The sequence below is a fragment of the Peromyscus maniculatus genome, chromosome 12 (assembly GCF_049852395.1).
Source record: "Peromyscus maniculatus bairdii isolate BWxNUB_F1_BW_parent chromosome 12, HU_Pman_BW_mat_3.1, whole genome shotgun sequence".
NCBI lineage: Eukaryota > Metazoa > Chordata > Mammalia > Rodentia > Cricetidae > Peromyscus > Peromyscus maniculatus.
Window position 1 is genome coordinate 9,012,619 of NC_134863.1, and position 135,442 is coordinate 9,148,060.

At 51.0% G+C, this 135,442-nt stretch overlaps 8 protein-coding genes and 1 non-coding gene across 35 annotated transcripts; 2 read left to right on the forward strand and 7 right to left on the reverse strand.

Moving 5' to 3' along the window:
- Positions 1-22,769: 22,769 nt before the first annotated feature.
- On the reverse strand, positions 22,770-31,899 carry Chrd (chordin). Of its 3 annotated transcripts, none has more exons than XM_016006280.3 (23): positions 31,394-31,899; positions 31,055-31,158; positions 30,531-30,660; positions 30,232-30,360; positions 30,054-30,153; positions 29,866-29,953; positions 29,390-29,531; positions 29,137-29,277; positions 28,970-29,052; positions 28,746-28,893; positions 28,536-28,642; positions 28,295-28,414; positions 27,641-27,797; positions 27,107-27,327; positions 26,374-26,487; positions 25,861-26,124; positions 25,679-25,772; positions 25,518-25,571; positions 25,171-25,274; positions 24,636-24,738; positions 23,809-23,963; positions 23,563-23,662; positions 22,770-23,219 (listed from the first exon to the last, which is right to left on the reverse strand). In XM_016006280.3, exons 1-23 carry the CDS (start codon positions 31,539-31,541, stop codon positions 23,167-23,169), a joined length of 2,859 nt encoding a protein of 952 aa, XP_015861766.1. In that variant the 5' UTR covers positions 31,542-31,899; the 3' UTR covers positions 22,770-23,166. The 3 variants fall into 3 exon arrangements, with proteins under 3 accessions (XP_015861766.1, XP_006987842.1, XP_076404666.1); XM_006987780.4 differs by having other exon boundaries at positions 23,027-23,222; positions 31,394-31,707; XM_076548551.1 differs by lacking the exon at positions 22,770-23,219 and adding an exon at positions 23,232-23,392 and having other exon boundaries at positions 31,394-31,615.
- A 1,449-nt stretch (positions 31,900-33,348) lies between these two features.
- Thpo (thrombopoietin) lies at positions 33,349-39,186 on the forward strand. Of its 5 annotated transcripts, none has more exons than XM_016006286.3 (6): positions 33,349-33,717; positions 35,013-35,161; positions 35,385-35,512; positions 35,764-35,850; positions 37,886-38,053; positions 38,281-39,186. In XM_016006286.3, exons 1-6 carry the CDS (start codon positions 33,488-33,490, stop codon positions 38,947-38,949), a joined length of 1,431 nt encoding a protein of 476 aa, XP_015861772.1. In that variant the 5' UTR covers positions 33,349-33,487; the 3' UTR covers positions 38,950-39,186. The 5 variants fall into 5 exon arrangements, with proteins under 5 accessions (XP_015861772.1, XP_042114995.1, XP_042114998.1 ...); XM_042259064.2 differs by lacking the exon at positions 33,349-33,717 and having other exon boundaries at positions 34,614-35,161; positions 38,281-38,361; positions 38,478-38,925; XM_042259061.2 differs by lacking the exon at positions 33,349-33,717 and having other exon boundaries at positions 34,527-35,161.
- Positions 39,187-42,885: 3,699 nt separating this feature from the next.
- On the reverse strand, positions 42,886-48,247 carry Polr2h (RNA polymerase II, I and III subunit H). Of its 3 annotated transcripts, none has more exons than XM_006987740.4 (5): positions 47,057-47,287; positions 45,981-46,064; positions 45,805-45,898; positions 44,674-44,757; positions 42,886-43,254 (listed from the first exon to the last, which is right to left on the reverse strand). In XM_006987740.4, exons 1-5 carry the CDS (start codon positions 47,265-47,267, stop codon positions 43,137-43,139), a joined length of 591 nt encoding a protein of 196 aa, XP_006987802.2. In that variant the 5' UTR covers positions 47,268-47,287; the 3' UTR covers positions 42,886-43,136. The 3 variants fall into 3 exon arrangements, with proteins under 3 accessions (XP_006987802.2, XP_076404670.1, XP_076404671.1); XM_076548555.1 differs by lacking the exon at positions 47,057-47,287 and adding an exon at positions 46,224-46,404; XM_076548556.1 differs by lacking the exon at positions 47,057-47,287 and adding an exon at positions 48,148-48,247 and having other exon boundaries at positions 43,002-43,254.
- Positions 48,248-48,939: 692 nt separating this feature from the next.
- Clcn2 (chloride voltage-gated channel 2) lies at positions 48,940-62,258 on the forward strand. Of its 2 annotated transcripts, XM_006987741.4 has the most exons (24): positions 48,940-49,168; positions 51,359-51,515; positions 51,674-51,805; positions 52,114-52,242; positions 52,331-52,464; positions 52,569-52,646; positions 52,724-52,802; positions 52,943-53,068; positions 53,157-53,241; positions 53,346-53,447; positions 54,475-54,559; positions 54,727-54,882; positions 55,213-55,282; positions 55,528-55,638; positions 55,913-56,126; positions 56,441-56,574; positions 56,797-56,969; positions 57,055-57,169; positions 57,289-57,362; positions 57,536-57,595; positions 57,714-57,752; positions 57,898-58,002; positions 61,514-61,600; positions 61,706-62,258. In XM_006987741.4, exons 1-24 carry the CDS (start codon positions 49,085-49,087, stop codon positions 61,898-61,900), a joined length of 2,724 nt encoding a protein of 907 aa, XP_006987803.1. In that variant the 5' UTR covers positions 48,940-49,084; the 3' UTR covers positions 61,901-62,258. The 2 variants fall into 2 exon arrangements, with proteins under 2 accessions (XP_006987803.1, XP_015861771.1); XM_016006285.3 differs by lacking the exon at positions 57,536-57,595.
- Positions 62,173-72,057, reverse strand: Fam131a (family with sequence similarity 131 member A). 6 transcript variants are annotated; one of them, XM_006987742.4, is made up of 7 exons: positions 71,842-72,057; positions 70,648-70,709; positions 69,553-69,695; positions 66,388-66,481; positions 65,581-65,763; positions 65,245-65,361; positions 62,173-63,851 (listed from the first exon to the last, which is right to left on the reverse strand). In XM_006987742.4, the coding sequence occupies exons 4-7, from the start codon at positions 66,455-66,457 to the stop codon at positions 63,382-63,384; spliced, it is 840 nt and encodes a 279-aa protein (XP_006987804.1). In that variant the 5' UTR covers positions 66,458-66,481; positions 69,553-69,695; positions 70,648-70,709; positions 71,842-72,057; the 3' UTR covers positions 62,173-63,381. The 6 variants fall into 6 exon arrangements, with proteins under 6 accessions (XP_006987804.1, XP_076404668.1, XP_006987806.1 ...); XM_076548553.1 differs by lacking the exon at positions 69,553-69,695 and having other exon boundaries at positions 71,842-71,983; XM_006987744.4 differs by lacking the exon at positions 71,842-72,057 and having other exon boundaries at positions 70,294-70,709.
- A 415-nt stretch (positions 72,058-72,472) lies between these two features.
- Positions 72,473-91,770, reverse strand: Eif4g1 (eukaryotic translation initiation factor 4 gamma 1). 10 transcript variants are annotated; one of them, XM_006987746.4, is made up of 34 exons: positions 91,547-91,696; positions 90,760-90,816; positions 90,456-90,549; positions 90,102-90,188; positions 89,615-89,635; positions 88,891-89,067; positions 88,567-88,666; positions 86,338-86,450; positions 85,441-85,533; positions 85,174-85,240; positions 84,080-84,892; positions 83,482-83,570; positions 83,199-83,385; positions 82,960-83,093; positions 82,712-82,870; positions 82,392-82,577; positions 82,003-82,200; positions 81,439-81,585; positions 80,789-81,025; positions 80,536-80,640; positions 80,290-80,449; positions 79,965-80,065; positions 79,377-79,479; positions 79,024-79,126; positions 78,610-78,836; positions 78,357-78,475; positions 78,079-78,251; positions 77,681-77,806; positions 77,454-77,535; positions 76,124-76,222; positions 75,888-76,022; positions 75,679-75,760; positions 75,431-75,571; positions 72,473-73,110 (listed from the first exon to the last, which is right to left on the reverse strand). In XM_006987746.4, the coding sequence occupies exons 3-34, from the start codon at positions 90,513-90,515 to the stop codon at positions 72,926-72,928; spliced, it is 4,809 nt and encodes a 1,602-aa protein (XP_006987808.1). In that variant the 5' UTR covers positions 90,516-90,549; positions 90,760-90,816; positions 91,547-91,696; the 3' UTR covers positions 72,473-72,925. The 10 variants fall into 10 exon arrangements, with proteins under 10 accessions (XP_006987808.1, XP_015861761.1, XP_006987810.1 ...); XM_016006275.3 differs by having other exon boundaries at positions 82,392-82,580; XM_006987748.4 differs by lacking the exon at positions 89,615-89,635 and having other exon boundaries at positions 91,547-91,770.
- On the reverse strand, positions 80,151-80,225 carry LOC121821819 (small nucleolar RNA SNORD66). Its single transcript, XR_006062707.1, has one exon. It is a non-coding gene; the product is annotated as a small nucleolar RNA SNORD66 (small nucleolar RNA).
- Positions 91,771-99,431: 7,661 nt separating the features above from the next.
- Positions 99,432-109,900, reverse strand: Psmd2 (proteasome 26S subunit ubiquitin receptor, non-ATPase 2). The gene is made up of 21 exons (XM_006987751.3): positions 109,525-109,900; positions 109,069-109,125; positions 108,607-108,771; positions 107,889-108,010; positions 107,518-107,742; positions 107,092-107,250; positions 106,796-106,940; positions 106,564-106,624; positions 106,016-106,162; positions 105,763-105,869; positions 104,965-105,092; positions 104,632-104,719; positions 102,994-103,156; positions 102,776-102,877; positions 102,454-102,599; positions 102,136-102,219; positions 100,873-101,041; positions 100,698-100,792; positions 100,451-100,577; positions 99,935-100,053; positions 99,432-99,773 (listed from the first exon to the last, which is right to left on the reverse strand). The coding sequence occupies exons 1-21, from the start codon at positions 109,657-109,659 to the stop codon at positions 99,591-99,593; spliced, it is 2,727 nt and encodes a 908-aa protein (XP_006987813.1). The 5' UTR covers positions 109,660-109,900; the 3' UTR covers positions 99,432-99,590.
- Positions 109,901-117,063: 7,163 nt separating this feature from the next.
- Positions 117,064-133,612, reverse strand: Ece2 (endothelin converting enzyme 2). 4 transcript variants are annotated; one of them, XM_006987754.3, is made up of 19 exons: positions 133,091-133,309; positions 132,715-132,792; positions 132,253-132,388; positions 131,880-132,095; positions 130,910-131,034; positions 130,653-130,799; positions 130,422-130,487; positions 126,019-126,207; positions 125,040-125,182; positions 124,594-124,708; positions 122,494-122,604; positions 120,682-120,780; positions 120,505-120,582; positions 119,640-119,743; positions 119,354-119,464; positions 119,173-119,240; positions 118,813-119,003; positions 118,629-118,724; positions 117,064-117,932 (listed from the first exon to the last, which is right to left on the reverse strand). In XM_006987754.3, exons 1-19 carry the CDS (start codon positions 133,127-133,129, stop codon positions 117,756-117,758), a joined length of 2,289 nt encoding a protein of 762 aa, XP_006987816.1. In that variant the 5' UTR covers positions 133,130-133,309; the 3' UTR covers positions 117,064-117,755. The 4 variants fall into 4 exon arrangements, with proteins under 4 accessions (XP_006987816.1, XP_042115004.1, XP_076404679.1 ...); XM_042259070.2 differs by lacking the exon at positions 133,091-133,309 and adding an exon at positions 133,503-133,612 and having other exon boundaries at positions 117,065-117,932; XM_076548564.1 differs by having other exon boundaries at positions 117,065-117,333; positions 133,091-133,297.
- Positions 133,613-135,442: the final 1,830 nt, after the last annotated feature.

The window sequence follows — 135,442 nt, forward strand, 5'->3', positions numbered from 1 at the left end:
ACTGTTCTACTAAGGGAACACAGCAATAAAATGACTCCTAATGACATTCTTCTACAGTCATAGATCAATGCCCCGCTCAGCCATCGTCAGAGAAGCTTCCTCCTGCAGCAGATGGGAACAAATATAGAGACCCGCAGCAGAGAGTGAGAGACCTCAGAACATTCAGCCTTAAATGGTATGTCCCCATCAAATCCCTCCTCTCGGGGTTCAGGGAACCCTTTGAAAGAGGAGGTAGGAAGAGTGTAAGAGCCAGAGGGGATGGAGGACAGCAAGGAATCAAGGTCATTTTAGATATAACAGGGCGAGTGTACATCTGAACTCACAGGCAGCTTGCACAGAGCCTGCATAGGTCTGCAGCAGATGGGGTCCTAGAGCTGAAAGGAAAAATAGACACACACCCCATCTAAATAGATTAATTAGACTCTATTTCTAATTAATAGTCACTTGCAAATGAAAAATTATTTTTCTCCAAGGGGGTCTCACTGGGTAAACAAACCAATGAAACAAAGATTTGGTTCTTTGAAAAGATAAAGCTCAACAAACTCTGAGTCATACTTGCCAAAACAGAAAGAGAGAGAATGAGGGGTGGGGGGAGACCCACGTCACTAAAATTAAAGATGAAAAGGAATCCATCCCAATAGACACCAGTGACATTCAGAAAATTGTTAGGTCTGGGGCTGGCAAGACTGCTCTGCAGGTAAAGACACTTGCTTACCACTGACCACCTGAGCTCAGACCCTTGAACCTGCAGTGTGAGTTGAGAACAGCTCCTAGGAGTTGTCTTGGTCCTCCACACACCTACCATGGCATGCATGCCCCCCTCCCCGCCTCTCATGGAATAAATACATGTGATGGCTAGTCTTGGTTGTCAACTTGACTACATCTGGAATTAACTAAAACCCAAAAGGCTGGGTACATCTGTGAGGGATTTTTTTTCTCAGTTAAACTATTTGAAGTAGAAAGGCCCATTTTAATCCAGATCTTTTGAGATGGAAAGATCCACCTTTAATCTGGGCCACACCTGTATAAAGGTGACAGCCTCTGTAAAGGACACGGAGAAGGGAGCTTCTGCTCTTTACTGCTGGCCTTTACTCTGGCAAACCTGTTCCCTCACCGGCATTAGAGCCCACTTCGTCAGGATTCCAGTATCTACCGAAGACCAGCTGAGACATCCAGCTCGCAGGGGAACAACAACTGGATTCTTGGACTTCCTGTTGGTAGACAGTCATTGTTGGACTAGCAAGAGGACCCTGATTAATTAATTAAGTATAAAAAATTAAAAGAAAACCATTAGCTCTTCCACTAAATTGAAAAATCTAAAAGAAATGGATGAATGCCTAGATACATAAGACCTACCCAAATTAAGCCAAGATGATAAAAAAAAAAAATTAAACAGATCTGTGAGAGGTGCTGAGGGATTGGAGAGATGTCTCAGTGGTTAAAAGTGCATACTGGTCTTGGAGAGGAACCTGAGTTCAGTTCCCAGACTCACATTCTACAGCTCACATCATTCCAGCTCTATGGGATCCAATACCCTCTTCTGGCTTGAGTGGGCACCTGCACTCACATGCATATACTCACACACATACACATGTAATTAAAAATAAAATCTTTGGACCAATGGTATTAGAGTTTCCATTGCTATGAAGAGACACCATGACCACAGCAACTCTTATAAGGAAAACATTTTAGCTTACAGTTCAGAGGTTTAGTCCATTGTCATCATGATAGGAAGCACAGTGGCACACAGGCAGTCATGGTGCTGGAGAAGTAGTTGAGAGTTAGTTCTACATCTGGATGACAGGCAGTAGGAGGAGCCAGTGAGCCACACCTAAGCAGCTGCCTCCCACCCTCCCAGAGCCGGACAGATGTCCTTCACCTTCGCTTCCCCAGCTCAGGGGTTCCTCAGTGGTGCAAATGTTCTGGCATCCCAGGGTCCCACTCTGCAAGTCCTGCAGCCAGATTGGTAGCAAAAGGTGGCGCCACCACTAAGTCCCTTGTGCGCTGTCAGCCTGAGTGAGGACAGCTGGTTCAGTCAACTGGCCAAATCTTTTAAAAATATGTCAAGTGTGGTGTGAGCCTTTAATTCCAGCACTAAAGGCAAAAGCAGGCAGATCTCTTTGAGTTCCTGGTCTACATAGTGAATTTCTGGTCAGCTAGGGTTATTATGATGAGACTCTGCCTCAGATATATATATATATATATATATATATATATATATATATATATATATATATATATATAGAGAGAGAGAGAGAGAGAGAGAGAGAGAGAGAGAGACAGAGACAGAGAGAGAGAGACTAGAGACATGGAGCAACATTTGAATGCTTACTGTTATTCAGCTCCCAGTACCTCAGTACCTGCTAGGCAGCTCACAGCCACCTCCAGGGGATCTTGCAGGGATCTCTGCGACCTTAACAGGTTGAGACAAGCCACAGAAGGCAAGAATACAGTTCAGCTCAGCATGACTCAGTAGCCAGTGTTGGTTCAAACTTCAGGAGTCTGACCCCAAGTGGTTTATTTTAGGCATATTTAATCATAGCACAGTTTGGTGAAAATTATTCTGGTGATAACTGACTCAATCCTGCATGCACAACAAAGCATACATAAATCTCCTTGAGGAACAGAGTAAGCCAAGTACAGATCAGACGTGACTACATCAAAACTCTTTGTAAAGTCCATAAAGAAAAAAATCTACAGGTTGACTGGGGAAAGCAAATTTGTGATAAAGCTCTGGGGGAGGAGCTGGTGCTGGAAACGTCTCTAGCCACACAGTGCAAAGGTCACCATGTGGTGATATGTTGTGTACCCTAATAAACTTGCCTGAGGATCAGAAGACAGAGCCAGCCACTAGATTAGGCATAGAGGTCAGGCAGTGGTGGCACACACGCCTTAATCCTATCACTAGGGAGGCAGAGATCCTGTCTAGATCTCTGTGAGTTCAGGGCCACACTGGAAACAGAGCCAGGTAGTGGTGGCACACACCTTTAATCCCAATACTGGGAAGCACACATGTCTTTAACCCCAAAAAGTAATGTCTGGGCAGAGAAAAGTATATAAGGTGTGAGGAAACAGGAACTCACTCTCTTAGGCTGAGGATTTCATAGAGGTAAGAGCTAGTGGCTGGCTGTTCTGCTTCTCTGATCTTTCAGCTTTCACCCTCATATCTGTCTGGCTCTGGGTTTTTATTATAAGACCATCAAAGATTCGAACAACATCACCAGGCTAGTAAACACATCGGCCCCCCAGCCTTCTGGGAGGAAAACAGGTCTTGCATTCCTTCCCTTGAAGGAACAACCCTGTGTGCTTAACATTCCGGTTCCCCTAGTGGATGTCTGTACATCCATACCTCCTGTGTCTCCCCTTCTTGTTTTTTAAAGAGAAGACTGACTGTAATAGAGATCAAGGATGAACGGTTAGGCAAGCATAACAAAAATGTGAGAAGAGCTAGCCGGGGACCAAGGAAAGAGGAACGCCATCTTAACTACAACGGCCCTTCAAAGATCACTTGAGAGATTTCATCTCTTTACGCAGATCATCAATTTGAGCATCGATAGTATTATAGAAATCTGACACATTAAAGCAAAACATGCCAGGAAATTGTTGACAACCAAGACTACGCTGGAGCAACAAATAATCTATAGTAGCTCTATTTTTTTAAAAAAAACTGTGGTTCTTGCCAAGCATGGTGGTGCATGCCTTTAATCCCAGCACTCAGGAGGCAGGCAGATGGATCTCTGAGTTCAAGGCCAACCTGTCTACAGGGCGAGTTCCAGGACAGCCAGGGCTACACAGAGAAACTGTCTCAAAACAAAACAAACAAATAAAAACAAAAACACCTATAGTTCTCAATTCACCCATCTCTTGATTAATTTTTCTGCCAATATTTTTACTGTAATGTTAGTAGTTTTACTAATCGCACAGGCCATTTTTGAAATCTCTTTTTGTATTCTGGGACTAGAATAAAAACCATCCTGAGCATGGGAAAACAGTAACACCCTGTCTCCTAGTCCAGGCGTGACTTTATCTATCCCTCCTGACAAAAAGCATGTGGGATCTGGGTTGACAAGCAGAGAGTCAGCATGTAATATAGTCAGTAAACATAACAGCATTTGGGGGGTCCGTAGTATTGTGTCCTTGTTGTCTCCCCAAGGTCTCAGCTTGACAAGTTGAGTCTTGATGTCGTCCCTTGATGGGTTTGTTGTGTGTCTTCACATGCTTCATCCGGTGTCTCTGGGATGCTGTCCTGGTTGGATGCGTCAGAGTGGGAGTCATCTGGGACTTCATTTCCTGAAAAGACACAAGCACAACCTCACTGTGATGCTGAAAGAACATCTGGTCCTTTCTGTTGATGAGTTTCTAGATCTTTCCATTTAACATTTACTTTAGGCTGTGTCTCCTTTAGGGCAAAATGCTTTAGGCAGTAGAAGCATCATCCTTTAGTGAAAAACATTTAAAGTAAGCATGGCTAAAGGGAGCTTACTCTGTGTGGGCTTTCATAGGTGTATACACCCCCTCTTTTATTTTTAAATTTTGTCATTTAAGTATTTGATGATGTCACTCCACAATAGCTTGTGGAACCTTGTGGGCTACAAGGGATTCCAGTAACATGATTAGTATTTCATAAACTGCAAAATTCCTTAAAGCATTTGCTAGTATATGCATGACCATTGTCAGTTTTTAGCTGTAATGAGAGTCCTAGAAAGAAGGCATATAGTAAGTGATTAATGGCCATCCCAGGTTGTTCCAGCCCAGTGAGCAGACACAACAGTCATACTAGGAAAAGTATCAGCTGTTACATGAATATGTCCAAATTCTGAGATATGAGTAATAGCTGCCAGACGGCATTAGATTTTAGCCATGGAGGATTTATTCCACCAGCAGAGGGCAGTGGGGTGCAAGAAGGAGCAGGTCAGGCTCAAATGTGCAGGAAGTGAAGAGACTCGGACCTGTAAGATCTTGCATTTTGATGAAGTCTGTGAGATTTTTGAGCAGCCAGGTAAGAATATATCGGGGCGAGGAGGAGGCCAGTGCACCACCTTGAGCATTAGCAGATGTTAACAAACTTGAAAAGGTAGAATGGGCACAGATATGAGTTATGAAAAAATGTTGCTATTGTCTTACAGACGTCTGAAGGGAAAGAATAATTGTAAAATAACATTAGTAGTGGGGTTGGATTTAAGTCTCATAGTTTCTAAAAGAGAAATAGTTTGAACACAATGTGTAGAGTCAATTAAAATGGTCATTGCTGAGAAATATCGAATAAATAATGCTGATTGATTACAGTGAGTTCAGATTTTTGAGCTGTATAACACTGGGTGGATACAGTCTCTTTTTTTGTGTGTGGAGTAAGTGGAACTTGTATACAAAACATAAGCTCCTTGTCCTTTTGAAGAGCCATCTGTAAAAGCATTAAAAGCAATCTCTGTAGGATTTTTAGATGTAATTTTATGCTATGAAGCATATCCAAAAAACATCTTAAAAGGGGATCTTTAGGATAACAATTATTTGTAGATCCCAAGTAACATGCTAATGCTACCTGCCAGTTATTATCAATGTGGAACAAATAATCAACCTGCATTTTATTAAATGGCACAATGATTTCTGTAGGCTCTTTACCAGTAAGTTGTTAAGATATGTCCTTCCCATCAAGTCTATTAGTTGTCTATTTCTTGTAAATAAGTTACAGATCGCAGCAGAAAATTCTGACATGTGTAAATTGCTATAATACCATCACCTTGTTGATATATAATTCCAGTAGATGATGAGGAAGAAGAAAGACTAAGTAACTGATAAGGAAGTACGGGATTAATTCTATGAGCTACCACTTTAGCAGCAGCAGCATTTAATAAACTAATAGCTCTCTCTGCTTTGGGTGTTATGTTTCTTACAGAGTTTAACCAAGAGTCTCCGGAAAAAAATTAAAGAGCCGAGTTAAATTTTAGTAGTAATAGGCAGATAAAGACGTACCTAACAGCCAGGTGGCAGTGATATACACCTTTAATCCCAGCACTTGGGAGGCACAGCCAGGCAGATCTCTGTGAGTTCAAGGCCAGCCTGGTCTACAGAGCGAGATCCAGGACAGGCACCAAAACTACACAGAGAAACCCTGTCTTGAAAAACAAAAAACAAACAAACAAACAAACAAACAAAAAAAGATGTACCCAACGGACACACCCATTTTTTTTCTTTTTTTGTAAGTAATTGAGGGTGCATTGTTTGGAGAGTTTTAAGCTGGGAGGATGATAGTGGGTTTGTTGTTGAGTAATAATATATCCTAAATAATTAGGAGAGAAGAATGTCAGCCATATAACTGAATGTCCAACACCTTGGGAAATTTACTCAGGACTGGCTCAAGTGCTTTATTACATTATATTGACATATAGTGGTGCTATTTTTCATCCCTTGTGGTAAAACTTTTCACCGATTTTAGCTCATTGGCTGTTTGTTGTTTAAAGTAGGAAAAGAGAATGAAAGTTGTTGTTTATCATCAGAGTGTAAAGGAATAGAGAAAAAGCTGTCTTTTAAGTCGTGTAAAAATGTAGGAATCCTAGCAGGACGGCCCTGGCTGGAGGGCCCCCAATGTTTACATGGTAGCTTTTATGCCGCTGAGATCAAGTAACAGCTGAAATTTACTGTTTGCCTTTTTGTGAATTAAAATAGGGGAATTCCAACAACTAGTTAAAGGTTCTGTATGTTCTAGCTGCAATTCTGTACTAGAAGTTGGGCCTGTTTTAATTTTTCTTCATGAAGGGACCACTGATCAATCCATATTGGGTCCACCTGAAGTGAGAGGGAAAAGGGGGGGGAGGGGGGTATCTCTGGGACAGGGGAGCCCTTGCACAGACACATGGGCATCCCACTCACACCGCAGCCTGCATGGTCCAGCTCGCCCAGTCGGCTGGACCCCTGGGGAGGGGGTGGAGTGGGCAGAAAGCTCTGAGTTCCCATCAGGCCAGCTACCTAGCTCATCAGAGCAGTGAAGGACTCTGGTTGCCCTACCAAGGTGTGTGTGTGTCTGTGTCTGTGTCTCTGTGTGTCTGATGTGTCTCTGCATCTGTCTGTCTGTGTGTCTGTGTCTGTGTATGTCTCTGTCTGTGTGTCTGTGTCTGTGTCTGTGTGTCTGTGTATGTCTCTGTCTGTCTGTGTGTCTGTGTATGTATGTGTTATGATCCTACTGAGAGGGTGCAATCAATACATTACTGCAGTCCAGACTGCAGAATAACCGACAGGGAGTGTACCCCTTTTCACAGGCTCTTTTTATATTAGTTCCTACGTGTTTTCCAATTATCAATGTCAATGGTTCCTTGTTCAGGAAACCAAGAATTAAATTTTACAGTCACTTGTACAAAGTTGCAGAGCTGTTGCTCTGAATTTTTTGCTCTCCTAGATATTTTTAAAATTCTTTTTGGTTTTGGTTTTGGTTTTGGTTTGTTTGTTTGGTTTTGGTTTTGGTGTTGAGGTTTTTTTGAGACAGGGTTTCTCTGTCCTAGAACTTGATTTGTAGACTAGGCTAGCCTTGAACTTACTGCCTGCCTCTGCCTCCCAAGTGCTGGGATTAAAGGCATGCACCACCGCCCTGGATCTTAACAGACATCCCAGTAATTGTATATAGTGCTTTGCCTCAGGGCTAGAGAGATGGCTCAGCAGTTAAGAGCCCTGACTGAACAGAACCCGGGGGTCAATTCCCAGCACCCACATAGCAGCTCACACCTGTCTGTAACCCCAGTTCCAAAGGATCTGGCACCCTCACACAGATGCACATGCAGGCAAAACACCAGTGCACATAAAATAAACTTTTAAAAAATGTTTTGCCGCAGAGGACTAAGAAGAACCCAGGTTATTTCATTCTCACTTATATAGCATCTCCTTGAGTGAAAGGACCCATACTCATGGTCTAAACAGAGAGAGAGAGAGAGAGAGAGAGGGAGAGAGAGAGAGAGGGAGAGAGAGAGAGGGAGCGAGAGAAAGGGAAAGAGAGGGGGGAGGGAGGGAGGGAGAGAGGGAGAGGGAGAGGGAGAGAGGGAGGGAGGGAGGGAGGGAGGGAGGGGAGGAGGGGGAAGGAAGGGAGGGAGGGAGGGAGGGAGAGAGAGAGAGGGAGAGAGAGGGGGAGGGAGGGAGGGAGGGAGAGAGAGGGGGAGGGAAGGAGGGAGAGGGAGAGGGAGAGGCTTTAATAGTCTATCTCTGCCTGCTCCGTCAGAATGGCTATCATCAAAATACAAAACCTCAGTAAACACCGGCGAGGACGTGGGAAAAGAGGAGCATTGTTGGCAGACGCGCACCCGTGTGGCACTTTCTTAAAAAGCTAAAAATAGAACTTCCATGCCTCCTCATTATATCGTTCCTGGGCATTTAACCAAAGGTCTCCATACCCCTACAGAGACACTTGCGCATCCGTGTTCACAGCTAGGAAATAGAATCAGCCTAGATAAGGAAAGTGCGGTACATGCACACAGTGGACTTTTATTTAAGCATCAAGAAAGTGAAATTTACAAAAGAATGGGTAGAAGCAGAGAAGTTACACTTAGTGAGCTCATCCAGGCCCAGCAAGACAAACATTCCACGTCCTCTCTCATATGTGGATCCTAGCTTCAAATGTTTAGATTTGTGTGTTTAATTTGGAGTGTCTGCAGCGGTCAGGAAGCTAGGAAGGGCGGATGAAGGGAAAGGGGGAAGAGGTCTTAAGTAGAGAGGGAAAAGTAGAATGCACAGGACATAAAAGCAGAGGTGAGGGACACTGGGAGCTAAAGGTTTGGGGCAGGAATGGGGAAGGGTGACCAAAACCCAGGGGGTATAGAGAAGCCTTGTGGAAACTCACTGCTTCGCAATCTAATTAAAAGTCTAACTTTTAAAACAGGAGTTTGGCCAGGCGGTGGTGGAGCACGCCTTTAATCCCAGCACTCAGGAGGCAGAGGCAGGCGAATCTCTGTGAGTTTGAGGCCAGCCTGGTCTACAGAGTGAGATCCGGGACAGCCAGAGCTATATAGTGAGACCTTGTCTTTAAATAAATAAACAAATGGAAATAATAAATAAAATAAGGGGAGTTCGGCTGGAGGTACTCTGCATCAGTGGGCAATGTTCCACCTAGAAGACACAGGTTATTAAATGAAAACCTCGTGCCAGGCAGTGAATACCTTCCTGTAAGTGACTGGTTAGAAAGGCCCCAGCTTCCCCCAGACAACACAGTTTATTGCCATTTCTCTTGGTTGCCCTCCATAACTAGATGGGAAACCCTATTGTTAAAGACACAATACACTTTGGTTGCAGAACATATGGAAACCTAGCTGTAACTGTCATGGAAGCCTCCTCCATCCTGGCTACTTTTCTTTTCTCTTTTTTTCTTTTCTGTTCCTTCTTTCTTTCTTTATTTTTATTTATTCATCTATTTATTTTTGGTTTTTGAGACAGAGTTTCTCTGTGTAACAGTCCTGGCTGTCCTGGATCTCGCTCTGTAGACCAGGCTGGCCCTGAACTCACAGAGATCCTCTTGCCTCTGCCTCCCGAGTGCTGGGATTAAAGGCATGTACCACCACTGCCCAGCTTCTGGCTACTTTCATAGTGCTGGAAGGTGCTATGCTGGTGGCTGGGGACGTAGACCACAGTCAGACTCCACATACTACAAAGTTGATCTTCGGACAAGTTGTGCCTACTCCTGCACAGTGGCATGATCTGACTTGAGGTCTGCTCCACAGGAGGAAACTCTTGCCTGACAAATACGCACAGTCAAAATCCCAGAGCTGCAGAGGGAAGAACCTACTGCTGTTGCGTTGCTACATGGACATGTTTTCAAACTGCCTTCTAGATCTCTATGTTCATGCCAACTGATCAATGACACTCTCAACCTGGGACAGGACTAAAACAGTCAGTGAAGAGACTCTCCAGATGGGACATCGTTATCAACTCCCCTTCCGAGGTTCAGAGGACATGGCAGAAGAGGAGGCGGAAAGAATGGGAAGGCTCAAAAGGCTGGAGAGAAGTGCTATGAACCATCTTCGGCTGTGCTCATGAACTCACAGAAGCTGTGGTTACCTGCATAACCTGCATAAGACCAAGCCGGTCAACATTCTTTTTTTGATTGTTTGTTTGTTTTTATCAAGACAGGGTTTCTCTGTTGTAGTTTTGGAGCCTGTCCTGGAACTCCCTCTGGTGACCAGGCTGGCCTCAAACTCACAGAGATCCTCCTGCCTCTGCCTCCCGAGTGCTGGGATTAAAGGCGTGTACTACCACTGCCCAACTGCCAGTCAACATTCTAACAGGGATGGGAGAAGGGTACGTGAGGCCGCACCCCTATGGGAGGAGCTCCTGGAAACTGATGACTGCTGGGAGAGAGGAGTCATTCTCCATCAGGAGTGAGGGTGTGGCCGCTTGTGGGTTGCCTGTGTTCTGGGGATGGTCCCACACTGGTGCATGTTCAGGCAGCATTAATTGGACTTAGTGAGTTATTCAGAAGAAAATGAGCCGGATGGTGGCACACACCTTTAATCCCAGCACTCAGGAGGCAGAGGCAGGTAGATCTCTGAGTTCGAGGCCAGCTGGTCTACGGAGTGAGATCCAGGATGGAGCTACACAGAGAAACCCTGTCTCATCCCCCCCAGCCCCGCAAAAAAAGGAAAGGGTAAGTATTGAAAAGGGATGTCCATGGTGTCCATGAGAGAGGGAGGGAAAATTTGTGGTAGATATGATTAGATACATTACATACACACACACATATATTATATATACACGTATATATGAAATTGCCAAAGAATAGTTGTAAAATAGTCTAAAAAAAATCAACAGTCAAACAAATAGGCAGAATTGTAGAGCCTCTTTTCCAAAATAGAGCAATATTTTGATTTTGTGATCATCACAACTAAAACCACCACTTCACATAAATATGTAATAAAAACAGCAGAAATATGTTAGAGGCCACTTTCAGAAGTTGTTGGAAAGTCTGTTCTAATCCCAAGCCAAACTCATTTAATGATTTCTTTTTTATGAAACTCAAGTCATCATTTCATGCAGCAATCTGTAAAAACCAAACATTCTAATCCAATCCAATCCAAAGATAAACTAATTTGTTACATTCTAAAGAATGATGGTAGGAAAATATTTTTAAAAATCTTTGTTTTTCTTAATTAACCAGCACTCGGGAGGCAGAGGCAGGTGGATCTCTGAGTTCAAGGCCAGCCTGGGCTACAGAGTGAGTTTCAGGACAGCCAGGGCTACACAGAGAAACCCTGTCTCTAAACAACAATAACAACTAAAACCAAAAGAAAAAAAATGTATATAGACAGTTTAAAAAAAAACCACAAAACCTTGAATTCATAGCACGAGGTCTGGAACTCAGGCAGTGTTCGCCACCATTGCCTGTAGGACAGCTTGCTCGGAGCCGAGTGTGCACGGGATGTGTTCGGAGCAGGGCTGCGGGGAAGCGGTGATGTTGCACGCGGAGCCGGAAGCACCTCAGAGTCGCCGCGTCTTCGACTTTAACTTACTGTTTGGTCACCACACATTCAGTAACTTTTGACTGTTGTCGGGTATTTTCAAGCCTTCATTCAGTTATGCAACCCTTAGCGGGACCGTGATCCACAGATGGAAAAGCTGTGTTGTCCATTCTCCGTACAGCGCAGAATCTCTCAGCCCTGTGATGACGTAACTCAGGCTTGCAGAAAACTACACGAACTAAGCTCCTGTGGATCCTTCCTCAGCGCAGTATGGATCCCGGGCACTGTGTGGGTCCTCGAACAGGCTGAAATGATGTCTGGAATCTGTGGCTGAGTCAGATCTGCCTCAGCTGGCCACTTACCAAAACTGCATTTGCACATCTAACCTGATGTCTTCTATAAAGTGAAAATGATAGTACCCACCCAAGATGCAACGGACAAAATTAAGAAAGCATGCCGGTCCGTGGTGAGTTCCAGGACAGCCAGGGGCACACAGAGAAACTGCTGTCTCGGAAAAAAAAAAAAAAGAAAAAAAAGAAAAAAAAAAAAAGAACAAATGCATGTCAGGGGATAAAGAAGCTTTATCGTCCACATACCTGGGTTCTTTCTCAGAGGTTTGCATTTATGTTTAGAAGTGTATTTAGTGAGCCGGGCATAGTGGCTCATATCTTTAAACCTAACACTCAGGAGGCAGGAGTAGGCAGATCTCTGTGAGTTCAAGGCCAGCCTGGTCTACAAAGAGAGTTCCAGGACAGCCAGGGCTGTTATACAGAAAAACCCTGTCTCAAAAAACCAGGGGGGTGGGGGGAGTATATTTAGTATCTCCTGATATGACCCAATGGGAAAGGCAGAGCACCCCATGGGACATCCCTTTAAAAAAAACTTGAACCACTGGGCTGGAGAGATGGCTCAGCGGATAAAAGCACTGGCTGCTCATCCAGAGGACCCAGGTTCAATTCCCAGCATCCACATGGCAGCTCACAACTGTCTGTAGCTCCTGTTCCAGGGGATCTGACACCCTCACATAGACATATATGCAGGCAAAACACTAATGCACATAAAATGAAAATAAATAAATAAATAAAAAATTAGCACATTCATTAAAAAACAAACCAAAAAAACAAAACTTGAACCAAAATCTACACAATATCCTTTCTTTCAACTTCAACATAAAATATGGAGGTTGGAGAGATATATCAAAAGGCATTATGAGTCTGCAACAAAAATTTAGACTGTAGAGCATATTCCAAAGACAGTCCAGGCTCTCAACAACACAAATGGCATGAAATAAAGAGGGAAGGGACTATAAAAGAATAAAATTATCTAAGAAATATAATAAGTTGCTGAGAGTTGGCTCAGTGGTTAAGAGCACCTGCTGTTCTAGCAGAGGACCCAGGTTTGGTTCCCATGATGCCCATCAGCTGACTCACAGCCATCTGAAACTCCATATCGGGGGCTCTGTCTCCCTCTTCTGGCCTCCTCGAGCACTGCACTCACACAGAGCACATACACTCAGGCCTGCACACATATACATTAAAAAAATTTTAAATAACAAAATAAATCTTCTTCAAAAAGAAATGAAATACAAAAGACGCACTTTAACAGACAAGCTGTTTATCAGTTTCAATGCTCAATACTTGCAGAAGTGTATCCAAAGAACTGAAAGCAGAAAACTCAAACACACTTAGATATAGATGTTTATAGTGATTTTACTTATATATATATAAAAAAAAAAACCCAAATGCCAATCAAGAGAAATAATCCCTAGAGAAAATATGGGATATACATATAACAGGATATTATTGGACCTTTAAAAAAGTAATGAAGCCAGATATGGTGACTCATGTCCATAATCTTAGCATTTGGGAGGCTGAAGCAAGAGCATTGTTCAAAACCCAGGAAGCACCTCCTTAAGCGGCTGCAAGTTCACCGGGCAGTGATGGTGCACACCTTTAATCCCAGCTCATGGGAGGCAGAGGCAGGCGCATCTCCACTGAGTTCGAGGCCAGCCTGGGCTACAAAGCGAGTTCCAGGACAACCATAGCAGTTATATAGAGAAACCTTGTCTTGAGAAACTAGAGAGAGAGAGAGAGAGAGAGAACTGCTGCCAGTTCAAGATTTGCATATTTCTGGGACATTTTCACAGTGATTAAATGAGAAGATGTATGAATGTCCAGAAAAAAAAAAATATGCTTGCAAAGTAGGATGATAGTCTTGCCTCTCAGGAGGCTCCCTCCATCCCCAAATGCCTCCCTTCTCTCAAAACATCAGTCTACTTGCAGCCAAGTCCCCTTGGCAACCAAAATTAACACATATGTTTATAAACCATTAAGGTAATCACAACTATAGAGGAAAAAAACATGCGACTTCCAGCGGCTATAACCTGACCTCGGCTTCTACTCCCCAGCAGAGGAATCTCACACTCCCTCTGACCTCAGCCACCTCTCAGGAACCCTGGGTGCCTGCTGCTCCCCGAGGGCTCTTCACTGCCCTGATGTGTGCCCTTCTCTCTGGGTATCCAAACTCTGTTCCCTTTTATCCTAGGTGAAGTCACTCACTTTCTGTCAGCCAAGAGCAAGTCTGTCTCACAAAGATGGTGCCTGGCTCCTGGGTGTGGCTTAATTTATATATATTTTATATACATTACATATATAATATATATATATATTCATCCCATCCGTTCTGTTCCTTTAGTGAATCCTAAAGCAGGCCTTATATTCTCAACAAAGAATTTTTTTGGTTTGGTTTGGTTTTGTTGTTTATTTGAATTTTTAACCAAATTTCCTACTTTAGTTGAGTACTTTTATAATTCAGAAACATGGTCAGTCAGTCAGAAGTGGTGGCACACATCTGTAATCCCAACACTCAGGAGGCTGATGCAGGAGGATCACAAAGCTGAGACCCGATAGATTGTGTGCAACAAGACCCTGCCTGTCTACAGAACAAAATAAAAACATGGTTCACTAAAAATGCCGTCTGAAGTTTTGAAGTAAACTATAGTGCATTAATGTTCAGAGGAAAAAAAAACTGTTAGGAAGAAAATTAAAGGTAAGTGAGAATTAAATCACTCTGCACCAGAGTTTTAATTTTATTAAATAATTAACTTAAAATCTTCTTCATCCTATGCAGTCTGCATTACTAAAACCTCTTTTCTAATGATGGATCATCCAATTTGTGATCAGACAGAAGTACTCAATTTCTTCTCCCCTCCCCCGCCACACACACACACACACACACACACACACACACACACACACACACACACACACCGGCAGGAGAGGGCAGTCAAGCAGCTGCTTCTGAAACTCCTCTCTCATGTCACTCCAGGCAGCACCTTGGTTGGAACCTTTGAGAAAGAAGGGCTCCTTCGCAATGATGTCAGCCTCGCTCTTTAAAAAAAAAAAAAGAAAGAAAGAAATTTTTAAAAAAAAGTCAAAAACTCATGAAAAACACAGTTGATGTGAATCAGATGTCTAAATGGCTGTGTGCCCGCAAAGCCAGGCAAGTGCACAGATGTGGACACACATTCCTCCCTGGGAGCTACGGAAGGTAACTAGCCCATCCTGGAAGACGTCCTTGCCCAGAAGCCTGGTGGTGAGGTCCCCATTCCTACCTCACTGCCCTTAGCCACCCTTCCCTTTCTCGGCTCCCCATCTTCAAACAGTAATGTAACCTGGCAGTGATCTTGTGCATTTGTTGACTAACAGATTATACTTTAGTGAGTGGCCTAATATCACAACCAGTCGATGGCAGTTTTAAAACTCCCGTCTTCCAGGTTCAGAAGGAAAAGTGTCTCTAATGAGTTCCAGGAATCAGCCAGCAGGTGCAGGAATGTTTTTACCAAAGATAGGAAGGGTGGTTCTTAAAGTAAGTCTGATTTAGATTTCCTGGAACCTGGGGGTGGGGGGCAACTCGAAAGCGGGGGTGTCAGGCCTCGCTCAGGTAGGCTCCCTGCTTCCCTGGGAGGGCAAACTATTCCAGCTGCTACAGACACCGGGAAAGAAATAAGGCATCTTTTGTCCTTCAACATCTGGCGTGTATCCTTTCAGGATGCATTGGCCAGGTGCCTTCTGCCCATCATTCCTCTGTTCTTTTTCTTTCGTGGTAACCTCTTTCCTCATTTTCCAGGTGCTCAGTTATCCGTGGCACTTGTTGAAAATTTCAAACTGCAGCCTGCCTTGTCTGCCAGCCTGGAGACTTCTTCGTCCTCTTCATGCTTCGTGTGGCATTTTGGCCTCTAGTGTGTGCTTGCGTTTATAATCTTTTCATCACAGAGATCTCACATGAGGTTTTCCTTTCTTTCTTTCTTTCTTTCTTTCTGGTTGTTGGTTTTGTTTTGTTTTGTTTTGTTTTGTTTTTCCAGGAAGGGCTTGTTTGTTCTGAGACAGATTCTCACTATGTAGTCTTGGCTGGATTGGAACTTGCTATGTAGACCAGGTTGGCCTCAAGTTCACAGCTATCCACCTGACTCTGCCTCTGTAGTGCTGGAATTAAAGGCACTGACCACCATGCTCTCTGGCTTTAAATTCTTCATCCTCCTGCCTCAGCTCCCTGGATGCTGGAATTAAAGCATGTGCCACCACACCTTTCTACTGGCATACCCAGCAGCTTCTTCCTCCTCCTCCTCTTCTTCTTCCTCCTCTTCTCCTCCTCCTTCTTCTTTTTCTTCTTTTTGGTTTTGCTTTGTTTTGTCTCTTTGTTTTGTTTGATTTCTGCTTTTTTTATTATTTGGTTTTGTTTTGGAGAGAGATACTGCAAGGGTGGATTCAAGGGGACAGAGAGATAAGTGGGATCGGAATGCATGATGTGAAATCCACAAAGAATCAATAAAAGTTTAAAAAAAAGGAAGGAGGGAAGAAAGGAAGGAAGAAAACCAGGCTAAGACAGAGTTAGAACTAAGTAGAGACACTTCCTCGAAATAGAAAGGGAGGGAGGGAGGAAGCTAAGACAGGATAGTAATGATGAGTTCCAGGCCAGCCTGGAGACATGGCAAAATTCTACCCAGATATTCCACATGGCAGGATAGAGGTTGTTGTTGCTTTTTGTTCCTTCAATGTAACTCACTGTCAACTCTCTCGCACCTAAGCTGGTGCATGGTCACAGATGTTCAGCAAACATTAGTTGTAGCTGGAGAGGCGGCTCAGCCATTGAGCTCTTCCTACTCTTGCAGAGGACCTGAGCTTAGTTTCCAGCACCCAGGCTGGGAGGTCACAGCTGCCTGTAACTCCATCCCCAGGGGATCAGTGGTAATATAAGTGAGAATGTGTCAGGGACAAGGACAGAATCTCTAGTTAGTGGAAAAATACAGGACCCCCCCCCATAAGACAGGGAACTAGATCATCTTACAGTCAGGTTGCCTAGCAACAGGACATTGAGTCAGAGCCCTTGACCCTCTCACCCTGTAAACATCCTATACAAACATCCAGTTAGCTTGCCCCACCTTATGGAGATGACAGCTTCTTGCTCCCTGCCGGAACTATATAAACCCTTCTGAAGAAAAATAAAGTTACACCTTGATCAGAATCTAGACTTGGTGTATTTCTTTGTGTCTCCTGTCCCTACATTCCCTCCTTAGGGTGGCCAAGTACCCGTTGTAGCCCTGCAGGCAGGGCAAGAATGGCCCCCGTAAACTCCTATTTTTGAATACCTGGTCCCCAGTTGGTGGAACTGTTTAGGAAGGATCAGGAAGTGTGGCCCTTGTTGGAGGAGGTGTGTCCCTGGGGACAGACTTTACGGTTTCAATGATGTGAGCTCTCAGCTGTTCCTGCTACCCATCTTCACTCCAGCAACGTGGACTCTAACCCTCTGGAATTGTAACCCAATTAAACACTTTCTTTTATAAGTCGCCTTGGTCATGCTGTTTTATCACAGCAAAGGGCAAGTCACTAATTCAGGATCTGGCATTTTCTTCTGGCCCCCATGAGCACCTGCACACATATGTACATATTATACACATGGAGACACATACATATACATGTACATAAATAAGATGTTTTAAAACAACGATAAATGAATATATGAGTTGTGTGGGTAAGCCTCCCACACAATGAGAATCTGGTGGTGGGGCAGCTCTTGCTGACAACGTAGAGTGAGGGTCTGTCTGCATCTCTGCTGCTCCCAGTATGCAGATCCCAACTCTCAGGAGCTGATCAGCAGTGCAGAATCCCAGGTCTTTTTAACAACCTTACAGACGGCAGAGATGTACAGCGAAGTCTGTGAAGCATCATAATGCAGACAGGGTGGGCTGCACCTTACTGTTCTCAGGTAAATACTGTCCTCTGCACTGGACTCAGCTACTGTGTCTCCCTAGAGTGGACCCAGATGCCCAGGATAGGGACATGGGAAGGAACTGTGCCCTGAGTATCATTTTTGCACATTTTGCGTGTAATTCCTAGGTCTTTAGAAGTGATAATTGATACCTTTGAGATGTAGTAAATCCTTCCCACTCTTCTCCCCGACTTCCTTTCTCTGCAGCTTCCTGGCCCTTGTCCCAGCTCACCCTTCTGTTTAAGGAGTGTAATGTCTCTTCTATGGCCAGAGTAGAAGGCAGAAAAGATGAGAGAAGGCTTGTTTGTTTGTTTGTTTGTTTGTTTGAGGCAGCCTCACTATGTAACTTGCTAGGTAGACCAGGCTGGCCTTGAACTCACAAAGGTTTTCTTACCTTTGCCTATAGGGTGCTAGGACTGACTAAAGATGTATTCTGCCATGCCTGGCAGAAGATTTCAATTTTAAAAAGTAAGTTAAGTTCTTGACTTCTTTGTTTGTTTGTTTGTTTTGTTTTGTTTTTTGAGACAGGGTTTCTCTGTAGCTCTGGAGCCTGTCCTGGAACTCACTCTGTTGACCAGGCTGGTTTCTAACTCACAGAGATCCACTTGTCTCTGCTCCCAAGTGCTGGGATTAAAGGCTTGCGCCACCACCGCCCAGTAGTTCTTGACTTCTTATATTCACATGGGACAGAGTGCCATGGATTCCCTCATCTTCTTTCAAGGCTGGAACTTCTTGGGGACCCAGGTCCCCATGTTCAAAGGTCGGCGCCATCAGCAACAGCCAGCTGCAAATGCCATTTCCAGAGAATTCTTGCTGTGTGTGTGGAAAATCACAGCCACAGCCACCTGCTCCTGATTCATGCGCTTTTCCTCAGCCATGCTAGACTCACGAGGCCTACCAGCTGCTGGGCTGGAAGAGCATGTTCTTGGCAGGGTTTCCCCCCGGTCCCCACACAGGAGCCCTGCTTCCCCGCCTTGAGGGCTCTGTGCCAGGATTTTCTCCCCTTGCCTTGGCACCTGATGCCTTCATGGGTGTTCTGCTTCTCCCTCTGCACGCGTGAGTGAGGAAGTCTCTGTCACCAAGCAGAGCAGGGACCTCAACAAGGCATGGGGCCTTCCAAGGAGGAAGAGAAACCCGAGTCTCACAGTGAGTGAGGCTGCGGCTTGGCCAGTGAGCCTGGCTGGCCAAGGCGAGTAGACAGAAGAAACTGAACGTCCCACCGCAGCCCGCTCCGGCCCCTCCCCTCGAGAACAGCAGCGGCCACTGTCCCTTGGACCACTTCAGCTGTCCACAGGACGGGGCAACTATCAATACTTGTGAGCTGAGGAGCTGAAACGCCACTGGTGGACTCCAGTCCATTTACTAAAAATTGAAAACTGAAAGCCAATTCGGCCGACTCTGAGACTACTGAGGACTACTCCAGCTGTTGGGTTTCTGCCTTACCAGGTGTTACAAGGCAAAGAAGGGTCGTATTTCTCAAAATGAGACTTGACGGCTACGTCACAAGTGAGGACGAAGAAGGACAAGGACTGGGGAGTGAGGTCAGGCAACTAAATGTTTTAACTAACTGAAACTTTAAATGAACATTGATTTTCAAACAAGTTTAAACTTTAGTATTAGTAGTATACTGTATGCCTGTGCTTGAGTGTGTGGTGTGTGTGTGTGTGTGTGTGTGTGTGTGTGTGGTGTGTGTGTGTGTGTGTGTGTGTGTGTGTGTGTGTGTATGTGTATGTGTGTGTGTGGGGGGGTGTATGTGTGTGTGTGTGTGTGTGTGTGTGTGTGTGTGTCACAATGAGAAGTCAGAGGACAACTCTGTGGAGTCAGTTCCCTTCCACTGTGTAGGTCCTGGTGATGAAAGTCAGATTTATGTAACAAGTGACTTTACCCATGAGCCATCTTGTTGGCCCCAAAACCCATTGCTTTTTTTTTTTTTTTTTTTTTTTCTGAATAACTGTTATTGTGGTTTGGAGTACTAGGTGAATTTTTTTTTCTTTCTTTTTTTTTAAGATTTATTTATTTATTATGCCTGCATGCCAGAAGAGGGCACCAGATTGAATTATAGATGGTTGTGTCACCATGTGGGTACTGGGAATTGAACTCTGGACCTCTGGAAGAGCAGCCAGTGCTCTTAACCTCTGAGCCATCTCTCCAGGCTGTGGATTTTTTTCTTACATATTTGTGTTTATAATTATTTTATATATTTTTAATTGTTATAATTATTCACAATGATTTTATTAAGGGGAGAGTGTAAACTCACAAATTGTACAGTGAAGTTTCTCATCCAGGTGTCAGCACATCCCGAATGGAATGGATGAGCTCCGCCGCCCTGGGAGAAGCACCTCGTGATCATGGTGATAGGGATGTATACACAGTGAGTTATTTTTATGATGAACAAAAACAACCCTGGTGCCTGCTTTGTAGGTGAAAACATCCGAGGCAAGCACTTGTGTGGGGCACTCCATTCTCAGAGCACTCTGATCAGGCTGTAGTTCCTAAACCCTCCCCCTTTACCGCATGTGACTGTTCCCAGCAGCCCTACAGTCTGTGTACCCCACGTGCGTCCCTTTATATGTGGTCTCTGGTGACCTAAAAGCTGTCAGGCTGGATGTGTCTTCAAGCACTCAGAGAACTACATCCACTCCGCAGTTATGAGACTTCCCCTTCCTGTCTCTGTCCTTACGTCACAAGTGTTGCTTCTGTGTTCTTGTTCTTTATTCTGACAAGGTCACATTAGCCCAGACTGCCCTGAACCCACTACATACCAAGAACAGCCTCAAGTGCCTGCTCCACCTGCTTCCACCCCAAAATGCTGGGGTTACAGACCTGTACCCCATGACTGGGCTGCCTTCATTCTTTCCACTTCCCATTGTTTTTATAAGACTAAGGAACAAGACACCATCGAACAGTTACTCTGAAACATTATTGAAACAAACCCGTCTTTGGAGTGCAGACTTTGCTGGTGGCTCTGTGTCTGTCTTCAAAGTAAGAGGTTGACCTGGACTCCCCACTCCAGGGGGGCCCTGGACTCCCATATGCCCCCTATGTTGATTGACACTTTCAGACATCCCATAATTACGATTTGAGAATGATCCTTCTAAGTCACTGCCATAAATGATTCACAGGCATTGCTCTAGTGACTTGGCCACAGCCCCACCAGAACAAAGCCACAGAATTGGTGGCTGTTTGTGGCCTGATATGCCCAAATCTGGATTCTGCACATTAAAAGCACATTAAGAATGTCACTAGAAGTTCAAAGGGACCATGGCAGAGTAAAACTACACGTGAGTCTTCTCTTTGAAAACAAGTGGTATCCAAACCACCTCATCTGTCCTAACAGCCCGTGTGCCCCAGGAGTGTGGCAGGTTTGCCTCCGAGCTTTGAGGCCACGTGTTGTACGAGTGAGTGTTTAGAGAGATGTTAAGACGCTGCCCAAAAAAATCACATCTCCATGGTTTTTGTTTCGTGTTTCTTGTTCTTTTGTTTTTTGGTTGTTTTGTTGTTGTTGTTTTTAGTTTGGTTTCCTCAGAAAAAGAAAGGCCCCTGACATCATGCTGCTTAAAGGGGAGTCCCTGGGGTGTCTCTTGAGGTCTCTGGATGCCAGGACTTTGAAGAGACCCACACACAGGGCTGGACTTCTTAGGTCACTACCCTACTTCCCTAGGGCTTGAGAGAAGAACCTAGAACTGTCGTTGGGCTTTGGCTGAAATGCAGTCTAGGACCGGAAAGTTACTCCAGCGGCTTCTGTATGGAGAGAACAGCCCTGCCTGCATCCATTCTGTTCACACATTTGCTCGGCTGGTATCCTGAGGCCCTTCTGGATCTCTAAAGCTAAAGATGGTGGGATGAGCCCTGTCTGCTGCAGCCTCCAAGCTGCCCTACAGGTCATTCTCACCTAACTCCCAGCTCCCTCGCTGGTAAGGACGGTATGGTGGGCACAACCGCATCTCCCATCATGCCGCACTTTGTGCTCAGCCTATGTTGAACCCCATTCTGGGTCCTTCTGCCTTCTCATCTCTGTCTGGCCCTCACAATCCTCCTACTGCAAGAGCCAAGGCTCTGGCCCAGGCCAAGCATCCCATCATTATCCACCCTTCATCCTCAACCTAGCCCCTCCAGACATCCTGCCAATGCAGCAGAAGCCCTCCCTTCTCTTGCATGTTCTCCTGTCTCATTCCAGCCAACCTCCAGAAGTCCCACTGCAACTGGGGCGCTCTTTCTAACAAATGCTTCCCAGGTACCAGGCTGCACAATGGATGTGCTATGGTTTGCATCCTATGAGGGAGATACCTGGCTTACACAAAGGACGCAGGATGCATCAAAGCGAATTATCTCAGTGAAATAACCACAGAACTAGACCTTGATGCTTTGAAGGGCTAAGACGGTGATTATTAGCTACACTTTCGGTGGGCCTGACACTAGCAGCTCTGACCTCTCCCTCCCTCCACCCTACCAGATGAATCCTGAATTTTTTATACATGCATGTATATGATTTCTAGCATTTTGCCCTTGTTTCTCTAGGGGCCTGAAGGAGCATCCAGTGCCTGGTGGCAGGGATATGGGGAAACAGGAAAAGGTAAAGGAAGGGGTCTCGTGTTGTTCTGCTCACACAGTGGTTTATCTCAAGATGCGCTCAGTTTTAACTAGATCAGGGCTGATTCCAGTTCGCTCTGATCTGGGCTTGCCCCTGAACTGGTCAGCAAACAACTGTTTTCGGGAAGGAAATTGTGTACCTCACTTTAGACAAAGGATAGAGGCTGGGGGCAGGGAGGGGGCACTTTTGTTTCTTCCTGGAGCAGCTTCAGACATGGCATCAGCTAAAATGCTAGCCACGGGGAACTCAGCTTGAGGTTACCTTGACTTTGGGTACTCCACCCCCTTTGACGGGCAGTCCCAACCCTCTTTATGGAACCTAGACATGCTATACATCTGCTAGCCATCCTGTTCCCTAAGCCCCTTCCAGTTCCCAGGGTCAGAAAGAATCTGGGCCCGGGACTCCCCTCTCACCTCCTACTTTCAGTTCTTTCTCCGCTGGGGCCCACTCAGGGCCCTGGCCACAAAGAGCCTACCTCAAACCCAAAGACTGAAAAAAAATGTTTTAATAAATACAAAAATCTCTAATAATGACTCTGCTCAGCTCAGGGGGCAGCAGGAATGGTGTGAGGGAACCCTTGGTGCTGAGTGAGGATAAATTAAAAATCCCAATAAGCCAGTGGCATTATGTACAGAAGAAGAGTTAGGCTTCTGGAGCAGAGGCCAAGAGTAACAGGGCAGGAGCTAGCGTGGCTACGGCCTTGGTCCGGCCCAGCAGTCTTTGCCCTTGGAGACTTGTGGTTCCCAGAGGTAGTAGGGAGGAGAAGAAGCAGAGCAGAGGTGCTCAAGGCACTGGGCTTCCCACAGGAGAGTCAAGGTCCTCAGCACCCCCTTCTCCCAGCTCAGGCCCATCCTCTTGGTCATGTGGCCTTCCGGACGCTCCCTAGGAGCTCTCAGCTTCCTTCTCCAGCTCTGGAAGGGTTCTAGTCTCAGAGGCTGCTGAAGACAGAAGGGGGTGAATGGTGAAGGAGACGGGGAGCAGGGTGTCCGGGAGGAAGGCATAGGGGACCAGGCACAAGATTTCTGATCCAGTCCCGGAAAGGCCCAAATTGTCCAAACAAGTCAGCACATACCACCTGCATAACTGTGGTCCAGTTGCTTGCCCCAAGCTTCAGAAACCCCATTTGTAAAGAAACGGCAATAAGTGACTAGCCTGGAGGGGCGGGCTGGGACGGCGGCACTTGTAAAGCAGACCATAGTTCCCACCTCCACAGGGGCACCCATCCCTCCCGGGTACCTATGGGCAGCCCACAGCAGCTGCCCCAGCCTCCTCACTTACACCTTTGGGCTGTGCAGTGGGAACAGCATCGACTCTCCTTCCCTGAGCCGCAGGACAGTGGCAAGGAACAATCATCTCGCTCACAGTGAGGTACCCCGGCCTGGTGCAGGATGCAGAGACATTGAGGTTCCTCACAGCCTCTTCAGCCTCTTCAGGAAAAGCCATCTCTAGGAATCTCCCTGAGAAGGCTTCCCTGCTCCAGGTCAAGCACATACTGCCCACCTCATGCAAGTCCCCCAAACTTACCCCACATCTGCAGGTAATACAGCTCATCTCCCCAAAGGGGGGCACTGATGGATGCCAGCTCTGGTTCTCTGGGAACCACTGCCCAGCAAAGCGACACCCCCGAGGCCCATCAGCCTGCATGGGGTCTCCCAGCTTGGCATGGGCCCCTGACCCTACTGTTGGGAAAGAAAAGACAAAGTCAGTCCAGAAGGGTCAACTAACTTCACCTCTCTTTGAATCCCTACCAATGAATAGTGTCTGGTACTTGATAGGTGATAATTTTGGATGGATGGGAGATTGATGAGTGAATGGATGGATGAATTACAGATGGAGTGGATAGATATTGGATGGATGGGTGGATGGATGGATGAAAGATGGATGAGTGAATGGATGGATGAATTACAGATGGAGTAGATAGATGATAATGGATGGATGGATGGTGGGTAGCTGGGTAGATGGATGGCTGGGTAGGTAGGTGGATGGATGGATGGATGGATGGATGGATGGATGGATGGATGGATGGATAGATGAATAGACAGATAGATGGTAGGTGGCTAGGTAGATGGGTGACTGGTTAGGTGGATGGATGGATGGATGGATGGATGGATGGATGGATGGATGGATGGACAGATGGGTAGGTAGATGGATGCATGAATGGCTGGGTTGATGGGACTAGACCCCATCACCTCACTCTGCATACATGCACATCCTCTCCACTGTTCTTAGCTCCAGGCATAAGCAGCACTTGGTAAGTAAGAAGCTCCTTTCCCGTCCCCATCACACACCCCAAACACAGGTCAGGGTCTACCCCAACCCCAAGGTGAGGCCTCAGTGAGCAAGCCTCTCACCTGGACACTGTTTGCAGCAGTCAGTGGGGTTGGCACGGACAGGCTGGGCACAGGCCAAGCGAGGACACTGCACCTTCTCACAGTGCACCTCTCCAGTGGCCCCCTGCAGGTATCCATTGAGAAAGGGTGTCAGGGAGAGGGGGTCATAGCCCTCCTCTCTCCTTTCCCACCTCAGGTGACATACATGTGCAGCCTTTTACTCAGAGACCTGAGTTTGCCTTAGATCCGAATTCAAATCCTCATTGTATCTCCTAAGGTAGTTAGTGTGCCTTATTTGTCCACACGAGAGGCTTTTGGAAATTCAGAAAGCACCAAGGGTCACATGAAGTCAGTCAGCTGGCACATCCACAATGTGTACCTGTCCGTCTTTCACCCTCTCCTACAGGAAATCTGCTCTCAAACCCCAAGGGACCGCTTGTCACAATACCATCCTGAGGCCTCCTCATCAAAGACAGGTTTTGCTCTCTAGGCAGCCCCTCCCTCTATCTGCAGACCCGACTGGGTTGCGATACCAGAGAAGAGTATGTAGCCATACCTTGCAGGTACAGACAGCACACTTGATTAAGCCAAAGGGGGGCACAACCGGGTGCCACCGGGTACCCGCTGCCCTCCAGCTCCGGTCACCATCAAAATAGCAGCCTGGTGGGGAAGAGTACCCAGCTGCCATCAGTCCTGGTCTTGCCAGCTGGGCCCACAACCAAGCCTCAGGGCAGTCCCACACCGGGCTACGCCAAGAGCCAGTCAACACTAATGAGGACTGTCTGGTTTGCTTAGAACCTGTGTGCCTCAGCTTCCCCCAGGCACACACTCTGTTGCCCTCTTGCCCCAACCCGACGGCTTCTCTGGATCTTCCCACCCCTGAACCCCACCCTCCCATCTCACCCTCTCCTGGTTCCAGGTTCGGTAGCCCGGGGAGATCTCTGCTGCGTTGCTTCTCTGTGGAGACAAAGGGGTGAGGCAGAGGGGTCCCTGCTTCCCACCCGAGAGCACTCCTCTCCCGTGGATGCCCCTCCACTACCTGTCCTCCCCTGCAGAACATTCACCTGGGCACACGGGACAGCACTGGTCCAGCGCCTGCACTGGGTGGGGGCAGCTTGGTGGTGGGCATACTATGGGGTCACAGATCACTGTTCGTCTCTGTAGAGAGGGGCCAAGGCTTGGAAGGTGTGCTGGGTCCCCTTGCTCCAGACCCTGTGGCCAGCTGTGCCCTACCCGGACATCCTACCTGGCAGGTGCAGAGTGAGCAGAGTGGGTCATAGTTGGGTGACCAGCGAGCCCCATGGGGGCGCTGCTGCCCCTCGAAGAAGCACGTGTTAGGGTCTCGGGGCCTCCCGGAGCCGCCATGTTTGGCTGGCACTGGGGTTTCAGGCCCAGGCCCAGCAGGCAACATCGGCAATGTCGCTGCCTCTCCATTCGGAGCCACTGACATCCGCACTCCTTCTGAGGCCAGGCGCAGACCCCCCACCTCACACTGACTGGCAATGTGCACCTGTGAAGAGAGGGAAACTGAGGCTGGCCTGGGGCGCCCCCTCACATCTCTAACAGCCGCTGCTGGCGGTTGACGGGAGCGCCCAGGCAGAGACTATCCACCTCAGTGCTCATCCCAGCCGCAAAGCGAGGGCAGTAGGCTGCCAACCTCCTTATGCACCCGTGTGGCTTCATGCTTATCACTAGCCAGAATTTAATACCACCACCTTAGGGGTCGGAGAGCAGAAGCAGCTGCACCAGCCCCGCCTACCTGCCCACGGAGTTCCCCTCTGGGGCTGCTCTTGGTGGTGATCAACAGGGAGGCGGTGCCCTGTGCCAGGTGCCGCAGCAACGTGGGCTCCAGGTCTTTGACCACACCTTGGGCCTGCAGACAGACCAAGTGAAGGACAGAAACACAGCACTTTAGGGTTCCCTAACAGTTGATTCTATGCGTATGAGTGCTTTCGGGCCTGCTGCCCACAGAGGCCAGAAGAGGGTGTTGGATTCCCTGGAGCTGGAGTGACAGAGGGTTGTGAGCTACCATATGAGCGATGGGGACTGAAACTGGGTCCTCCAGGAGATCAGCCACACCGCAGAGCCACCCCTCCAGCCCCACAAAGCACTCTAGGACAAAGCCTACTGTCACCAGTTTACAGGCGAAGAAACAGACCCAAGAGATTAAGGTCTCCAAGATGGAGGCCAGGTCTCTCTGACCCCAAGTCTACAGCAGCCCACACCACTTCAGAGGCATGGTCCATCCCACCTACTTCTTTTAGAGACTCGGGACCTCTATCCTGGGGATCATTTAGGACAAAGGACACAGAAAAGAAAATGCATACATAATAAAGCTGAGTCTGATTTATACCTAGGCCTGATTGACACTTAAGGCCACGCCCACTCTATACCAGGCCGCCTGCTCGCTCCACCCCAACCACCGACCCACACAGCCCTTCACGCTAAAGAGCAGAAAATGCCCAAGCTTCTCCCTGTCTCTATTCCCTTACCTCTGAGCCATAGAATCCCTTCAGCAGCCGCTGGGGTCCTGGCATCCCAGGAGGCCCGAGGAGGTGGGCAGTGACGGTGCCTTGCTCTGAGCCACCAAGTCCAGCCAGCAGCACCTCATAGTGTAAGTGGCAGTGCGTATCCAGGGAGAGCCAGGCGTGACCTGCCGCCTGACTCCGCACAGGGGGCAGCACCAGCGCCCCTGCCAGGGGCACGGGCAACCCTGAATCCAAACAGATGAGAGATGACAGCTGAGGAGAGGGGGCTCCTACCCTGAGCACACCCCATCGCTCCGGGGATTGGAAGAAGGCACTATCCATCAGCCCGGGGCCTGGGGGACAGCACAGAATCCCCGTACGATGCTAACGGGGAGGATTGGCCCGTGGCAGCACCCTATGCATCCCCACCTCTCTAGATGCCAGCCAGAGCTTGGGCAGAGGAGGGCACATGAGGCTCTGGCCCCCTGGTGCCTTCCCTTAGACGCTCGGACGACAGGTCAGGGGATACAGACGGGGCAGGCGGACTGAGACACTCACTGTCGTAGCGGGCACTGTGCCCACTGTAGGGCAGGGCAGTCACATGCCCCCGGAGCTCTCCATCTGGGAAGTCCTTGGTGCCAATATTCAGGAACAGCTCATTCTGCAGCAGCATATGCGCCCCTCGGGCACCCAGGCCAGAGCAGATACCCACAGCCTAGGGGTCAGAGAACGATGAGCCCTCTCAGCTTTCAGGTCCCAAGGCCTTTCCAAGTCCATGCCTCCACTACACACATATGTCCTTCCTCGTGCCAATAATGCTGGACAAGAACTCTGCAGGGCAAGGCCCTCTTCTGCCACTTCCTAGCCACATCACGACCCTTGAAGAGTTACTCATCTGTCGAAGGGTACCGTGAAGGTCACAAAATACATAAATAAAGCAACCAGGGCAATGCCTGACACTAAACACTCCAAGGGAGCGAAACATCTATTTCACTGTTCTCCCTGGCCGCGGTCTCCTGTTTAACTGTGAGCTTGCTGAGGAGGAGGGCAGGGTCCCAGCCTAAGGTTTTCTAAAATGTGTCACATGAATCAAAGGCTCCTTGAGAGAGCCCACGGGTGTGTGAACGATACTGCATACCCCTACTCAACCAACCTGGCTTCCCGCAGCCCATGTATTGGCAGCCCTGGCACAACTCAGCCTGGGGCCCTCACCATGTGTCCTCCCAGCTGGAGTCCAGCCACGTGGCACAGGACAGTGCGCTGGTTCTTCCGCTGAGGCTTGGTCTCCAGTGTCATGGCCACCACCTCGCTACCTGTACCTACCACTTGCACCTGGTGGGCAGGGTTGGGGGAGGGCAATTGGATTTGCCAGCCAAGACCTGGGGCCTTTCCCGCTGCGGGTCAAGGCTCCCCCCTGCTGCCCTCCCTACCTCCTGCGGCTTCTGACTCTTACCTGATAGATCAGGGAGCCGTTTCCTAGCAGGATCAAGCTGGCCGAGCCAGCAGCCCCCGTCTGGACTGGGATCAGGGCATCAGCCCCACAGAGGACGCTTTGAAGGACTGCAGGGGGCAAGACAGGGGGCAGCAGGCTTGCCCACACCCAGAACCCCCGGGGGACTCTCTCCCACATCTACCCACAGCGCCGAGCCCCACCCTGCCTCACCATCGCAGCTCTGCCTGGCAGTAATGTATCCACTGATGCGCAGCTCTGGCCCACCCGCCCTCTCCAGGGCCATCTGCAGCTCCCCGAGCGCCAGCCAGTCCATCTCCTGGTCGGTAAGGCTGGGCAGCACCTCAGCAAACCCTGGCTCCTGGAAACAGAGTGGAAGGGGTGGGCCACAGCAGGAGGCCAGAGCGAGTAGCAGCAGGAGGCAGGCCTTCCCTTACCTGGGCCGAGGTGTTGGCTTGGAGCTCTCGAAGTGGCTGTCCCTGGTGGAGAATCTGAAGCTTCAGGGGAACCTGAGCTAGTCCTGCAAGGGCTGCACATGTGAGCGTCTCCGAAAGATGAGCAGCACCCTCCCTATACGCTCGTGGACGTCTTCTCCGCGGCTTACCTCCATTCCTGGGTCCCAGCAGACCCCGGAAGAGCAGCAAAAAATGTAAGGAGTCTTCTGTGTCACTGAGGGTGAGCAGGGCTATGCCCCCCACACCCCGATGCGCTGGGCCTTCCAGAGTCAGGATGGCACTGAAGGTCTCTGGGGAATGGAGGACCACAACAGGCATCAGAAAACCCTCTCTTGAGTTCCACCCACCCCTCGGGATAGAGAAGGTTCAGCCCTATATCTGAGAACTGCTTACTCCCCCTACCTGCAGCCAGAGCACCTTGCCAAATGAGAGGCCCCCAGACTTCTCCTGAAGGGTGAGTGGGTGTCACGAGGGCTACATGCAACTGTTCTGCCCTTAGGAGCCTCAGAGACAGCCGAGGCACTGCCCGCCACACCCCACAAACCTAGAGCAAAGAGACAAGAAAGTCTACAGTCAGTACACAGGACAAGCCAGCCGAGAGGCCCAGTCCTGACGAGGGAGGAGACCCCAGACCCTCCTAAGAAGGACCCAGGATCCTTGAGTTTAAGTCCTGGCTTACCACTTACTAGCCAAATGACCTTGAACAAATCACATTCTGCTATTCTGAGCCTCAGTCCCCTCCTCTGTAAAATGGGCATCATAATGTCAGGGTCTTTCTCCCACTGGGCTGTTGTGAGAACCAAAGGAGGCGGCGATGCAAAGCCTGCCCTCAGCAAGTGCCCATTTGGGGTAAGCACTCATCAAGGGCATCATCTCACCAGGCCATCCTGGGTGGGGGAAGCAGGGTGTTCAAACAGGATGCTGCCTGTGGGATCTGTGAACCGAACCCTGCTGGGGCGGTCCAGCCTGTGAAGAAAGGTCCAGTGAGCCTGGATCCGCAATCTCCAGGCTCCCCTTTCCTGCCCCCATTAACCACTCCTAGCCCTGGCTCTTTCCGCGGTCTCACCGCTGGTAGGAGACCGAGAAGCGGAGACTTGAGCGCTGCAGAGAGACTCGAGCGCGAGCTACCGCCTGCGACCGGGGTCCTGTCAGCAGCGCCACGAAGTCTAGGAGAAGAGAAGATGGCCTGTCGACCCTTGCCACCAGCCCCAAACTTCGTCAGGCGCGCCCCCACCCCCACCTACCCGTGTGGCCATCAGCACGTGTCCGCTCCCCAGCGCCGGGTTCCCCTCGATCACTGTAACTGCGGTGCTCTGGGTCCCTTGGATACTCGAAGACTAGGCCAGCCGGCTGTCGATCTAGATTGCTGCGCTCTGGGTCGGGGATGGGGGTGGGGGTGGGGGTTTAAGGAATAAGACCTCTAGCTCCAGCAGGGTACCAGGAGGGCCAGTCATCCTCAGCGATTCAAGCTGCACAGAACCTAGTGTGGAGCCTCCCACCCACCCACCCACCCACCCTCAACACGGGGCACATCGGGCCTCACCCTGCGGGCAGGTCTGGCAGCAGTGTCCTGGCAGCTGGCGCGGCTGCCTGCAGGCCAGGGTGGGGCACTGGGGTTTGATGTTCTTACAGCTGACCCTGCCAGGGCCCCTCCCACGGCGAGCCCACTGAGGCTGATGGCAGAGAACACAGGGAAATTAAGTGAGTGTAACGTGCAACCATCAGACGCCAGGATAAGATCCTCTGCTGGAATCAGTCAACTCTGCTATTTACAAGTTACATGGCCCTGGACAAGTTTCTTAACTTCTCAGAGCCTTGGCGTCCCTGTCTGCAAAGTAAGGCTAATAATGCCATTTATCTAGCACGGTTGCAGTGGGAGGGGGGAAGTTGGCTAAAAGCCAGCCACATAGTGGGCGATCAATAACTGTCAACACCGCAGACTTGAAAGGGGTTTCCCCGGATTTGAGGACCAGCCTTCCCCTGAGCATCTCCGAGTCTACCACGGCTTAGGACGCCAGCGTTCCGCTACCCTCTAGGGTAGGGCGGGCAGCTGCGGTATCCACTCACCGCTTCACAGGCGCACAGCACGCAGCGCATCACCCCAAAAGGCTCCCCCAGGTCCGGGTGCCACGTCTCGTCCAAGGCATAGACCTTCCCGCCGAAGGAGCAGCCTGTGGGGACGGGCTTGGCTGGCGGCCGCTGTCCGGTTGCTCGTGCCGTAATGCCTGCTCCGGGCTCTGCCCGCCAGGCCCTGGGTCCCTTGGCACCGTGCGCCCTGCCGCCTCTGCCTACCCCTCCCGCCCTCCCGCTGCGCCGAGCCACCTGCGCCCGGGGCCCTCTCCCGGTGCGTGCAGACTTGCCCCGAGCTAGACTCCCCGCCCGCGCCTCCCGCTGGCGCCCACCTACCTGCCGCTCCCCGAACAGGCAGCGGCTCCTTCTCGGGACGGATGGGCAGCGCGGGGGGCTCGGGACCAGTGCCACCCGCCGGCCGTGAGCCGAGGAGCAGCAGCCCGAGGAGCAGCCGCGGGGCCGGCGGGGCCGGGAGGCTCGGCATGACGCGGAGCGGACAGCTGGGGAGGCGGGCGGGAGGAGGGAGCAGGAGAGGGAGTAGGGCCGGACCGGAGGCGGGCCGGCGGGAGGGGGCCGGGGCCAGGAGGGGGGCAGTGGCGAGGGGCTCGGCTCTCAGTCGCCGAGTCCGCTCCCGGCCGGGCGGGGCGGGAGGACGCGGGCGGCTGGGCGCTGACCTGGGCCGTAAGCCGCTCTAGTGCCCCAGGCGCCGGCTCCGGCCCGTTTTATGCCCGCGCCAGGAGTCCCGGCCCGGGGCCTCCTCTTCAGCAAACGGGGCGCGGCGGCGGCTCCGCAAGGAGCCCGGCTGAGCCCGGGGGGTCCGGCCCAGCAGCGGCGGCCGGATCGCGAGTGGGGGAGGGGGACAGGCTGGGACCCGGCAGGGGAGGAGGGAGGGACTGGAGGAGGGGGGAGCGGAGTGGGCAGGGGGAAGGGAGGAACCAGGGGGCGCAAAGAGGGGGAGGAGAGGCGGGCTTTGACACCCCCCACACACACTCCTTGCGGCCACCCCTGTGGTGTCCATCCCAAAACCGGAGCCTCGGGCTAGTGAAAGGGCAGAGGCTGGGCCTCTGGCCTGTACCAGTCATGGGCAGGATGGGCCGCTGGAGGATGATGACTTGTCTTTGAAAGGGACAGCGATCTTCCCCTGCCTAAGACCCACAGCCCCCTCCTTCTCTCACTGTCTGTTCCTCCCTTCTAGGGTCTCTTCTCTCTCTTTCTGGAGTTCCCGGGGACAGGGACCGAGCCCAAATCAAGAAGTGCTCCCCCCACCCAGTGGAGTAACAACTCCCTCACACCTTGTAACCTGGTCACAAGCCCATCCGACCATCACCTGGCTTTCACCCTTTTCCTTCATCCAAGCTCGTCCTCTGCAGCTCATTCTCAGCCTCCTTTGTCCTGCTTCTCTAGTCCTGCCTCCCCATCTCCTCCACCCCCACCATTCTTCCCCACTATCCCAGCACCAGGATCCTAATCTTAGGAGGCATCTCTTCTTATTGAACTAGAGAATTCTGGGATCTGGGCCATACTCCTTAGTGGACAGCCCATCCTCAGAGTAGGCGAAGGAGAAAGCCTGAGGAAGAACAAGGGAGCCAGCACAAGGTCAGGCCAGGAGATCCCTGAGGACAGAGACTGTGGGGAGACAGGGTCTGAGGAGGATGCACGGGAGCTAGAGCCTGGGCCAAGGGAAGAAAGAGAGGCGCCAGCACAGAGTTGTTTGTGGGGATGCTCAGCAGCTGTCTTCCCTAAGACAGGGACAGATGGGCCTGGTTATTCCTCTTGTCACATGTAGAGTGGTAGGAATGGGAGAGAGCCATTGGGCAATCAAGGGCAGGCTTGCACACAGGGCTAAGTGTGTTTAGATGTCCAGGTGCCTGTGCCCCCAGTAGAAAGAAAGGCATCTGAGTCCAGTCCATCTGTCTGCTTTTCTTTCCTTTTTAGACAGGTTCTCATTATGTAGCCATGGCGAGCCTAGAACTCACTAGGTAGACCAGGCTATCCTCAAACTCATGGAGATCCACCTGCTTCTGCCTCCCAAGTGTTGGGATTAACGGCGTGCTTTGGGGCCAGTCTTAACCAAACGCATACCCCTTCACTCCCCAGCTCCCTCCCACTGCCCATACCCTCTTTCCTATAACATGGTCATTCCCTAATATAGACAACACCTAAACTGCCTGTTGGAAAGGGAAATGCCAGGAAAGCTCTTGGATTTCGACAGCAGGTATAGTGTTCAGGGAAAAGAAATTTGGAGAGCCAGGAGCTGAAACTCCATCAATCTAAAACAAGACCTCTCTTTCCCATGGACAAATGGATTCTCCTGGACTAACCCTCTCCTGCCCCCTCAGCCAGATCCCAGGTTCTCATGAGACAGCTCCCCCTATGTAAACCCTCTCTGGAGCGTGTGTGGGTGGAAGAGCTGGGCTCCATTCATGGACCATGGTCCAGGCAGGGGCTCCAGTTCCAGTAGGTAGGAAAAGAACTCGTCATTTCCGGGGCCTTCACCAGGGCTTGGTGGCTCTGGGCTTTCTGATTGGGTGGAAGTGGCCTGGGCAGGCTTGTGACCCCACGGCAGAGGAGGGGCTGTGCCCCAAGAGTGTCTTCCTACCTACCTGCTCCCCAGAGTGTGGCCTGCTGTGCACCTTGGTCCTGGGGCCCTTCTCCAGCCGGTGAGTGACAAGCACATTTGGGGTTAAGTGAGGGTATGGTTTGAAGAACAAAAAGGAACCCGGCTCTTGACTGGGGGAGGGGCAGGCACACTGGAACCTACAGGCACTGACCTTTGTCAAGAAGAGTGGAGCCTTCCCAGAATGGGAGGAGCGGGACAGAGCCGGGAAAGGGGGTTGGGTACTGGTTTATGAGGGACTATTCACAGACTTGGTAGAACTCAGAACAGTCCTGGCTGCCTCCGGGCCACGAGAAAATAAGAAAAGAAGTGGGTGTGGGGCTAGAGAACTTTGCACTAAGGGACATAATCCTAATCCCCATTCTCATATGGTCATTCTTGTTAGCTTAAGGTTCTGAATCCTGGGACTGGGAAAGCTGGGTCAGGTGAGCCAAGGCGCAAGAAGAGGGTAATGGGAGGAGGCTTGTGGATGTTGACAGACCTACAGGAGATCCCAATATTGAATCAGGTGCAGGCCTCTGCTCAACTTGTGAAAAGAGGAGGATCTTAAGGCCTCTTTGCTCAACTTGTGAAAAGCGGGGGTCCTAAGAAGACACTGGAAGGACCTGGAGGGGGCGGGGAGGCAGGTGCGGCTGAGACAGATGCATTGGCAAGTATCTAAGGCGAGATAAGCCATGTGAGGTAGGCTGCATTCTGCTCTCGGTGCCTCATCCTGGGCCACTGCCTCAGGAAGGAAGTCCTAGTACGGTGAGCCCTTTGATTTGAATAAGGGGGCACTTCCGAACTTGGCAGTCCAAAGAAGAGTCCCAGGTTTTATCTGTGTGGGGGGCAAATAGGGGAAGAATGAGAAGCCAGTGTCTCTTTTAATTCCTGCTTTTGGCGGTCCATTCTATCTTTACCAATCTCCTGCCTCAGACCCACTTCCAACACGTGTGCCACCTGCCCCTTCCTCCTCTTAGCAGAGAAGCCATTTTCTACTCTTCTCCGGGTTTGCACACGTCCCTTCTCTATCCCCATCCCACATCCTCACCCACTAACAACCAAGGTTGCTCAGAATTTGAGTCCAAGTAAGGAATGTGTGTACATGTCATGTCTTGCTGCTCTCAGCAGGACAACAATTGGTAGACGGAGCACCGAGACCCTGTCAGAGTCACTGAAGAGCCCTGACAAAGAGACACTATCTGCTTCAGTCACAAGAAAACATGGGAGCAGCTGGGGCGCTAACAGCTCTGGCCCCGGCCAGCCAGCAGCTCGGGGCCCTGGAGCACGTGTCTCCCCATGCCACGCAGTCTTTTCTTTGAAACCTGAGGGAAGATTCATTATTTCTGTCATTTTCAGGATAGATTCCTTAGCCCACCTGTGCCCCAACCACTCTGCAGAAGTGCAAGAGTTCAAGCCGCCTCCATGGCCCCAGGAAAGATTCAGGGGAGAGGCCCCATCCAGGGAGCCCCTCCAGCCAGACACCCTGGCCAGAATGGAGCTGACTGGTAAGAAAACCCTCGGAACAAGTTCAAGAAGGGCTTGGCAGGGTAGGAGGCGGGAACAATGCCGTACGAGCAGAGGGCTGGGAAACCCCATCTCCCAAGAAAGGGTGTTTGCCTGGACAGCAGCAGACACCTGTATTTCAAGTCTGGCTCCCAAATGGGAATCCGAGTCACCACCACCTAAGAATGATTTTCTCTTTGCCGACCCCTCAACTTCACTTCGAAGATCTGCTCCTGGTGGCCATGCTTCTCCTTACTGCGAGACTAACTCTGTCCAGCCCAGCTCCTCCTGCCTGCGACCCAAGACTCCTCAACAAACTGCTCCGTGACTCCCATCTCCTTCACAGCCGGCTGGTGAGCATCCCAAACACTATGCCTCCTACCCTCTTAACTGATAAGGTACCCACTCGTTCACTTCCTCTCACTCCAGCGTTGCTGTTTGGTCCACCGTGTCTCGGTCCCTCCCTGGCAAGGGCTGTGATCTGCACTGGAGTCTCGTAGACGCTCTAGTATGGGCATGGGACTAAGGGAGGCCACCTCAGCCACGGGCCACCATCCTGCTCCCGATTTCAGCTTTTTTCCCTCCTCTCCATCTTTCTTACCAGAGTCAGTGCCCTGACATCAACCCTTTGTCTACGCCTGTCCTGCTGCCTGCTGTGGACTTCAGCCTGGGAGAATGGAAAGGCCAGACGGTAAGAGGCAGCCATGGACTGCTTACCTCACACATGCAAGGTGTAGGCTGAGGCAGGATGCTGGCCTTCAGTCTAAGGATGTACTGAGTCCAGGCTGGGTTGGGCTAGAGTGAGACCCCCTTCTCAAAAAGAGAAAAGGGAGGGGGGAATCTCTTACTTTTCTTTCCCTAAATCCTGTCGTCATCAGATCCCTACTGTTCCTCAGCCTTGGAAACCCCCCCCCCTTTTTAATATGTACAGGTGTTTTGCCCGGATGCTAGCAATAGAACCTGGGTCCTCTGGAAAAGCAGCAAGTGCTCTTAACTACTGAGCCATCTCTCCAGCCTCCTAAAATTCTTGAGTTCCCTAAAAATCTCACCTTCAACTTGGCCACCTTAACCCAATTTACATTCATCTATGATGAGATCTTGGGGAAATGGTGACAAATTTCTGACCAGTATATCAAATAGGCTGGGCATGGTGACTCATGCCTTTAATCTCAGCACTCAGGAGGCAGTGACAAACAGATTTCTGTGAGTTCAAGGTCAGCCAGGGATGAGATTCTATCTCAAAATATGTGTGTGTGTGTGTGTGTGTGTGTGTGTGTGTGCGCGCGCGCGCGCTAAATAGATGTGAAACTGAATGCCATAAGAAGCTGGTTAGAACCTCTTATGACTATACATTTGACCTATTCTTTTTCTTCTTCAATCTTTTTTTTAATGCATTTATTTATAAATAGGGGTGGGGGCATGCCATGGTGTACATATGGAGGTCAGAGGAGAATTTGTAAGGGTCATTCTTTCCTTCTACCATGTTAGTCCCAGAGATTGAAGTCAGGTCATCAAGCTTGACCACAAGCACCTTTGCCCTCTGAGCCATCTCAGTGGCTCCTCAACCTTAGTCGGCATGAAGGCAGTCGGATCTGCCGCCCACAGATGACACAAAGCAGAAAGTACCACTAAAATAAAGGCAAGATCAGGATTCAAACCCCTGCTGGGCACGGTGACACAAACTAGGGATCCCAGCAGCTCACAGGGGAGAGATGAGCTGCAGGCTAGACCAGGCTCTACAGTGAGATTTTGTCTCAAGAAATAAAAGCAAAGCTGGGCAGTGGTAGCGCATGCCTTTAATCCCAACACTCAGGAGGCAGAGCCAGGAGGATCTCTGTGAGTTCGAGTCCAGCCTGGTCTACAGAGTGAGATCCAGGACAGTTAGAGCTACACAGAGAAACCCTGTCCCAGAAAAAAAAAAAAAAGAAAGAAAGAAAGAAGGAAGGAAGGAAGGAGAGAGAGAGAGAGAGAGAGAGAGAGAGAGAGAGAGAGAGAGAAGGAAAGAACGAAAGAAAGAAAGAAAGAAAGAAAGAAAGAAAGAAAGAAAGAAAGAAAGAAAGAAAGAAAGAAAGAAAGAAATAGAGAGAGAAAAGCAAAACCAAGCCAGGTGGCACATGCCCGTACACCCCAGAACACCCTTCCTTTTCAAGTCTCCTGGGGTCCTGGGTCTGGAGATGGATGAGTACTACCAAGGATGAGTACTACGGATCACAGCTCTAGCTCTGTGTTTGGAACAGGGTCTCACTTCCTATTCCAGGCTGGCCCTGAACTTGCGATCCTTCTGTGTCAGCCCCCCAGGCGCTGGGATTATAGGCATGTGCCACATACCCAGCTCTGCCATTTGTTAAGTCCCCTCCCATCATCTTGGCGGTTATTATGACAGTCCCGTTGCTACGTTTAGCTTAGAAGTGCTGTAGTACAACAATTTTGTAGCAGAAAGAATAGGCTTGCAGCCCTGCAGCCTCGAGTTAAAAGCTGCACTAAGGTGGGGTGGCTTCCTGACCAAAAGTCTAGCAAGACCAGGCTGGGTTGATGGACAGTGGAGTTACTAAAGCAGAGGCCAGTGACCAGTTGTGAGGAGACTGCAAAGGAATTCCTGTGATGGGTGGGATCCTCATCCTGTCCAATTCTCAGCTCCTATGATTCATTCCGCTGGCTACTCCTATGGGCTCCCCACCCATTATTAGCACGTTTTTGAAGCAGTCCACTTCTCTCCAATTTCCCAGGAACAGACCAAGGCACAGGACATTCTAGGGGCAGTGACCCTTCTACTGGAGGGAGTGATGGCAGCTCGGGGACAGCTGGAACCCTCCTGCCTCTCATCCCTGCTGGGACAGCTTTCTGGGCAGGTTCGCCTCCTCCTGGGAGCCCTGCAAGGCCTCCTGGGAACCCAGGTAAGTCCGCAGTCTAGAGATCTCTAGAAACTACCCTTACTCAGTCCCTCTAAAGACCTGGGGAGACAAGGGATTCTGGGTACCTTCAGTGTGGAAAGGCTGACCAAGAAGGAGGGCTGCCTCCCAGCCGGGACACCTGGCTGCTGGCAATGAACTTTTTCTCCTTAGTCAAGAGGGGCTGGTATGTGGGCCTGCTCTCTGGGCTCAGGCCCATCCTCTGCCCTCAGCTTCCCCCACAGGGCAGGACCACAGCTCACAGGGATCCCAACGCCATCTTCGTGAACTTGCAACAGCTGCTGCGAGGAAAGGTGCGCTTCCTGCTGCTGGCCGAAGGCCCCGCCCTCTGTGTCCGACGGGCTCCGCCCACCACAGCTGTCCCAAGCGGCACCTCCCAACTCCTCACCCCAAACGAGCTCCCAAACAGGACTTCTGGATTGTTGGAGGCGAACTTCAGTGTCTTGGCCGGAACTCCTGGCCCTGGGCTTCTGAGCAGGCTTCAAGGACTCAGAACCAAGATTGTCCCTGGCCAGCTGAATCAAACCTCCAGGTTCCCACACCAAATCCCTGGATACCTCAACAGGACACACGGACCTGTGAATGGAACTCGGGCTGCGGCCTCACTTCAGACCGTGGAAGCCCCAGACATTCTGCCAGGAGCTTTGAACAAAGGCTCTGTGCCACTCAGCCTCCAAAGTGGATATCCTCCTCCTCCTCCTCCTCCTCTCCATGCTGATGGACACACACTCTTCTCTCCTTCACCTACCTTGCCCACCCACAGGTCCCCACCTCAGTTCCACGCCCCCTTTCCTGATCCCTCCACCCCTGTGCCTAACTCTGCCAGTCCTCATCCAATCCCAGTGCACCCTCATTCCCAGAATTTGTCTCAGGAGGCATGAGGGACATGGGCACCGCCAGCATCTGCAACTTCTCTCAGGCACAAGCCTCCTTCCCCAGGAGAGGCTTCGAGAGGGCACTGCATCCATACATGTCCCGCTTTCCCTGGGAAAGGGGTACGCAGGACAGGCTGTCATAAAACTTCAGGAGCTATTTTTTTTTTTAAACCTATCAGCAATATTCATCAGAGCAGCTAGTTATCTTTGGTCTATTTTCTGTATAAATTTGAAAATCATTAATTCTCTACATGTGTTTTCTACAAAGGGCTAGACTGGCCTAGCCTCTGAACGGAGGAAGAGATTATCATTGTATCAGAAAACAAGAAGGTTGTTTCCTTTGCTTCAAGTTTAAGCCCCCCAGTGCCCTCATTCCCCTCACTGTGAGGCTAAGTGAGACTGGTCAAGGGATGCTGGTCCTGATAAAGGAACAGCAAGTTACCTCTCAGAAAGGCCGCCCCTGTTTAGAGACAAAACTGAGCCTGGAGGAGAATAAATGAGAGCATGCAGAAGCCAACTAAAGTCAGGGAGCGATGTTCTTCACTGGAACAGCAGATCTCCTGGACCCCGCCTCCCAAGAAAGCTAACAGGAAGCCTGGGGAACGACACACCCCAGGTAAGGCCGAGCAGGCGGTTCAGTAAAGACTAGACCTGGATGTGGCAGCTGAGCAAACAGCTAAGTGCATCAGCAGCTCAGCAGGAGCTTCGCCAGGCCTGGGCTCCTGCTTCCCTCCTGTGGAGGTCAGGCGGAAGTGCAGGAAGTGGCAGGAGTCAGGCTCCACAGCTCACACAGCAGGACCAGCACAGGGCAGGGCAGGCATCTAAAAAGCAGCCTTGTGTGACCACCATGAACTCTGCTGGGAACCCCCAATATGAAGGCCGTCTTCTGGGGTTCTGCAAGTAAGTGCTTTGTTGGTGATAGAAGTTTACGGTGCAGAAAGCCGAAAACTGTATTGCCAGGGCCAACCTGCCAGCTACTCCAGAGTCCGTGAGAAGGCTTGAGAGCATCTTCCTTACTTTTGTCCCACAGAAAAGGAGAAAGGCGACCACATAGGCAGAGAAGCCAGGATCTCAAAGTTCCAAACATTGCCACAAAAAAAGCAAGGGAAGGTGTGCTTCACAGAGGCAACAGGTGCCCCTGAGTCTCCCCCAGAACTCTGTATGGTAGGTATTATCCATTTGTTTTACACATGGTGACACCAAGGCCAGATGGGCTTCCTAATGCTCACACAGCCTTCAGGCATAAAAAAGACACCCTGGGGGTTGGGGCTTTAAATCAGTGGTAGAGCCCTTGCTTAGCAAGCGCAAGGCCCTGGGGCCCTGGGTTCAGTCCTCAGCTCTGGGGTAAAAAAAAAGACACCCAGCCTGAGTGGCAGCCCATTCATCTACCCAGTGTGGTGCCGTCTGATGGGTCCTTCAGTGAGTCTGTGTAACAGAGAGACATCCGCGTCCTTGGAGAGTAAGCACGCTCTTAAGAAGCTCTTGAGTAGAAGAGCAGAGCTTGTGGTGGGGGTGACATTCAGCCATCTCCAGGTGTCCCTGTGGGCAGAACCTGGAGAAGAATCAAGAAACACACAAAGCTTAAAAAAAAAGTTACAGCCGGGCAGTGGTGGAGCACGCCTTTAATCCCAGCTCTTGGGAGGCAGAGGCAGAGGCAGGCGGATCTCTGTGAGTTCGAGGCCAGCCTGGTCTACCAAGTGAGTTCCAGGAAAGGCGCAAAGCTACACAGAGAAACCCTGTCTCGAAAAAACCAAAAAAAAAAAAAAAAAAGTTACAAAAATCTCAGTGTCAGTTTCTACACAAGAGGGAGTCGTTCATCCACACTAATTCTAGGATAACGTACGTATAATTTGTAATTTGTTGTAACGCTAAAGGAGGTTTACCTTTAACATTTAAAAATAAACGTAGGGCGAGTGAGATGATGGCTCAGGAGGTGGAAGTGCTTAGTGTGCAAGCTGGTCTGAGTCTGATGCCTGGAGCCCACGGGAACGGAAGGAACCAATTCCCAAAAGCTGTTTTCCAACTCCATTATGCACGCCATCACATGCTGACGCCCACACTTGCACACACACACACACACACACACACACACACACACACACACACACGAAAATAATAAAGTTAAAAGGGAAAAAAAGTTGGACACTGTGGCCTGTAAACTCAACACTTGGAAGGTAGAGATCCTAGGAGGATCAGGAGTTCAAGGCCACCTTCAGCTATATAAGGACCTTCAGTCCAGCCTAAATTACGACTCTCTCTTTTCCTTTTTCTGGGGAGCGGGGTGGAGTTTGAGACAGGGTTTCTCTGTGTAGCTTTTGGAGCCTATCCTGGAACTCATTTTGTAGACCAGGCTGGCCTAGAACTCAGAGATTCACCTGCCTCTGCTTCCCCGAGTGCTGCAATTAAAGGCGTGCGCCACCACTGCCCAGCCAAGATTGTCTCAAAAATTAATTTTCATGGCAGGGACATAGCTCAATGGTAGGGCTCTTGCCTAGCACACACAAAGTCCTGGGTTTAATCAGCACAATAAAAACAAAACAAAACAAAACACCATCATCATCAAGCCAAACACTTTACAGCACAGAATAGTTGGCACCCAGAACAAGATAAGGCAGAGGCCAAAAAAAGTGGGTTCTCGGCGTCAGAAGACAAGTCAGGCTGCTGACCTGCAACACAGCTAACGTTCCAGGCATCCGATACGGGCTAATCTGGGAAACTGGTTTCTACAATGTAAACCGATCTGAAATCTGCCCTCTTAAGACTAACCCTGAAACTAGGTGTGGCGGTGCATGCCTGTAAGCACAGCACTTTGTGGGTTGAGGCAGGAGGATCACAAGTTCAAGGGCATCCTTGACTATTCAAGTTTCAGACCAGCTGGGGTTTCAGACTCCTCCTTTTAAAAAATACTTTTTTAGACCTTGCCTGAAGATCCAGCTCAGCGATGTGACGCTTACTTGCCCAGTAAGCTTTGGGTTGATCCCTGCACCAACAAAACCAAGGCAAAGTCTAAACCAGATCATTCTGTGCAGCTGACTCCACCCTTCCTTGCCCGACAACACACACACACACACACACACACACACACACACACACACACACACACACACACAGCGTGTGCTGGTAAGAGGCTGAGCAGCTGAAGGTGATCACCAAGCCTGACCACGCGATTCTAATCTCTGGGACCCACGCGGTCATGAAAGGGGACTCCTCAAAGTTATGCTCTCCCTCACACGCACCCAGATACACGTCTGAAAATTCTTTAAAAAGCACTTTTCTACTCGTGCCCTTTTCTTTGCTGGGGCGGCCTACTGTCTACTCGGACATTCTATCACGACTTCTGGTGAGGGTCTCCTACTATAACCACCTTTCCTCAACCCCTCAAAAACCTGACTCCACGGGATGACTAACCGATTCTATTAAGATTCATCCCAACCCCCAATGTATCACACACACCCTACTGTGGAAGGTTTAAAAAAAAAAAAAAAACAACTTTGCTATTCCCTGCTGAGGCCACTCATTTTCAACCCATTTCCCTAAACACTATTTCTGACACCTCTTGTAAAGACTAAAAAAAGATGGGGAAGGAAACACCCCAGGCATCCCAGCAGGGCGACCAGCTCCTGTGACAGACCCAAGACACCAAGAGACCAGCTGGGGCCAGCAAATAAAAGGCTCAGTGGGTAAAGGAGCTCGCCCTGACATCAATCCCCAGGACCCAGATGGTGGAAGTGTACACACGCGCACACACACACACAGAGACACAGATTCCCTTGTAACACACAGAAGGCCTTGGTTTTGAGACTCAGCATTGCATACACCAGGTGTGATGAAATCCCAGGAACTCAGAAGGCAGCAGCAGGAGGATTGAGTCCAAGGCCAGCCTGGGCTACACAGCAAAAGCAGAACCCTGCATGCCTCCACCCCCAATTCAGGAGAAGAGTCTGAAAAAGTAAACTTTAATTTAAAAATAAAAAAAATCACACACAACTTCAGATTCATGCTAAGCTCTCCCACTTGGTCTTTTACAGACAAGTCAGTTTTCCATTGAATTTGGACAAACTGAAGATGTACCCACAGTGGAGTGGACACACAGCCCAGTCCCCTTCACAGGCGAACACCACGAGCTTCTACTCAGGTTTGAACAAGGTTCAGGCCTTGAGTGACTGAGCAGCAAGGCTGATTTCCCACGAGGTTCAGAACGCCAGTTTCTTCATCAGCAGATAGACTCTGGAGTCCACCTCAAATCCGTGCAGGTTGTTGGCGTCACCCTGAAGCCGCATGAGCAGACCCCCATAGGACACATATGCAGAGCTGAAACAGAAGGCCCGGTCCTGAGTCTGAGCTCTGAGGCCAATGCTTCCCAGCAGCTCTCCATCATTTTTTTAAAGGCACTCCCCTGGTATTCTGTCTTTAGGAACCAAAGATTAGGACAAAACTGGATGCAGACATGCACAAAGCAGTGTTGCTTACTCTGGTGGAGGAGCAAATGCTGCTGTGCCCCAAACAGGAGACTAGTCACACAAATGAAGGCCTCACCATTCACTGCGATGTTACACAGCGACAGGACTGCTGAGGTAGGGGCTGGCGAGATGGCTCAGCCTTTAAGATCACTGACAGTTCCGGAAGAACGCAGAAGACCAGGATTCACCGCCCCTCACCCCCACCCCAGCACCCACATGGCATCTCACAACCACCCATAACTCCATTTCCAAGGTGTCCAATGCCCCTTTTTTACCTTGGTGGTCTCATGCCTGCACATGGTACACATACAAACACCCAGGTGCATGCGTGCACACGTGCACACACACACAAATAAACAAATACTTTTTTGAAAATGCTAAGGAATCAGGAGGGTAGCACATGCCTTTAATCCCAGCAGCAAGAGGCAGTCAAGTAGATCCCCTGAGTTCAACACCAGCCTGGGTCTACATACTGAGTTTCAGGACAGCCCAGGCTACATAGAGAGAGGCTATCTCAAAAAAAAAAAAAAGAGGGAGAGTTTTCAACTAACAAGGGGAAACAAGTCAAACAAAAAAAAGAAAAGTTGTAAAGGAACTCAAAGGGAAAGGAAACAAAGAAAGAAAGCTGGACCACTCAAACTCTTGCTTGTTTTTGTTTTCTCAAAACAAGACCTCACTATGCAGCCCTGGCTGTCCTGGAACTCACAGAGATCCACCTGCCTCTGCCTCCCAAGTCCTGGGACTAAAGGGGTGCGACACCGCACCAGCTCTTCAAACTGTAACGTAAAAAACGTCCTCCTGGGGGACCTCTGTTCTTTTTCACATTACTCCTCTGCTTCAAGTTTCTAACAACCATATTGTTTTAACAGAAGTTTAAAGAAAAGAAAAACAAAACAAAAACAAACAAACAAACAAAACTAGGCAGGGAAACCAAAGAACCAAGGGTTGGATTCCAGAGTAACAACACATACACAAGTGAACACAAAACCAAAAACGGCCTAGTCATGAAACGCTGCCTATGGTCTGCCAGGAAGATGTTCTCTGCTGTCCCTCACAAAGCAAGGCTACCAAAGTCTCCTGTGGACTACAGGGCCTTGAAAGCCTGGTAACAGGTGATGTAGGTAACCAATAGACTGGAAACAGTTCCCAAGACAAATTCTTCCGCCTGGGTTTGGAGTACAGAAAAAATAGTGGACCAAAGGCAGAAGTAGAAGCATGGCCCAGTTTCAGAACAGGGAGGGGGAAAGATTTCCCCAACAATGTTACTTACAGGCGCGTGGCTGCTTCCGTTGAGGTCTCGTCCCCCTCGATTCTGTACACTTTCCCATACATTACGTACTCAAACTGGTCAGCCCTACAAACAATAGGCAAAGTTATTCTTCACAGTGACCAATAGCATAAGAGACCTTTAAAAACAGAAACCGAAGCCAGGCAGTGGTGGCGCACACCTTTAAGCCCAGCACTCAGGAGGTAGAGGCAGGCGGATCTCTGTGAGTTTGGGGCCAGCCTGGTCTACAGAGCAAGTTCCAAGACAGCCAGGGCTACACAAAGAAACCCTGTCTCAAAAAACCAAAAAGATAAAATTTTTTAAAAATGATAATAATTAAAATGGAAAATGATAACAAGAAGCGAGGCCTTATTTGGTTCTCACATCAATTCAGTGAGCAAGACCATCTGTATTTTATTGATGAGGAAATGGAGGCTGAAAGTAGCGGAGCTGGGAAGTGAAAATTCAGTACGGCTGTCCTAACTGGCTCTGTAGCCCAGGCTGGCCTCAAACTCACAGAGCTCCTCCTGCCTCTGCCTCCCGAGTGCTGGGATTAAGTGTGTGCACCACCATGCCGGCTACTCCATGGTCCTTCTGTCACACCACGCTCCCTCCCAAAATCTAGGTTACTATGGAATCATTTTCTCAGCCTTAAAAAGGCTACAACTGCAGGGTGGGGTGGCATATACCTTTAATTCCAACACTGAGGAGGCAGAGGAGGTAGATGTCCTCTGTGAGCTCCAGGCCAGCGTGGTCTACATAGTCCAAGCCAACCAGGACTACAAAGTGAGACCCTGTCTCCACTAAATAAAAACTGCAGCTCACAAGCTGACACGCACTGCTCTCTGTAAGTAATAAAGCTGACTGCTCGAAATCCTTTTTCCAATTTTTCAGAGACAGGGTCTCTTGGAGTCTAACACTCAGATTGGCGTTAGACTTATATGAAGCCAAAGAGGTTCTTGAATCCCTGATCCTCCTGCCTCATCTCCCGTGTCCTGGAATTATAGACACAAAGCCCCGCCCCCAGTTCCTGTTGTCTGAATTCTAAGGGCAACCATGTCTTGTCCTAGAACTAAACAGAGGCCTTTCTGAATACTACTTATCTCTTCGGTCTCTCCTTTCCTGCTCCCTCACCTGGAAGGCCTGTCATCTGTGGGATTGTATTCGCCATCATCCAAGGTACCATCTTCATACAAAGTGCTAGCTATGACCAACCGGAACTTGTCACCTGAAAAGAGCGTCAATGTCAGAGTGAAGAAGCAGGAGCCAAAGACCTAAAGCCTCTTTTATTGCCTGTGCTCCACACTTACCTAAGTCTACGGGGTAAATCTGAATGTTTACGTCTAGGATGAGGTCCATCTTGAAGGATTCACTCTCACAGTGCAGCCGAGATACTGGGAAAGAGTGACAGACACGATTGCAGAGGCCACCTTGGGGGTGGAATGCAAGGGAACAAACCCCCCAACAGGTCCCCACCCCGAAGCCTCGCTCTGCACCCCCAAAGCACAACTGCAATCCGAACCAAAGTCATGAGAAGGAAGAAAGTTAAAAACCTCAGCAGGTGACAGGATCCCAAGAAAGCGGCAAAACTTCCCCGGCAGCAACCTGTCTCTAGGCTCTAAGCATGCCTGGATGACTTAGACTAAACTTCACTCTGAACAACATAGTGACTTGTCCAGAGATCCCCTCTTCCTGGTAGGGAATCTGCAGGGTGTGTTGAGAACTGACACCTGTCTTGAATGAATGAATGAATAAATAAATAAATAAAATGCTGGGCCGCAGTGGCTCACGCCCCTAATCCCAGCCCTTGGGAGGCAGAGGCAGTCGGATCTCTGGGAGTCCGAGGCCAGCCTGTTCTACAAAGCGAGTTCCAGGACAGCCAGAGCTACACAGAGAGACTCTGGGGGGTGGGGGGAGGACTGTCGCCAGGCAAAGCGACACCAAGAAGAAACAACTTCCGGATCACTGGGAAGATACACCAAGCGATCAGCTGAATTTTAAAAAAAGAAGACTTGGAAAAGAGCTAACAATTCCACAAAAGCACGGGTTAGGAAGGCAGGCAGCAGGCAACTCGCTGCACGTTGTATCAAAACACACGGTAAGGCACCCTATCTCCCTCCTGCCAGAACAGCTAAGTGTGAGAGGCGCACGGTACAGCTCGCAGTACTGAGCAGGGAGTTGGGACGGGGCCCAGGGGTGGCCCAGCACCAACGCTGAGGGCCACCCAGGCGCAAGGCACCGCAGACACGGTGGGAAAAGCTGTCTCAAGTTTCTCATCATGGAGAAACAAAACCTGCTTCCTGAGCGAGGTTCCGAGAGGGTGGGGCGGGCCCCTCGGGTGGGCATGTCGGCCTCCGCCCTCAACCCCCACCCCTGCACACCTTACCTCGGTCAAACTTCTTGCCTTCTGGGTCAATGTCTTTCACGTCAAAAATATCCTCGAACAGGATGCCGGCCATCGCGAGGGGCACGAGAGCTGCAGAGGCGCCCGGAGCGCGCGGCAGCCGCTGGGAATCCGCGCTCCCCCTCACGTGGAGGAGGGAAAAGACGGGGCGGAGCACCGACCCCAAAAGCGGCCGCCACGGCACAGGGCGCATGCGCACAGGCTGCCCTCCCGCCGCCACTTCCGCCGACTCCCCCCCCCCTCGGGGCTCCTTAACTTCCGCCGGGAAAAAGCCACCTCGGAGCAGTCCCCGGCCTTGGGGGCGGGTCTCAAAGGCCAGTGACTCCGCCCATTGGGCGGGGACAGACTAAAGCCCCACCCCCGGCGGGTACCGCGCTGCGCCCGGCTCTCCGGCGCCCTCTCCAGACCCCGGATCCCGGCGCTTGGGCAAGCTTGGGGGCCTAACCCAGCCGGGAACCTTGATCCTTGGCCCCGGCCAGCCCTTCCCTGCGGCCGGCCGGCCGGGGGCACAGTCCGTGCTGCAGGCGGGTGGAGGAGAACCCCGCCCGCAGAGCGCCCGCCCAGCCCCTCGGACCTCGGATGGCCACCAAGGTCCCCCCAACGCTGCTGGTCCGAGCTGGCTCGGACCAGCTAGACGTCACCCGAGCCGGGTCCGTCCGGTTTGGGGATTTGCCATGATGTCATCACTCTCAGGGAAAGGAAAGCCCGCGTTGTGCCCTCCCCCTGGGGCTTCACCTCCTCGGCACTCCCGTCTTCCCTTGGCCCTGCTTGGCACTAACCTCACACTGATCCCCTAGAACACTGCCAGTTGAACTTGGTACTGCCTGTCACCCCTCTATACTACCCTCTTCTGGACACTGATCCAGCGCGCCTTCACCCAGCGTTGGCCTTCCGCTGGGAGGCGACAGCTCCTAGTGCCCTCTTTCCAGGTGCTACCTCCTTTCACTGGCGCCCCGGTACTGGGCATCGTCCCCTCCCCCCTGAGCACCCTGTTTCCTGAATGAGTCTTCATCCTGGCACTACTGTTCTTCCTACACAGACTTCTGGACACCGTCCTCTCCAGTGGCACCAACCTGACACTGCCCATCTTTTTTGTGCCCGCGCCACACTGTTCTTATCCCTCCAAGGACCCTGAAAGACAATGTGGAGCCCCAGTAAGCCGCTTCCTCGAGGCGTCAGCAGCTACTCAAGTTCCCCCTTTAAGCGATGCCTGGGAGGAGCGACCTCTGCTCCCCCACACCCGCCTCCCAGGAGCGGCCTCCCCCGCACCAATAGCTCCCTTCCCTCGGGCCTCACCCCTTCCCGTCCCCTCCCACCTCCACCTCCGCCCCCTCTCTCCAGGCCTAGCAATTCCAGGTGCACCTTCCCGGGGGAACCCAGAGGGAAAGAAGGAGAAAGGGGGGCGAGAAGGAAGAAGGCTCCCGGGGATCTTCGCAGATCCATCTGAGCCGCCTGCAAGCGCGAAGCAGAGGCTGCCCCAGTCGGGTCTGGCCCGGAGAGCCCGGATTAGCCTTTCCAGCAGCCCCCTGCCCCAGCCCTGGAGTCACTACATCCTCAGCCCCTCCCGCACAACGCCGCTGCCGCCCAAGAGCCCGGCCCCTCCACGTGCCAGCGGACCCGCCCCCGTCCGGCCCCCGCACCCTCTCGGGGCTGGGTCAGCCTCCCGCCTCCCGGGCGGAGGGGCGCGAGATCGCGTTGCAGGCGCCCCCTGCCGCCGCTCCGGAGGCCAGGAGGCGGCTCCTATGCAGACCCCAGCCGGACCCGGACGCCCCTGCAGCTGGGCCAGGGCGGAGCAGCCAGCAGGGCACCGCCCTCGGCCCGCCCGCCGAGGAGGGGACGCTAGCGGGAGGCTGTGCCTGCGGCGCGCGCCCGGGGACCCGTCGCACTCTGCACTCGGCCGCCGGGGCTGAGGGGACGGGACGGGCGAGGGCGCGGGCTCGGCGGGCCGGGAGCTGAGTCAAGGCCAGAGCCCGAGAAGCCGAGGGAGGCAAGAGGACCGTGCGCCCCGAGATGGCGGCCTCGGCGGCCGCGGCCGCGGCGGCGGCGGCGGGGGAAGGGATGGAGCCTCGGGCGCTGCAGTATGAGCAGACCCTGGTAAGTGAAACCTAAGGGGTGCGCTATGGCCCCACTGCTGCAGGTTGCCCTAGGAAGTGTGAGGACAGGCGGCCTACCCTAGCCCGGCCTCAGCCTTCCTCAGCTGTGGAAACTGAGGTTCGGGATCCCGACAGGCTGTAGGTTCAGGTTCGGGGTGTTGGAAAGCCGCTTGCTGGCTTCTGGCTGAGGCTGGTGGCCTGCAGAGGACAATGACACCAGGTGCTTGGCCCAGGTGTCCTGCCCCTTACTCCCTTCTGCATACACGTTTTTGTTTTTTCGAGCCCAAGGTTACAGCACCCCAGTACCCTTTCTGAGTACCATCCATACCTCTGAACTTTGTCCACACGCCTATCCCCATTCAACACCTCCCCCCCGGGTCCCCTACTATGGCATGGCACTAAGCTGGGCATAAAGACTGTTGTGGGCAAGTGATCAAATCCAAACCTACCCCCCTGCCTTTAAAGGCTCAAAGTCCAGCATTGACAAGAACCCCTCAGTTGAACTTTTGGGAAAGAGGTGCCTTGGGTGGCTGGTCACCTGAAGCTTCAGGGCTGGTGCAGGAAGTAGGAATGGGTGTGAGAATTGGAACCTTTGTTCGGGCTGGGTCTAGGCAGGCACCCCACCACCAGCACCCACGCCCATGGAGTGTCCCTTGACCTCATAAGAAGCAGGGGTCCTGAGCCCTGAGATGATTCACGGCCACCACCGTGGGGAAGCCATCCACCCTGGTGTCACCAGGGTGGGGGGGCCCAAGGCCTGCAGGAAGAAACTGGCCCTTATGGCTCCTTTTTATCAGCCTGGGCTGGAATTTGCCCGGGAGGGTGGCAGGGAGGAACCTCTTTTAGAGAGGACTGTAACTGAGTCAGGGAGGTGCCCAGTTACCCGAGACGGTCTGAAACGGCATGCCCGGGAGAGGCAGTAGCTTGGGTAAGCGTGACGCTGGCCCGTGGAGGCAAGCTCTTTTGTTGGTGATGGCTCTTAGCCTTGCCATCCACAGGTCAAGGAGAGGGACATTTGGCCATGGAAGCCAGGCACTTAGCCTCTGAAATGGTATCTCTTTTGCACCGGCCGCCGCCGCCGCCGCTCCATCTCCCTGCGTCTGTGAAATGAGTTCTCAGGGTCAAGCTTCCCCGGCTCTGGCCTCTCCCCCTTCTCCTCCCACCCTTTTGTCTTGCCCTCACCTCCTCCCACCTGCTGTGTTTTCTAGACTCCAGGCTCTTCCTCCTCCCGGCCCTCGCTCTTCTTTCCTATGTATTTCCTCTCCCCTCTGCTTCTCCTGCCCTCTCTGTCTCTCTCACTCTGTGTCTTTATCATCCCTCCCCCCCACCCCCCCAACCACAACCACAAACCCCAACCCCAACAGGAGCCCTTTGTGTCCTGGAGCTCCGCGGGTGGCAGCCAGAATCTGCTCCTCCCCACCCCCCAACACACGCCCAGCTTGGCAGGTCCAGCCATAACTCTGTCCCTTCCCATCAGCCTCGTGTCCACAGTCACAGCCTTGCCATCCACAGCCTCTGCTGTCCCCCAGGGTCTGTCACTTGTCCCAAGTGCAGTTCCAGAGGAGGACTGAAACCACCCAACACTTGCCTTACGCACCCAAAGAGGCTTTCCGCTTTCAGCCGGGCTGACGGGCTCATGGGGGTTTGGGAGCGGAGAATGAGGACAAGGGATTAGGGTGGGTGGGAAGGGTGCCGATGAGTTGGTCACAGGCCAGAGGCCCAGCGGGAACGTGATAAGGATTGGGGCTGGGATCCTAGGCCCAGCTCGGCTGCCCTCGGCTCCACCAGCCTCTTATTGTTGCGCACACGCCCTTGACCATCCCTTGTTCTCTGACCTTCCCGCCTCCCACTTTCAGCCTGCGCCTTAGGTTTTTCCATCTTTCCCCTGCTCCGGACCCTTCCTCTCCTCCTCCCCAGAGCCCGCACCCCTGGCTCGCTAGAAGAGGACTGATTATTCTGCCACCCCCAGAGTTGTGTCCCTGTACCTCGTCTGTCCCCATCGCTCTGGCCAAGACAGCCCCCGCAGTCTACAATGTACATTGTTCCCACACTCCGAGCTGAGTGAAAACTGGATTCAAGATGGGGGGTACACAGTGTGGGAGCTGCGTGAAGGGGAGTCAAAACCCAGGAACCCTCCCCAGGTCCCCACCTAGCCACACATGCTAACGCCACATTTTGTCTCTTGCTCCAGATGTATGGCCGGTACACTCAGGAACTCGGGGCCTTTGCCAAAGAGGAAGCTGCTCGGATTCGCCTGGGAGGGCCTGAGCCCTGGAAGGGGTCCCCTTCTGCCCGGGCTCCCCCAGAGCTCCTGGAATATGGACAGAGCCGATGTGCCAGATGCCGCAGTGAGATCTGGATAGGGGCAGGGACCTACCTGGCGGTTCTGTCCTGGGGGAGGCAGAGACCGTTAGAGCTGCCCGTGGGGGGTGGGGAGAGACCGGGGAGTAGCAGAGCAGCACTCTGGTACCAGCTTCTCTATGGATCTTCCCTTCCCTGCTTCCAGTTTGTTCTGTACGCTGCCACAAGTTCCTAGTGTCCCGGGTCGGTGAAGACTGGATCTTCCTGGTCCTGTTGGGGCTCCTCATGGCATTGGTCAGTTGGGCCATGGACTATGCCATCGCTGTGTGTCTACAGGGTGAGGGCCAAGGCTGGGAACAGCCAACCTGTTTCCTCCGTGCCACAGTTGTTTAAGTAACTTGGCTACTGGCCACTTTGGCCAGGCTGACTGCCCATCTCCAGGCAATAGTCCCTGCCACGGGCATAGACCACGCCTTCCTGCCTGCCCTCCAGCCGTCTTATCTGGGATGGGCTTTGTCCCAGTGGATGCCTTCTAGGGCCTTCCCGTCTCTCTGTGCCCTTGTCCCGTCAGTGTGTCCCAGTGTCGGGCAAGGTGTGGGTGGATATGTGCCCTGGAAGTCCAGCAAGCATGTCCTGTGCCCACAGCTCAGCAGTGGATGTCCCGGGGCTTAAACACCAACATCTTGCTCCAGTACCTGGCTTGGGTTACCTACCCCGTCGTCCTCATCACTTTCTCTGCTGGATTCACCCAGATCCTGGCCCCGCAGGCTGTCGGTAGGGCAGGATGGCTTGGGAGGAGGGGGCGGTCAAACTTCCTGAATGAGGCCTGTCAGGCAGCGTTCCTGGATGTGTACCTCCGCAGGATCTGGCATCCCTGAGATGAAAACCATCCTCCGGGGAGTGGTGCTAAAAGAATACCTCACCCTCAAGACCTTTGTAGCTAAGGTCATTGGGCTAACGTGCGCCCTGGGCAGTGGGATGCCCCTTGGCAAAGAGGTAATTGCAGGTGGGGGAATGAAGGCGTCCCTCCCATTGAAAGAGAAGGTCAGGCCCAGGTCCAGAAGGCCCCGTCCCTCCTCACAACCCACCCCTACCCCCAGGGACCCTTTGTGCACATTGCCAGCATGTGTGCCGCTCTTCTCAGCAAGTTCCTCTCCCTCTTTGGGGGTATCTATGAGGTAAGAGGAGAGCCCTGAGATCCAGGGGGAAGGGGCTGCTGAGCCCAAACTGACACTGTGTCCCCAACCCTTGCCAGAACGAATCCCGGAACACGGAGATGCTGGCAGCCGCGTGCGCAGTAGGAGTGGGCTGCTGCTTCGCAGCACCTATCGGAGGTAGGCGTGGCTCCAGCCAGCGTAGCGTACCCCCCCCCCCGCCCCCCCCCCCCCCCCCCCCCCCGCACTGGGCCTCTCCTGCTCCACCCCTCTTCTCCTGGGAGTAAGCCCACCGGCCGATGTCCTCTGCCCCCTTGCAGGGGTCCTATTCAGCATTGAGGTCACCTCCACCTTCTTCGCTGTTAGGAACTACTGGCGAGGCTTCTTCGCGGCCACCTTCAGTGCCTTCATCTTTCGGGTCTTGGCAGTCTGGAACCGTGATGAAGGTGGGGGATGTTGGTGGCAGCGAGGGCATCTGGGGTAATTCCAGTGCGACACAGGTTTACCTGCCACCCCTCTGCTTCCTCCCCTCAGAAACCATTACTGCTCTCTTCAAAACTCGGTTCCGACTCGACTTCCCCTTTGACCTGCAGGAGCTGCCAGCCTTTGCCGTCATTGGGTAAGGAGCTTACGGGAGGGGGTGGGGTGGGAGGGGGTGGGACGGGAGGGGGGGTCTCCATGAGAAGACCCCCCCCTCCACCTTGGTGCTTCTTTCTTCCCCAGTATTGCCAGTGGCTTCGGGGGAGCCCTCTTTGTCTACCTGAACCGGAAGATCGTCCAGGTGATGCGGAAGCAAAAGACCATCAACCGCTTCCTCATGAGGAAGTACGTTGGCCGCAGACTCTTCTCCAGGCCGTTCTGGGTTGTCTAAGGGCCACATGGGGAGAGAGGGAGCCGTCAGGGTTTGAAGTAGAGGCCCAGTCAAAATCAGGCACTTCAGGTGCAGGGCCACATGCATACAATCCCAGCACTCCAGAGGCCGAGGCAGGGTTGTAGCAAGTTCTAAGCCAGCCATGGCTCCCATGTGAGTGACGCTGGGTCTCTCAGATGAAAAGCTAAAAGGCAGCTACGCTTGGGAAATCAGCTGGTGTTTCCAGGCTGATGATGCTGTGACTTGTACACGTGGGAACCAGCTGGGATCTGTTCCTTTTGAACCTGTCAGTGACAGGGGCCCTTGGGATAAATGACCAAGGTTTGCTTAGGGTTTTCAGGCCTGGTCCAGATAGCAGACAGTGTTTGTACCTCAGTTTACCCCGTGACCAGTGTGGATGGCTATTTATTTTTTTTAATCTCAGAACACAGCCTGAGAACTGAGAATGGGAAGACACGTGGGACGGAAGTGCTGCTTTCTATAGAACTTCTTCCACTCTGCCTTTTTTGTTTTGTTTTGTTTTGTTTTGTTTTGAGACAAAGTCTCACTCTGTAGCCCAGGCTGGCCTTGAACTCAGAGTGTGCCTGGCTCACACTGCCCCCACTTAAGTCACCACTGAGAGCAGAGGCTTCTTTAAGTCTTCATACTACTTGCCCCTCAGCTGGGGCTTTTGAGAGCCGAGGCAGTCACAGCTCAGACTTGTCCAAGAAAGGGCTGGAGATGTTTTTGCTATTGCTGTGCACTATGGGGTCAGGGAAGGACCCCAGTACTCCCAGCTCTTACAATAATCGCAGTCCACCATCACCCTTGGAGCTGTGGCATCAAACGCAGTAAGGACCTCTCCGGCTCGCAGGCTCTGTGCCCTGATCCATAAGCCCTGCTCTGACGTTAGTCCCGAGGTGTGGAAGGGCGCCTGGCCTGTGATCAGTCCACGGGAAGCGGGCCCCAAAATGTCTGATGCTGTCAAACCTCTGTCTCTAGACGGCTGCTCTTCCCGGCACTAGTGACTCTGCTCATCTCCACTCTGACCTTCCCCCCTGGCTTTGGACAGTTCATGGCCGGACAGGTAGCCCCTAGCCCAGAAATGTGACCCCCCACACACACACATACCCAGGTGCATTCCCTTCCAAAGCCAACAGTCCCAGCGTGACCGGGATGCCCTGCACCCATGGACTCCTGGGGGCCTCTTCCTGGGGTCCTGTGCCCCAGCCTACAGCCTTCTCTCCACCCCAGCTCTCACAGAAAGAAACGCTAGTCACTCTGTTTGACAACCGGACATGGGTCCGCCAGGGCCTGGTAGAGGATCTCGAACTCCCGAGCACATCACAGGCCTGGAGCCCACCACGTGCCAATGTCTTCCTCACCCTGGTCATCTTCATTCTCATGAAGGTGAGAGACCCCTGCCAGGGCTAGAACCACTGATGTTTACCCAGGCCGCTGGGTGCAGGCGCGATCCCAAGCACTTACCACCGGGTATTCAGAGCATTATGAGAAAGGCACCCTTAGCCCTGTCTTAAAGATGGGGAGTCAGAGCATGAAGTAACTGCCAAAGCAGCTGGTCAGGCGAGAGGATTTGAACCCGGGCCCTCTGGTTCCAGAGTCCTCTCTTTGCCCTTTGCCTCTGGGGATTCTGGGCTAGCTGGGAAGGTTGTGCCTGGTAGGTGGATTGGCAAGGTGGGCTTCCCTGAGGCCTGTGGCTTGAACCCACCCTGCCCACAGTTCTGGATGTCTGCACTGGCCACCACCATCCCAGTGCCCTGTGGGGCCTTCATGCCTGTCTTCGTCATCGGTGAGTCTGCAGCTGCCTGCCTCCCAGCCTGCACCCTTCATGCCCTCTGCCTGCCCCCGTGTGGATCCCTCCTCTGCCGGCAGTGTGTGTTGACCCAGCTCTAGCCCAGACCCCCACCCCCACCCCACTCCCATGGGATCGCCCCCTGTACTAAATCACCCACCGGCCCCTCCCCCACCCTCCGACCCTCTCTCTTCCTAGTGTTCCCCCACTACCTCTTTCTCTTCCTAAAACCCCCCCTGAAGGAGCAGCATTTGGGCGGCTGGTGGGTGAAAGCATGGCGGCCTGGTTCCCCGATGGGATTCACACAGATAGCAGTACCTACCGGATTGTACCTGGAGGCTATGCCGTGGTTGGTGAGCACCCAGTTCTGTTTGCTTTGTGGTGCTGGGGATCCAACCCAGGGGATTGCACGTGCTGTGCGTGTAGTTACAGTCCAGCCGTGCCGCAGGTCTGCGTCTGCGTTGGGAGACGCTGGGGCTCTGGCGCCCCCTGCTGGCAGGGCCGTGGGCCCAAGCACTCTGTAGGGCCACCCTGAGGGACTCTTAAGCAAGCAACCCTTGCCCTGGGGAAGGGAACGTCTCCTGGGGACTGAGCACCCTGAGGAGACTGAGCATGGCTGTCCCCCAGGGGCAGCCGCACTTGCCGGAGCAGTGACGCACACGGTGTCCACGGCTGTGATTGTCTTCGAGCTCACGGGCCAGATCGCCCACATTCTGCCCGTCATGATCGCTGTCATCCTGGCCAACGCTGTGGCCCAGAGTCTGCAGCCCTCCCTCTATGATAGCATCATCCGCATCAAGAAGCTGCCCTACCTGCCTGAGCTGGGCTGGGGCCGCCACCAGTATGGAAGGGCCCAGTGAAAAGAGGGTGGGAGTGAGGGGTAGGCCTCCCAGGACCCTTCAGCCCCACCTCCAGCAAGGTCCCAAACCAGGGAGGCTGAGCTCCTCCTAGCTGTTTCGCTCTCGGTCAGAGATGCCCTCACCCTGGGGGATCTGTAGCTGGCCCGTACTGACCCCAAAGGAGGGTGGAGGACACGCTGGGCCCTCCACTCCTGCCCCCTGTGGTTCTCCAGCCTTCCTCATGACACTGGGATGGTGGTACTCTGGGCCAGTCTTCCATGCCGAGTGCACACTGAATGCCCGACTCTATCCCCAGGCAGTACCGGGTGCGAGTAGAGGACATCATGGTACGGGATGTGCCCTATGTGGCCCTCAACTGCACCTTCCGAGACCTGCGGTTGGCACTGCACAGGACCAAGGGCCGAATGTTGGCTCTAGTGGAGTCCCCTGGTGAGGCCGCGAGGGGTTCCTGGTGTTATGAGCATCTCCCGGGGACTCGGCTCAGGAAGAGATAGGGAGCCCAGAACCAGTCTCCTTGTTCTATATCGGTCAAGACTTGACGGGCAGGGTTCTCCTTTAGGTGTGCCGTGCGTGTCCAGGGCCCCAGCTTGGGTGTGGGAAGAAGTAGGAGCTCCCTCCCCACCCCTGAGTCTCCTCCCTTGTTCTGTCCAGAGTCCATGATCCTGCTGGGCTCCATCGAACGCTCTCAGGTCGTAGCATTACTGGGGGCCCAGCTGAGCCCAGCGCGCCGGCGGCAACACATGCAAAAGCTGAGGAAAGCCCAGACGTCGCCACCGTCCGATCAGGAGAGCCCCCCTAGTTCTGAGACGTCCATCCGCTTCCAGGTGAAGAAAAGCGCTCCGCAACCACACAGACTTCTGCAGTGTCGTCTCGGAGGTCCTGAACCACCGCCCTTTCCTGTCTGTGCAGGTGAACGCAGAGGACTCGGCCTTCTCTGGATCCCATGGGCAGACCCATAAGCCCTTGAAGCCTGCCTTAAAGAGAGGGCCCAGCAACAGCACAAGCCTCCAGGAAAGTACCGCAGGTGAGCCATTTCTACCCCACCTCAGACAAAGCCTGGGCCGCCGCACGTGGATAAGGCTACCCCCTTGCCTTCTGCACCTTACCCCTATCCAACTTGGCCCTTCTGGCTTTGGAACACAGGCAACATGGAGTCAGCAGGCATTGCCCTCAGAAGCCTCTTCTGTGGCAGTCCGCCGCTGGAGGCTACTTCAGAAGTGAGTAGGCCGGATACCCCCTCCTGCCTGCCCAGCTCCCTTTCTGACTCTCCACGCCACGTGCCTCCCGCCCTCCTGTCAGCTCTGCCCCTGCAGTGCGCCCTTCTTCCTGGGTTCTGTCTCGCCCTTCACACCCCCCTCCCCGTAACCTCTCTGCTTTGGCTCTGACCAAGTTGGAAAAGTCAGAATCCTGTGACAAGCGCAAGCTGAAGCGGGTCCGAATCTCCCTGGCGGTACGTGTGCCCCTCGCCCTGCAGCTCAGGAGCACCAGGCCGGGAGGGCCGGGGTCTAGGTGGGACAAACCTCCCAGGGCCAGGGCTACATCCACCTCCCTTCCCGCCTTCCTCCTAGAGTGACTCGGACCTGGAAGGCGAGATGAGTCCTGAGGAGGTAAGAAGATGCCAGACGAGGCTATTTGCTTCCTGGGTGTGTTGTCGTCTTGGCTAAAGGATCACAGGGAGGGAAAGGGGCAAGCGGCCTTCGGAGAGAGGAGCTCCAGGCTCCCTCTCCCTGATCGCCAGTCTCTTCCTCTCAGATCTTAGAGTGGGAAGAGCAGCAGCTAGACGAGCCTGTCAACTTCAGTGACTGCAAAATCGACCCTGCGCCCTTCCAGCTAGTGGAGCGGACCTCTCTGCACAAGGTAGGGCAGGATAGGTCTGGACCCGGACCAGTGTGCTAGTATGTGAGGAAGGCACGAGAGAGAGAGAGGCAGTATACTTGATGCTGTTCTTAAAACAGGACTCCTTAGCCCTGTCCTCCTCCTTGGTGGAGCCAGGCATCGATTTTCCTCTGCTCAGACTCACCCCAGGGAATGCTGGACCAAAGCAGCAACAAAGACACAGCTTGAACTGGGTGGGAGCCAGGAGGCCAGGCCAGGGTCAGAGCTAGGCAGGAGGTTGCCAGAACCCAACAAGGCTGACACACACCCACGCTGGAAAAAAAAAAGGGGGGGGGGGTGAGAAACAGGCCAGATAAGAAAATCCAATAAACAGGCTCACAAACAGTCGAGAAGGGTGAGGCGACTGCAGGGAAGAGATAAACAAAGATGAGAGACACCGGTAGGGGGCTTGGAATGTCGGACCCCAGAGAGTCTGGCTTCAGGCATGGCCAAGGAAAGCTGGTGGAGGAGATCAGAAAGGCTGCTCCGCAGAGCACCCGGAGCAAGAGGAACGAGAACAGATTGATGGAGGTGAACGGCGGCGGCGTACACACGAAGGCGGGGCTTAGAGCGGGGTAGCTGGCACCACTGGGCACTGACAGCTGCCCCGTAAAGGCAGGGAATACAGGCTTCCCAGCCAAAGCCAAGCGGTATTTTAATCACAGCCTCCATGGGCAGGTGCAGGCCAAAGTGACAGGTAAAGGTCAGTGGTCCCCAGACTTGGGCTTGGGTGGCTAGCTTAGCTACAGACTGTTGCTAAAAAGTCAGCACAGCACGTACAAGCAGAGCCCATGATGGGAAGGGTAGGAGACAAAAGAAAAACAACACAGCAAAAATAAAGGAACTTAGACCCTTTTAGATAAAGACCTGAGATCAAGATGGGGGACTGCAGTACTATGGTGAAGGAAGGGGAGATGGCCAGACGGTACTACAAGCTGCACTCTAAAGCCTTTCTTCCCCAGGCATCAGCCATCTTTTTCCTTTTTTGAGACAGGATCTCACATAGCCCAAGTAGGCCTCGAACTCATGACCCTTGGTCTCTCTGGAGATTTCAGGCACATGCCATCATACCCAGCTGTGACGCCCTTGATTCTGTCATCCATGATTTTGATGATAAGAACACTGGCGTGCTTTGAGTGCTTGCTGTGTGCTGGGTACCATGCTAAGATCTTCATGAATGTAACTGAATTCTCACCACCACGCTAGCCAACGGGTCACACACCCAAAGACAGTCTAACCCAAAGTCCTGTCTTAACTGAGTCATTCGGTGAGAAAAATCATCTGCCTGCATGGGTTTCGCAGAGTCAGGCCAGGGCACAGATCTGGCCTGCTCTCAGAATTCTTTCAGAAGGCCACGCTGTCCTTTTCCCTGTCGGTTCAATTCACTGTTCCCAGGCCTAAGAAATTCGGGCCCTCCAAAGGGCTCCCTGGTGTCCAATTAAATTAAAATGAAAAAGAACAAAGTAGGTGTTTGTTACAAACTTAAACTGTCACAGGAAGGAAAGAAGCCGCTGAGGAACCGCTAACAAAAGTACAAAGAGCTGGAATGATAACATAAAAGATTAGAATTCTAGAGATTCGAGTCTAAATTAGAATCCACGTATTAAGAGAGCGGTAAAGCAGTAACCCACTTAGGTGCCAGAGGGGTACTTTCGGAGGGTGAGAACCCATGAGACGCTTTAGGAACCTCTCGGTGGCAGCTAGCTCCAGTGGACAGAGAGGAAGCCGGAGTGCCAGGATGACGGCAAGACCAGCGAAGCCAAGTCCTCTCCCTGCTGCTCACAAGCTTGGCTGTAGAAGTTAAGCAAGTTGCTTCGCCTGTCTGGGTTTCCTTATCTATAAAGTAGAGGTGGCATAAACTGAGTATGGTGGTGTATGCTGGCACTCAGGAGGTGGAGGGTCAGATAGTCATCTGGGAACTACTACACAGCAAGTTCAGTCATCCTGAGATATGTGAGACCTTACTTCAAAAAAGAAAAGTTGGCCAGGCAGTGGTGGCGCACGCCATTAACCCTAGCACTCGGGAGGCAGAGGCAGGCCGATCTCTGTGAGTTCGAGGCCAGCCTGGTCTATGGGGTGAGTTGCTGGACAGCCAGAGCTGTTACACAGAGAAACCCTGTCTTGAAAAACAAAAAAATCAAGACCTGTAAAGCCTGGAAACAAGGCACAGAAGAAGGGCAGGCTGGCGTGGGCCATTCTAGGGGGTCCTGGGTGCCGCTCAAGTTTTAGAAAGCCATAGAATGGCAGATCCCAGCTGGAGAGCGGGGAGGCAGGAAGCAGGGAAGCACATTCTGCTGCTGTCTCGGCCCTGGTGAGGACCGTGAGGCTGAACTGGGGAGGATGGCACAGATGCCCCAGAAGTAGAGCAGTCAGCCTGGCGGCTGCCAGGCACACATCGTCCACAGACCTACAAAAGCACATTGGCTGCTAGGTCGCTGTGGCTGCGGATGAAGGTATAAGGGAACTGTTTAACAGGGCCCTTGGAGAAGGTGAGATGGATCATATGACCACAGGCTAAGAGATTACAGTAACATACCGTATAGGAACAGACCGTCTCCCAAGGATCCTGTTAAGGCTAAATTAAGGCTAATCTGTAGCATGCAGGGTTTAAGTTATATAACGAGATTGCTAACTGCATGAAAACTGTAGGCTTTGAAGAAACATGACTTCTTAAAAAAATGAGTTGCTTTTTTTTTTCTTTTTTTGGTTTTTCAAGACAGCATTTCTCTGTGCAGCCCTGGCTGTCCTGGAACTGGCTCTATAGACCAGGCTGGCCTTGAACTAGGAGATCTGCCTCCTGAGTGCTGGGATTAAAGGCGTGCACCACCAGAAAACTGAATTTCTAAGATGGGTGTGGTAGCACACACCTATAATCCAATACTTAGGAGGCCGGGGCAGGAGCAGACTATGAGTTCAAGGCCAGCCTGGGCTAAGTAGTGAGACCTTCCAAAAGAAACAAAACTGAACTTGTCCTGGAGCTACAGCTCAGTGAGTAGACTTCCCCAGCATGGATGACACTCTGGCCTTGATCCTTCATAAGCATGTTCATACTCCAGACGGAGAAAGTGGGGGACATTCTCCAAGCCCCTTCCCGTAAGTTAGGATGAGAAAACATTTAGGACAAGACACGAGGTACTCAGGGAGCTGTTGGTGCTGCCCATCGTGATCCACCTGTTATGTCAAGAGGCTCACGAGCCCACCCAGAACAGCAGATAACAAATTCCGGGAAATGCTGATCGCTGTTTTCAAGACAGCAAATGGAAAGTGCTGATAATGTGAAGGTGGTCACATCTGATCTCGCTGGGGAAGCTACAATACAAGCAGCCTCGAGGCTTTGGGACTCAGGAACATTCTGGTGGCATCTCCCTCCATCAGTGCCTCCCACGATTCTATTCCACACACACACCCCCATTTTGTCCTGGACCCCTTTGCCTGTGATTCCGAGCTGCCCCTTTCAGTGTCCAGTCCAGTGTTTCCTCTCCCTGCTCTGCAGACCCACACCATATTCTCACTGCTGGGAGTGGACCATGCTTACGTCACCAGCATCGGGAGACTCATCGGGATTGTGACCCTAAAGGAGGTGAGGTGGCCGAGCCGAAGCCACTTCCACGTGGCTCCCCCAGGGGAGGTGCCAGAGGGCTCTGAGTGGGGAGCAGATAGATGCCTGACGCTCTTACCTCTCCAGCTCCGGAAGGCTATCGAGGGCTCTGTCACAGCACAGGGTGTGAAAGTCAGGCCACCCCTCGCCAGTTTCCGGGACAGCGCCACCAGCAGCAGCGACACCGAGACCACTGAAGTGCATGCGCTCTGGGGGCCGAGATCCCGCCACGGCCTCCCACGCGAGGGCAGCCCCTCCGATAGTGACGACAAGTGCCAGTGAACCCCTGGCTGGATGGCCTATCTCCCTTCTGCAAGCAGCGGCAACCGGACACTGGAACCCACGTCCACTCCAGCTGTGGGCTGCCTGGGCTGCCAGCTCCTCCATCCTCCAGCCGGCCTACCTGGAATGTAACTCAACACCGACCTGCCGGAGGATCAGCAGCGCCCTCCCTGGCAGGATGAGGCAGGGCCACGTGGCCCTTGCCCACTCTTTTGAGAAAAGGGCAGAACTAAAATGGGTTTATACTGGAACCTCCAATGACAAGATGTATATAGAAATTTACAAAGATTTTTATATTAATTTAATAAAACAATAAATAGAATAAAGTAAACACCTAATTGGCCACTCATGTATAGAACACTTGTGCTCCTGCCTCATGTTTTCGCCTTGGATCCTCTTACCTGCCCAAGCCTATGAGACTCAGTCCACAGCCACCTGTGGACCCCAGTGTCCCACTATAGGACAAGCCAGAGGCCCCCACTGCCCGATCAGCAACACCCTGCCTGTGACGGCCCCCTGACACTGTGGCTACCGCCTGCCATTCAGCCAAGAAAAGCACTGCCTGCTTGCCCAAGGACAGCTACTCCCTCATGGCTGTCCATTCATTGGCACAAGTCTTCCGGCTGCCCAGGTGGCCCCCTTGTGGTCCTCTCTGAAAGAACGTGGCACTCGGCTCTAACAACCAGAGCCCTTCCTTTTCCCAGTTCCGCCCTACTGAGAACTCTGTACGCGCCCGCCCGCGCCCACACCCTACACCGACCCTGCCGTGCTGGGAAAGGGCCAGGGTGGAGGGGAGGGAGGGGCAGGGAAGGGGGAGGAAGACACACCCTTCCATCCTTCCAGTGCCTCCCAGAGAAGATCGGCTCAAAGAACAGACCAGAAGCCCCCTGTCTTTAGGAAAAAAAAGGTTTAGAGACAGTGGAGAGGGGGGCACAGCAGCGCCCAGCCGGGCAAGGGGACCCTTCGGGGACGGGCGGCTCAATCGGTCGACTCCAGGAGGGCGGGCGGGCGGGCGGGCGGGCGCCAGCCCCACGGGAGCAGGTGGTTCAGTCAAGCACGTGGACTCGGTGAAGAGAGAAGCAGAGGAGAAGGGGCACAAGGGAGGGTGGAGGAGGTGGCCAGGCTTCCTCCATCCCCACCCCACCCCCAGCCCAGCCACACGACCCCCCTCAGGTTCACGTCCCAGGAGGAAATGTGGCATTTTGGATTCAAGAAACATGAACGTCACTGTCTGCCACAGCTGTAGCCATGCCCCAGGGGGTCCCGGGCAAGCCCCGGCAAACCCCAAGAGTGGAAGCAGTACATGCGCCCCCAAACCTGGCCCCTGCCTCCTCTCCAGACACTTTCATGCAAAACACACAATGGAGAAGTGAGCGCTCCCGGAAGCCCTCGGAGCTCCAGAGCCCACGTTTTTTTTGGCCGCAGAGGCTCTGCCCCAGGCAGCCGCCAGGGGAAGCATGCCGCCACCGGGCATGTCTGAGTCACTGGTCCTCAGCCTCCACCTCATCCTCGTCTAAGGATGTGACCCCAGAAGAGGCCACATCAGAGACCTGCTGCTGCCTTTCCCAGCTGCCCACAGGCAGTGGGCAGAGCAGCTGGCAGTCCTTGCAAGAGTCGGGCTCCTCCTCGGCAGGGGAAAGGCAGGATTCCGTGAGTGGTGAATTGTAAAGTGAGTCCTGGGCCTCCAGCGGACCCAGGCTGCGGAAGGCACTTTCCCGGCTCGGGGGCAGTCTGGCAAGGAGCAGCTCTTCACCCAACAGCTGGGAGGTCATCCTGGCCGGGGAGCCCAGCAACCCGTCCTCCAGGCTGCAGAGACTAGAGCACAGGGTATCCGGGGACACGGTCTGGGAACAGTCGCTCTCGGGCTCCACAGAGCCCTGGCGCACTGGCCGGGAGAACCGACGACCTGTGAAGAGGTCCTGGAGGTGGGGCCCCAGAGACCCAGTCATGTCTGTGAAGGGAAGGAAAAAAGAAAGAAAGAAAAAGAAAAAACAGCTTTGCCAACCTCATTTCAGTCGGTCAATATGGAAGCCACCCGGCCACAGACTTCCCACCCCCTGCCTGCCACCCTCATCATAGCTGTGGGGGCAGGGTTCAACATGAATGTCAGTAGGAGCTGGATAACAAGCCTTAATTTTTGATGCCTTCGGTCCTTTCATGGTGGATTAGAAATTCTAATAATATTTACTTTATAGTGTTAGAACAAGAGTTTGGAACAGAGGAGACGAGCAATAAATGCAGGCCCACTGTATGATCACACAGGTTGCTCAAAGCACTGAAGGCTGAATTGCCTGCGCTCTGCTCCCTAAGTAGGGCATCCTAAGCATGGGACTGTGCCCCCCAGAAAAAGCTATGCATTTTTTAAAAATTTGCTCAAAGATTCCACACACACTTTCACTTTCAAGGTTAGCCTGGGCTACATACTAAATAAGTAGCCTGAGCTATAGTGAGAGGCCCTTTCTCAAAAACAAAACAAACAAAATTTTTAAAAAGACCAAAAAAAAAAAAAAAAAAAAAAAAAGAATCAGAAAATACTTGTGGTTGAGAGTTCCACCTTGGCCTTAAGCATTCAAATCAGTCCCCTCTGGACCACAGCCGCAGCTTCTTGCCTGCTTTAAATGCAGGTTTTGGCCTTGAAACCCTTGTTGATTATCTGGAGGAGCAGGAACTCATAGGGGATCTTCAAAGGCGAAGGGCTGGGGTTGGGGGTTGGGGGTAGGGGTCCTGTGAAGCCAGACACCAGAAGCCGCAGGGAAAGCTAGCCACAGAGTCCGAGAAACAAACGGGAAGATGAAAGGAGAGCTGAGCGCAGCTGCAGGGCCCCCAGGGCTGCAAGCACTGGCCCAAAGCAAGACCCGCAGGCCAGCACACACAGATGCTGAGCTGAAGCCAGAACCCTGCCACTCCGGCCCAGCATGCCTTCCTGTTTGCTTGGGATCACTGCCCTGGGAGGTGCTGGGTACTGTGCTCATCTGTCCTGCCAGGGCCAACCAAAGCCACCTCAGAGAGGCAAAGGCAAAGGTACCACAGATCCTTCTGGAAACATGACTGTACTAGGGTCGGGAAGAGGCCCCAGGTTCTCTGGGCTTCTTTATTCTGAGAACTAACTGTAGGGCCCACTACCCACAGGGAGAGAAGAAAGCAGGTTCAGCCTGTAGAAAAGAGCTGTTCCATGTCCAAACTGCTGGCTCCCCAGTGATCTTTGGCCTTGGAGTGTCAAGGTCAGCCTAGGCAATCTATTTCCTCCTATCTGGAAGGCTTATGGTGCCTCTGGGAGGCTTAGAGTGAGTCACCACACCTACCAGGCATGCCCACCCCAAGTGGCAGCACAAAGTGTTCCTCACCTGAGTCAGTTCCCCCAGTGAAGTCTTCGTCATAGGAGTCGTCAGTGGAGTCGTCCCCGTCCACTGAAGACCATGCTCGGAGCTTAGCTTCTGCAATAGCAAACTGCTCGGCCACTCCTATCAGAGAGACACAGCGGTCACTGGCACAGGGGCTGAACTAAGCCAAGGTGTCCCTGAGGTCTCTGGGCAGAGAGAGGTGTGTGGGAAAACTCCAGCCCCCATGCCAGAGCCAGTGAGCTAGCTCAGAGACCGCAGCCCTGTGGCAAATCTGTGGGGCTAATTCCCTTGCTGGGGGGTGGGGGGGCGGTGGGGGCGGCGGGGGCAGCGGCTACCCACCTGCTGCAAAGCGAGCTTCTTGTTCCCCCTCGCTGAGGTCTGAATAGGAGGAGAAGGCTGATTCCAAAGCTGCAGGTGAGTCGCTGGGCTTGCTCCAGCCCTTCCATTCGATGAGGTGAGCCACGCGGCCCTGGGCCATGGCGGTGGGCTTAGTCACGTGGTCCTTCACCACCTGGGAAATACCTGGACATGGCGGGAAAGAGAAGTCGGGTTAAGGGGAAGGACTGAGAATAGCTTGCAGGGAAGTAGGTGAAGAGTGTTAGAATGTCTCTCCATGTCTTTTGGGCAGGAAGAAGGGCTAGGATTGGTTGGGGTTTGTTTTTTTTAATAATTCATTTTTATTTTGTGTGCATTGGTGTTTTGCCTGCATGTATGTCTGTGTGAGGGTACTGGACCCTAGAGTTACAGACAGTTGTGAGCTGCCATATGAGTGCTGGGAATTGAACCCAGATCCTCTAGAAGAACAGTCAGAGCTCTTAACTGCTGAGCCGTCTCTCTCTCCTTTTTTTTTTCTTTTTTTCTTTCTTTTTTTTTTTTTTTTTTTCTCATTCTTTGAGACAGGGTTTCTTTGTGTAGCCCTAGCTGTCCTGGAACTCACTCTGTAGGTCAGGCTGGCCTCAAGATCCACCTGCCTCTGCCTCCTGAGTGCCGGGATTAAAGGCCTGCGCTACCACTGCCTGCTGGGCTAGGATTGATTTGCAAAAAGAAATCCCAGAAAATTCCCACAGGAATCAGTCACACAGGAATTAGTCCCACAAGACATGAGGAAAGACAAAGCGGGCAGAAGGACGGAAGTGGGGTGCGTACCATGCAGGGAGGATCTGGCCAGCGCAGCGATCTCCTGGATGGTGAGGGCTCTCCGGGACTTGGGCAGCATCGCGACTGTGTCTCCAACATTCACCTTGAGGAACACCATCAGAAGGTCGGTCAGTGCCCCTCGGACAGAAATGACCTTCTTCCCAACATGCTCCTCCCCATTCCTAGGTATCAGCGGGAGCTGGGAGCAGGAAGAACGCCAGGACGACACACAGGCCCTAGTGGCTACTGGCATGCAGAAAAGGCTAAGAAGCTGGAGTCTATGAACTGTCCTCCTAGGGAGCATCGGAGACTCAGGCCCAAGGGAACAGAACTACAGCTGGGCCCCCAGTTCCCCAGCTCCCAGCAGGGAGAATTATAAAGTGAAGAATTATGGAATAGAACCTCTGAAGACAGAGAAAGGCCAGGCAGTGGTGCTGCACGCCTTTAATCCTAGCACTCAGGAGGCAGAGGCAGGCGGATCTCTGAGTTCAAGGCCAGCCTGGCCTACAGAGTGAGATCCAGGACAGGCAGGGCTACACAGAGAAACCTCGTCTAGAAGAAAACAAAACAAGACAGGAAGGGAGACAGCTAAGGCAGAGACTCAAGGTTCCCTCCTCTCCGCTGTCGTTAGACACATGCCCCAGCTCTTTCTAGGCTGGCTATCAGAAGCACACATTCAGCATAACCAAAGCCAGACCATTCTCTCCCTCACATGTGGCTTTGCTTTCCAACTTCCTTTTTATCAACCACCATTCTCCGTTTCACTGGGGTCCCTACCTCAGAGTTACCATCCCCTCCCCCCTAAGCTTTGCCTGTACGTATCTGATCTAAAAACCTAGCGAGGGGCCAGGATGTAGCTCATTCAGGAAGCATTGTGTTTGGTCTCTAGCATCTGTGGTACATAATGCCAGCACCTGGGAGTTGAAGGCGGGAGGATCAGGAGAATAAGGTCATCCTTGGCTACCTAGTAAGTCGAGGCCAGCCTGAGCTACACAAGACCCTATCTCAAAACAAACAACTACCGCCACCAACAACAGAGAATCCTTATTGATTATAACTCCAAGCCTTCCCCGACCCATTCCTGTCCTGTTCCCACTGCCACTTCCCTTAAAACCTCGGTGCCCCTCCCCAGGTTGGCACAGGTCATTGATCCCTAATCATCCATGCTACTTGTTTAGCCTAGAAGTCTGTGGACATAATCTTTTCTGTTCTTTCCTGCTTCAGTACATCCCATAAGTTGGCTTTCTCAGCTTCCCAATTTTGACTGAAATATCACCCCTCAGAGGAGCCTTCCTGACACTCTGTCCTCTCACTGGACTCTCCAGTTAATCACTATTTATATCATTGCACCATTAATGGTCTTTATCTCTTTAAGGAATTCTGTCTGTTACGGTTACTGCTGCAACCCAGTGTCAACAGTGCCTGGTAACAAGTAAATGGATGGGCTGAATGAACAAGATATAGATGATATAGATATAGATCTTCCCAAGAATACAATGAATCAAAATGTCATTTCAAATCTTGTACAATGATGCATATGCATGAAATGTCATAATGAAAACCATTATTTTGTATGCTCACTAGAATTTAATCTTAAAAATTGGGGTTTTTTTTGGTGTGTGTGTGAGTGTGTGTGTGTGTGTGTATGTGTGTGTGTGCGTATGTGTGCGTGTGCGTGTGTGTGTATGTGTGTGTGTGCGTATGTGTGCGTGTGCGTGTGCGTGTGTGTGTGTGTGTGTGTGTGTGTGTGTGTGTACGTGTGTGTGTGTGTGTGTGTGTGTGTGTGTGTGTGTGTCTGTGTGTGTCTGTGTGCGTGTGCGTGTGTGTTTTAGGGGAGATGGAGCAAAGGCTCCGTGGTTAAGAGATTTGCTGTTCTTACAAAGGACCCAAGTTTGATTCCCAGCTCCCACATCAGGTGGCTCACAACCTCCTGCTAATCCAGCTCCAGGAGATCCAACACCTCTGGGCTCCATGGGCAAACCCACAAACAGATGCATACACCTAATTAAATTTAAAAAAAAAAATTTTTTTTTTTTTTTGAGCTGAGGACCAAACCCAGGGCCTAGCGCTTGCTAGGCAAGCGCTCTACCACTGAGCTAAATCCCCAACTAAATATAAAATTTTTAAAGTTTTTTTTTTTTTTAAGAAATAATATTGTCTTTTCTAGGCTCTCCCTCTGTTATTCGGGCACTTAAGGACTCCATAAGGAGACCGGTGCCTCTCCCTGGACTGCCCAGTGCCATCCGGCTCCCCCACCTTCCCTGTCCACGAGCAGCCTGCCTGCCTCCAGGGAAAGGAACCAGCTTTTTAGGCCAAGAGGGCCATCCTTGCCTTACGAAATGCTCCCTGTCGTTTAAGGCCACAAGTGTCACTTCCTGTGCCCCTCCACCCCTCAGGCACGCGCGCCGCTCTGCTCCATACTGCCTTGTGTCACTCCCGAGGGAGCAGGAGAAGGTAGGGTCAGAGTTTTAATCCATCTGGGCTCCTAACTCCATCCTGTACCTGACTTAATGCTCCTTGACAAGCCCCAGCAAATAAATGTTTTCCTTGGCTGAACATAATTGATGCACACACCCCCTTCCCAGCATTACCTAATTCTCCTCCATCATGGTTGGTTCCACCTGGCACAAGAGGCCTCCACCTGCTGCCCCTTGACCTCAGGCCCATCAATCCGTCCCTCTCCTTCAGTACCTGGCTGACAGGGCCTCCAGATTGGCGCCGATAAATAGCCTCTGGCCAGGCCTGTGGGAAGGAGAACCTGCCGGGTGTTTCCTGGCTCGCTCTCCCTCCCTCCCCTCGCTTGCCCTAGCCGCTGCCATCCATGAAGGGGCGACGCTGCTCCGCGCAGCTGCGGCCCTGGCCCAGAGAAAAGGTGTATATCTCCGTGGCAACCCATCACCATGCAACAGGGTCTCCCGGGATACGGCCTGGGATGCGCTGACGTCAGCACCGAAGGCGCTAGCGAGCCAGCCCGCTGGCACCAAGCCGAGCAGAGCAGACCGGCGCGGGGGCGGCCTGCCGGATAGCGCCTCCGCTTGCAGGAAAAAGAGAGTCCGAAGCAGGATGGTGAGGCAGAAACAGGGAGGGGGTCACACGAACCCTAAATGTGAACATTCCCCCCCCCCCCACACACACACACCACACACACAAACATGCACAGAAAAGGCCCAGCACCTCTGGCAAGTCCTGGCTGTCTACAGAAGAAGGACGCGGGGACCGGCTCCAGCCTCGGAGAGTCCGAGCAGATCCCAAGGAAGACAGAGAAAGACCACGAGGGAGTTCGATCCACTCCACAGCCCAGGCAGGGTCCGAAGCCACTGAGGAGCGGGAGGAAAAGGTGTTCGTCTGGATCCCCACTTCTACCAAGCAAGATCCCCATTTTCTTTTTTTTTTTTCCATTTTCATCATGTTGCCATGTCATTTTTTATCACCCTTCCCCCATCCCTCAGGCAATCTCAGACCACCACGTACTCTCCCGTACCCTGAAACCCCCATCCCCACATTTCTGCCCTTTTGTGGCAGTTCAATGAACTCCTTCCTCTACAAATATTTTGCCATCAAAACGTAAGGTGAAGCCCAAACGTGGATAAATTCTGACTCTTCCCCAGTTTCTCAACCCTTGGAAAGTGCATGCAATTCTCCCACTAACACTGTCGCCATCTCCCACTTCCCCTCTCCTCTCCTACTCCCTCCCTCTCTCCAATCTCAACTGGTCTGGGACTCTATTCTTTCCCAACAAACCCATGTTGTTGTTGTTTTTTTAAGTTTTCGCCCTTGTAAGTCATTCCCTAATAGCCCCAGCCTGAGTCTGGATCCGATAGCTACACCACAGTGATTTTCCTCTCGGTATCTGGTGTGCCTTCCTCCTCAGCTTCCCATCACCTCCCAGATCACATCCATGGTCTCTGGTCTCACCTCTGCGACTTGTCTGACAAGTCCATCTTCCTCCGGGCCCTTCACGCTGCCACAGAAACATTTTGCCCAGCACAGAGATCATAGGCATGCTGGCAATGTCGATGCAGAGAACCCAAAGCTCGAACTGCTTCAGGCTCAGCTCCCAGTTCTATTCTTGTTTTGGCTCCGGATGCTGAGCCAGTCCCCTCCCCACTTGGAACTTGTGCCTAGTCACAGAAGGAGAACACTCCTCCTGTCTCCTGGCTTTGAAGAAGTGGGAGTACCAAGGGCCTAGCCAAGTTCTCTGGGGCTTGGGGAGCCGCAGCCCGTCCTTAGCTTACACAGTACCAACTGGCCATGTGCAGAACAACTAACCTTTCAGCTGGAGCAGCCGGCTCTGTCCCTGAGCCTCAGCCAGGTGGTGGTCCCCAGAAACGCTACCAACCAGAAAGAAGACAGGTTACTGGCCATCCCTGACCCCCGCTGGTACCTCGGGACTCTCAGGGCTAGCGCTAGGTCCAGCCGAAGTCTTTCCTCACTACAGAAAGGGATGGCTTTCTGAACTCCAAGCAGACCAGGGAAGTCACGGCACCCTGCTGCTTCTCAAATGCATAACCCACGAGAGAGGTTAATCCCGTGGACTACAAGTCCCAGAATTCATCAAGGGAAGTACAAATCTCAGCCAGAATTTAGTTGTAGAGCACCTCAAATATCAACCACACTGATGTGTTGTGTGACTGACCACCTGCTTGGAAAGCCTAGGACCCATTCCAAATCCATTCCTTGACATAGAAGCAAGGTAAGCTGGCAGACCTCAGATGGGATGGCCAAAGCTAAGGCAGTGCATCCCACGTGTCTACAGGGAGACTAAGGCCTGAGCAGGGGTCAGTGGCTTTAGGAAGACCTGGTGGCCTGCCTGGACTTTTCCCCCCAGAGTAAGGGTGATTTGGGGTGGGGTGGGGTGGGGTGTTATTGGAATCAAGTGTCTGTGAGCATGAGAGATTTATCAGTTTGCTCACAGATGCTCCACATGGGGCTTCAGTCCCTTTAATCAACCAGCTGGTTCTGAAGCCCGGAGCAAGTATTAGGCAAAAACTCCGAGGTAGGGTAGTTGGCCAGTTTTTCCAGGCTGACTCCTGAGGATGACAGCACCCAGCTGGGAGAGGCAGGATCGCAGCGAAGGGTCCCTCCTAAGACAGTGAGGTGAGAAGTAGGTGGAGGCAGAAAGGAGTATGTAGATACAGAAGGCTAGTTGCCAGGAGCCAGGACGGTGGAGGCCGCAGGTTGCCAAGCGGATCCCAGGCTGTGGCCCTGCAGCCACCCTCAGCAGCAGGAACACAGAAGGCGAGCATACCACGGAAAAACCCAGCGGAAGGCAGGCCACGGAAACAAGCCAGTCCATTAGATTAGCCCCCTCCCGGTTCGCTCATCTGGCCCGACCCGCCTCCCCGGCGCAGGCTCCTCCCTCTCCTTATACCAGCCCCCTCCTCACCGCCCCTACCACCCACGGCCCCACCGGGCAGCTGTGGAGCCCGACTCCCTATCCATGCTCCGGCCTCCGCCTCTTACCCTGACCGGCTGAGCGCCGAGAGCCAATACAGCCCATGGCAGGGAACCCAGGCACGCTAGCCCGCGCTTGGGACCCGGGCCATCGCCTTGCAGAGGGTCGGGCCGCGGTCACCACCGGGGAGGGGACAGCCTGAGAGGAGGGGAGGGGGTGGGAGCAGCGCGTCTGCGGCCGCTCCCGGGAGAGGGGAACAGGGCCGGTGACGTAAGCGCGGGGCCGTGCCCACCCAGCGCAGGCGGGGCAAGCCTACGTCACAGCCACTCAGTAACAGCCTAGGTCTTCAAACAGCCTGCATCTCCAGTCCACTGCGGAGCCACGCTGAAGACAGAAGCCGGTCGGCCGTGCGGGCATTCTACACAGGACAGCCCTTTAATAGCTTCTATAGCTTTAAGGGTCTTAAACCCCAGGGCCGGGATCAATCGGAGCAAAAGTCCTAAGTACCCTACTGCACTAATATTCCCACATGTCAAAACGGAGAGCCCAACCCTCCAGAAACCCAACTCCCTGGGTTCCCAAAAGATACACTGACTGGCCGTGTAAGAGGCATGTATCAACACTGATACAGTGCCAGTCTAGGAAGGAAGATGTCCACCTACCCGTACTCCAGCGGAGATCAGTAAAGAGGCGGTGAACTTAATTGAATTCATGTTTAATAATTACAGGCACCGTGCCCCCCCTTCCCCCTGCCCAGGCATCAGCAGGGGTGGTGCAGGGGCTGGGGCATATGCCCCCAGCAGCGAGGACGGCAGTCCCAAGAGTGATTTCAGAAAATAAAAAAGGACCCTAGAGGCAGGCGGTAGTGCCCCTCCCCCCTGCAAAGACACACCAAATTTCAAGACTTTATATATATCTCTGTGCCCCGGGGGAGGAGAGGGACACTTGGCAGCATCCTGGAGGGGGGCCCCAGGCAGCCCCAAGTCATCCTGCCTCATCAGCCACTTTATTAGCTCAGACACATCGCACTACAGGCACCCACTGCCACTGCCGCCGCCGCCGCTGCCGCCGCCCCCCTGCAGTCCAGGCGGCTGGCTGGCTGGGCCATCCACGTGTCCATGGCTCCAAGTCCCCGGCCGGCCCCACCCGCCATCAGTTGTGGTCAGACTCCTCCTCCTCAGCCTCGCGGAGCCAGTTGAAGAAGGCGGTGACAGACTTGAGGGCCACGCCCTTGCCCTGCTGCTCGGCGGGGTCCTTGCTGGCCTCCCAGCTGTAGAAGGCGTCCTCCTTCACCACGTCCTCATCGTACAGAGCATCAAAGAACATCCGCAGCAGGTCTGCAGGCCACAAGGACACCAATTAGGTGACTAGTCTCTGCCAGAGATCCCTCCCAAACAGACTCTGAAACTAAGCCTGACCTACCATCCTGGCATTCAGTGACTCGGACAGAATGCTAATCTCATGACACAGGAGACTACCAGCCTAAGAATGAGTCACGTGGCTATTAGCATCCTTAGAAACAGGCATGTAACCCCAAATATTTGGGAGGCTGAGGCAGACAGATAAGGATCAAAAGTTCGGGGCCAGTCCTGGTAGCTTAGCAAAACTGTCTGAAAAGGGGAGAGAAAATGAGGCCAAGCGTGGTGGCACACACCTCTAATCCCAGCGCTCAGGAGGCAGAGGCAGGCGGATTGTTCCAGGCCAGCCTGGTCTACACAGCGGGCCTATGAAGGGGCAAGAATCAATTCTCCACTTTTTGGCTAACATCAAATGTAGAGTCACAGGAAAGAAAGGAAAATTGTTAGGCACTGGGGTCCACAGCTGTAAGCCCATTACTTGGAATATAGAGGAGGCAAGAGGTCCAATGTCAAGGCAAGCCTAAACTACATAACTAGTTTGAGGTCAGCCCAGACTATTTAAGATTGGATCTCAGAAAACAAAATGAAGAGCTGGAAACCAGACATCTGAGTTCAACCCCGAGTCCAGCAGTGGAGCCAGGACAGATCCTGACAAACACCCCTGAACCCTCTCTGGCTTCTAGAGCGCGACACTCTCAGGCAGAACTCCTCGGGTCCCGTCTGTCCCATTCCGCCCAGCTACAGCAGGTGAGTTAGCCTAGGGACCTAGGCCTAGCTGTAAGGTGAGACCAGTAACGGCTCACCAATGAGCTCAGGCCACAACACGCCTCGGGCACCCCACTGTGTGTGGGCACAACCAACCCTGGACTTAGCCCACATTTCTCCTCTGAAGCCCACTCACATTCTGAGGACCCTATATAACTGCTCAACTACTTTGCCCTACACATTTAAGTCCACATTTATCCAAGTTAAACATAGAAGCTATCTTTCAATTACCCTACAGTTAAACAAGATTCTTATACCGTTCTCTTCCTGTCTTAGCCAACCATCTCAATTTTTCCATTTCAGAATCTGACCCCACTCTACAAATATTGTATTTTACTAAGAAGATCTCAATGTTTTAATCCAAAGTCTTTGTTAGGTAGGCTCCTACCAAACTCTGTAGCATCCAGCATTTCCCACCACTTCCCTATCCTACATTTTCTTTGGTTCACTGGGCCCTGCTCTATCTGCATGCCTCCACTTCCCCAATGATCTTATTCCTCAGGGCAATCCCATTATCCTTTTGTAACAACATGTTGGAGAAGGTGAGAGTCCCAGCAGGATCTTTCCAGGCAAGAAGCCTGTCTCCCCCACTGTAAAATGGAAGTAAACAGCTAATTAACAACATTTTAAAGGTATTTATGCTTCAAGTGCTGTTTTGGATTTTGTTTTTGTTTTGATGTCTGTAGCCCTGGCTGTCTTGAACTCAAGAGATCCACCGTCCTGTCTCCAGAGTGTCACCAAGACCAGCTAGGGGTTAGAGTGGAGAGTCTCTGAAACGGCCCCATCAGCATAGGTGGGCCTCTGGTGTGAGGATCACAGGGTATGGGCACCATGCTCAACTCAAAGTCTTTGCTTACAACCCCACAAAAGCCTCATTCCACCCAAAGCAAAGCCCTGCCACTACTTACACGGCCTAAGAACCTGCGGCCGGCCTGTCCACGTCTCTAGCTCCCTCTCATGACTACTGTAATCTGCCTTCAGCAGCTCTTTTCATGTCTTCATTCCAACTCAGGGCCTGCCTGCTTGCTCTGCCGGTCAACCATTCCTACCCATCACCTCCCAGACCAACACTCACACTGTCACTGACTCCAGGCCAGCACAGAACTGTGCTCTATTTCCTCGCTACAGTTACCTAAACCCAACCATACCCAGGTGCTGAATTTGTAAACCTCAGTCTTCCAGTGTGGAAAAAGGAGATAAACCCACAATGGCTATGAGATAAGGCAAGGTAGGCCAAGCATGGCAGCCTCGGGCCAGACACAGCATGTCTGAAAGACACTGTTGTTCATCAGCTCTGTGTTGCTGTCACCTACTGGCCGAGCACAAAGCCGGCAGGACATCAACCCTCAAGGCTTAGATGAACTCACTCCACTGTAGGCAAGAAAACATGCACTGGGTAGGTAAGGCATCGATCAAACCTCAGGGCATTTTGTTCTTCGCCCCCCTTTCTTGGGTTGAGTACCTTCCATGACCACCCTCTTCTATCTGGCAGTCCCTCTGCCCACCCCCACCCCCCCTTCAGCCTGGCTCTTACTGGCAGGCTGGTCTAAGGTCACTACAAGGGCCTGGAGGGCGTAGAGTGCTTGTAGCTCCTTCTGCTCGTCACTCAAGTATTTCTGCAGCAGTCTCGCTCGCACTTTCAACACTGCAACATCCACTCGGAGAGGATTCTCAACTATGGGAGACAACGACAAGGGCAGATGGAGCGAATGCAGGCTGCACCTGGCTTAGCCTGGGGCCCAGACCACCCCCTCTCCTCCACTTGTCTCCCTGGCTCCTTACAGACAATTGCAGAATGACAGACAGTTGTCATGAGGGCTCGAACTAATGTATTGGATGCTATCTGCTGCTCACTCAGGTTGGCCTGTACAGAAAAACAAAGGCCCTTAAGTTATAATAAGTTATGTCCCCACTCTCGTAACCTCCCAGACCATCCCATCTTAACCCACCTCCCTGCCCATCTCCCCCACTACCCAGGGTAACTAACACACCTCTATCCAGTCCAACACCCGCTGGTTGCTGCTGCCCTCCGAGAGCAGCTTCTCCAAGTGCCTTCGCAGCTCATCAAAGGCAAGCGCCCTCTGGCCGGGAGCTTCAGACTCTTCTCCCAAGGTATATTCCACCTTCTGTAAGCAAATGATCCACACAGCCAAGGTCAAGACCACAGTGTCAAAAAGCCGAGATCAGCTAGCACCAAATACAGAATAACTAAACTCCAGTCCCAAACCTGTTCAGTCACAAATGAGCCAACGTCTTGGCCTTCTGCTAGAAATTCCCTCCAGCTCAGCCCAGCCTCTCGCCACAGCATCCCCACCTTCTTGGGACCCTGGAAAACAAAAGACCAATTCAGCACCTCACTATCTACCTCTCTACCCATGGCCTCTAGCTTTCAGGACTCAGTCAACAGTCTGCAACAGTCCTCTAAGTAGACCACATAGATCCCACCCTTCCCTGTCTAAATCCAACCAACATCCCAAGCAAGGGAACTCACCCACCACCACAGTGGTGTGACATTAGGAGAGGGAAAAGCCTCTAGGAAAAAAAATCAATTAGCATTTGTAGGACTCTTAAGAAATCACTAGATCTCACCCTAATATATTCCTAGCATATATATTTCACCTACATTTCTTTTCCAAAGCAGCTTTGTTGAGGTGTTTTTTTGTTTTTTGTTTTGTTTTTTCTTTCTTTATACTTATTATTGTTTGGCAGACCTGGAGAGATGGCTCAACAGTTAACACTTGTTTGGGTCCCAGCACCCACATGGTGGTTTCACAACTACCCATAAGGCCAGTTCCCAGGGATGACACACTCTTCTCACTCAACTCTGCAGGTACATGGCATACACATGAGCACGCACATACATACATACATACATACATACATACATACATACATACATACATTTAAAAAACATACAAAACAAAAAGAAATAAATCTAAGATTTTTAAAATGCATTTTCCCCTCCCTCTTAACCACTGAGTTTTTCATTACCCCAAGTAAACGAGAATGTCAGCTTTAAACAAAAACAACTGCCAGGTGGAGGTGGCCCACCACAACCACCATGGACACACAGAGAAACCTTGTCTCCAAAACATCAACAAACCAAAGAAGAATAGATACGTGAATTGGTTTCCTAAGTTCAGAAAAATCTTAGCAGCAACAACACCCCCAATACCCTCATAAAAAGTCCCCTCGAGTCCCTTTCAATCTTCTCTCTCCAAGTTCTAGAAACCTAAACTCTTCAAACTACACACCCCAACCTGGTACCACCACGGGCACCACTCCCAACTTGCTTTTCCCAAGGCTTTACATTCTAGTCACTTCCATTAACTTTGATATATTTCACTTATGCTGCTGAAGCTGCCATCTCTTGCTTTTTCTGTACCAAGTTGGAGTTCATACTGTTTAACCGCTGTAACCCCAGGGGCACAGTACTTTGTGAATGTTCAAAGAAACACTGATCAAAATGAATAATAAATGAATTAACCACAGGTCTAGGGTCTTTGCCAATCTTCCTTCAGTCCCTGAATACATCCCCTCTGAAAGGCCAAACTCACCATGCTCTTGCATAAGAGACCCAGGATCTCCAGCAATAAAGAAGTAGCTTTGCCCATGGGTCTCAGAGGCTTCGTAATTTCCCTGTAAGAGAAATCAGTCTCCATGGCCTCCATAGCCCTCAGTATTATTCCACCCCTCTCCAAACACAGGTATCCAACTTGTCTCACTCCATCACTCACTCAACTTACCTCTCTCGCACCCACAGAGGGAAACAGGGAGGACTTACCTAAAGAGCTCTCCCATAGGCACCCCATCTTCCTGGAGAATGGGTGTTATCAATTCTGCCAGGTAGAGCCATACATGAGGGATGTCAATTTCCATGTCCTCAGCCAATTCTAGTGTTTCATATAGCCTGAAAAGGAAAGGAGAAGTCAGGGCATTTGGGGAGATGGACGATTACCCTGCCTTCTAGGGAAATATAGCACAACTAAGAATCAAATATGGAAGCCCTACAGAAACATTTTCAGACATGAGACAATCTCAAGCTAAAGCTACCTTCACCCCTCACAAAAGCTAACTGGAATGGTTGGCCTACACACTTAACGCAGAGTTCCAGGAATTCCACAGGGGAGCAGGCAGTGGTGTGGGTATGTGGACACGAAGGCCCACGGAAATCCATCCTACCCTTGGTAGTACTGGGCCGTCGAGAGGTGCCCTGCGCAGAGCAGCTGGTGCAGCAGCCGGCCCATATGCTCACGGGCAATGGTGCTCCGCTCCAGCGTGGACTCGATGCCATGCCGCACGAAGATGAAGAGCAGGGAGGGTGAGGCCAGCTCCTGGACACACTGAACTGCCTCCTGAGGAGGGCAAAGCGTACAAGGGAGAAAGCCGTCATCGCCTGACCAGTCGGCACAGCCCCTCCCCTCCCCTCCCAGCAATCACTGTCCCTTCCCAGTGCCAACCTTCATGTCATTGAGATGGAGATATTCCTCAATGATGGCCTTAGATTTCTTCTCCACCTCATCCTCAGAGAGTGCAGCCTTTGGAGGGCTCACTGGAGGTAGGGTGGCTTCCCGCTTCACTAGGGGGGAAGAACTTTTCAGTTACTCCTCTTAACAGAGTGTAGAGGCCCAAAGGAAATTGGGGAGCACTCAGTCCCACACTGGCCAGCAGCCTTCTCCCCCATTCCTCGGCCGGCCTTCCCTTCCTACTCACCAGGATCCCGACCGCGATCTTCCGTGAGGCTAGCTGCCTTGCGCAGTCCTTCGGGCTGGGAAGGCCGCTCTCTACTCCGCTCCTCCACTTCCTTGCTAAAACTTCGCTTGGTGGCTGGTGTTCTGGCACGATCAAGTCGGTCCCCACGGTCACCTCCCCGCTCACTCCGCTCTAGTCGGTCTCCCCGGTCCCCAGCCTTCTCACCTCGTTCCCGGCTTAAGCTACTCCTGGAAGAGATACATTGTTTCTCATCTGTACTGGCTCAAGCACTTTCAACATGCAGGGCAGCTACTAGGTCTCATTCTTGGTATCAAGGACATGCCCAAGCAATACAGGTATGAGAAATCTCTCTGCTTTGACACCAAAGCTAATCCCAGTATTCTATGGGAACAACCCCAGCCCTAAAGCTCTCACCTCTGTACCACACGCCTGTTATCTGTGCTCTCTGCAGGCAATGCTTGTTGAAGAGCAGAAAAGCGATTCAAGGTACTAGTAGCTGGACGAGTGGCATCTGAAGCTAAGGAGACAAAAACTGCATGAACCCACCTCCACCTTCCATGCCTCACCCCCTCCTCCTACTCTATGCACCCCCTTCATCGTTTAGGACTCTTGGTCATAATGCTGACCGGAAGTAATTCCCCCCCGACATGTGCATGCCTCCTGGATCCATTCCTAATTCCTTACTGAGTTTCCTGTCGGCAGAGGAAAGACTACGCTCGAGGGAGCTGAGAGGAGCAACCAGCCAGTTCCTACAGCGGCCTCCATACCTGTGTCTGAGGGCTTGGCTCCTGAGCCCCCGCTGCTGCCCTTGCCCCAACTCAGTCGGCCTCCCGGTGCAAAGAGCTGGTTGTTAGAATCGATGGACCCAGGCTGCAGAAGGAAAGACAGACAGTCTGCTCACGCGTCTGACCTAGCTACGCCTTTAGCCGACGGCACCACCACACATAGCCACACTGGTAAGGAGCGGCCCAAGTGAGGGGAGGCCAGCTTCTCCTCTAGTCAGACAGGAACCGTTCAGCTTCACAACCCCGCCCACTCCTCACTCTGCCACTCCAGTGTCAAACAGTCCAATACACGAGGAATGACTTGTTACAGCCTGGTAGTTACTCAGACAGCGGAATTCAAACTCTACAGCTTTTTTTTTTCCCTCAATCACTTCAAGTGTCAAAACTGTTCTTGCCTGGATTCTGGTGTTCCTGTCAGTTTGCTAGGACCAATGTGGGCAAACACCATTGCTGGTGCTGCTTCATTCAACTAGCCTAACCAGTCCAGCTATCACCACCTAACTGTGGGGACTAACGCATGGCGCATCTCTCTCCACCCTCCACCTCACCTACTCCAGAATACAAGCCTACCTTTGTGATCTTGGTGAGCCGTGAGGTGTCAATGGGGCGGCTGCCTTTGCTAATGGGGACTGTATTCCAGCCACCATCATCCACAAGTGGAAGGCCACGGCCTGAGACAAAGGGAAAAAGGACAGGGGAAGGGGAATGCTGGAATAACAAGTCTTTAACAACCCTTCCTGCGCCACCCTCACCCTCTTCCTCAGATCCTCAATCCCATCATGTGGTCTCAGTGGCCCAGACACGTGGCACTAACGGAAGTCATCAGTGGAAAGCACGACACCCTTGTACCCTCCAGGAGCCTCCCTGTCTCCTCCTTAGCCCTAGCCTCACTCACTGATGGGCGGGCCTGGAGGGCCACCCCGACGCTTGTCGCTGCCCTTGGCCATGAGCTGCTGCACTTTGATATGTTCTCGGTGCTCTTCCATCTCAGCCTCCTTGTGGATCTGATCAATAGTCTTGGGGCCCTGATCCCCTCGGCGTGGCACCCAATTGCTCTGGGAACAAAAGGGACACAGCGGTTATCTTGGGGTGACGGTGTCGGGACCTGGAGCAGCAGCTGAGGTGGAGGGAGAAGACACACCTGCCGCAGATCCAGTACATCCTGCAGCATAAAACGGATTCGAGATGAGGTCTTCTTTTCTTTAATGATTTTTTCCATTTGGTTGAAATACTGATCCATTCGAGGCTAGGAAGCAAAAAAAGGATCAAGTCAATAACCTCTCATACCTCACCTCTGACACTGGCCAAGCAGGCCAGACCCCTCAGCCTGTATGTTCTCAGCAAACAGGAGGGCCCATATGCTTTACCCACTCCCCATATCCCAGGACCTCTACCTTGGCTTTGGCAAAGTCCAGGTCTTTGCCAATAGTGGTGAGGAGGCGGCAGAGGCATTCCAGGGACTCTTCATCATGGTTCTTAAGTAGTTTGACCACACAGTCATGCATTATTGCTTCTGTTAACATCTTCAGCTTGAATAACTCTCCGATGAACTTAATATTCCCTAAAGAGCGCCGCCGAGCTATGTCCCGGGCCTCTTCTAGCTCTTCTTTCAGGCGTCCCCGTTCTTCTGCCTGTCAGTCATAGGACAAAGGTTATGTCAAAAAGATAAACCGGGGGCTGGAGAGATGGGCTGGTCGTTAAGAACACTTGCTGCTCTTGTAGAAGAGCTGGATTCAGTTCCTAACAGGTGGTAGCTCATAACCATCTATAACTCCAGTTCCAGGGAATCCAGTGCCTGCTTCTGGCCTCCTCTGGCACCAGACATGCACACTGTACACATATATACATGCTGGCAAAACATACAGAAACAAAGCTAAGAGCAAAACAAGTGACTTGGCTAAAACCCCCTTTTCTCTCTTTATCTAGAGAGGCAGCCTTGTGTTCTAAGGGAAAAGAGCCCTTCCCCAGACCTCTAAAGTCAAGGTCTAACTGGTGGGGGAGGAGGGTGTGAGTACAGAGTGAAACTGGCAATGCGTTTTCTCACCGTAGCAGCTTCATCCATCTCTTTTTGCTTTTTTTCAAAAACTTCATCATCATCTTTGTCTTTCTCAAATTCCTTCTGGCATCGATTTAACAACAGTTTTCGAAAATTCACAGTCACTGTTGGCTTTTCTGTAGTGGGCACTTTCAGCTGTTTGCCAAAGAGAATAAATACCACACTAAGATCAGCCCAGGCCTTCCAAGTCTCCTTGACCCTGAACACCTATACTGTACCACACACTTAGCTGCCTTAAGACAAGGGGGCACCAAGGACAGCTGGACTCCAGGATCCCCAGGAAGATGTAAGAAGCAACACAGTAAGATTTAGAAAACTGGGCTACAACAAGACAGCTCAGTGAGTGAAGAAGCCTGCCATGCAAGCCTGGCAGTCTTACTCCTCAGAATCCAAGTAAGGTGGAAGAGAACTGACTCCACAAAGTTATCCCGCCTGCAAACGTGCACTGTAGCAAATAGACACCCATATACACACTGGCACTTAAAATAAAATGTTCAATAAATAAAAGCATGGAAAAAAATCTCCAAGAAAGACTAAACAGTGGAAACTAACCGCCATGAGGCAGCGGCACATGTTGGCATAAGCCACAGAGAAGTTGGGCTCTGAAATGGCTTTCTCAAAGATGAGGTCAATAACTCCTTTGAGGCGTTCCTCGGTGTCAATGGCCAGCTGTGTCACTTGCTTCATCAGCTGCTGGAACATCTGGGGTGTCAGCTTATTCAGGATGGAGCGCACCCTGCGGAACAGGTCCTGTGGGGAAGAGAGGACAGAGTAGACAGGATCTAGTTTAGTCCTCAAGATAAACACAGGATGCTGAAACAGGACGAAATGGTAAGGACTGAGCCCAGACACTGGTACTAAGTATGGTGGACTCAGGAGAGTGGCTCAGAAGGCAGATCTTGAAGAGCAGGATGGAGACCACAGGCAGGATGTCCCAGTACCTGGGTTTTGCTTCCATCAGCATCCTCTTCCCCTCGATCCTTATCAGCGGCTGTCCGTTTGCTACTGGGTTTCCAGGCCTTCTCGGCTTTGTTCAGTTTTATGTCTTCAGTCATTATCACCGAAGAAATGATCTTCCGTGTTTCCTTTCGTGGGCCCTGTTGAGATCGCCTGGGTCCCAGGCCAGCCTGCTGGACAAGGGAGGAGGAGGACAAATGAAGGCAGAATAGCAAGTACAGTGTGGGACCCCATTACCACAGTCTCAAGACAGACTTAAGACCCCACCCTGTTACCCATCTGCCCCGCAGCCAGCCCCACTCACCGGCCCTCGGGTCAGCTCCCCACCTGGCCCACCCCTTGGGGGCCCACGGTTGTTTAGGGCTGGTCTGCCAAGGTTCGCAAAGGACGGGGTGAAATCTGGGCCGCAGTTTATGCCAGGTAGTCTGGAGGGATCCAGCGCCCGAAGTGGTGTTTTATTGGCCTGCAGAGAAGGTGCATGTCTTAGAAATGGGTTAGGGTTCCTGACGTCTCCTTGTGGACTTCAGGCACTTCCTTTCTCAAAACACCAACCTTGTCCAGGACCACATCAGTGATATGGGGCAATCCTTCTGGTTTCTGCATACTGGCAAAGATAAACTGAAAGCCCAGAAGGAATTCCCTGTCATAACGCTTCTTCTCTTCAAGGTTCAGAGGCTTCCACTGATCTGCATGACAGGATGCATCAGTCACACTGTAGTCCTGCTACAGGGCTACATTTCTCACAGAAATAGACAAGTATTGCTGACCACTCAATCCTTCCTTAAACACACCTGACTTGTACTCATATTTCTGTTCCCCAGGCTGGATATTCTCAGCATTGTGAATTTTGTCTTCCTTCGAGTCCCAAGTTTCATCTGCTTCCTCAGGCTGTGGGGGCACAGTGCTGCCCTCAGACTCGGGGCTTGGGGTGCTGCTTGTGGGAGGCTGGTTCTCTACCTCTGGTACTGCTGGGTCCACCTTCAATCATAGATGAACACCCAGGTTCAGTTGCATGGATGGTCACTGTCCCCAAACTGTGCCATCTCCCCTCAACTAATTCTCTTGCTCCCTTACCTCCTTGAAGGCATCTAGAAGGTCACCCACAGCCTCCTTCTTATTTAGCTCTTTAATTTTCCGCCTCCTCTTTGGCACAGATACTGCCACTAAAAGAAAAGAAGGAGGGAGAGGGGGACCAAGGTGTGAACGATTTAATAAGTATCCAACTATCCCTAACACATGGAGAAAAATAAAATAAAACCAGCCACAGCATTCCCTCTACCCATGACTCCCACTTTAGGCTCTAAAATCCTCCCTATAAGCCAGGCATCGTGGCACATTTCTATAATCTCAGAATTGGGAGACAGAACATAAGGATCAGTCTGGGCTACATAAGACCTTGTCTCAAAAAACTTACTTCTTAGGGTCTATCACAGGCCCCCAAATGGGAGCCCATTTGTGGGAGGCTATGCACAAAAAAGTGGTGCACGCCCTTAATTCTAGCACTCGAGCTTGAGGCCAGCCTGTTCTGCATAGCAAGTTCCTGGACAGCCAAGCTATATAGGTACCCCGTCTCAAAACAACACAGAAGAGCCGCCAAAGGTGCCAAGTGGGAGGTCAAGGGAGAGCACACGCCCAGATGGGCAACATTCAACATCATCTAGCCACACCTCACCTTGGGTGGCTGCTGCCACCTCTGAATTCTGAGAGGACAACTGGGCTGGAGCAGGAGCACTGTCGAGCGGGGGGTCCTCTGCTCCCTTCTCACTGCCGGCTTCCCCACCTTCCCCGCCTTCTTCTTCCTCCTCCATTTCTTCCTCCTGAGCAGAGGTGTCTGAAGGAGCCACAGGTGGAGTGGCGGAGAGAATGGTGGCTGGTGCCACGGGTGAAGCCTCCTTGGCCTGTTCCTCTGGCTCACTGACCGGGCTTAAGTCCACAGCTGGTGGCGAGGGGGCTCCATTGAGCAGTTCCTCAGGCTGGGCAGTTGGAGCAATGGGCACAGGTGATTCTGAAGCACAAGCTGAAAGAGGGGGCGAAGCTGGCTCTGTGCCTGACTCCACCTCTGGTTCCAGATCCTCAGATGGGACCATGCCATTGGGCTCATGAGTTTCTGCCCTGTGAGGCGCCAGGGATGTGGAAACCTGGAGAGGACTGGAAGAGAACTCAGACTCTGGAATGGGTTTGCTGAGTGTCACTTCTACTTCCAGGATGGGTTCAGCAAGAGTGGGTTCTGGAGAGAGGCAATATGGCTCCCCAGCTTCACAAGAGATGGGGGTCGATTCTTCTACAGACATTTGCATCATCCCCGTTGTCATAGTGTCCCCAGGAATAGAGAGGACTCCAAGGTTAGACTCAGACCCCGGCTCCAAAATCGGGGGTGGTGAAGGGGTTGGAGAAGGCGATGAAGGCTGAGATTCTGTGCCAGGGCTGTGCTCTGGGCCAGGCAGTCCTGGCCGCCCCCCAATGGCTGCTCCCTGTGACCGGTCATCTGTACAACAAGAATGGGAAGTCATGACAGCAAGTCCTTCACAGCCACAGTGTTCTTCCTCCTAGCCAAGGTTACTTCCAATTGAATAGTCTCACCCCACATCCTAATCTCCTCCCACTAAGGCTGTTTTCCCTTCTCTTCCAAGACAGTCTAATTTCAAACCCACTATATAAAACCCAACTCACTCTTCTCTGGTACTCAGTTCACATCGCTCCACCTCCTTCAAGTTTAAACACTCATACATCATCTCCCCATAAAAGTTGTGCGACTGCTTTCCTTACCTGGCCGGATAATGACAGCAACCTGAGGCGACTCCCCATTAGGCTGAGGCTCCAGACCGCCTCCCGTCTGCAGGACACAAAGCGTTATAAGTTTGCACTGAAGAGTTCCACACCCTTCTTTACTAGAGTCATTTCTACTTTAGCTCTGCCTAGAATCCAGGAAAGCAGGGAAATAGACCCCTTAGGTGAAGGCAAAGACCAAGTAGTTTGGGATTCCAGGGCAGAACAGCTGTCCAGGCCAAGCTATCACTCCACGGGTGACAGTACCTGGGGAGGAGTGGGTGTGGAGGCAGTACGGGCCCCAGACATGATCTCTTCTGTGATATCCTTCCCTCCTTGGTTTGGGTCTCGAATTCGGATCTGGGGAAAAAATGCTACAGGATGAGTGGGAAGCAGGAGGAGCCCACCTCTCCACCCTGCCCCACTCCTAAGACTCTGGGCCAACCTCCCACCCCGACTGGGAAGCAGGTGGGTGGGTGCCAGAAACCCCATGAGTTCTACTGTCAACCCATCCGGCTGCTCTGGTAGTCACTGTCCTAGCCCCCACCCCTAAGACTCTTGACCTCACAGAGCAGCCCTGTACATCACAATGCCCCTCCCCTCTACCCACCGGCAATCCCTAAGGCAATGGCCATACACCCCGGGGCTAAAGCCCCCATCTAGCATCCAGCTAGCTCACTTGTGGCTAGTCGGCCTGATCTCTAGGGGTAGGGCCCAGATGCAGTGGGTGGAGCCAGGGTGACTCAGCGGCTTCCCCAGCCCTGGCACCCTATTCTGGGCACCATGCCCAGGGCTTGAGGACTGAGCAGAGGCGTAGGCCTCCAGAGCTTCCAGGACTAGGGGGTGAGGAGCACAAAACAAACCATTTCCAAAGCTAACCACCAGCAACCCCAAACCAATCACAGGTCTTATGAACCTACTACCGGAGTCCAAGTCTCTTAGGAATTTCCCTGCTGCTCACTTTAGTCTTGCCGTGAGTTCCTTCTACACTGCAATCACCTTACAAGGAATCTTTGTACTCCACAGACCGGGATTTCTGCTTAAACTCAGACGAAGGTCTATGAAGTTTTGCACCCACAGGCACAATATCACAACACCCCAGCGACACCAGACCACAAGTAGTTTCCCTTCCCAGATATCCCAGAGCCCCTTGCTGCTACTCACGGTTTTCCGCTCTCTCTTAGGAGCAATCTGGGGTGGCTGGTTCATCAGAACTGGGGCAGGAGCCACGCTAGCAGGAAACTGCTGTACACCTTGGGCTGGATAATAGGCACCAGCTTGAGGGAAGGAGGACAGAAAGGAAGATTCGTGACAGCATCAGGACCCAAACATATACTAATGTCTGCCTGACCACCTCCCACTGCAGAACCTCTCATCACACACAGCCGGCCCCTTGCCCTGCCCTGCCCGCCTCCCTAGGGAATTAGGTGTCTGTCAAAGCAGGGGAACCAGTTTGAACTGCATTTACAAGAATTCCTCACATAGACACACACACCTTGTAGGCAGGAACTCCTTCCTCTCTATGCTACAAGGTACCTGTTTTATCCCACAAGGCACTCTTGTGTATGTACCCAACCTAAGCAACACACATGTACACTCTCAACTTGAGACATAATCAGCTCTTTGGCAGGGAATGAAAAAGGGTTTTCACACCATTCCACTCAAGCTAACTCCATTCCCAATCCAGCCCTTTGCAAGGGGTAAAGTAACAAAAAGTAACACTGGACCCAAGAAAAATAAGATTTCCCTAAGCAATTGTTTCCAAAGTGGGGTGCACTTATAACTCATTCCTAAATCCCACTGGTTCCTTTTGAAAACACCAATGGCAGTATCTGTTTGAACCACACATATATACACATATATACAATCATAAATGTATTAAATGTACATACTTCCATCTTCCCAATGGAAAAATATTTTTAGACCCTGCTGTAAGCTAGCATGGTGGTGCACACTTGTAATTCCAGCAATCAGAGGCAGGGGGATCACTGCAACTTTGAGGCTAGCCTGAATTACAGAGCAAGTTCCAGGCCAAGCCAGAACTACATAATTCAAGATCCTGTCTCAAAAACAAAATCAACTGCTATATAGATCATAATAATGCTCTCATTGAACATAATGAAAGAGTTATGAAAACCACTCAAACCCATGTCATTGCTTCCCAACTATGAAAGAAACAGCAAGAAGTCTAACTAACTTGGCTTTCAAATCAGAGCCTGTATTTCTTTCAGTTTATGCTGATATGCCTGTGTGGGGGTATGCATATGCCTGCAGGTACCCAAAGGGGACAGAGACTTGGATCCTCCAAGCACTGAAAGTTATAGACAGTCATGAGCTATCTGACATGGGTGTTGGTAGGAACTTGGGCCTTATGCAAGAGCAATTTCCTCTTAGCCACTGAGCTCTCTATGGACAGCCCTTTCTTTTTCAAATGATTGGTTTATTCATTCATTTAGTGGATGCATGCCCGAGTGTCATGGCTTGTGAGTGGAGGTGAGAGGACAGCTTACAGGAGTCACTTCTCTCCTCAGCCCACCCAGGTCCCAGTGACCAAACTCATCAGTGACCAATGTCATCAGGCTTGGGGGCAATTGCCTTTAGCCACAGAGCCATCTTGAAGGCCCTGGTCCTGTGTTTCTTTTATGTTTTTTAAGATAGGGTCTTAACACGTACCCTGGCTGTCCTGGAACTATGTAGATCAGGCTGATTTCAAACTTACAGAGATCCTCCTGCCTTGGCCTTCTGAGTGCTGGTTGGGATAAAAGGCAGGTGCCACCACACCTATCTTGATCCTGTGTTTTTTCTTTCTTTCTTTCCTTCCTTCCTTTCTTTTTCTTTCTTTTTTTTTTCAAGACAAGGTTTCTCTGTGTAGCTTTGCACCTTTCCTGGAACTTGCTTTGGAGACCAGGCTGGCCTCGAACTCACAAAGATCCGCCTGCCTCTGCCTCCCGAGTGCTGGGATTAAAGGCGTGTGCCACACCACCTGGCCGATCCTGTGTTTCTTTTTTTTTTTTTGGGGGGGGGGGAGGGGGTTTCGAGACAGGGTTTCTCTGTGTAGCTTTGCGCCTTTCCTGGAACTCACTTGGTAGCCCAGGCTGGCCTTGAACTCACAAAGATCCGCCTGCCTCTGCCTCCCGAGTGCTGGGATTAAAGGCGTGTGCCACACCACCTGGCCGATCCTGTGTTTCTTTAAATGGAGAAGATTCCAACCCTCTTGGCAAAGAGTCAAAGCTTCCTTCCCTTACCAACAGTTAAATATTAGGCACTAATCCCTATCATCTATTAATCCTATCATTTTAAGAATAAAAAGCACGCCCAGGAAGGTCTTAGAAAGCAGACCACTTAAATGTTCCCTAGGAGGCACTCTCACCACTGACCCCTTCCCCTACTTACCGTAGGTCCCAAACTCGGTAGGGCTTGCACCCGGATAGAAGCCTGGGGCTCCTGGCTGCACAGGGTACTGCTGTGTTGGGACAACATATGTGGAACGCCCCTGATGGGGGTTGGGGAGAGAGGAGGGAAAAGAAGGAGATGAGGAAAGCTACGAACACCACATGTGATTATGAAGTAGGGTAAGCCAAGCCTGGGCAATGACTCTAGGTCCCACCTCTACAAGAGCATCTAGAAGAGGATCTAGATGTACAAGCATCCCGAAGGCCAGGTAGGAGAGGTGGAGGATGAGCACAAGGTAGTCTGGCTCCCAGCCCCCAGCCTCACCTGTCCAGGGATGTAGTAGGCTCCTTGGGAGGCTGAATAGGAGATCTGGGAAGGGATCATCATTACTTGGGATCCAGCAGGGTAGACATGGGCAGCTGGGCCAGGACGGGCAGGGGCTGCACTCTGCACTCGGGAAGCTGCACTGCTCGGGGGCTGGGCCCGGCTAGGGTAGAAGTGCTATCAGGAAGGAGGAAGCAGTTGGAGTCAAGAAGGGGGGGAGTGAACAGCAAAATCAGCACTCCACAATGTCTATACAATCTCAGAGTACTGTAACCGGAGCATGGAGACCAATCCTTCCAACCCACATGATCAACTGATGGCTAGCGGCCTCTTGTACTAACATTTGCCTCCAAACTTAGATGAATACTTTGTATCCTGTACCCTCACTGCCATGCACACTCGGTCACCTCTAGACTAACCCTCCAGAGTCTTCCTAACATCAAGATGCACCATGCCTAAGTAAAGCCCTTGAGAGCAACATACTCCCCAGCATGCACTATTCCACCTCAAGTACCGAGGTTAAGGGCTACATGCAACAAATTTCCATTTCTGGGGGTCTTGCCTTCAACAGTTAACCTCTAACATGCAGTTTTTGGACTCACACTGAAGACCTAAACAGCAAACAAGGCCCCACCCTGAATACCCCATCTGTATCTAGCTATGGACTAGGGTAGGGGATGGGGTGACACCAAGAGGTGGCTCAGGATTAGGAAAGGGGTATTACCTGCAGAGACCTGAATCCTCCCTGAGAGCACATGGGGACAGGAAAGACGACAATTATCCCCAAGGTGATGGAGGGGGTTTAGGGGGAGTGAAGTAGGTAGGAAAAAGAATCCTTCCACTTGGGAAGAACTTGGAGAACAGAAAAAAATGAAAGCACAGCTGGAATGTTTATCTCATCACAGTTCAAAGAGAAAGCGGAGAGGAAGGGGTAATGACAGCCCCCTAGTGTAAGAGCTGGCAGCAGGGCCCACAGCACTACCCCAATTCTCAAAGGTGCGGAGACCCAGTAATGCCACTCTCAGACTACAAATCTCACCAAGGCAAGCCACCATAAGTAACTAACACAGCATGAAAGAACACAGAGCAACTGTCAGGAAACTGGGGGCAAGTACACAGCCTCCATAGTTTCCATATCCCAAACCAGCAGCACATTTTCCCAGTTCCCACCCTGCGACCTACTCTATCCACAGCCACAGCCCCTCCCTCACCTGGCGGGGCTGAGAAGGCGTGTTCATTTGTGTCGCTTGTGGCGTGCTAAACACCACCGGTGCAGTCTGCCCCGGGGGAAACGCTGGCTGAAGGGGAGAGACCAGAGTTCAGCAAGAGGGGAAGCCTGGGTGGGGCTGCAACCCAAGCCGGTGAAATAAGGGGAGCAGACCTGCAGCAACAGCCTCGGTAGTCCACATGCTCCCTCCCTGTGACAGCCCCAGGGACAGCCAGGGGCCCTATCTCAATTTGGCAGCAGGCAGCTGCACTTTGCCCTGACACAGAGGGGGGGTGGGAAAACCGAGCGCTGCATGACCTCCACCCCACCGGAGTCCTGCTCATTTCGCCTGGATTACCTGTGGGAGTCCAGGGGACCTGGCAGGTGGGGGGCCTGTGGGCTGAGGAGCTTTGTTCATTTCATTTGGTGCCACATCAGGGTCCCCCCAGCACCTGTTGGAAAGAGCAGAGCTCGGAACGGGGCAAGGACCCAAGCTTATGGCAAATGGGCTGGGGGAAAGGTTGTATCACGAGCTAGGACTAACACGATCAAGGGAGGTGCCAAGGGAATGCAGAAAACAGACGATCCAGACTGTGGACCCCACCAACACACCGAAACACCCCGACCCCACCCTTGTCTGCTCAAACAGCCCCCACACTCACCCCCTCGGTTAAGAATAAGTCCACAGTGCGGCCTACAGGTTCTGGGCATCCGAAGGCCTGGGGTTGGGAGGTGAGGGGTATCAACCTGGCTCCACGGGGCCCAAGACCAACCAGACCGGAAATTCCAGGTCTCGCTGGCACCAGGCTCCCGGATCACAAATGAAGCCGGCTGCTTCGGCCGTGGTGTCCCCACCCCCCACCCGGGGACACCGGGTTCGGAGCCTGCCGCGGGGCACTCGCACGGGGCCGGAGAGGCCTGAGGCCGCCCGGGAACACAAGCCAGGAAGGGCGCGAGTCCGGCCACACCAGCAGGGCGGGCGGCGACGGCCGCAGAGCCGGCTCGGGGCAGGCGAGGGTCGGCCGCCGGGCGGGGCTGGGGGCTCCTCCCTGCCCGCCGCCGCCGCCTCCCTGCCCTGCGCAACGCGGCCAGTGCCAAAGAACAACGTGTCACTTCCCGGCGGCCGCCCGGGGCCCGCAGGGGGAGGGGGCGGCGGGTCTGCGCCGTGGAGCCTGCGCCGGGCCGCGGCCCTGGCCCAGCGGAGGTGGCTGTCGCGCCGCCGCCCCGGCGCCCTCCCTGCCCGGGCCGGCCGGGCCCTGCTCCCCACCCCCACCCGGGCCCGGCCCGGCACACGTGGGCCGGGGATCGGCCTGGCGACTAGGGCCTGGGCGCGGGCGCGGGGCCGGGGCGCCGGGGCGGCGGCGCAGGGTGGCGGGCCCCGGCCCGGATGGCGGCGGATGCGGGGGGAGGGGTGGGGGGCCGGGTCGGGCCCGGACATGGCGGCTTTACCTTCAGTCTCCTTCAGTCCGCGCGGCCGAGCCCCACGCAGCCGCACAGACGTAGTCCACAACCATTTCCGGCTCCCCGCACAGATCCCGCTCGGCGGCCACCGCTTCTCCGCAGGCGCAGCCGGCGCCCCACGTGACCGGCGCAGAGGGCGGAGCCGCGCTGGCGCTGGGGGGGAAGCACATGGGATTTGCTCCGCCCCGTCACGTGACGCCCACTGCCCGCCCTCGTGTCCCCTCCCGAACTTTGGAACTCCCAGGCCGACCCCCTCTGAGGCTCTGGCGGTTCTTTAGTTCATTCATACTTTGCGCAAGCATTTATTGAGCGCGTGAGTGCTATGCGAATTGACGGCCGGGAGCTGAGAGTGCTGAATTCAAACGCAGTCCTGCCCTAGTAAATGGTACACTGCAAATTATGGAGCCTCTGAAAATACTTTAGATTTTAATCTTTGGTAGGCCTTTTAACAAAGGAAACTGCATGTTGCACCAAAATAACTGACGCATTCTAACTTAAAACGCAATTTTACATGCGCTGTTTAAAAAAAAAAAATTCACTGGCTCCTAGAGAAGGGCAAAAGTCAATCATGAAAACTTGGGAATAATGGAAGAAGCAATCTCAGCATAGTGTACAGACAGGTATATATCTATGACCTCCAGAAATTTATAGCTAAGGCAGGGAGACTGGCACGGTGGTTCACTGTTTAGAGCACTGGCTGCTCTTCAAGAGGACCTGAGTTTAATTCCCATCACCCATATGGCAGCTCACAACTGTCTGTAACCCTAATTCTACATGATCATGTTGTCTTTTTGGCCTCTTAGGCACCAGGTGTGCATGTGGTACACAGACATACATGCAAGCGAAACATTCATACTAATAACTGTTTAAAAATAAAATTTTAAAAATAGGAAGATTTGCCTGGTGGTGGCACAAGCCTTTGATCTCAGCACTCAGGGAGGCAGAGGCAGGTGGATCTCTGTGAGTTCAAAGCCAGCCTGGTCTACAGAGTGAGTTCCGGGACAGCCAGGGATACAGAGAAACCCTGTCTCAAAAACACAAACAAAAAGCAAAAAGGGAAGGTTTAAAACCAGCCTAGCTCAAGTTTGAGCTTTTAACCATATTTTTTTTTTCAAGATTGTTTTTTGCTGGGTGTGGTGGCACACGCCTTTAATCTCAGCACTTGGGAGGAAGAGGCAGGTGGATCTGTGAATTCAAGGCCAATCTGGTCTACAGTACAAGTTTCAGGATAGCCAGGGCTACACAGAGAAACCTTGTCTCTGGGGGGGGGGGGGACAAAACAAAAAAAATCCTGCAATCTAAGCTATGGTGGTACACACTTTTTTTTGTTGTTGTTTTGTTTTGTTTTTTGAGACAGGGTTTCTCTGTCGTTTTGGTGCCTGTCCTGGATCTCGCTCTGTAGACCAGGCTGGCCTTACAGAGATCTGTCTGGCTCTGCCTCCTGAGTGCTGGGATTAAAGGCTTGCGCCACCACCACCCTACTCAACAACAGCTTTTAAGAAATAAAAGCAAAATGTACACTTAATGGAAAGAAACAGGGTGAAAATGTGGAGTGTTTTGTGACTTTTCACTTGTGTTCAGTGACTGCTGTCACATAGGGCTCCTTTTTCTGCTGGCTTTCTCTTTCTTTTCTTTTTGTTTGTTTATTCAAGATAGGGTTTCTCTGTGTAGCTTTGGTGCCTTTCCTGGAACTCACTCTTAGCCCACAGAGATCCACCTGGCTCTGCCTCCCGAGTGCTGAGATTAAAGGCGTGTACCACCACGTTTGGCTCTGTTCCCTAGTGTGGCCTGGAACACACAGAGACCCTGCCTGATAAGTGATTGGATTAAAGGTGTGTGCTGCCTGACTTTTTTGTTTACTTAAAATGGTCAGCCTTGGGGCTGGAGAGCTGGCTCAGAGGTTAAGAGCACTGACTGCTCTTCCAGAGGTCCTGAGTTCAATTCCCAGCAACCACATGGTGGCTCACAGCCATCTGTAATGAGATTTGGTGCCCTCTTCTGACCTGCAGTCATACATGTCGTATACTAAAATAAATAAATCTTTAAAAAAAATGGCTAGCCTTTCCCCCCTGATCTCTGGGCAAGCTTTATTAAACCACAAATAAAATATCACTACACAATTACTGTATGAGGAGATTAGGAGGGGAAACGTTGGTTGGGATGTAAAAACAACAAATAAAACTATTACTGTTTACCTGATGACTATCAAGAAAGCACTCTTGAACTCCTTTGAACAAGGTACTATCTAAAAAACATTCATATCCTAACACCCCCCCAGGCATATGCCCAGAATGAACGTCATTGGTCCTTATCAATGGAGATGACAACTTCACCCCAAATACTTAGTTGTTCATTGTGGTGGCTTGAAATGGGAATGGCCCCCCATAGGCTCATATATTTGAATACTTCGTCCTAGTTCCAGGGAATGCAAACTCTTCTGACTTAAGCAGGTACCAGGCACACACAGAGTGCACATATAGACATGCAGGCAAAACACTCACATGCACCAGGTGGTGGTGGTGGTGGCGGCGGCGGCGGCGGCGGCGGCGGCGGCGGCGGCGGCGGCGGCGTACGCCTTTAATCCCAGCACTAGGGAGGCAGAGGCAGGCGGATCTCTGTGAGTTCGAAGCCAGCCTGGGCTACAGAGCGAAATCCAGGACAGGCACCAAAAACTACACAGAGAAACCCTGTCTTGAAAACAAAACAAAACAAAAAATCTCATACACACAAAAATAAAATAAACCTTTAACAAAAATCAAGGCCTACTGATCTTATCTGAAAACATAGCCAGGCTGGTAACATGGCTGTGTATACTTACCCATGCAAACCTGAGGCCTGAGTTCAAGCCCTGGAACCGACTTAGCAGAACTAAAATTTCTAGAGCCCACCAAACTCCCTTCTCCCCTCCCCCTCCCCCTTCTACTGCTCCAGCTCTCGCTGCATGTCCTATTCCTTATCAACTGGCTCTGACACCCAGAGCTTCATCCAGACACATCCTCTCACCTACTCTCATTCAAAGTCCTCAGGAAGAGCTCTTAGCAAAACTCAGCTTTTAAACCTGGCCTGAACCTGTCTTTCTTTCCTTCTTTCTGTTATTGTTTTTGCTTTTTGAGACAGGGTTTCTCTCATATAGCTCTGGCTGTTCTGGAACTCACTCTGTAGGCCAGGGTGGCCTTGAACTCAGAGATCTGCCTGCCTCTGTCTCCCAAGTGCTAGAACGTGTGCCATCACCGACCTGAGCCTGAATTTCTAGCTTCATTTCCTCCACATTTCCCTGGACTCTATATACTTAGCCAAGCGAAATTAAGCATGGTCTCTGGAAACAATGAACCGTCCTCCTGCTTGCCTCTGCTACTCCAAGCCACATCTTACTGTCTTTGCCTCCGTATGCCCATGTTTCTCTTGACCTCAGACTCTCCTGCCTGATCCTTACACACTTTCTTTTCTTGGGGGGTGGAGGGGTGGAGGAGGCATTATTGGGCACTGGAACTAGGGCCTTGTGCATTCAAAGGCAAACACTCCATTAAGCTATATCCCCAGTTCTTTTGAGTTTTAAAACTCATTATTGTAGCCCAGGCCAGCAGTGAACCTTCTATCAGACTCCCAAGTAGCTGGGGTTACAGGTCTATAGCACCTGGCTCTGGCCTTGGGCCATCTCAATGGTACCAAGTACCTCTGTTCACATTCCAGTACAATACTGAACAGAACACAAACACACCACAATTGCTTTCATGTGACTTTTCATTACGTAATTCAGTGAGGCTGTTGGACAAGATTTCACTCTGTAGACCAGACTGGCCTTGAAACCTTGGAAATCCTTATGCCTCAGCTTTGAGTCCTGTGATTACAGATGTGAGCCAGCACACCTGGTTTACATTTGTTTTATACTTTAATTACATTGTGTGTATGTGTGTGTGTGTGTGTGTGTAGGAGTGGGGAGGTTGCATGTGCCAGTCAGCAGCAAACTGCTAATAGTTGGTTCTTTCCACCATGTAGGTCCAGACACATCAAGTTCAGGTCATCAGGTTTGGTGCAAGTGTCTTTACCCACTGACCACCTGCTGGCCCTGGTTCTGTTTTTTTTTTTTTTAAGATTTATTTATTATGTATACATCATATATTACTGCATCCAGAAGAGGGCACCAGATCTCATTACAGCTGGTTGTGAGCCACCATGTGGTTGCTGGGAATTGAACTCCCAGACCTCTGGAAGAGCAGTCAGTGCTCTTAACCTCTGAGCCATCTCTCCAGTCCCCTGGTTTTGTTTTTTTGAGACAGGGTCTTGCTGTGGGATGGTCTGTATGTCAAATCTGTTGCTCTGATTGGTCAATAAATAAAACACTGATTGGCCAGTGGCCAGGCAGGAAGTAGGTGGGACAAGGAGAGAGAATACTGGGAAGCGGAAGGCTGAGAGAGAGACACCGCCAGCCGCCGCCATGACCAGCAGCATGTGAAGACGCCGGTAAGCCACCAGCCACGTGGCAAGGTATAGATTTATGGAAATGGATTAATTTAAGCTATAAGAACAGTTAGCAAGAAGCCTGCCAAGGCCATACAGTTATATAAGTCTCTGTGTTTATTTGGTTGGGTCTGAGCGGCTGTGGGACTGGCGGGTAACAAAGATTTGTCCTGACTGTGGGCATAGCAGGAAAACTCCAGCTACAAATGGCGCCCAACGTGTTGGCAAGAGTTTCCACCTAAAACCTGAGAAAAGATTCTAAAACGGAACTAAAAACAGCTTCCTAATTGTCTCTCTCAAATGAGCGGCAGCCTGCCGGTTTGAGTTACTGGCGGGTTCCTGGCGTGTGTGCTTGACCTGCAGTATGGCGGGAATGAGGCCTCTGCAAGTGGCACATTAAGCTGCATGGTGGATTTAGCCTTTGCTAGTACAAAACAAAAAGAGGTTTCTGGGCTACACGCTGCTTGGATAAAAGCATAGACCCACAATGGCTCCCAAAGCTGGCGGAAAACGTACCACCGCCATGTTGGGAAGCTGAAGTGGGCGGAGCCAGCAGCCACAGCGCCATTTCAGGCTTAAAAGGCTGCAGTTTAAAGCAATAAGCTCAAGGAAATATAAAACATAAGCCACATAAAGATGGCTACCACACAGAGAATCTGGATTATGTTCTCTTTGATATTCGTAACTGAAGAAAAATATTTGATTGTAAAAGCTGTTGAGTTATGCCAAAATGTATATTTTAAAGGTACCTTGACTTCAAAATTTGGCTATAAGGATATGTTGCTTTGGAAAAGAGGCTCTGCTTTTGTTTCTACAGAAAGCCAGAGGCTATGGATTTGTTCCAGATTAAGATACATCAGGTTTGACCAGCCAAGACCACCTGAAAGGTCTCCGATGACACCATGGCCCAGATGATCCAACATCCAGTATCGTTTCAAGGCAACTGGCTCAGACAATACGGTCTCACGGACTACTCCATGATCCTAAAATTTTCTTTTTGTCCCCATAAGATACAGCGCCCCCCTCCAGCAGGAAGTAGTAAGAGAAGCTACGCCCAAATTCCCAAATATACCAAGCTGGCTTTGGAGATGTATAAAAGTTAAAACCTTCCTTTTTAAAAAAAGGGGGAAGTGCTGTGGGATGGTCTGTATGTCAAATCTGTTGCTCTGATTGGTCAATAAATAAAACACTGATTGGCCAGTGGCCAGGCAGGAAGTAGGTGGGACAAGGAGAGAGAATACTGGGAAGCGGAAGGCTGAGAGAGAGACACCGCCAGCTGCCGCCATGACCAGCAGCATGTGAAGACGCCGGTAAGCCACCAGCCACGTGGCAAGGTATAGATTTATGGAAATGGAATAATTTAAGCTATAAGAACAGTTAGCAAGAAGCCTGCCACGGCCATACAGTTTGTATGCAATATAAGTCTCTGTGTTTATTTGGTTGGGTCTGAGCGGCTGTGGGACTGGCGGGTAACAAAGATTTGTCCTGACTGTGGGCATAGCAGGAAAACTCCAGCTACAGGGTCTCCTGTAGCTCAGGCTGGTCTCAAGCCAAGGATGACTGTTTCTATGCACCACCTCACCCAATGTATGCAATGCTGGAGAGTAAACCTAGTAAACCTATGCATGAAAGGCAAGCACTCTACCACCAGCTAGGTAACACCACTAGCCCACATTAAACTTTTTTTTTGGAAGACAAGGTCTCAATATGCAAACCAGGCTGGTCTGGAACTCACAGAGATCGCCCAGTCTCTGTCTAAGTGCCCTAACTTACCTTATTGTCACTACATCTAGAAACCAGGTAAGGCAATTAACTGTATCACTATTAGGCAATAACCGGCTCCTTCAGTCAGCAGTCACATTGAAAGGGCACAATGGCAGGCTTGCTAACATCCAAGGTTAAACCTTTCACACAGCTGTCAATGAGAGCAAGATGATTATGGAGACCTAAAGTTACCATTGCTTCTCCAGCTAAGATCTTGAGTTATTGGGGCACTGGCACAGCAGTGAAAAGCACTGGCTGCTCTGCCAGAGGACCCAGGTTTGATTCCGAGTACCCACATGGCAGCTTATAACCATCTGTAACTAGTCCCGGGAGATCTGATGCCCTCTGTAGCCACTTCACACATATCTGAGCACAATACCCTTAAACATAAAATAAAAAAATCAAGCCAAGTGTGGTGGTGCACACCTTTAATCTCAGCACTCAAGAGACAGGTAGATGACCTCTGAGAGTCTGAGGCCAGTCTGGTCTATATAAAGAGTTCCAGGACAGGGTTATAGAGAGACTCTGACTCAAAAAACCCAAAAAGGAAAAATAAAAATGGTGGGGTTTGTTTTGAAACCAAGGGGGCCCAAAGTCTCAAATCCCAGAGACATATTACCATAGTAACTAAGGCATAAGATATATTTCAGATCCCAGTCCTTGTCTCTACCTCTCATGTGACAGTGAACAAGTTATCAACCCCTTGGGAAAATATAGGTCTATACTCACCTCTGAAATTGCTGCAGTCTCTAAAACACAAACAGTTATTCTCCTAACATTTACAGTACCTATTTAGTACCAGCTACTATTCGGAGATTAATTCAAGGTAAGTGCTGCCAGGATACCTTTCCATCCGAGCTGCAATGCTTACAAACATTACCTATGATTATTTGGTAGGACCATATGCTACTCCCACTGCCAGACACGTATGTCCACAGAGACTAGGCCCCAGAGTAGAGGATTATACTTGTACCAGCCACACCCAGAATGAGTGCTGCCCATCAATAGTGACTATTTCCCAGGAAGAGGCTGCTCCTCTTTCCTATGATTCCATGTGGCCAAAGTCAAGCTCTCTAATTTCTCCAATAGCCCAGAGATGCTATCATGACCAGATCACTCAAGCAGGAGCCTCCTAAGAGGAACACAGGGTAGATCACAGGAGACACACAAATCAAGATAGAAACGAGTGGGACTGTGCATTCTTGGGCATCTTTAGCCCAAAGTCAGAAAAGATGGACTTGAAGGGAGGAGTGTATAAATCCAAAGTCCTTTGAAGGCTGGCTGTAAGAGTTTACACACAAAAACTATACAGAAGAATCTTCTACAAGATTCTTTAAAGCTGGGTGTAGTGATGTACCGTCTGTAATCTTAGCATCCTCAGAGGGAAGGCAGAAGTATCGAGATTTCAAGGCCAGACTCAAGATACTAAAAGACAGCACCTAGATGCAGAGGCAGGCTGCTCCCTTGAGTTTGAAGCAAATGTTGTCTACATAGAAGACAAAATAAAATTCCATCAAATCTATCAACTTCTAAGGGACTAATGAGCTTAGTTTCTTTTAGGCTCAGTGTTACTCTGAACAAGGCTTTCTCACGTCCTCTCCACTCTCCAGTCTAACCCCAGGCCATGACACCCAGTAAATAGACAGCGACCTTGGGGATAAAGGTCTTTATTCAACAAAGTTATCTCACTTACAGTAACAAAACAACAAGAGGTAACAATTCCCCCAAAGATCTGGAACAGTATCCACCCATGGCAGGCAGTATGGCCTGCAAAAAAAATCATCTGCAGCCCAGGGTCTCTAGTGGCCACTTAAAGGTCATAGTTGGGGTTCTTCCGGAGGATAACAAAACCTTCCAGAATGGGGGTAACGGGAAGAAACTCCTCAGTGGCCAACTCTGCCCGTTCCCCATGGGCCAGCAACACTGGAGTTGTGTGTGTCTGGAACCCTGTGATGGTTTTAGGCTTCCCAGCCTGGCCCACCACATCCACTGCCTGTGGGATGAGAAAATTGAAGTAAAGGGTTTCCAGTAAAGGGAGAGAAGCAATATCCCCAACCCCCTCACCGTCCACAGCAATATGTCAGAAAGGATTATATATACGCTGTCCAACTTCTACGGTACACCGAGCCCCCCCTTTTCTACCCAATACCTCACCTGCCCCACACGGACAGAAACTGGCAATGGTCGCAGCTCCTCATCAAATGTGACCAGCATTCGGGGCTGCATGGCAGCCACCAGTCCATACAGCACATAGTGGGATTTGCCTAGAATGACTGAGGGAAAGAAGTACAAAGAACAAAGAGCTGTAGACACTGCGGCAAGCCAGGCCTGAACTTTAGGAATCTACCCCAGCCCTAACCCACTAACTTACTAAGACCAAACCTTGTTCCTGTACACCCCACCACTAACCCAAGATGCTTCTACCCTTCTTTGCTCCATCCCTAACCATGAAAATCATTTTCCTAGTTACTAAGGAGTAGATTCATCTTGAAATCTTTTGGGCCAGATCAAAAGTGTGAGAAGTTAAGGTCTCATGAGGCCTCCCACAAGCCCAATGAACCTGTAAAAACAGAGCTAACTTGGGATCTTGCTCCTGACTACCAAGGGGGCCCTGTAAGGGACAGGCGCAAGGCACATGTGCACCACGCCTAGTTTCCAACAGGAACTCACTGTTTCGGACATCCAAGAAGGAAACAAGCACAGTGAGCAGACCAGCCACAGCTACTTGACTCATGAGCTGCCGATCACTGTGGTAGGGGCAGAGGGTCAATGTGCCCTTCCCTAAATGTGTCAGGCCCTGCAAAACACACAGAGGCGTTCAGTCATAGCTGAGAAGACATGGTCCTTCCCAGGCCCTCCTGCATCACCACAGGTACGGCTGCTGCCACACTAGAAAAAGAAGACTCCTATTCTTTACCTGTGCCAAGCGCACCATGAAGAGGTTATTGGGGTCCTTGGCATGATACTGGGCTAACTGGCGTAACATAGCAGCCAGACGAGCATTATTGGTACCTAGAAATAAGAAACATTATAAAAACTTACAAAAAGAACCTTGAATCTTCTAGTCTGTTCAAGATTTTTCCAGTACTCACCACTGCCTACCATGCCCATGGCAAAAATGGAGTTATAGGAAACTTCCGGATCAGCATCATGAGAGAATTTGCTTAGAGTATCCAGGATGTTGAGTCGTGGATTTGAAACAGAGATTAGTGCCAGTGCTAAGGGTACAGCCCTCCGGAGGGTGGGTTCCCCATACCTCAGCTGTGATAAAAAGAAACAAAATTACAGCATGGGAGAAGAGGGAAAAACAAGTTCAGGGCTGAGACAGTTCCATGGGTTAAACTGCCTGCATGAAGACCTGAGTTTAAACGCCTAGAAACAAAAACAAAAACAAACTAGCAGTGCCGACATCTGCAGTCCCAATGCTCCTATGAGAAAACAGAGCAGCGCAGACAGAATCTCTGGAAGCTCTTGGACCAGCTAGCCTGGTGTACTCAGAGGAGAAGTGTGAAGAGAACTGTGGTGGTTTGAATAGAAATGGCCCCCACAGGCTCACATATTTGAGTGCTTGGTCATTATGGAGTGGTGCTACTCAACAGATTAAGAGGTGTGGCCTTGGAGGAGGAAATGTATCACGGGGGTGGGCTTTGGAGTTTCAAAAGCCCAAGGCAGGCTTAGTGTCTCTCTGCCTGCTACCTAAGGATCCAGATGTAGAACTCCCAGTTAATCTCTAAGTGGTTCTCAACCTGTGGGCTGCAAGCCCTTTGGGGGTGAGTGACCCTTTCACAGCGTCACCTAAGACCATAGCAAAACAGATATTTACACATTACAATTCATAACAGAAGGCAAAATTTGTTATGAAGTTGCGACGAAAATAATTTTTTAGAGTTGGGATCACCATAACAGGAGGAACTGCATTAAAGGGTTGCAGCATGAAGAATACTGAGAATCACTGCGCCAGCACCATGTCTGCCTGCATGCCACCATTCTTCCCACCATGCTGATGATGCACTAAACCTATCAACTGGAAGCAAGACCCCTCTCTGTAAGGGTTGCCATGGCCGTGGTGTCTCTTCACAGCAACAGAACACTAAGACAGATACCCTGTCTCAGACAAGCTCTAGGCATGTGTATGTGTGGCAAATCAAGTTCAATTACAGGAATAGGATGATGGGTCAAAGGGGACTCGCTTCTCCACCAAGGAACTCTAAACCACCAAAAGTAGAATTAGCCAGAACTAAGGTACAGCGTGGCGGTACATCACACCCATGTATGCTTAAAGCCCTGGGTTTAACGCCCAGTAAAACACATGCACACACACACATGCACATTCTAGTCTACCCTGTGCTACTCACCAAGTGACCAAAGGTCCGCAGTGCCATCTCTGCACCGATCTCTTCCCCCATTGCAATAAGTGCAATCCCCAGGACAGCTACGCCCTGCAATTCCAGAGGCACAAGAACCAGTCAATTCCAGGAACAAAACCAAGTCATCCCGCTTGACCTGTGGAGGGGCTATCCTGCAGGGACACCTTCCTCTTCATGGACAAAACTCAGTTCTGCCCTTCTGTCCCGTGGCGGTACCGGGGGAGAAGCAGAGGCCAAAGCAAAGGTGCCTCTGCTCCCCCTCCCCTTCCACACCTATCTTTTCTCGGAGCGCCTGCCGGCCCCCACCTGATGTGCTCCCATGTCCGCAGGAGCTTCCTTCTTGTCCTTGTCCTTCTTTTCCTTCTTGTCCTTGTCCTCCTCCTTGTCCTTGGAGTCAAAGTGCTCACTGCAGATGTGGAGGAGCTGCTGCACCTTCAGTACATTCCCAGAGCCTTCAGGGGGGCAGTGAAGGAAGAGATAAAAATGAGAGGACAGCAAGCAAAAGCGTACTCTGTAAATACAAGAAGCCTTAAGTGATCTAAGGAGCAGAAAAACAGACAAAGGGGAAACAGCCCGAGAAGAAAAGGACAAGAGAGAAGCGGAGCGGCTGGGAGACTGAGGCACAGACCTGCATAGGCACACACATCCACCAGAGTGTTGGCAAAACTGCGGAACGGTTCCGACACCACCTCCAGTGCAGCCAGGATCGCCTCGATGGCTTCACCCTTCCCTACAGGAGTCAAAGGGCCCAAGGACACTGGCTTGTATCCAGCTCAGCCTGATGCACAGACCCTCCAAATATGTTTAATTACTGTCAGCTCTTTGATAAAATAAACGTTCTCTCACCCAAGTGATTGAGGCCCAGGCCAAGAGGAAGCCAGCGAGCATAGGTGTCCTTGAGCTCAGTCTCAGATTTCTCCATGATGGTCTGAAGGATGGTGGAAGTGACATCTCCATTGCAGGACCCCACTGCGATCATTCCACAAGCTAGAGCCGTCACACCTGCTACCTAGAAGTAAGAAAATCAGCATTATACACAGTAAGTTTCCTTTCCTTTTCTTTGTTTGAGGCAGGGTCTCACTATGTAGACTAGGATAGCCTGGAAACACAGAGATCTCCCTGTCTTTGCCAGTGTATGCTGGATTCAAGGTGTGTACCACCATGCCCAACCACAGTAAGATATTAAAATGCTTGCTTATGTGTCTTTATTTAAAACCTACTTCTTCTGGTCCACTGTGAGTTATTCTCCCTAACCACACTGGGTAATTGATGTCTGTAAGATCAGTGAATACTTACATGTCAGACATTGTGCCAACCCATTTGCATACTCTTGTTTTATTGCATTTACTTATTTAGCATCTGCGTACACACAGTACATGTGTGAGGTCAGAGGACGATTTGCAAGTCAGTTCTCTCCTTCCACCATGCGGTCATCAGGCTTGACTGCAACCCTAACACCTTAGCTTTGCATATCCCTACATACTTAGTCCTTATAGCTTCTGCTTGGAAGATCCAAAGATTTGGATCATTTTATTCTAAAATCTCTGCTTTTGGCAATCATACAACATTTATCACTAAAATGACTGTGTAAGCAAGAAAATTTAAGGTTAGCTAATGACTAGACGTGAGAATCACTGCTACGACTTACATCTAGAATGCCCCCCAAACCACGTGCAAGACGACCTGGACTGCTTACAAATATAAGGTGGTGGTACTCGTGGAGAGCTTGGGAAGTGGTGGAAACTAAGGGGTGTGGCTCATTAGGAAGTCTTTGAATCATTAGGGGATTCCCTTGAAGGGGACAGTGGGGAAAGAGGGGAGAATGGGGGGAAGGATCCTGGCTCTTTCCTCTCTTTGCTTCCTTGGCTGCTACTAAAGTGAACAGCTTGGTTCCACCATGTGTTTGTCACCATGATGTGTGGCTTTGTTATAGTGACAGAAGCTGGCCAGCGCAGTCATCAACGCTTAACTTCATCAAGTTTCTCTTCCTCATAGACTAAGTGGTTTGCCTGGGGTTTCAGAGGCTGGAGCTCAATACAACACCACACCACACAACACAACACACCACACCACACCACACAACACCACACAACACCACATACCACACCACACCACACACCACACCACACAACACAACACACCACACCACACAACACCACACAACACAACACACCACACCACACCACAACACACCACACCACACCACACCACACCAAGCTTCATCAGGGCTTGCATTCCAGTCTGCTTTTCTCCCCTTTTGGGGGTGGGGAATGAGGTAAGAGTAACAGGGTGCTTGACACACAATTGTATTCTGTAGCCCAGGCTGGCCTGGAACTCACAGAAAATCTCCTGCCTCAATCCCCCAGTACTGAGATAACAGACGTGAGCCACCACATACAGCTTGAAACTGCAGTTCTAGGAGGTTTCACTGGGGTGTCCCCAACCCCAACACACCTCCCCACCTTTTCCACCAGGAAGACTCACCTCCATGCTGGACTTGGAATCTCCCATCACAGGTAGCAGCAGTGTTAGAACATCTTCCCGATTGGAGCCAGCATAGGCCAAGCCTAACCTACAAAGTCAGCAGATAAAGTCCCCGACATATATATACTCAGGGACACAGCAAAAACAACAAAAATAGAACCGGTCACCAACACATTCACCGAGAGCTGGACACTCAACGGCACATGGCAGTCTTTGGCAATGTCTGCTCTAGATTTAAGCTGAGCACTAACAGAAAGAGAAGCAAGCTGGCTCAGAAACCTAAGAACTTAAAAATAAGTAAATAAACAAGGGAAGAGCAGCAAGAAACCTTACCCAAAGATGGAGCCAAGCCTCATGGTATTGCTGTTATGGAGAACGTAGTCTGAAAGCAGTGCCAGGGCAGGGTCACACTCATTCCGGACCCCAGAGTTCACGATACCACAGGCAAGGAGAGCTCCTGACTGCAAACAGCAAAACAGACTTTACTTCAGATGTCTCCCTCTTAACTACAAAGTGTGCAGCGTGGCCTCTGTGACACCTGCATTACCTGGAGTGAAAAACTGCCTAGGTGGTGGTTTCAATTGAGCACGGTCCCCATAGGCTCAACATTTGAATGCATGGTCCCTAGTGGGTCGAATTGTTCTGGGCAGGACTAGGAGGTGTGGCCTTCATGGAGGAGGTGTGCCACTGGGGGTGGGCTTTGAGTTTTCAAAACCCCAAGACAGGCCCAGCATCTCTCTTTGCCTCCAACTTGCAGATAAGACCTAAGTTCTTAACTGCTGCTGCAGCACCATTCCCGCCTGCCTGCTGCCATGCTCCCCACAATGATGGTCATGGACTGACCCTCTGAAACTATAAGCAAGCCCCCAACTACTTTTTTTTGTTTGTTTGTTTGGTTTTTAGAGACAGGGTTTCTCTGTGTAGCCTTGGCTGTCCTGGAACCCACTCTGTAGAACACACTGGCCTCGAACTCACAAAGATCTGCCTGCTTCTGGTCTACAGAGCAAGTTCCCGAGTACTGGGATTAAAGGCATGCACCACCACCACCCAGCTAAAATACTGTCTTTATAAAGGAAGCACTAGACCATGAGAAGAAAAAGTCCCCAGTGAATAAGCTTTGACCAGACTAACCTTGATATAGTCCTCAGAGGAGTACAGGTACTTGTCAATCTGGGTGAGGCCACCGTCCACATCCCACAGCAGAATCATGCCCAGGGAGGCAGCAGCACTCAACATCCCTATGACAAGGAGGACTGTCAGCTTCAGAAGGGCCTACCCAAAGAACTTTTAAAGGGCTCCCCTGGAAACTAACTGTGGACCCTTCTCAAGTAACACCTGACTGTCAGCTGACATCTGACCACATGACAAAAAGAGAAAATTATACCGTGGTCCTTGTTCTTGTAAAGCCATTTGTTGCCATCATCAGTCAGCAGCTTATCTTGACCAAAGGCTGCATTGACAAAGCCATTCACGAAAGAGGAGGCCAGGTTCATTCGGGCAGAATCCACCTGAGAGCCACTGCCACCAAACCCTGTACAAGGGGAGAAAGGAGAGGCAGCTTAGCATAGGACCCGAAAGGAACAATGCCTGCGAGACAGTCCCTGATTTTTGTTGCTGTTTTTGTTTTCGAGATAGGGTTTCTGAGTAGCCTTGGCTGTTCTGGAACTTGCTCTGTAGACCAGGCTGGCCTTGAACTCAGAGATGTGCTTGCCGCCTCTGCCTCCCAAGTGCTGGGATCAAAGGCATTCACCACCACCACCTGGCTTCAGTCTCTGATTTTAAGTTAGTCCCTTAGTCTATGTCTCCAACAGTGACCTGGACACAAAGTTCATGGGAATCTGAAATTCTCTATAAGTGAGTTAGCCAAGATGGTATTCCCAATACAATAGGAACAATTAATAGTCCCTCCAATCCCCACACAGAGCTACTCACGGTTATTCTCTAGGTGGGTTTTGTAGATGTCATCGGGCACCTTGGGCTCCATGATGTCCAGCTAAAGAGAAGCCAGAGGGTCACTCCTGCCTCCCCGGTATTCCCCCAGCTATCCCTTCTGCTATCCAACTGAATAGCAACTTTCACCAGGAGTCTAATGAAAAGTAGGAAGGGGGTAGCATGACAGGTAGAATTTTAACAAAAAGTTTAGGGCAAGAGCAGAGAATCTCACCTCCCGAGCTAAGGCCAAGAAGTTGCTGTTGAGTTGTACATTGGACATGATTTCTGTGAGGTCTTCGTACTCCTCCACATCTTCACTCAGCTCCAGGAACACCCCATGCCGACCCAACATGAACGCCATCTGCTTCTGTACCACCCTGCGGGGAAAGCCATCACACCTTCTCATTTTTCACCTACTACAGGACAGAGAAGCACCTCACGCTCTGACCAGGAACTGCCAAGTCTCTGATTTCCACACAAATACTCATGCACAAACGTATCTCTTCCTTTACCAACTTCTCTACATACACATCCTTGCAGGAGGTGAAAATGTCCTCTACCAGTTCCATGTCATTGAGCATCAGTGCCAATCTCAGAGCCTCAGGGAAGCGGCTGAACTTTCGGAACACACCCAAGGCACAGCGCAGTAGGGCCGAGTTCTCAGGTTCTGGCACATAATTCACACAACTGCAAAGGCAAAAGGAGTAGAAATTCAGGAAGTGCCTTTAACTTATTTAATTCCTTACCCAAATATACACTAAATGCCTGTTTGTACAAGGCAGTGCACTACGTTCCAAGATAGCTAAGGAGGCACAGTTTCTGTCCTCAAGAAATTCATGGCATCAACAAGTAACTACAGCCTAAGGTGACCCCATGACCCTCTGGGAGAAGAGGCAAAAATGAGACTAGCGCTGAAGAAGGCAAGCCTGCTGCCCCTCAGCCATGCTCACTTACCTGGTGAGATAGAGGCAGACCTTTGAGTATGCATTCTCATCTATGTCCTTCTCCAGCATATCTACCTGCTCAATTTCCATGAGCAGGTCACAAGCCTCATGCTCTGCATTATGAGCCATATTGTAGGGAACAATTTCCTTCACCAAGGTAAGCAATGGTTCCCGCTGGGCTTTCTCTGCGTCATCCAGCTCTTGCCACTCCTTGGCCACTTCTCCTGCCAGATGTCTATAGACAGACACCATCATTAGGGAAGCAGTCCCTGGGAGTCAAGGCATTCCGTGTCTGGGGAATTCAATACATCGATATTTTCCCAAGCCAAAAGAATTATGCTTCCAAGTCCCTTCACATTCCCAAGAAAGAAAAGATCTTACCTGACATACTCATGACCCCATGATGCCAATTCCTCCTGGGAGCCCACTAGCCGATATTTGAGGCATTCACGCTCACCACTCATGGTCATGGCCAAAACAGATATGATGTCAGCAGCAAAACACTGTAAGGAAACCAATCTTTTAAGGTCAAACCCAACAGTCCAAGGAAAACAGTATGTGACATTAGAAAATCAAGATCAGTGCCACCAAAATTCACCAAATTCAGTGCATACTAGTTTCTGCACTGAAAATTTTCATGGCTCTAAGCTAGGCCTCACAGAAAGCCTAAAGTTGGTGTTGCCAGCTCCCTCTGACGCCAGCCTAACTGGAAGCAACAAGCAATGGGGAGTCGGAGAAAGAAAAAGGCTCCTGGGCTTGAATTGATGGAGATGGTGATTCTTATTACATCGCCTAGTTTGACTTCAAGAGATGCTGAGTGGCTGGGATTAGAAGTACCCACCATAACCAGCATAAATTCTAATGGTAATAGTAAATTATTAAAAGGCTTTAATAAGTCGAGTGGTGGTGGTAAGTGCTTCTAATCCCAGCACTCTGGAGGCAGAGGCTGGCAGATCTGAGTTTGAGGCCAGCCTGGTCTACAGTGTGTTACAGGACAGCTAGGGCTGCAGAGAAACCCTGTCAGGGACAAAAAAAAAAAAAAAAGAAAAGAAAAGAATTCTTCAACTGGACAGCCCCCCACCATATATATCTGAATTACCTTATTCTCCCCAGGGGCCATGTTCTCATAAATTTCCTTCAGTTTGCCATAGTGTGGACGCAGAAATTTGAGAGGCTTGGGTACCGAAGTCATGGAGGTGGTCGAAGATCGAATCTGTCTTCTCAGTTCCTCCAGAGCTGGTCGGTATAGGGATGTATCCTTCTCCTGATCAGGGGAGGTTGGGGTTCAGACCGAAAGGAGTCACATCCCTCCACATCATAACCCAGACAGAAGCAACTAACACTTTGCTCAAAGACACAGCCGGCTCCTACTTCATGATTCCACAACTCCTGCAAACTGCCTGAGACACAAGACCTCATTCAAACATCCTTTGTCCCCTTTTCCCTCCAATTATCACAATATCTAATATGTGCTATCCAGCTGTCGCCTCCAAATGAGATAGAGCAAACAAGTGGGAAACATCCCCATACACTCCGCGTCGGGTTAACAGTCCTGACTCACCCCGAGTCGCTCCACAAGCATCTCCAGTTCATCTTGAAGCTGCTTGTCCTCCTCAGACTGAAGGGTTGGGGGAAGAAGTTCATTAAACGAAGGGACCGCCACCACATTCTCCTCCCACTCACCCGGGGACAGGTGGAGAGGGCAAGTGCATCCTCGGGAGGGACCAGATGGACAAGAAATGGGAGTGGGGTGAGAAGCAGCCTTGCCGGAAAGGCAGTCCAGCCAGGCAGGCTCTGCATGGAAGCCGGTCTAGAAAATTATGTCAACGACCCACGAAACGGTGGCGCGGGCCGCGGGGGGTGGCAGTGCGGAATGAGGGGGGCATGACGGCAAGGTCTCCTCCCCACTCCGGGTCTCCCGGGTGTGGTGGGCCGCAGGGAGTCGGGCCCGCGGCCTTCGAGGCAGCAGTGACTCAGCCCGCGGCCTCCTCCCCGGGCTCCCGAGGCTGCGCCTCACCAGCTCCTGCTCTTTGTCTTTGTCCCCGGCATCCCGCCGCTCCTTGCCGCTCGACTTCTCGTCGGCGCCAGCGGGGGCCGTCGCCGAGGGCTGCTGGGACTGCACGGGCGTCTTGTCGCGTCCACCCTCCTCCATCTCGGCCACCACTGCCGGCCCGCTGCGCGCGCACCCGCTCGCACCGCCCCCTTTTCTCCCAGACGGCCTCGCGCGGCGCCCTCCAGACCGGAAGCGCCCTGCGGAAGCCGGGCCCCGCCCCCGAGGCAGGGCGGGGAGTTCACAGTTTCGGCCTCCGGCGCGGGGCGGCTGGTGTGGCTTCTCGGTGTCTCTGGCTCGGTCTAGATGCCTAGCGCTCCTCTCCCGGGCCTTCGCCACAGCTGGATGCGTGGTGCGACAAACGGACGGGACTCTCGAACTCTCGACTGAGGTCGGTGTGACGGCAGCGTAATTACGTCTAGCCTCAGCAAATGTGGAAATAGTAACCGCAACACATCCCCCCCGTGAGAATTCCTGATGCTACCCGAAGCTTGCTTATTAGTACAGGCTAGCCTCAAGCTCGCTGAAGCAGAGAATGACTTTAAACCTCATGGTCCTGCCTCTGCCTCGGGGGTGCCGGGATTACAGGCATGAGCCACCACACCCTGCTGCCGCTGGTTTTTAAAACCTATCACTTATGCACTCAGTGCTGGATTCGAGGTACAGCCATCCATTTCCACGGCCAGCGACTTCTCTCCAGCCTTTCGACAGAACCTGGACAGCCCGAAGCTGCTCTGCTGTTCTGTCTTTAGGATGTCCATACATTTTCACGCTGGCTTTAGTTCTCTGTAAGGAATTTCTACCAGTTTCTGTTTCTATGACTTCTATCACAGATCTCAGAATGAGAGAGAGATGAAGTGAGTCACATAGCGCTCAGTACGATGGAGAGGAACTGGATGCTGTGCCATAAAACGGTTTATCAAGCAGCTGATGAGTCCAGGTGAAGATTATATGACAAGTGGTTGGGATATATTACCTTTTTTTTGTAGGTTTAAATTGTTTTGAAATAAAAACTTGGAAAGATGGGAGAACTCAAACTTTAGAAACATGTGATATTAAATCCAAATTCTGCCATGTACCAGCTGTGTTGTTGGGTTAAGCTACCTAAACCTGTTTTTACCTATGTGAAATACAAAAAGTTTCTCTTGTAAGAATGTAACGAGTCCAAAACTCAAGTCCAAGTGGATCAAAGACCTCAATATAAATCCAGTTACTCTGAACTTGATAGAAGAGAAAGTAGAAAGTAGTCTTGAACGCACTGGCACAGGAGACCACTTCCTAAATATAACACCAGCAGCACAGACACCAAGAGCAACAATTACTAAATGGGACCTCTTGAAACTGAGAAGCTTTTGTAGGGCAAAAGACACGGTCAATAAGACAAAAAGACAGCCTACAGAATGGGAAAAGAAGCCGGGCGGTGGTGGCACACGCCTTTAATTCCAGCACTCGGGAGGCAGAGGCAGGTGGATCTCCGTGAGTTCGAGGCCAGCCTGGGCTACCAAGTGAGTTCCAGGAAAGGGACAAAGCTACAGAGAGAAACCCTGTCTCGGAAAACCAAAAAAAAAAAAAAAAAAAAGAATGGAAAAAGATCTTCACCAACCCCACATCTAACAGAGGACTGATCTCCAGAGTATATAAAGAACTCAAGAAACTAGACATCAAAATACTAAACAATCCAATTGAAAAATGGGCTAAAGAGCTAAACAGAGAATTCTCAAAAGAAGAATTACAAATGGCTGAAAAACATTTAAAGAAATGCTTAACATCCTTAATCATCAGAGAAATGCAAATCAAAACAATTCTGAGATACCACCTTATACCTGTCAGAATGGCTAAGATCAAAAACATTAATGACAGTCAATGTTGGAGAGGATGCGGAGCAAAGGGAACACTCCTCCACTGTTGGTGGGAGTATAAACTTGTACTGTGGAAATCAGTATGGAGGTCTCTCAGAAAATTGGGAATCGATCTACCTCAACACCCAGCCATAACACTCTTGGGCATATATCAAAGGAATGCTCAATCATACCACAAGGACACATGCTCAGCTATGTTCATAGTAGTTCTATTTGTAATAGCCAGAACCTGGAAACAACCTAGATGCCTGTCAACTGAAGAATGGATTAAGAAAATGTGGTACATATACACAGTGGAGCACTATTCAGCAGAGAAAAACATTGACAGCATGAAATTTGCAGGCAAATGGATGGAACTAGAAAATATCATCCTGAGTGAAGTAACCCAAACCCAGAAGGACATAGTATATACTCACTCATAAGTGAATACTAGATATAAAGCAAAGGATAACCAGACTGCAACCCACAGAATTAGGGAGGCTACATAGCAGGGGGGACCCTAGGATGATTGTGATTTTACTCAATTACTGGGCAAGGCTCAGTGAAACATTTCACTATTAGGATAAGAATTTGTACTGTATCAAGCTGATAATAGAAAAATAAATAAAAATGAAAAAAAAAGAAATAACCATTTGGCACTTATGCAATGAGCAGTTCTAATAAATTTAATTATGAAGAAAAAAAAGAATGTAATGAGTTGATATATAAAGATGCCTAAAATGGCATGGTGTCTCACACTTTTAATCCCAATATTTGGGATTAAATTGGGAGGCAAAGGCAGACAGATCTCTTTGTGTTCAAGGCCAGCCTAGTTTTCATAGTGAGTTATAAACCAGCCAGGAACTACACAATGAGACCCTGTCGAAACTTTTAAAAAAGTGTCTAACAGTTACACCACTTGGGGTGATAATGCTCCCCCCAAATGCTATAGACTATCTAACAAAAATCCCGGTGCCGGGCGTGGGAAACCTTCAGGGCTGTTGGTCAGGGGAGTCCAGGAGACTCCTAAAACAATGTAAGCTGTCGCAGTTGCTCTTGGTTGCCTCCCAGACCTTGAAGGTAAGACTTTGTTACTGAGGACACCACACACGTCACAGGACTTGGAGGAATTGAATGGAACTGACCTGGAAGCCTTCTCCCTGGGGACTAGCTCTCCTCGTGTCTGAAGACGCTACGCAAGCTGCCAAGGAGCAGAGCAATCAATAGTCCTACCCAGCTGTAAAGTGTATGAACCGCAATGGCCAGCTCAGTGTGCTATTCCCTAGGGTGCAATAGTGGCACTTAGATTTTGGGGGTAACCAACAACCACCTAATTGGACTCGAGGACCGCTCAGTAGGAGGGAATTTATGCCAAGTACTGTAAACCTAGCCAACAAGGATTGCCACTAGGACTGCATAGTGAGATTGTGCTGCCATTTTCTGTATCTGATATTTTTTTCAAAAGCCAAACGTTTTGTGGAGGTTTTTACTGTTAAGTTTAGAAATGACAGCAGACGTTTCATTCACTCTATTACTGCTACCCAGGTGGAAATTATATTATGTCCCTTTCATTTATACTCTGATCGTCCTAAACATTCCACATTTCTGAATATTCTCCACTCCTCCAAGCCCTTTAAAGTGGTCATTCCATTTGTAAGGATGCCCTTCAATGTTCAGCTGGTAAATTCTACCATCCTCTGAGCTCCAGTCCAGTGTTACCGTCTGGGATACTTTTCCTTCCTTGCCTCTCAGGTTATGCATTTCTTCCCTGAGCTCCGGCTGTACTTGACACATCTCTCTCACACCTTGTACTCTGAGCTCCTGGAGGGCAAGGAACTGAATCTGGTTAATCTTTGTGCCCCTTGTACCCAGCTAACGCCTGGTTTGAGGCAGGCCTTATCAAATACTTAACAGATGACTGAATGGTTTTGCGTTGGTCATTAGGTCATTTTTGCATATAATAATAATTTGGGGTTTCTCTCTGGAGCCTAGACCAATGAATTGGAAAACTGTCAGGATTCTCTACTAGTGAACCACAAGAGGCTCTTTGAAATTGTGCTTATTTTTATCGAGTACTCTCTTCTAGCCTGGTATTTCTAGTTTTATCAAGGGTAAAATCATGTGTCTTGGCAGGCTTCATTATTTTGGTTGGGAATGAGTTACCCAGTGGGATAGCATGGAAGTCCAGTCGTGTTCATTTCTCTTCTGCCTCAACACAACAGAATATTTAACAGAAGCATCTCTCATCAACTTAACAGAGCTATTAAGCGTGACAATCACGTCTACTACCCGAGGTTCACTTTGTCTTACCTGTGGAACCAGGTCCCTGCAGAGTGCCCCACCTAGACATACTCCCTGCTTTAACTTTGGTTCACTGTGTATGACTTTCCCATAACTACCTGCTCATACAGGTGCCTGGCCTGGGAAATAAACCTGTTGCTGGGGATGGTCGCCCTCAGCCTGATGAAGACAGATGTCTGCATTTGACTTACAATACTAACTGTCAGTGATTAAGAGCATCCCAAATGTGTCTTTAGCACACTCTGTCTTGCCTGATATTGGCAGTCCTGGAGTCCTTTCCCATTTTCCCTGATCATGAAACAGAGGCAGTGATATTGTAGGGACCTCAGATTTTTCTTTTTGTCAGACAGTGCTGGCCTCAAGTTCTTCTGTAGCTGAGGATGATCTTGAACTTCTGACCCTTCTTTGTCTGCCTCATGACCTACCATGTGAAGGCATGTCAAAGTGCACATCTGTGTGGAGTCAGTTCTCTTCTACCCATATGTGGGTTCTAGGGCTCAAACTCAGGTTAACCACTGGGCCATCTCACTGGCCCCAATCAAGGTTTTAGTCTTGTTTTATTTAGACAAGGTCTACACATGTAGCCAGGCTGAAATCACACACGCACGCATGCACGCACGCACACAAACCTGCTTCTGCCCACTCCCAAGTGCTGGGATTACAGGTGTGTGACACCATGCTTGGCCTGATTCAGGTATGAAAGGAAAGCAAAGCTTTATCCTGCCAAGCGCCTTGTGGGGTCAGTATGCTCTAACATTGTTAGTCTTACCCTCTGCTCAGCAGCTAAGCTCCACACATTATTAGTATCTGTCTGAGTTCTGGAACGTGCAGAGCCCATATATTCATTTCCCCCCAGCATGTGAATGAACCTAGGACCTCATTCATGCTAGATAAGCAGTCTACCACTGCTTGGTTTTGAGACAGTGTCTCACTATGTTTTCCAAACTGGCCTCTGACATATGACCCTCCTGCCTCAGCCTCCCAAATAGATGGGATTAAAGGCATGTGCCATTATGCCTGGGTTGAATTTCCCTTCCAAGGCATTGAAGCTGAATGGTCTCAGAAATCATCTTACCCAATCCACTTATTCTACAGACTGCCAAGGCGCCAAGGCCTGGAGAAAGGAGGAGCCCCGCCTGGCGTCAGGCACTAGTGGGTGACTGAAGCTGGCACCAGAACCAGTTCTCCAGAAAGGAAAGCTCTCCTCTTCCCAGTGCACTTTGCCACCGGCCCTGTAGGTGAGCCTAGAGGTTCAGACCTAGCAGTGTGGCTCAGTGGTTCGAACGACATCTTGTTCCTTCTGGAGTGTAACTGCCCTCCTTCGGTCAGCAGCTAGCACATCCAGGGTCTGGTCCAGTGAAAAACTGGGGTGGGACACAGGCTATGGGGTACATGTTCCTGACATACCCAAGAGACCAAAGACACCAGAGGCAATTATAACAAGCCCTCACTCTGTTCTTTGCAAACCCGGCAAACTCACCCCTACTTGCACTGAAAGGATCGAGCAGACGCCCTAACAGGCTGTCAGTCTTCTCTCAGAGATCAGGCCTCAATTTCCGTTTCCTGAGACTTAAGCAAGCAGTTTCTGGGAGGGCCACGACATAGTCCTTGCAGTAGCTCCCTTTCTGCACATACTCTGACTGCTCAAGGTTCAGCCAGTTGTTTACTGTCTGGGACCCCTCACAACTTAGAGCTACATGCATGGGTCAATGTGAACGTGCTAAGCCAGCCCCCACAGCAGCTCAAGGACAGAGTCTGGGCCAGTGAGTCAGCCCCCACAGTCAGTATGTGCCACGCCAGCCAGCCTCCATGGCAGCACAAGGACAAAGCCTGGGACTTGTCCAGGCTTGCCCCCAAAATGATAACTGTAACCCCCAACCAGTAAATTCAAAGGTTACACACCCTCACCCAATCATATGACACCAAGGCTTGTACCACTCTGTTTTCAGTTTTTCCCTTGAAAAACCCCTCACCCTGAGAGCTCAGGGCCGTCCTCCACCTGGCTAGCCAGTGTGTTGGACGCGGACCAAGCCTGGGCTTGTAATAAACCCCTGTGTTTTGCCTCCGATATCGGCTCTGTGGGGGTCTTGCCACAGGCCACAAGAGCACCTCCAGAGCACTCTGTGATTGGACTCTTCCACTGCTTTGCTGTTACTCTCATTTTTCAGATGGAGAGAGGAAGGCTCCCGGGGCTTAGGTCATAACCATCAGAGCCTCAGTTTCAATCTCCATTTCTTTGGCTGCAGTAAAGTGGTTAGGGCTAGATCTGCATCATGGGAGCAGAGCACTGGGAGAATATCATGGCTGTGGAGACTGGATGAGCTTGTGAGGGTAAAAATGAAATAGCTGAAGTTCCCAAAGGACAGAGACCACTTTATCCTCCATGCCTGAGACATAAATTACTGGTGGGTAGCCAATATATCATTCAAAAGTAAATCTAAAGAACAATAAAAGTTGAGTGTGATGGCAAACGCCTTTAATGCCAGCAGTTTGGAGGCAGAGGCAGGTAGATCGTTGAGTTCAAAGCTAGCCTGATCTACATAGTGAGATCCAAGCCAGCCAGGACTATATAGTGAGACACTGTCTCAAAAACACAAAAACCAGCTGGGCAGTGGTGGCACACGCCTTTAGTCCCAGCACTTGGGAGGCAGAGCCAGGCAGATCTCTGTGAGTTCAAGGCCAGCCTGGTCTACATAGCAGGACAGGCACCAAAACTACGCAGAGAAACCCTGTCTCAAAAAACAAACAAACAAAAACCACCTACTCTCCAGATCCAGTGACGGGCTGGCCACAGAGGCAGTGGCCTACAAACCTTCCAGCTGTGGAGAATGTACCATGACCAAACAGACCCAGCTGTGCTCCTCTCTCCATCTTTGTCCCTTTGGGCTTCAAATCTCGGGTCAGGATCGAAAGAATATTACTATGGTGGTTTGAATGTCATTGGCCCTCATAAGCTAGCTCATAGGGAGTGGCACTATTAGGAGGTGTGGCTTTGTTGGAGTAGGTGTGGCCTTGTTGGAGGAAGTGTGTCACTGTGGGGGCGGGCTTTGAGGTTTCATATACGCTCAGACCGCCTCCAGTGTCTCGGTTCACTTCCTGCTACCTTCCGATCAAGATGTAGGACTCTCCGCTCCTTCTCCAGCACCATGTCTGCCTGCACGCTGCCATGTCCCACCATGATGATAATGGACTAGACCTCTGAAACTGTAAGCCACCCCCAATTAAATGTTTTTCATCATAGGAGTTACCATGGTCATGGTGTCTCTTCACAGCAATAGAAACCCAAACTAAGACAATTGTAGTTGCTCAAATATTGACCGGATAAGAGGATGAATAAGGAAAAAGAAGACTGAAGGGAGAGACAGGGTGACTGATATGGATCTATTTATTAGCAAAGGGTCCTATAAAGCCAAGACCACACCCTCCCCACCCTCTTCCCTGCAAAAATAAACTCTTCCCTTTTCTCTACCAGATCTGCTTCTCTGTTTGGCCCGGGGACAATCGGCCATCCCTAAGGCTCACGCCCTGAAACACGGAACCAGCACGAACTATACATACACATTTCTCCTCTCACCCGAGGGAGCCCTTGGCCTTCCACTTGAGTTCAGTTGCTCTGTCCTTGAGGGGGGCAGCAGTACTAGGAGGAGCACAAGGAACAGGTGGGGGGAGCCTGAGGGCGGGGCTGAAGGGAGCCGAGTCATTTCCACACAGTACTGAATATTCCTGGGGAGAGATGGGCATGCCCCAGGCAGAGCCTCTTGGCCCCCAAACTGAGTAAGCTTGGAGCCAAAAGAGACAGAATCCTCTCTGTAGGAACCGGCACTTCTGCCTAGACTTCCTCCAGGGTGACACATGTGAAAGGATGTCACAGTGAACGGTGGCATCTCTGCTAGAGGCACAGGCACCCCCAAAGCAGAGGCACGATGTGGTGGTGGTGGAGACTAGATCTGTGTCACTTGTGGTGTGGAGAGACAACCACACCAGCTGATCTCTGCTTTCTCCTAACTTGGAAGCCCCAGTTCCTGGCCACAGTGGCCCCATTTCTCTCCCAACCCAAGTCTACCACACCTCGCACAGCTGCCCTGGGTTCATGGGGGAGCCGACAGGGCAGCCGAAGTGCCGAAGGAAGTCACGGGAGTTGGAGAGAGTGCCCAGCACTCGGAAACGGGCAGGGCTGTGGGGGTCGGTCACCAGCCCCTCGTGAGAGCTCTCTGGTGTGCGGACCGAGCACCACACCTGCGGGCCAGGACAGACATGGGGACATATGGTGTCTAGTGTGGAGCTGAATTAGGCCATAGCTTCGGCTACAGCAGAGCCATCTTGGTCATGAACCACCACCGTCCGGCTGGTGAGTTCAGGAGTTGTCAGGGCTGCTGCAGGAGGCTTGGCCAGCTTCAAGGGAGGGGAACATGCCCCCTCAGTTCCTTGAAGCCTCTAAAGAGTATCTGGACACCAGGTAACCCAGCCTGGGCGTGGCTGTGGGGAAAGGCTGAGCCCTTTAAGATTGCTTACTGTGGCGCATAGCACTTGAAAGAGGCCCTGCCTGGGTGCTGACTCTGCTGCTTATTTTATTCGGGGGTGGGGGTGGGGGTGAGGTGGGGGGTAACCCTGAACAGCCATTTTGTATTCCCAAGCTACAGTTTCTTTTGCCACATTCTCCCACAGTAACAGGAGGAGATCAGTGCTTGCTCCTATCCATTCCACTAAAGCTAGCAGCCCTTCCCTTTCAAATAAAACCCTACTGAAGATTTCTCTCCCTTCAGGTTACTTTCATGGGCTCTGGACACCAGGCTTTCTCTCAAGGCACTTCCCACACGGCAACGGTGGCCCCCTTTCCCAGCACCTTTCCCGAATGACCCCCAACTTCCTCTAATGGCCTCCTTTGGAGGGAGTGGACGGGAGACACACCCAGTTCTCCCGCGGGGGCCATACCTGGGCAAATCCCACGAAGAACAGCTGGTGATTGGTGAGTCCCACAGCTGGCAGCTGCTGCTCCTCCCCGTGGGTCCTCAACCACGCTTGGTAAGCCTAGGGGAACCATAAGAAACAAGTCCACCGGTGCCTGCCCGCCTCCCCAAGCACCCTCTACGCAGCCTGGCCGACCTCGGCCACTCACATTGTAAGCAGCCTTAAGGCCCCCGTTATCGGCGATGTTCTCCCCCAGTGTCTGGAGCCCGTTGAGTCTCTCTCCGTTGACCTGATACTGGTTGTACTGTTCTTCCATGCAGGCTGTGTGGTTCTGGAAAGCCGTCAGTGACTCATTCTGCCACCAAGGACGCAGGTTCCCTTCCTTGTCGTACTCACGGCCTGAGAAGAAATTATCCTGGCATCCCACCAACAAGACAACTCACCCACAGGAGAACAAATGCCCCCCAACCAGCCTTGACCAGAGACACCAGGATCCCCAAGGCTTGCCCCCAACACTCCCAAATCCCTGCAGTAGTCACTGGAAATTCTAGACTGGGCCCCTCCCTACCTTGGTCATCAAAGGCGTGTGTCAGCTCATGGCCCATCACCACGCCGATACCACCAAAGTTCAAGGCCCTGGTAGATAAGAAATGCTGAACAAGCATTTCCTGATTTCCCCCTTCAGCTCTTTCCCCAGTTCAACCACATGGCCAGACCCCAGCACCCAGACCCTCCTGCCTCAGACACACTTCGGGTGGTTGTGAGCGTAGAAAGGGGCCTGCAAGATGCCTGCAGGGAACACGATCTCGTTCTTGGTTGGGAGGTAGTAAGCGTTCACCGTCTGAGGCGTCATGCTCCACCTGCGGGAGGAAGACAGCGGCTGCAGCTCCTGACTGCTGTCCCCATGTTCCCCAGCCCAGTAGCCCAGGCCTGCCCTGCCTGCCTCCTGCAAGGGCCTTGTCCCGCTCCGCACCCCAGCCCCAGAAGCCCTGGTCTACCTCTCCAGCTGCCCCGGGTCTCCCCTCCCGTTCTCACTGGTCTCGGCTGGGAGGTTTGCGGAGCTGGTCAGCCATCACCTTAGCAGAGAAGTTGTACAGATTCAGCATGTTTTGGAAAAAAGAATCTTCGGAGACTTCATACTACGGGGATAGAGGAAGGGAGGAAGCAGGTGACAACATGTTGGAGAAGGTGAGAGTCCCCGAAGGACCTTTCCTAGCAAGCCTCAGTCTCCCCCACTAGAAAATGGAAGTAAACAGCTAACTGACAATATTTTAAAGGTACTTATGCCTCAAGTGCTGTTTTGGACTTTTGTTGCTTTTTTTTTTTTTTTTTTTTTTAAACAGAGTCTCACTGTTAGAATCTACAATGAGGACTGGGCTGGCTTTGAACTCACAGAGATAGATCCATCTGCCTCTACTTCCTGAGTGCTGCTGAGATTAAAAGCATGGGCCACCACCATGCCCAACTTCCCCGCCTCTCACTTCCCATACAGGGTTTCTCTGCGTAGCCCTGGCTGTCCTGGAACTTGCTCTATAGACCAGGCTGGCCTCGAAGCCACCACCACCTGACTTTTTTTTAAAGATACATTCTTTTGTTCTTATCACCCTGTGAAGTGAGTACTAGTAAAGCCCCATATTACACATGAAACTGAGGCCTAAAGACGTCCTGTCCAAGATTACACAGAGTAAGAACATGATCCAGTTAGTCTAAGCTCCAAATCCCTACGCTCATTAATGCTGTATTCTACTGCCATCTGGCCCATGTCTGGCACAGAACCCATACCTAAGCAGTCTAATTACTTGTGCCTACTCCACTGACGAGTGCTTGAACTTCAATTACTGAGGCAGGGGAACAACGGCCCATGATTCTGAACATTAGTGCTGTGAACAAAGGTACTCACCCCATCATAAACATCATCCAGCTCTTTGGGCTCCAAGATGAAGTCAGGGAAACCAATCATATCATAGATGGCATCTGCCTGAAGAGACCATGTTAAGGGTTTCCTTCCCTGTGCCCAACAAAACTGTATCCTCTACTACCACCTCAAGATGGCGCCCGAAACACAGCCATGGCTCACTTTCTCCTTGGCTGCCAGCCGTGTCTTCTCATCCATCCAAACCAGCTCTCCCAGGGTCTCCTCAAAAGCAGACCGGATTTCGCTGATCATCCCCTCCGCCTGTAGGGGAAGGTCACAGGTCAGCCTCCCCCTGAACTTAAAGCTTTTCTGCTCCCCTCCACCCTGGTGCCATCTGGGTCTATCCGGGAGTCATGGGATTATGAAGACTCCTGAAGAAAGGCTGCCCAGCAGGGAGATGACCACTGGTGTCAGTATTGTTACTGTTATTGTTATTGTTACTGTTATTGTAGGTAGCTTTTTTCTTTTCTTTTTTGTTTGTTTGGTTTTGGTTTTTCCAGACAGGGTTTCTCTCTGTAGTTTTGGTGCTTGTCCTGGATCTCACTCTGTAGACCAGGCTGGCCTCGAACTCACAGAGATCCCCCTGGTTCTGCCCCCCTCTCCCAGTGCTGGGATTAAAGTTGTGTGCCACCACCACCCAGCTACTTTTTTCTAATTAATTAAATAAACATTTGAATTGGCAGTTAAGTAAGTTAATATTATAGCTTCAAATACTACCATTGATCTTTATCTGGTTATGAAAGAAATGCATGAACACAATTTGTATTGAAAATAGAAGAAAATCAAACATTTGTAATCTCATCACACAGCTCTCTTCTTTTAATAGTCTGGCTATTCCTAGTGTTTCTGCTAGCCCAGAAAGTAATACAAACTATGGAGCTGTGTTATGCAATCTGTATATATTTTTTGCAATCTACTTTTGTCCTGCTTTAAAATGTATCACTACACCAGGTATGGAAAGCAGAGACAGAAGGACCATCACGAGTCTGAGGCCAGGCTGGTCTACAATAGTGAATATCAGGCCAGCCTCAGCTCACGGTTGGGTTTCTAGCTTGAGGTAACAAACTTGTCAAGCATGTTATGGGCCCCAGATGCAGTCCTGGCACCACCAATTTCTTTTTAACAACAAAAAAAAAAAAAAAAAAAGAAGAAGAAGAAGAAGAAGAAAGAAAGAAAGAAAAGAAAAAAGAAAAAGAAAGCAAGGCATAGTTGTTTAATTTAAAAAATAAATTCTAGTTGGACGGTGGTAGTGCCCGCCTTTAATCCTACCACTTAGGGAAGGGGGAGGCAGGTGGATCTCTGAGTTCGAGGCCAGCCTGGTCTACAGAGTGAGTTTCAGGATAGTCAGAGCTACACAAAGAAACCCTGTCTCAAAAAACAAAAACAAAATAATACTAATAAATAAAGAAGTAATTTATCTTCACTTTAAAAGTGGAATCATGGAGCTGGGGAGATGGCTCAGTGGTTGGAGCACTGGCTAATTATCCAGGGGACCCAGGTTCAATTCCCAGCACCCACATGGCAGCTAACAACTGTCTGTAACTCCAAGATCTGACACCCTCACACAGACATACATTCAGGCAAAACACTAATTTACATAAAATAAAAATAAACTAATTAAAAAATAAAAGTGGAATCATATTCCATCCTATTATTTATTTTTCGTTTACTCCATGATTGGACATTTCAGTTCATTTCAATTCTCCCTATACACAACTCTCCCATAAACATCTAACATTTAAGCATATCTGTTGTTATCTCTTAGTATTATTTTTTGATAATTATATAAGTAATATAAACCCAGTATAATAATTTGTACATTACAGAAAACTTTAAGGAACCCAATGCCCCATAATCCCACCACCCAGTTTGCTGATTAGTGAACGCCCTTCCCAGTTTTTCTATGTATGCACACATATGACCAGCAGATTTTTAAACAAATCAAAGGGCAGTTTTAGAAGCCTGAAGACTCACGATTTCCTTGCTTCGCCGGTCAAATGTGGCCTTCACAAAGAGCGAGCCCAGAGCGAAGCCAAGGGCGTCATCTGTGTTGGAGATACAGGTCTGCCACCTTGGCGTGCAGGACTGTAAAGGGACAAAGAGCAAGATCTCCACAGAGAGAGCACTGACCTCCAGTCTGAAGGCTTCCCTCCTTCTCTGGGGCTAAGCCTCTCAGCTGGGCAACAGACACTTGGGCTTGGGGTACCACCTCTCCTTCAGACTTCAGAGACAGGTAAGGCAACATCTCAAACTACGCCGACCCGGCAAAGCTCCAGCAGAAAATGGGCATGCCGCCCACTCCGTTCCCAGTTCTCACTCTACTATGTTCCTAATAGTTTCCCTTGGGTTTTAGACGTTTCCTCTTTCTTTCTTTCTTTTTTTTTTTTTTTTTTAAAGATTTGTTTATGTCTTATGTATTCAGTATTCTATCTGCATGTATGCCTGCAGGCCAGAAGAGGGCACCAGGTTTCACTACAGATGGTTGTGAGCCATCGCGTAGTTGTTGGGAACTGAACTAGGGACCTCTGGAAGAGCAGTCAGTGCTCTTATCCTCTGAGCCATCTCTCCAACCCCCTTAGACGTTTCTTTTTTATGTTTACTTATTTGGAATGGGAGATATTCTGACCTACCATAGTCCAAGTGTGGAGGTCAGAAAACAACCTAAAGGAGCCACCTAAAGGACTTGGGGATCAAATTCAGGTCATCAGGCTTGGTGGCAAGTGTCTTTACCAGCTGTTCTGAACCATTTTTTTTTTTTTTTGTTTTGTTTTGTTTTGGTTTGGTTTGGTTTTTGAGACAGGGTTTCTCTGTGTAGCCTTGGCTGTCCTGGATCTCGCTCTATAGACCAGGCTGGTCTCAAACTCACAGAGATCCACCTGCCTCTGCCTCCCCAGTGCTGGGATTAGAGGTGTGCGCCATCATTGCCCGGCTGTTCTGAGCCATCTTGCTGGCCCAAGTTCAGAAGTTGCTTTGCTCAGGTCTACAGTTCAGGCTTATATGCCATCAGTCCACTATACCTGAAACCTGGGCATCACCCCAGCTTCCTCTATCGCCTGCCCTCCCAATCCAGTCTGTCACTAGTGACTACTAGCTCATCCTCATCATTTCTTGAGTGGCATGTCACCATTTTCCTGCCCTGTGATACTGTCATCACTTGTCATGGTCAGACTTTTTGTTTTTCTGAGACAGGGTTTCTCCGTGTAGTTTTGGCGCCTGTCCTTGATCTCGCTTTGTAGACCAGGCTGGCCTCGAACTCACAGAGATCCGCCTGGCTCTGCCTCCCGAGTGCTGGGACTAAAGGCGTGCGCCACCACTGCCCGGCATAGTCAGACTTCTTAACGTAACTGCCATGGACGTCCCGTGCCCCCCTTATCAGTCCCGTGCCCCCCTTACCAAACTCAGCCTGCAGCCCTGTTCTCAAGCTCCTCCAGAACCCCTGCAAACACACCGAGCTCCTGCAGGCCTCTGTGTTTTTGTTTTTGTTTTTGTTTTTTGTTGTTTTGTTTTGTTTTGTTTTTTTTTGCATGTGTTGTTTCTTATGCCTGGAATGCCCTCGTCCCCTGCTTTCTCAGGAGTTTATTCCTCACAGGGCATCTTCTGAGAAAATTGTCCTGTTAACCTCCCCCACATAGAGTGTGCCCGTCCCAACTTCAGCTTTATAATACAAAGGTTTTTCACTCACAGTGAACAATTAACACTTTCAAAGGTACATGCATCTGATTGCAGGTTTACTCCCCACACTTAACGAGGCCTCTTGAAATGAAGAGCACACTTGATCATCTTCATCCTCATCATCAAAGCCGTATGCTTATCTACACCACGTGCGGACATTGACTTAAGCCAGCCTTGAAACTTATTCCTGTTACAGACGAGGGAACGGAGCCAGAGCAACGTGCTCACATACCCCAAGGTGCCATAGGCTAAAATATGAAGGGACTAAGATTGGGAATTATGACAGCTTGATTCGGATCTGTGTTCCATACCATGTGCTCACGTACCAAGGGGAAAATGTTCCTGACACACTGTGGGCAGGTAGCACCAGCTAGGTTTGTTCAGAAAGGAGGCAGAGCTCACCTTCTTGGTGCCGTAGAGGGTCTCCAGCAGCTTCTCCTGCGCAGACTCAAAGCGCTGGTCCAGGCTTGAGGTCGTCTTCTGCACCAGGTTCCAGATTAGATAATTGTTCAGGACGCTAGTTCCAGACCAGAAGACAAGGAGAGCCGTGTGTGGCACCCTCTCCCCTCCCCAGCCAGTCCCCAGGACCCTGGAGCCTTTCTCTGGGACACAAATGCCTGCAGACATCAGCTTGGAGCAAGGTGTGGGAATAGAGGTCACAGACGGATACCCCGAAACTGCCCAGGGGAAGAGTGCACAGACGTTCTGACGTCAAGTTTGGAAGGTTCGGGCCTTATCACTCACTCTGTGTGCCAGTTCACTATGGTTGGGCCTTCCAGAAATTTCCAGAGCCCTGAGTCCCCTCCACCACGGTACCACCCCGGCCCCCTCCCGTTCCCCAGTCACACCTTGGCTCTGTGCGGTTGATGAGCTCCGACACCTGTTGTAAGTACTCAGTGCCGTACACCACCACGGGCTCAGAGTCACCCAACTCAAGCGGCGACAGCAAGAATGAAAGGAACTCGAGCCAGTCCATGGAGGGTGCTAGAGCCTGAAAGCAGAAACTCCTCAGGCTCCCTGCCTTCCCACTGGGTCCCAACAGACTCTTTCCCCCAGTGATTTGCAATAGCCTGGGCATCTTTCCCATTGCCATAGTAACAGTTACTGGCTGCTTGGGGACCCCTTCCTGCAATAAATGATTTTCCAGGCCTGAATGTCCTGCTGTCTGGGAGCCTAACCACTCATTATACAAGGGAAGCCACTATGTGTGGCATTCAGCTTGGGCACGGAAATTCAAATATTTTCATGCTGGTTGATAAAACACCACTTCCCCAACATGTCCCACATACCTGGTCTCTCTATAGAATCTCCTTTCCCCTAGTCTTTCCATAATTCAACCAAAAGGGCTGGCACAGGAGGCGCATTAGGAGATATTTCCGTACACATTCTGATCATTTTGTAGATATGTAGATATTTGTAGATAAATTCTCATCAATTTGTTTTTCCATTTTCTTGCTTACTTGAGATGGGGTCTCACACCTGTAGCCTAGGTTGGCCTGGAACTCACAGAAATTCTCCTGCCTCAGTCTCCCAAGTGTTAGGGTTACAGATGTGAACCACCACATCTGGCTAAACATTTTAAATATGATCTCTTTACGCAGTCCAGGTCAACAGGACTAAAAGAGACTAGAGGATGGCCTCGAGAGAGGTGGCTTAAAATGTTGACCATTTTTCTTTCCAGGATAGCGATACACACCTGGAAAGCTCACAAAAGCAGGAAGTGGGGTGGGGGTGGGGGGACTGGCTGCCTCAGGAGATAAGGAGACGGGGTGGTCTTTATCAAGGGCTAGCCTCTCCCTAACGTCTCTAGTCCCCCGCCTACCCCACCTGCAGCTCCGAGATGCTCATCTTATGATAGATCTTCTCTTCATCACGCCGCTGGTCCTGAGGCACAGTGATGTTAGCCAGTTGTATCTCCAGCTCCAGAACTTGCTGCATCTGCTCCCGGGTGGAGGCTGGCTGTCCACCCAGCAGCATGCCCAGCTCCTCCATGTAGTCCAGGTAGGCAGTAAGCACCTGTGAAAGCCCGTCATCCTCAAAGACAGGAACAAGTCCTGCCCAAGGCTAAGATCCGCTGGGGGGGGGGGGGGCTCTTCCCACCATTCCTTTGGCTTGACGCGCTTTGTGGACGTCTCGGCGGCCCTGTTTAATTCCTGATCCGTTGCTGACCGTTGTCGGCTTTGACTTACTTAATTATTACCTGTGCTCGTATCATCTGTTTCCCTCAGTGGACACTGTTCAGATTTTGTCTGAATCCCGAGAGCCTGGATCAGGGCCAAGCACAGAACTGGTCCCCTGTAAATGTTTACCCAACGGATGGACTCCCGTAGTTCTCTGCCTTCTCATTTCCTATCGCCCTTCTAATTACCCAGTCCGTCAGGAGCCATGTGCTTTTACCTGAACGGCTGCACGGACGGACCTGACCCTGCAGGGGGTCTGCCCCTTCGCCTCCCTCCCACTTCTCATCCTAACAGGCCTCAGATGTGCTTTTCTCACCCTCCCTTGTATCCAGGGGAGAGAGAAAGCACAGAGGAAAAAAAAAAAAGCACTGAACATTATGTATCCACTGACCAGATGGCTAAGGGATTTACATATAATGTATCTTGCCCCACATCCTCATAGCAACTCCATAAAATCCATAGTAGTTCCAATTTCCATAGAGGGAACAAGCCTGAGGAGATGAGGTAAGGACTCCCATCACAAACTGCCCCTGACAGGGTTAGAATGTGGAAGTCTGAGCACTACCTGGGCCTGCCTCGGGCCAGGCTGGCATGTCAGGACAAAGCTTGTTTGCTTGTCCGCCCCTGGAATCTTGGGTTCAAGTACAATGTCTTCCCTATGATAGTTCACTAAGTATTTGTGGAGGAAAGGGAAAAAAACATGCAGATAGATCGTCAGCTCTAGCCAGCAACCACCTCTGTGGTTCCCCTCCCCTCTTTTTAAGACAAGACCTCACTATGTAGCCCAGAGTGGTATGAACTCACAGTTCTCCTACCTGCTTTCAAGGGTTAGAATTACAGGCATATACCACCATGCTGAGTTTCTTTCCTACTCCTGAACTGAAGTGTCGTGTCCCCCCCCCCCCCCCCCCCCCCCCCCCCCCCCCCCGGCTCACTTAATGCTAAAGGCCATTTCTTTTCTTCACTGAAAAGTTTTTGGTCCCTTGATATTCATTCTTTTGTTGTTATTGTTGTTTTGACTTTTCGAGACAGGGTTTCACTGTGTAACCCTGGCTGTCCTGGAACTCACTCTGTAGCCCAGGCTGGCCTCGAACTCACAGAGATCCACCTGCCTCCCGAGTGCTGGAATTAAGGGCGTGCGTCACCTCCACCCCACCCCCACCCCTGGCGATATTTGTTCTCTATGCTACAAAACTTCTCCTTTTCCCCACTCTCCTGTTGCTGGTGTCAGAAGAGAATCACTCTGCGCCCCATCCTAGCTGCTAGGGGGACACGGTTAGCCCAGTCACGGACCTGGCACGTGTGTGTACTTTTCTCTCCCCACTTCCTTGTCCTCAGCTTAAGACTTTACTCCTGAGACTTTCTTGAATTCTCTGCACCCCTAGTTTTCCTGTCTCCGCCATTGCACTACATCTTCCCCGATTATGACAAGAGGCTTCCCCCCTAAGGAACCCAATGGTGCAGTAAGAATCAACCATGAGGCCTTTTCCAAAGCGATGGTCAACACAGCTCTTCCCTGTGCTCTACACACACACACACACACACACACACACACACACACACACACACACACACGCAAGCATGTGTGTAGGCATGGCCTGCTACTCAAGTCGGGGGAGAGGATAGAGAGCTGGTTCTCTCATGCCATCTTGTGGGACCCGGGAGCCAAAACCTGTATCTGCTGGGCCATTGTATTTCCATGGACCCACTTCCCTTCTTTTGGGATAAAGTCTAAACTTGCCGCTATGGTAATGTGTGTGTGCAGTCCTAGCACTCAGGAGGCTGGGGCAATAAAATCACTAAAGTCCAGGAGTTAAGACTAGCATGGAATACAATAAGATCCTATCTCAAAAAAAAAAAAAAAAAATGGTTCCTAAATTCTAAATTAAATCTACATATGTGTCCAGAAGGTCTGGATCACCTGTCCCTATTTCATTTCCTCGCTCCTTCAGTCTGTCAACAAGCTGTCCATCTTCCTTCCTGAGAGCCTGTCTGAACTGCTTCTGCTGTGGGCCCCTCTTTCTCAGTCTCGGCCTACCTCCCCCCCATCCAGGGCTAGTTCCCAGTTGGAATCAAATTGGGAGCCTCGCGTATCTTCTCTGTGGTTGTCCTAATGACTGTGACCAAGACAGCATCATGAGAGGCTTCCTATTCTCTCCACCACTGAGGGAAGAGCGGCAGTCTTACTCACACATGTCTAGAGCAGGGTCTGGCTGAGAAGTCCAGGCAATGTTAACGAAGGCATGGCAGAGGGACACAGGACTCTCCAGCTGGTCGCTCTTTCTTCCACAGCCCTTGACACCCAAGCATCGCCTCCTCTTTCCCGCCTTTGTCTACGTTAAAGGAGAAGCCCTGAGCTTCCGGCTCCCTTCACACTATCCTCTCCAGTGCTCCACCAACTTCCGTAGCTGCCTACAGACCTCTCTCACAGAAGGTGCCCACGTTCCTCAAACTCACATGTCTAAAATGAGAGACTCTCCCACGCTATCTGTTCTACGCAGGAGCGTTGGCTGGTACCCCACACCTCGAACCTATGCTTCTCTTTTTACAGACAAGAAACCAGCCTCAGAGACACCAATCAATTACAACAAGCAGGAGAGCTGAACTTGAAATCCAGGTCTGGTTTCAAAGTCGCTCATTGTCCTGTGACATCACACTGTCTCCTGGTCCCCAAGTTGTCCAGGCTGATTCTTCTACAGATACCACGGATGCCCTAAGGCCTACTCCATTCCACCATCACTCAGCCTTACAGCTGCAATCATCTTTACCCCTTTCCTCTTCTAATATCAGGTAACTAGCATGTCGCGGTTCTAGCGTGATATGTCTTGCAACCTCAGCTTAGCACTCACTCTGCCCCTCCCTCCGGCACCTGGGCTGTCACCCACTCAGAGTCCAGGCACTGCAGAGACTCTCATCTCTGGGCTCCAGGCTCCCTCCCCTGCGTCTTCTTCTTACCTCCAGACAAACTGGCTTCCCAAGGCACTGCTAACCTCATCCCTCCATCCCTGTTCTGGAACCTGGAGGTGACTCTTGGGCTGCAGAATAAATCTTTGGAGCATTCAAAACCTTCTCTGTAACCAGTCACCGACCTCCTTCTAGCCTCCGATGTGCTCAGCACACATCTCGCCAAACCGTACTTCTTGTTACATTCCAAACACATCTAGCCTCTCTGGCTTCAACATTTTGTTCAACACATTCCTCTCTATACAGAAGGCTCCCTGGACTCTTCCCCATGGTCCAAACACACGAAGCCTTCTTCTTTTGAACACTTGTGTAACCTATCTCTACACAGGATGACCTCTGATGAGCCTTGTAGTCTTTTTTCAAAATTACATCTAGTTATTTATTTGTGGTGTGTGTGTGTGTGTGTGTGTGTGTGTGTGTGTGTGTGTGTGTGTGTGTGAAATCTTGGAGAAGACAGTTCTCTCCTTCCATCATGGGTCCTAGGGATTGAACTCATGTTATCAGGCTTGACAGCCAGTGCCTTTACCTGCTGAGCCATGGTGCTGGACCACTTCTCTGCTTTTATAGGGGCCTGACTCAAATGTGATCTCAGAAGGGAACTCCTGGATGCCTGCATCTGGCCTAAGTCCTGCAGACCTTTTGAACCTTGTTCTCAGACCCTTAGATCCATAAACCTATGGATATCAAAAACTTCCCGTGACAGTGACTCTGAAACTGACATCTCAGAATTGCTCCCGAGATTCTGGCGTACAGTAGGGACCCACGAAATGTCTTCCCAGGGCTGGGGATGTAGCTCAATGGTAGAGTGCTTGCCTAGCATGTGTGTGGCCCTGGGTTTGATTCCCAGCACCGCAAAAAGAAAGAAAAAAATTTCTTGGAAGAATAATAGGAAGAACGGAAGGGAGGAAAGAAGAGACGGAGGAAGAGGACTGAGGAAAGGAGGGAAGAGAGGAATAGAGGGTAGCCTGCTTGCTAGGCAGCATAACAGGATCACCTTCCCCACTCCGACCCTAGGCAAAGAGGAAGGCATCTAGGGATTAGCCAGCTCAGCAAGGGATGGGGTAGAAGTTCTAGGCGGTGCCTTACTTTCTCATTGGCAGTTCTATTTAGGTAGTAGTCTCGAGAGGGCAGGAAAAGCCCAGACTGGTCCACCTGCAACGGCAACAGGTAAAAGTTAAGACTCTCCCACTTTAAACCGGAGACTCCTGGGCATGGGGAGGGGGCGGGTGGGTATTCAGCCTGCCTGTCAGAGGAGAGGGGAATCCTGGCTTGCTTGGCAAAGGTTCCACGAGTCCCTACCCTTTCCCAGCCAGGCACCTGGATGACATTGCTGTTGGAGCTCTTAGAGTCGGCACTGACATAGACGGTGAAGAAGGGGGTGGCTCTGTAGGTCCCGGCTACTGCCTTTAGCACTTCCATGAAGTTGTCCTCCTCCCAAGGACCCGTGATGTTCCAGCCACCGATCTGAGCAGAGAGCACACGTGAGATCTCTGGTCCGGGGATTCTCAGAGCTTCCCTGGACCACATCCTGGCCCTCGGGCCCCTCTTGCCCGAAGCCCACCCAGTGCCCCTGCCTTGTCAATGAGGTCTCGAAGCGGCTGGGCTCCTAGCTTCTCAATGCGCTCCAGCTGGAGGCAGGACAGGTAGAAGCGCCGCGTCTTCCGCTCAGCTTCGCTGCTGGAATTGAAAGTGGTATTCTCTGCAATGGGCAGAACACAGGATAGGGTCCAGGGAGCAGTTAGATTAATTGTTGCAGGGGAGCCCCTGACCTTCATTCTTCTCCTTGCCCGCCCCCCACGTGTGTGTGTGTGTGTGTGTGTGTGTGTGTGTGTGTGTGTGTGTGTATTTATGTATGTATGTATTTTGTGTCACTGGGGATTGAATTTAGGACCTTTCACATGCCAGACATGAGTTCTTCCACTGAGCTATAATCCCAGTCCTCTTTCTATTTTTGGTAAAGTCAAAAATAGGGTCTTAATAAGTTGCCCAGGCTGGCCTTGACCTTCCAATCTCCCTGCCTCAGTCTCCTGAGTAACTGGAATTATTGGCATACATTAGCAAGCCAGGTTCTCTCCTCTCCTCTTCTCTCTCTCTCTCTCTCTCTCTCTCTCTCTCTCTCTCTCTCTCTCTCTCTCTCTTCTCTCTCTCTGGAAGTAGTCTCACTATATAGTCCTGATTGGCCTGGAACTCACTACGTAGACCAGTCTGGCCTCAAACTCACAGAGATCCGCCTGCCTCTGCCTCCATCGCTGGGATTAAATGTGTGCAGCACCCATGAAGACTGAAGAGTTAATTGGGGCTTTCCCACCTCTGTTTGTGGAGACCCTCAAAGAAGCCTCTGTTATTCTTAGAGGTCTGCCCCCATGTAGCCCATCTCCAGTTATCGAGAGCTCTTGCTCTCGGCATACACTCCCTCAGGAGCGCCACAGAATGATCCACCTAGTTCTTCACTGGTGGATATTTATCGAGTACCAGCTAAGTGCTAGACCATGTGCTAGACATGAAGCCTAAGATGGGCACAGCACTCCTGAAGCCATGGCTCACCAAGCAGGTGCTTCAGGATGGCCTGGTTCTGGTCCCAGAGGCTGTTGAAGGTGTTCCAGCGAGAACGCCCATTGGGCAGAGGGTTTCTTCTAATCCAGCCTCCACAGGAGAACTGATAAAAGTCCTGACAGGGGCTCACCCCACGGTCCAGAGATTCCAGGATTTTCCCAGCCACTCGAATGCAGGCTTCTGTGAGGCAGGTGCTATGGGCTGGGTCTGTGGCAGGGGGCATGATGGAAGAAGAAAACGTTTGGAGAAGGCGAGAACTTCAGGAAGTTGGGAGAGCTAGCCCCAACAAGAAAAATATTTAGAGGCCCTTCCATGTCTAGCCCCCACAGCTATGAGGACTCCTGTCAGGCGTGGACCCACCTACCTCTGTGGTACTGGATCCACAGAGCCATGAGGCAGCCCAAAAGAAGGGCAGCCATCACTAGAGAGAGACCTGCCAAGGCCAGCTCCAGCTGTGTGTGTGAACCAAAGAGTCTTCTTGTCCTCTTCTGGAACCCCACCTGGGCAACACAGGACAGGGAGCAATTGATCTGCATTGCAGAGACTCAAGATCACCCAAGTCCTTCTAGCAAATAAAGGTTTCTGGAGTCATGGAACAACTAGCTAGTGGGGTTAACTTGGGGGCCCCAGAGCAAAGAAGTAGGGGCAGCCTGATTTGTGCAACGTCATGGCTTTGAATCACCTCACCCTAGTCCTGGCGCAGAGGCCAGAGATGGAGTGGAAACTGGGGCAGATGACCCACCAGAAGAGCCCAGAGCACATGGTTATGACAGGCGCCATGCCAAGGGTGAGGCCTGAGGAGAAAAGGGGGCACCCCCTTGCCCACCTCCAACGAGTCCTGGGTGGCCCTGCCTTCTACTGGAGTCTCTGGTGCTTCTTCATCCCGAAGCTTAGCAAACACCATCTGCAAACAGTTCAGGAGAGCCAACTGAGGTCAGGCAGCTAGGCCTTTTGCCCAAGGCCTTGCCCGGGTGTCCGTCGCTGGGCCAGCTTCCTCCGACCTGCAGGGAGGGCCCTTCCCAGGTGCCGGGCTCTCAGGCTGGGGTCCCCTCTGACATCATCCCTCTCTCGCCCGCATAGGAAGCCCCCATCACCCGCAGCAAGCCGGAGTCCCCGCCAGATGCTCACTCACACCCTCCCCTCCACACTTCGTGCCCTCTCCACCCGGGTCCTCTCCCCTGGAGCCCAGGGCCACCACTCACACTGCCTCCGCCACCCAGCTCGTGCAGCGCGACGTTCATGGTGGCGTGGAGCAGGGCCCGGGCCGCGCCTTTAGGGCTGGGCGAGGTTGACCCGCCCAGGAACTACGGCCCAGGCCACCCGCTGAGCCCCGGCGCGGCCCTCCATCACAGCCACCGCTGCAGCCCCTGGCTTGGCCGCCGCGGCCCCGGCTTTCTCGAGTCTCCCCCACCCAGCGGCGCGCCCGGGGGTGGGAGCGAGGGGGAGGGGCGGAGCGCGCGCGGCTCCCCGCCAGCTTCGGCGCCCGGGACCGATGTTGTGGATAGTGCCTTCCCCGCAACCGCTGCTCTCCATCAAGCCCGAGAGCCCCTCAGGCAGGCCACCCACAATTTGCTTTCCTCTGGTTGAGGCCCAATCCCTGCTGATATTCTTTACCTGAACTCTCCAAATTGCAGGCCTTCTCCAACACTTTTAAACACCATAGAGGAATCATGCCCCGGGCGAGGAGCCTCTTTACCTACTAGTCTGTCTGCGGGGTCTTTTTACAGCCGGCACACATAGATAGACGCCACTGGCAGTTCACGCCTTTACAGGTGTCCACAGGATATACACCAGCACACAGTCTCCCAGCACAAGTGCACACAGAGACACTCAGAAGCAACCACACTGAACATTCACAATGTATATATGCAAAAGCCCAGTGTCTCTGGGGACACACACAAGCACACACCAAGTGTTAGGGCAGCATGCACTGTACACACAGCTCACACTAATGCCACGCTTACACATTGCTTCAAGATGGCACTTTTACTCTCCAAGATAATCGCTGTCATCAGATCATCTCATAAAGGGAGGGTTACAGATGGTGACAAATTGGCAGGGAAAAAAACAGCCGTGCACAGATATTTAAAGAAAAGACATGCTAACACTTCTAACTCAGGAAGGCAAGCGATTTTATTTGGGAGGTTTACAAGAAAGAAGAAAAAAAAAATAACACCAAGCAATATTTAACTGAAACGCAACAGTGTGGCATCCATGCATCTGCCATCTGCCTCCCATATTGTCATTCCTTAAACAGGCAGGGAGTGTGACAGTCTGTTGCACCAAGGAGTGCCTCATGTTTTTTACAGTGCTGGGGAGGGAACTGGGGCACTGAGTCACCGCCTCATCTTCTTCTCCCTAACCTCACCAAGAGAATACGAGAATTTGATACAAGGAAGCTTTACGTAGCGGCAGTGGTTAATCATTTATCGATTGCCACCTCGGTTCTCAGACATCTTGTTGCAAGTGGTTCCAGCGTGGAATTTTCTTGTGGCTGAGAAGAGATGCCTGATGAGTGGGTTCAGCTGAGAACGGCTGGGCTACTTTCTGAGGCAGGTTTTCATCCCCAAACTGCATGTTCTCAAACAAGACAAAAACAGTGTTGCTGTTAGGATGAACAGCTCTGGATTCAGACCAGCTTTCCCATCTGTAGAATGGAAGAGTAGGATCTACCTCAGAGTGCGTTTCTAGAATCAAATGAAACAGTGCATGGCACATTAAGAGTATGTGATGATTCAGTCTGGTTTTTCAGGTACTGGGTATTGAACCAAGGACCCTGTATCTGCTAATAGGTAATCTACCTCCACATTATTTGAGGGCTTTAAGAGGTTATTTTTGAGGCTGGATTGACGGCTCAGCAGTTAAGAGCACTGGCCACTCTACTAGAAGACCAGAGTTCAGTTCCCAGCAGCCACATAAAGGCTCACATCCCTCAGTAACTCAAGTTCCAGGGGATCCAACACCCTCTTCTGGCCTCCACAGGCATTGCATGCACATGTTGCACAGACAGGCAGGCAGGCAAAACATCCATACACATAAAATATAAATAAATAAACAAATAAAAATTTTGAATGAAATAAAAGTTCAATAATGTTTTGGTGATGAGGTGTCTAAAATAAAGGCTATTTTTGGCTGACTGTGGTGATGCACACCTTTAATGCCAGCACTCCAGAGGCAGAGGTAGGTGTATCTATGTGAACTTAAGGCATCCTAGTTAGTCTACATATTGAATTCCAGGCCATCCAGGGCTACATAATGACTGAGTCTGTCTTTTAAAAAATTTACTATTTTTATTTTAAGGGAAAATCTCACTAAATTGTCTAAGCTGACTGTAAACTTTCAATTCCTCTGCTTCAGTCTCCCCAGTAGCTGAAATTAACAGGCCTGCCTGATTTTATTTTATTTTATTTTGTCTATTTTGAGACAGGATCTCACTACGCAGCCTAGGTTGCTCTCCACCTTCAGTGATCTTCCTGCCTCTGCCTCCTGAGTACTGGATATAAGCGTACACCATCATGCCCTCGTATTTTAATTATTATTATTATCATTTAAGC

Excerpts from the sequence above, each read along its gene's own strand:
- Chrd (XM_006987780.4), bottom strand. The coding sequence starts at position 31,541 with ATGCCGAGCCTCCCGGCCCCGCCGGCCCCGCGGCTGCTCCTCGGGCTG. Across the intron at positions 29,278-29,389 it reads GCAAGGTGCTCTGGCTGCAG|AGACCTTCAGTGCCATCCTG; the intron begins GTAGGGGGAGTA and ends TCCATTCCCCAG. Across the intron at positions 26,125-26,373 it reads GAGGGGAACTCCGTGGGCAG|GTGCACATTGCCAGTCAGTG; the intron begins GTAGGCGGGGCT and ends CTCTCTTCACAG.
- Thpo (XM_042259061.2), top strand. The coding sequence starts at position 34,759 with ATGTCATGTCTTGCTGCTCTCAGCAGGACAACAATTGGTAGACGGAGC. Across the intron at positions 35,513-35,763 it reads ATCTCCTTCACAGCCGGCTG|AGTCAGTGCCCTGACATCAA; the intron begins GTGAGCATCCCA and ends CTTTCTTACCAG. Across the intron at positions 35,851-37,885 it reads GAGAATGGAAAGGCCAGACG|GAACAGACCAAGGCACAGGA; the intron begins GTAAGAGGCAGC and ends CCAATTTCCCAG.
- Polr2h (XM_006987740.4), bottom strand. The coding sequence starts at position 47,267 with ATGCGCCCTGTGCCGTGGCGGCCGCTTTTGGGGTCGGTGCTCCGCCCC. Across the intron at positions 44,758-45,804 it reads ACAGATGACAGGCCTTCCAG|GGCTGACCAGTTTGAGTACG; the intron begins GTGAGGGAGCAG and ends TATTGTTTGTAG. Across the intron at positions 43,255-44,673 it reads ACGGAAGCAGCCACGCGCCT|CTCTGCATATGTGTCCTATG; the intron begins GTAAGTAACATT and ends CTTCTGTTTCAG.
- Clcn2 (XM_006987741.4), top strand. The coding sequence starts at position 49,085 with ATGGCGGCCTCGGCGGCCGCGGCCGCGGCGGCGGCGGCGGGGGAAGGG. Across the intron at positions 55,639-55,912 it reads TGGAGGCTATGCCGTGGTTG|GGGCAGCCGCACTTGCCGGA; the intron begins GTGAGCACCCAG and ends GCTGTCCCCCAG. Across the intron at positions 57,170-57,288 it reads CCTCCAGGAAAGTACCGCAG|GCAACATGGAGTCAGCAGGC; the intron begins GTGAGCCATTTC and ends TTTGGAACACAG.
- Fam131a (XM_006987744.4), bottom strand. The coding sequence starts at position 70,381 with ATGCCTATGATCTCTGTGCTGGGCAAAATGTTTCTGTGGCAGCGTGAA. Across the intron at positions 69,696-70,293 it reads TTGTCAGACAAGTCGCAGAG|TGGCTTCGGACCCTGCCTGG; the intron begins GTGAGACCAGAG and ends CCCGCTCCTCAG. Across the intron at positions 65,362-65,580 it reads AGAAGCTCGCTTTGCAGCAG|GAGTGGCCGAGCAGTTTGCT; the intron begins GTGGGTAGCCGC and ends TCTCTCTGATAG.
- Eif4g1 (XM_016006275.3), bottom strand. The coding sequence starts at position 90,515 with ATGAACAAAGCTCCTCAGCCCACAGGCCCCCCACCTGCCAGGTCCCCT. Across the intron at positions 88,667-88,890 it reads CCTACTACATCCCTGGACAG|GGGCGTTCCACATATGTTGT; the intron begins GTGAGGCTGGGG and ends AACCCCCATCAG. Across the intron at positions 80,066-80,289 it reads CCCTCCAGGCCCGCCCATCA|GCCGTGGCCTTCCACTTGTG; the intron begins GTGAGTGAGGCT and ends CCTTTGTCTCAG.
- Psmd2 (XM_006987751.3), bottom strand. The coding sequence starts at position 109,659 with ATGGAGGAGGGTGGACGCGACAAGACGCCCGTGCAGTCCCAGCAGCCC. Across the intron at positions 108,772-109,068 it reads TGCTTGTGGAGCGACTCGGG|GAGAAGGATACATCCCTATA; the intron begins GTGAGTCAGGAC and ends TCCCCTGATCAG. Across the intron at positions 104,720-104,964 it reads AGGCTTGGCTCCATCTTTGG|GTTAGGCTTGGCCTATGCTG; the intron begins GTAAGGTTTCTT and ends CTGACTTTGTAG.
- Ece2 (XM_006987754.3), bottom strand. The coding sequence starts at position 133,129 with ATGAACGTCGCGCTGCACGAGCTGGGTGGCGGAGGCAGT. Across the intron at positions 130,800-130,909 it reads TTCGAGACCTCATTGACAAG|ATCGGTGGCTGGAACATCAC; the intron begins GCAGGGGCACTG and ends CTCTCTGCTCAG. Across the intron at positions 130,488-130,652 it reads CCAACAGCAATGTCATCCAG|GTGGACCAGTCTGGGCTTTT; the intron begins GTGCCTGGCTGG and ends TTGCCGTTGCAG.